The sequence below is a fragment of the Cupressus sempervirens genome, chromosome 8 (genome assembly GCF_028749045.1).
Source record: "Cupressus sempervirens isolate cs-2001-9-10 chromosome 8, ASM2874904v1, whole genome shotgun sequence".
In the NCBI taxonomy this organism is placed as follows: domain Eukaryota; kingdom Viridiplantae; phylum Streptophyta; class Pinopsida; order Cupressales; family Cupressaceae; genus Cupressus; species Cupressus sempervirens.
In genome coordinates this window covers 694198490-694342668 of record NC_143125.1, presented here as the reverse complement: position 1 = coordinate 694342668, position 144179 = coordinate 694198490, and positions in this window count along the sequence as shown.

The following is a 144179-nucleotide window of genomic DNA, read 5'->3' as shown; positions in this document are numbered from 1 at the left end:
AAAATCACATCTTGGTATACTATGATTGATAAGATGAAGGGAAATTTTATGCCTAATGATTATAGGGTATGGTTATACAAGAATTTGCATGGTCTTAAACAAAAATATATGGATGTATAGAAGTACATTGAAGAGTTTCATAAACTAGACATTAGGGTGAGTCATGATGAAGATATTGAAGAAAATATTGCAAGGTACATGGGGGGACTTATGTTCAATATCGAAGATGAACTTAGTCTTGGTACCCCTAGTTTAGTTTAAGAATGCTACAAATTGTCCATCAAGGCTGAGGAAAAGATTAGAGGAAGGTAAGAGAAATAGAATAACAAAGGAGGAGGTTCATCAATGAGAGGAAGAGGTGGTAGAGGTACTACTAATTTTTAGAATAGCAGTGATAAGGCCAAGAAAAACTATAATCATCATAGGCTAGAGGAGGCTATAAAGGATGATATATGGGGAGGAATACATGGAGGATGAAATATTGAAGTGTTTATTGGGAGATGTTATGCTTGTAATGAAGTGGACCATAAATCATATATATCTCCTAAGTGGATTGAAGACAAGGAAACAATAGGAGAGTCACTTTAACACAAGAAGAATCAAAGGAAGAAAAAGAGTCTAGAAACATAGTGGTTTTACTTGAAGAAGGAGAATGTGTTCTAATGGGAAGAGGACAACCACACACTTTAAGTTTTTTTAGATCCACTTGTTTGATCCAAGGTAAGGTGCATCAATTCATTATAGACTCAAGGGCAAGTCATAATATGGTGTCTTATGAAGTTGTTAAGAAGTTGAACCTACAAACGTTTCCACATCCTCAACCATATTATGCTACTTGGGTGAATATGGATCAGCATATATTTGTTAGTGATCAAGTCATGATTGAGTTTTTAGTTGGAAGATATAAGGATAAGGTATGGTGTGAAGTTCTTAATATGAGTTGTGGACATTTGATTTTAGGAAGACCTTGGCAATGGTATAGAAGAGTAATACATGATGGTTTTACAAAAAAGTACTTAGTCCAACATGAGGGAAGGAAGTATGAGTTACAACCTTTGTCTAAGGAGCAAGAAGATCCAATCATTATGTGTTTTGGGTAGGAATTAAAGGTATATATTTAGTATGATACTAGATGGAATAGTATGACAGAAGTGCAGTTAAAAGGTAATCAGAAAAGTCCTAAAGGAAGAGATTTTTGGGATCTACAATATGTGCAAGTTGGAGTAGTGAAATTTCCTATAATAGAGCCATTACCTAGAACTAAAAAAGTAGGAGAGAAGCAGATGTTTCATCCAAGAAGTGCATTAGAAATGTAGGGCTTACAACCATCTTATTGTCCTTCATCTAGATAGTCAGCAAGGACACCTTATTTTTCTAATTCTTTGTGTGTGAGTGCAGGAAATTTGATGAATAGTCAAGTCTCTATGGAAGCTAACTTCAACCCAACTGCTCAACAACCACCATAGGCCAATGCTTGGTCTAAGAAGATAAACTCTTGGGACAAGAGTTTCATTGAAGGAGTGGAGCATGATGTAGGAACATCAGCACAACAAAAGGTCCTCATGGAAGATAAAATGTGGATTAAAGTAAAATAAAACTATGAACCAATAAAATGGCAAGTTTTAGAGCCTCTCATGGCCTTAGGAGGTTTTTTAAGTGGAAAATATGTAATAAATCCTAAAGGGCCTGTTGAGGACCTTAGGATCTCTAATGATAAAATAGGTATAATAGGGAACTCTACACTCAAATAAGTCTAAGGAGTCTTGAGAAAGTCTAGGATTGATTAATTTAGTCTAGAGGACCTAGTAGGCAATTTGGCAAGGTTAAGTAGTTGTTTTACGTAATAAAATGTAAGTTGGAAATTCAAATCTTTGAATTCCAATGGTTAGTTCTCTTTTGGAGCAAAAGTTGTTTTAGGAAGTTTAATATATAACCAAGATTGGAAATTGATTCCAATCAGTTGGAGTATTTTCTAGGAAGGGTTTTATGATCCTTTGGAGGCATTGCATGACAAACAACATTGTAGAGCATCCATCTGTATGGACTGTACATTAAAATCAATAGAAAACTCCATTTTGTGAAGGAAATCTTGATGTCACAGCAAGTTGCTGTAGCAGTAGCGTACTATGGTAGGTAGTACCTACTGCTATGGTAGCAATAGGTTGCCGTGTGACCTACATGTCGTAGGTGGAGGGAGAGAAAAGAGGTGGGTGGGGATTTTGTGGCCCACTCCACCATTCAATATTTTATTTTATTTTAAATGTCTTCAAAAACATAAAACACTGCCCCCCCCCACCCCCCAGTTCATACAAAAATTTATGTTTTGCAACACGTAATATGTGATAAAAGTTATTATACTAAGTTTTTACTATGGTAATTTTTATTACTATATTTTTCTAATTAAATTTCTAATACAGATCTAATAGGAAAAATACAAATAACCAATCAATGTTTACAACTCAAATCTTGATATTTTTTCCAAACTCTCCCCAGTTAAATTCCAATTTTCTTAAAAGGGAATAAAATGAGGTTTTCTAATTTCTAATTCTTATACATATTTTCTAAATTGAAGAATGATAGTTTGCATATAAGGGTTTCAATCTTTATTTTTTTACAAATGTTTTTAGAAATGAAACCAATATATTTACAACAAGAGTTTCAAATTAAATCAGAGACAATTCAATAACAAAAATCAATTTTTCTCATATAAGGGTTTCAACCCAAAGAAATTCTAAAAATAGAAAACACAATAGACACGAAGAAGACAAATATTTTCAATTTAAGAACTACTCTGCAAAACTCACGGGATCCTACCTAGATCTAATGCTAACTAATGAACGCACAAAACACACAAGAATTTTCCTTCTTTTTAGAAACCAGCTCCTCCAAATCTGTGTGTGGAGAAATGAGCTCTTATATCCTAATAAATAGCTTTTCCCCAAATTAAGGCTTTGATTGTGTAATCATGCGAAAACCCTTACTCTTTTAATTTTCATGCACAATCTTTTTGTAATTTAGTTAAATTAACTTTATTAATTCAATTTATTTCCCTTTGTAATTAATCCTTGAGACGTTTTAAATAAAATACTTATTAATTTTACTAACAATATTATTTAGTGTATATTAATTAAAATAAAAATCCTAAATAAATATAAATACACCAAAATTAGAACTTTAACTATATCTTTAAATTGAATACTTTTATTTAATTAGTTTCTCAATTAAATAAATAAAATTAAATATTCAATTTTCTTTATAATTTTTTTATTAAATTAAATCATTAAATTATATTTTGATTTGATTTAACTATAACTAAAAATCACAATAGACCCACAAAACCAAATATGACAACAAAATTGAAGACAAAGAATATAATCAAGCTCTAGGATCAAAATATGAATGTGCATCACTTGATGAATTCATACATGTAAACAAATCAGATAGTTGTCCTACTTTATAGGACAATTGGCTTAGATTAGGATTTGGATTCAAGAATTATCTCCCCACTTGTACCATTGAGATACTGCAATAGGGTACACTCATCCTAACATTTCAGGGAAGTCGATACCTGATACCTGCAATCTGCATAAAATTTGAGCATGTACATACACATATAATCTAAACTAAACAAGAAATGGTGTGAAGTGGTGCATCGTGTAGATCCTGACTAGAAGGTGACTACGACTTCCTCCCTCAACCACATCAAGAACATCATATATAAAGTAAAACATACATGTACACCATACACATGCAAGTATGAGGTAAGTAACCATAAAACTACATATAAATAATCCATCTATCTATCACCATGAGATAAATAAGATTCGCTAAATGAACATATATATCATCATTGAAATAATCATGAATACATGAAATAACTAGGTAACTCATCACATAAATCAATAGAGTATGAAACAAAATCTAATCAATCTGGTAAGCAAGTATCACTAATCATAAATCATAATCATTAAATAGGCCTAAAAGAATCTGGTAATCTAACAAGAAAAGTCAACTAGGGTTAGGCATTACATCTTTCATATCTTTAATAAATTGATTACCTTCAACCAAACAGACTCTAACTATGGTACAATAATTCTCCTCATGTTTATCTACCAAAGGAAATAATCTGTGTTTCTTTCCATCTACCCAAATTTTATGCTAATTCAATTGACCATAATGCAAAGCTTGTCTATCTTATGGCAAAGGTCTACCTAGAATAATATAACAACAATCCATAGGCATAATATCACACAAACTTCATCTTGATAATTCTAAACTTAATAAGGCATTACTCACTTCAAAGTAATTTATGCTCCTTTTGAATCCAAGAAATATGGTAAGCCTTAGAATGCCTCAATATCTACAACAATAATTTGTTAACCAACTCCTTAGATAGAAAATTAATAGAACTTCCACTATCGATGATTATCTTATAGCATTTTCTAGCTATCTTACATCTAGTCTTGGACAAACTCCTCCTCAAAACAAGTTCTCCATCAACATCTTCATTCCATAATATCCTTTTTGACATTAGGTTCTCACCATTTCCAAGTTCACTAGGTGTCCCCAATATTTCCATATTTAACTCTCCTTATTCTCAATTCTTAGGGAATCATGAATATCTAAGTGACATTATTGTGGACACAAGTTTTTTGCAATTGAATCATTCACTTCATGTACATATATGAAATTGGTTTTCATCATGTTTACATTTCATCCTACTAGTAGTACTCAATTGTATTTTTTATAAAAATATCTAGCATAATTGAAAAACCAGATTGCAAACTCATCACTCTTCATTCTATAAATATATGATAGTAAAAATATCTTAATTTTTCATATATTTGGTTATCCTTTGGTGGAATATGTTATTCTGGGGAAGGCAATTGGATATTAGGATTAGATGAAAGAAATTATTGAACTTATAGTACAATAAGTTTTCTTAGGATTCTTGCATCATTTGAATCAATTGCAAAACTTTTGAATGAAAATTTTGTTGACTAGTGCAGCATGATGGAGATTGATAATATTCTTGTAACACATTTCTATATCAGAGGTATGTAGAAATATTCTTGAGAAATTCTTGCAAGGCACAAAACTATTAATAGTAAATAATTACCTAGGTGAATTTGATCAAAGAAGCCTACATAGATCCTTTGATACTTAGATGTTTTTTTCAACCCAAGGTGTAGCTTATATTTATGATTATGCAAGGGATGTATTTTGATAAATTTATAGTCATATGTTCTTCAAATCCCACATGTAATGGCCATATACTTGGAAGGTATCGCACAAAGCTTTTGAAATGTAACACTAGTTGCAAAGCAAATTTCTAGACTCATTCAACATAAGGAATTTGATGTGTTAGTCTTAGAGATAGGTAACCTTGAAAGTTTTTCTTTCTTTTCTACGTTTCATGATTGCATACTTGATGTTATAAATAATAAGGATAATTTATCTATAAAAAATGACAATATCAAGAAACATAATGTGTATAATAGCTCTATTGGAAATACAATAGGGAAAGTAAACTCTGGGGGGGGGGGGGGGGGGGGGTGTGCAGTGAACTGGTCCTTCACAACTTTAACAATAAAATCATTCACCACACATCCATCTCACAATTTTCATTTAAACTGGAATAGCTAGCTAAACATATTCATCCATAACATGAAAGTAAATAACATTCAACACATATATGACACAAGATATTTTGTTACCCAGAAACCCTCCAATGAGAAGGTAAAAGTGGGGTGGGGATGATACTCACAAATCTCCACTACTATATTAATAAATTATATCCAATGAAGGTTACAATGTTTGATAATAAATTATAATCTACCTTGTGAAAGGTCTGCCATGTTAAAGGCTTACAAGATTTTTAGATCTTACCCTATTAAAGGATTTCAACACCTTGTTGGAAGTGTTCCTAATAAAAGGACTTTAACTTACAATGAAGTAAGCATCTTGTTAAAGGATTTACAATAGCCTGTCAAGACTACTTTGTTAAGAGATTCAATAGATTCACCTATTAGAATGTCTCAATAATGATCTTGCAGTTAGCACTTTGGTGCTAGATAATAGATCACCTCTTTGCATCAATTCTTGATCCTTCTTTGATCAAATGTATCTCATATGTCCTCTAATCCCTTTTCATTGTTCTCTTCTAACTGATTTTGCAAAATGTATCTCAATTCATAACTCCCTAGCCACCATGAATGCTTTGTTTGCACATGAAAACTTCTCTATTCACTCATTCCACACTACTTAAAATTTTAGGGTTTTTCCTTCTTAAGAAGACCTAGGTGACTTAGGGTTAGGTATGAATCAACAATTGTTATTCACCCATATTGTCACTTAATCCTTCCCTTTTTCTAATTGGTTGCATATTCTGCATAGGGATTCTCCATTAAGATTCATTCTTACAATATAGGATCAGAAAACAATCCTCACGTTGGCTCCAAAATGGTTTACATAGTAGTTTGTGCCATTACAAACAACTATGTCAAAACTCTATTACTCGGGACTTGAAGTCCCTAATGCTCAACATCAACTACAAATCTTAATCTTGTAACTCGACATCCATTGGTTACTTGGTATCTAAATCACTTAGCATCATCTATTTTCTTAGCACTGGAGTAACTCGACACTAACTATTTACTCGAGACATACTAAGTATCTCACTTGGCATGCACTACCTAACATGTTATGCTCGACATATATTACTTGTTTCGCATGAACTGAGTTCTAACTTGTAAATGAATTAAGCGTATAGACACTCATATGTAAAAACCAATCTGAGACTAACAATCTCCCCCTTTAACATGAGTGGAAAAAACACTTGGTCATGCACGAATGGTATCAACTTATGAGCATAACTTAGATACTAATTATCTTTGTTTGACATATTTACAAAATTTCAAATTTTCAATTTTTTGCAAAACTTGACTTAACAATCATACCTCAAAATCTGATAACTCCCCCTGAGTTGGTTTTATTGTTCTAAATATGAACCTATACTCCCCCTAAGTAAATATGCATATGCTAAATTGTACTGTACAATATTTTTATCTTTGACTCCCCATTTTTCTTGGTCTCCCCCAAAGTTGTATTCATTCTTTCCTTGGAGTCATTTTCTCTCTCAAAAACTTAGTAAGGGTTATACAAGTATAGTGTGTGTCAAAGAAAGGTTTATGGAGCTCAAGTATGATCTTTAAAGCTACATCCCATTTATCACAAGTTACCTCCAATGATTTGATTTGGATGGCTAGCTCAGCAACAAGATGAATTAAGCCTTCATGTGTAAAAAGATGGGGATCTTTCCTCATTAATGTTTCTACAAAGGCTAGTTCCTTATGTAATATGTCCATGTGTGGGATCTACATGGATTGGATACTTATTAGTGTAGCTCAAATATTTTCATCTTGAGCATGTAGGACTGCTAACTGACCTTGGGAACTCATCAAAGTCCTGAAGGTCTTTTGACTCTAGGCTGGAGAATTGGATAGAGCAGTACCTGTCAGCTTCATATCTCCCTCCAGATTTGCAATATGGTGTTGCACTTCTTGTGTGAACAAATTTGTATCACACAGCTTAGTGTAAAATGACAAAATGTTCTCTGAAACTTTCTTTACAAGGTCAATCTTGGTTGCTAACTCAACCTAATGAAGTACAATGGCACTTGATATCTTTTCATTTACTTGAGTTTGGAATTTCCTCTCAGACCATTCAAGTAGTTTAACATTTGAATCTAGGTCTATATCATTTACCTGCTCTACTATATTTGCCAATTGCTCCATGATAGGCTTGTCCTCTGCAACTATAGGCAGACTAAATGCATCAATAATATTTCCTTGATATCTTATAATTCTTTCTATTGCCTATGCTCCCTTATGAGTAGTTCTTGGTGCTTTTTCCTCACAAGAACATCTTGAAGTATGCTCATCTATTCAATAGTGATTTCTACAAGATCAAATTTTAGCAACATTATCACCTCATCCAAGTTAACATCACCATATGATGTAACTTCATCTGTCTTGGATGTGCTAGGACAAGGTCTCGATGACTGTAGTGGTATTGCTTCTACACTTAGCTTGTGAAGAGATTAACTTGGAGGAGTAGTAGTTTTTGGAAAAAGTAACCATTGTTTGTATTGCTAATTGCTCCTTACGCTTGGTAGTCAAGACTAACTCTTCAGTCTTATTAATTTCTTCCTTTTCAATCTCAATTACACCTTGAGTTTGTGTTGTAGGTATAGAAGTATCTTCCTAACATGTTTGAGCTTGTGTCCATTCCTGTGCTTTTGTAGCAACTTCTTATACTGACACATTTTGCACCATTATGCTAATATTTTCTATTGTTGTTTCTTTCCTTTGGTACACTATAATGGGCATTGTAGGTTGTACCACAGTAAATTGAGGAGTTTGAGTTATGTCCTATTTTTCTTCCTCTGCAAATTTGTCTTTTCTACCTTCTCAAGTTCATCTATACTCGCCAATATAGGATGATTGGCTAATTGTGCCTTGGTGGTGGTGTCTAACAATATCTTTTGCATGTCCTCCTCTATTAGGGGATTGATGTTTTGAGCTATAGTATTAGAAACATCCTTGATCTTTACTGTATCTATCACATGTTGTGGACTAGCATTCAACACATGTATATTTGGTATACTCTATTCTATTTGCTGCTCATCTTTAGTTGTTGCCTCTATATCTATGTTTTTCTTAGTGCCTTCCACATGTGAATCTTTCTTAATTTCATCTTTAGTAACCTTAGTTACTTCATTTTCACCTTTTTCTTCACCAACTGCAACAAGTGTTTTCTCAATTACCTTAGGCATTGTCAATCTATATATTGAATTCCATATTTGGGTGGACTTCTGAACAACACCCTCAATTTCCTTTTGTAAAACACTGAATGCTCTATATTTAGGAGAAAATATCCCCTTATATTTGTTAGTGGCCTTTCACATTGTGGCCATATCCAATTTTGGCATCACTTGAGTAAGTGTAGTCTCTCTAATTTGCCTCTTTGTAGTGAGGCTATATTGCCATTTTTGCTCAACTTTTTCATATAAACTTTTAGGTATAGAGTTGGCAAGCTCAATTGGAGTCTTCATGAATGTTTACATCATGGCATTTATTGACTCGTCCACTTGGTTCATCTCAATCTTTCCAAGTTTGTCAAACTCAACATGTGTGAATCCATATAAGTCAACATTATTCTTTATATTTTTACACAAGTTTCCCAAATCAGAAGAAGGATGATGACTTACCACTTTAAATTGGTTTTTATCATTGGATTATGTCCTCTCTTCATCTGACTTGGTTGGAGCAATTTACTTTCTCCTTGTCTCTTCTCAAACTCATCTTCATGTGTAGTTATCCTAGTTCTCTTCCCTTTTGACTTTTGCACTTCTTGAACCTTTTTAGTAGTAGCCCTTGTGATGGCCTTGGTGGGAGGAACTATAGGCTTAGTTGTGTATATTTTACAACCTTATTTGGTTTGCTAATTGCTGGAGCTTTAGCTTTTCTTTTCTTCTTTTCTTCAGCTACAAGTGCTACATTGGCTTCTTCTCCTTTGACACCTTCATTAAGCTTGGCTTTCTCTTCACCTTGGTCTTCTAGTTGACCTTGAATAATAGTCAATGGTGCTTGGGTAGTTACATCTTCACCTTCATCATCATCATTTTCTTTTTCTTCTTCTTCTTCTTCTTCTTCTGTCCCTTTACCAAATTTCTCTTTGAGCTTCTTAACGATTTTTTTCTTTTTCCTTATTACAGAGGTTGTCTTCAAATCCATGGTTATCTTTGACTTGGCTACATCATAATTACCAATAACTATAGCTTCCTTATCTACTTCTTCAACTAGTAAAGTTGTAATTACTGTAGATGCCTCATCCACATTTATCTCATAACTTAGAGGCTTTAACGATCTCACCCTTGGAACTACAGTCTGTACATATGTGAAATCAGTATCAACTAGAAAGAAAACATCATTGAATCATTATAACTTGTGGTGGTATCATGGATAACACACCATATGGGTCTTGTTTATATGTGATGTTAGGAATTGCTTTAAAGTTTAATTATTTGATATCATTGCTAATTTAATTGTACATTCAAAACTTCCTTTCCCTCTTTAACCTTACAAGAAAAAGAACTAGAAACCATATTTGATACCTAGGATTCGCAAAAATTCAAATAGTGTTGCTTTACATATGATAAATACCTTCTCAAATATGATCAATGGTGTTGAATAGTGGTTGAATTCAGTTTGAAAAGGATTGGAATGATCTCTCCAATTTTCCTTAAGCTCTTCATACTCTCATTAATCTCAAATAGTTTCAAATGAATAAAAAAATTGACCATATAGCCCTCAAAACTTCACAATTAATGGTTAGTGCTTACACAACTAAAGGCTTGTCTATAATAGAAATTATGAATCACTTGACTTCCATGTAGTTTTCTTCATGCTTGGTATCCACTATGAGTTTGACCAACACTATCACTTATGATAGCTTAGCATCAACTAGATTTCACTCGCAGCTTAGTGAAACTTTCCATGCTCAGCAGCAACATGAAAACTAATAAAACTAAAAAAATTCTACCAGGTTCTAATCAATACTTTGCATCTTTCTTCATGCACATATAATCCTTTTAGATATAAATCCTTAGAATTGATGTATATGATATATCATTTAAATATCAGTCCCACACATACCTCTTGATTGCCTATTTGGGGATGGTGTGATCACCTGATCCATTGGATGAACTAATCCCATTTGAACTTGATGTACTAAAATCTTCCTTTTTCTTCCATGCTTTGTTCATCTATATTTTGACTTCTTTAACATTTTCCTTTCCTTTTCCTTTGTTGAGCTCACTTCTTGCTACCTTTGACTTTGTTGGGCAATGTCTACTTATGTGACTAGTGTTTAAACAACTAAAACATGTAGTCTAACTTAACCATCTATTGTAATCACTTCTAAAATATGTTCTAATGCAATTTTTAACAACATGTCCATACTCTTGACAATAGTGACAATTATACCTAGTATTATAATCCCAATTATAAGAGTTTCCATTGTGCTTTACCTTTGTCAGCTTGTTTGATGACCACTTTGCCTTGGATCTGCACTCATATGCTTTATGCCCATACTACTGATAGTTATAGTAGCATCCTTCAAATCTTTATATGCTTATGGTCTTGGTTTTGAATTAATGTGCCTGATGTTCTTGCTTGTTGCACTTGTAGCATTAAGTCATGAACTTCAACTTAGGATTCTGATTTACAATCTTTCTTTTGCAAACATTAGCAGTATGTCCTAATTTTCCATAATTATGGCAAGTAGGTTTGGAGTTCTTACCATTGACATTCCTTTGTTCACCACTTTTAGATGATTCCCCTTCTTCGATACTAGTGTAACTGAATCCATTAGTATTACTGTTGGATCTAGGAGATCTCATCAGTTGCTCAAAATACTTGATGGCTTCACTAGGTCTATGGAAACTTCAAAAAAATCTTTTTCTCTTTTTAGATCATTTCTCAATAGTTCATTCTGCGACTTCAGTGTTTTGATTTCAATATCTTTTCCATTCAATTTGTGATTTCCAATCATCATTTGATTCAATGTTTCCAGTTTCATGTGAGCAATCCTATTCACCTCTGATGTCTTCTCTTCTAGTCTATTAGTTAGTATCCTTTTGTCATCTTCAATCATGACTTTGTCTTCTTCAAATTTCTTTTTCTACTCGGTCACCTCACATAGAAGTACTGATTGGACTTCTTGTTCTATCTTTAGATTTTTGACCTCTTCAGTTAGGGCTCCATTCTTTTCCATCAAATCTACAATTGCTGCATCAAATTCACTTGTGTTTCCATCTATAAATAATCCAAAAGTGCCAATCTCTTCGTAGTATGTGTCATTCTCTTCAATGATCGCTTCAACTCATCTCTTTCTTCAATCAATGTAGGGCAAACTGTATTTCAATCTTCTGGTTCTCAATAGTCTTTCCCAACTTGTAGGCATCCATCTCACAATTTGCATGTAAAATAAAATAGCTAGCTAAACATATTCATCCATAGTATGAAAGAAAATAACATTGAACACATATGTGACACAAGATATGATTACCCAGAAACCCTCCAATGAGAAGGTACAACTAGGGTGGGGATGACACCCACAAATCTCCACTACTACAATAATAAAGTGTATCTAATGGAAGTTACAATTTTTTATCATAAATTATGGTCTACCCTATAAAAGGTTTTCCCCGTTAAAGGCTTACAAGATTGTTAGATCTTACCCTGTTAAAGAATTAAAAAACCCTATTAGAAGTGCATCTAATAAAAGGACTTTTAACTTACAATGAAGTAAGCGCCCTATTCAAGGATTTACAACATCCTATTAAGACTATGCTGTTAAGAGGTTCAACTGATTTACCTATTAGAATGTCTCAGCAATGATCATGTGGTTAACACTCTACTACTAGATAACATATTACCTCTTTGTATATATTCTTGATCCTCCTTTGATCAAATGTATCTCTTCTATCATCTAATCTCTTTTCGTTATTCTCTTCTAACTAATTCTATAATGTAGATCAATTCACAACTCCTTAGCCACCATGAATGCTTTATTTGTGCATGTAAAATTTCTATTCAATCCTTCCACACTACTTAGAATTTTAGGGTTTATCCTCCTTAAGAAGACCTAGGTGACTTTGGGTTAGGTATGAATCAATGATTGTGATTCACCCATATTTTTGCTTAATCTTTCATTTTTTTTTGATTGGCTAGATGTTCTGCATAGGGATTCTCAATTAAGATTCTTTCTTATCATCTAGGATCACAAAAAAATCATCAAGTTAGCTCCAAAGTGTTTTACATAGTAGTTTGTTTGCCATTACAAACAACTATGTTTAAATTGTATTACTCGGCACTTCAAGTCCCTGATGCTCAACATCAATTGCAACTTCAATGTTGTCACTTGAAATTTGAATGACTTCCCATCCATTAGTTACTTGGCATCTAAATCACTCAACATCATCTATCTACTCGACACTAGAGTAACTTGACACTAACTATTTTCTTGGCACACACTAAGTATCTCACTCAACATGCACTATCTGAAATGTTATGTTTGGCATATATTACTTGTCTAGCATGAACTGAGTTCTAACTCATAAATGACTTAAGTGTATAGACACTCATATGTCAAAACCAATCTGAGATTAACATTATCATACTCTTTCATAATCTTTCTTCGGTCTTCAAAGTGTGTTGATATGCTTCTTCTACACTCTCCATCTCAACATATTTGATCTCATCTTGAATTGATGTTCTTAACTCATTCAAGTATCTAGCCACATTCTCAACTTCATCATCCGTATGCTCAGATATGGTATCCAATTAATTTAATTCCTTAGTATATTCCTTCACATTCATCTCCTTTTTCTCTCAAATTTTGCATCTTTCTCAACAAATTAAACTATCAATCTATAGGGAGAAAATTCTTTTTCATCTTTCCAATCATCTGCATCCATGTCTTGATCATTTTCTTTCCCCTTTTTTGTCTCTTAGTTTGTAAATGATCCCACCAAAGTCAAGCATGTCCCTTCAACTTTGTGGTTTCTATCTCAACTTACTTATTATTAGGAATGCCTTCAAGATTACTTGTTTATCTTAATGATCGAATCTAATAGAATATTAGTCTCAAGTTTAACATCATAACAAGCAACTTCAACAACAAATCTATCATTTTCCCTAGACAAAACTCTAAGAAGCATTTCCTCATCTTTTTAAACCTTTGGTTCAAGGTTACAATTTGGTGCTACTTCTTCTTCATCGCTAATATCTTTAAGATGTACACCACTTCTTTGCATTATCTCCACAACTTTAAGTCTTGCTACAATCTGCCTCAATGTGTCCATAATAGCATTATCAACTTTTTGTCTACCACAAACCATCTTAAAAATAGGTTCTTCAAGATTGTAACCCTCTATAAGTTATAGGCCACATTTCATATATGTCACCCTACAAGAAATTTCAACATGGTTCTCTATTAGATTAAATGGGTATTTCAAAGTTCACTCTTCTATTAAGTTTACTTAGGTGAACTCATAAATAAGGAGGAATTATATATTTTGGATATTATTATTAGAAGGATATTGTTGAGTCATCCCTTTGACTTCAACTACCCCTAAAATGTCACATGTGGTTAATTCCAATTTGGAAACCACCCTTATAGATTGTTCATGGATGGTAGGTGGCAGAGTCCATGAGAACTCTACTTCCTCCAAGTTGAGACACATGTCTCAATCTTGTCTAAGTTTCATCCCAACTCATCCCTATATAAATAGGCTAGCTCTTTTTATTTCATATCTCAGATATATATCATATCATACAACACATTAGGATATATTGATGCTATTATGCCTCTAATTATTTCTATCAAAAGTTAGTCTTATATAATTATTGTGTCAATTTCAATTCCTATTGTTTGATATAACTCTTTCATTATATTTTGGTTTATATATTTGTTTTTAAAAATTGTAACATGGTATTAGCGAAGTTATTGAAAGATTAGATTATTTCTAGTGGTCTCAAAAAATCTCGTATGCACTTCTCTTGTATTTATTTATGACCCATTATGCACTTCTCTCTCTTTGAGGGAGGGTTTTTTCCATGTGATTTTCCCTCTTGCTCCTCTTTCTAAGAGATTGCATATTTTTAGTTGCACATGGGTGCCTAACATGGCTTTATTTTTAGGACCCATTAGCTATATATTGCATCATAGTACTCCCTAAGTTGCACTTAAGAGGGAGTGTTAGATTAAATGGTTCTTTCCCATTTCACTCTTCTATTAACTTTACTTACGTGAACTCATAAGTTATGAGGAATTATATATTTTGGATATTATTATTAGGAGGATATTGTTGATTCATCACTTTGACTTCAAATACTTCTAAAATGTCACATGTGGCTAATTCCAATTTGGACACCACCCTTCTAGATTGTAGGTGGGTGGTAGGTGGCTAAGTCCATGAGGACTCTACTTCCCCAAAGTTGAGACACTTGTCTCAATCTTGTCCAAGTTTCCTCCCAGCTCATGTCTTATATAATTATTATGTCAATTTCAATTTCTGTTATTTGATCTAACTCTTTCATTAGATTCTAGTTTATATATTTGTTTTCACAAATTCTAACATGGTATCAAAGAAGTTATTGAAAGGTTATATTATTTTTAGAGGTCTTGGAAAATCTCGTATACACATCTCTTGCATTTCTTTATGAACTAAGAATTAGAAAGGATTTATGAAGATCCATTAATCTCTTTTGCATATATATGTTATTTTTCTTGACCTAGTGATTGCAACACTTTGAAGGATTTAGATCTTGAGGACAATGTGAAAATAGCTTTTTTTCCTATCAATGGAGCCCACCTTCCTGTGGGGCTTACCTACTTGTAATGTCCTACATCAAAAGGGGCCCACACCAAGCAGGGTCCACCTCCAATGGGTCCAACTTCTAGTAGGGTCTACATCAAGTGGGGCCCACACCAAGTGAGGCCTACACTAAGCAGGGTACACATCTAGTAGGGCCCACATCAAGTAGGGCCCACCTCTAGCTAGCTCATACTAAGTGGATCCCACCTCTAACAATGTCCATCTTCTTGTGGGGCCCACCTATAATAGGTCCTTCTTATAGTTCTTGATGACAATCCTTATACAATCTTGAATTTTGCAACTTCTGAGGCATCATTTGAGCTCATATGGACACTTTTTCAGGTGTTTTTTTTTTAATTTCATGAATTTTTCTACTTCTCACATTTGGTATTGATTCTGAGATAGTATGGGTAGACATGCTACTTTAAGAATTTGGTCAAAATTGGCCTAATTTACCACTTTTACTCTATTAGATCCTTGACTGATCTAGTGTCCTAATTGTATAATTCTCTTATTTCTTCATATTTGAAGTTATAATTATCAAAAGTCCACTTTGGTCCATTTTGACAAGTGACAATTATAAATGCAGTAAATTATAAAGTGCCAAATCATTTTATCTTGCGGGGGAGCGATTTCTGATCTGGCAAATTTGGGAGGGTGATCTTGTGTTGTATTGGTTTCATTGGTTCTTGCTTGTAGTCCAAATAGGAAAATAAAGAATTGAACTCCTAACTCCATATAATTATGAATCAGGAAAAAAATTAGCATGGAATTATCTAAGGGAGAAAGGTTGGAAATGATATGTAAATGAAAATATTATTGCACCTACTGATGCTAATGCTCATCAAGCATGGGAGGTCAATCATGAGAAATCTCTTGGCTACATTTGTTCATTAGTATCTTTTGATTTACAATTTCATTTGGAATAATTTAAGACACCTAAAGAGGCTTAGGACACTCTTGAAATTTTTTTTGGTAAAACTGACAAGATTAAGGTTTATCAAATAGATAGTGATTTGATGAATCTTAATTCAAAAAGCTTCAAAAATATCCAAGACTACATCTCCAAGATTAAACAATTAAGAACACAGTTAAAGTCTGCAAGATAATTAAGGAAGATAACAATTATTTCTCAATGTGTTATCCAAGCTTGGTCCTGAGTACTCTCTATTTGTTTCTACCATTCATACCAATTGGGTTTCTATGGGAACTACATATGTTGATCCTACTTTTGATACTTTTTCAAATCTTCTAATCCAAGAGGAAGTAAAGCTAATTCAAATGGGTATCATCAAGACATCCAAGTCATGAGCATTATTTGCTAGTGGTCCTAAGGTACAAAAAGAAGCATGGAATACTAAACAAAAACAAAAGAATAGACATAACAAGTCATGGAGAAAATATGAATCTTCTTCCTCAAATAAGGAATCATTTAAAAAGGAAAATTATACTTGTTCATATTTCAAGAACAATGGACATGAAGAATAGGATTTCTATAAGCACATCAATGAACTCAAGAATATTCTTAAGAAAAATCAAATAAATCTACCTTTAAGAATGAATACTTCATCCTCTTCTTCTCATTCCAATATTTCTAAAGGAAGAGATAACAAGGGAAAAGGTCAAGCCTTAATTGCTACTTCAAGTCATGATTTAGGGAGATGGCTTCTAGATTCAAGAGCTTCTCATCATATGGCATCTTCACAATCTTTGTATACTTCATTTGAGCCTCATAATGCACCATCTATTTTTATGGGAAATCATACTTACATGAATGTGATTGGGAAAGAAAAACTTGATAAGGGGAAGGGAACCTTCAAAGTGTACTCACCCTAAAATGGTCCTACAAACTAGAGACCCTATTCATTCCTAATCAAGGGTGTGCCCCTAATTATGTCTATATTCTTACTAGCATAATTCACCAAATTCATTCATCAATTCTTGAATCAAATGATCAAATCAAGAAATCTCCATATCAAGCATTAATTGCCTAGCCTATTTTAGGAATTGAAGATAAATGATAACTTAACCTATTGAATGTAAATATTGATTTTTTTCAAATGATAAGCATTCATGATCAAGAAATGAAATAATTCAAGAAGGTTTACTATTTGAACCCATTTGAAGAAATACACATGAATATTAATTCCAGATAAAATCAAATGAGAATCCATCTTCAATAATCAATTTTATATTTGAAAGGGACCCTATATCTTTAATTTCATTTTTTATTTCAAAGTGGGTTCAAGGATATTCATTTTTTACTCAAAGTGGGTTCAAGGATAATCATTTTATATTCAAAGTGGATTCAAGGATAATCATTTTATATTCAAAGTGGATTTCATATATTCATTTTATATTCAAACTAGATTTGCTAATTTCAATTAATATTTAAAGTGGATCCATAAGGCATTTTTCAATCAAAGTGTTCATTTAATATTCAAAATGCTTACTTTAATATTGTAATAGTCAAAGTGGTCATTTTAATAGTCAAAGTGCTCAATTTAATATTCAAAATGAATCCTTCGTTTTGAAAAAAATTAAAATAAATAAACCCATCCACTCATCTTTGAATCAGTCTCCACCCTCGATTATGTTTGCATCTCAACCGTCTATTTTCCTTTAAAAAGGAGGTTCTTCTTCTCTTAATTGCATCTTAACTTTGCTATTGTTATGATGCAAGATTTGGAGAATTGCTTGCTTGTGGAGAACTTCTATCTTCTTGTCCCATTCTTACATCCACTCTTTTGCTACCGTTATGTTGTAGGATTGAAGATCTTATGCTTGTGGATTTTCTCTTCTTCTATCTTCTATTCTTCATTCCTCATTGTTCTTGCTTCTCATTCTAGCTTTTATTTATGCATATAGCTTAATACACTTAGTCTAATTAGGGGTCTTTTGTAATCTCTCATTCTTTCTTGCATCTTGCACATCATTTATAGTTTACTTGCATTGCATTCTTTGGAAATCTTGGACATTTTATCTCCTTCTCTCCTTCTTGAATCTTCCATTTCATGGTGTACCTTGCAATATTTTTGCATGTTTGGTTCACTTGAGAGCCATATTTGCATATCTCACATGTCATGGATAGGAAGCTATACGCCGCCATTCAATTTCTCTAATTCATAGAGTACCTTGTGTTGGCAATATGGTCATATAGATGTTTTGAGAGTTGTCATTTATGGAAACATATATTTAGGATTTCATTTATACATTTAGAGATAGAAAATTGTCTAAGTGTTAGACAATTTGTGGTAGCATGGAGAGCAGATGTGATGTGTAAAGATGACTCATTAAGAGTTATTTTATGCACATTTGAGGAATGTTCTATGACAGTGTCATGATGACATGTATGAGTGTGTAGGTGTGTATGGACAATACAACACGAGATATGATTGAAATACTTGTATGGGTATTTAACAGAGCATAGAAGAGAATTGATTATACAACTTGAGGTTATTTTGGTGACAAAATAATTACTAAGTCATGATGAGCTGACTATGTGGATATTATTCTATAAGTTATTTTATATTATGCCAAGCACGTGAAAGCATGAAGGTTGACTAAGCACTGAATTATTAATGTGTGAGGTATAAGTTAATATCTTATCTTGCAAAGATAAGTGTGTGACATATGTATGATCTATGTGATATTTGTCATTGATGTGAAGTTGATGAGATGATATTCAAACTACATCTGATGTATGATCAAAGAAAATGTGAAATATAGTAGACAAAAAATATGGTATGTATATCTATTCTTGTTAAGAAATGAATTGTATAATTGCACATGTTAGGGAAGTGGGCTCTTCTTGCATACTTTGTACTTGATCTACCAACTCCTAATAGGGTTGAAGAAATGCCTAATAGTGTTGAGGCTTCTAAGAAGGACTCAAGACACTATATGTACTTCACAAACTCCTAGCAGGGTTAGTATCCTTAAGAGGATCCTATTGTTTAGTGAATCATCTAGTGGGTATCATCCCCACCAGGTTTTCCCTTGGCCAAGGTAACCCTAGTTAACAAATAATGGTGTTATGATTTCTCTATGTATGTTTATATTTACCATTCAGCATTGTTGGTTTACTTTCATAAGCAAGTTATAAAGTAATTAAAAATATTCAGTTGTAGGAAAAAGTTTGTAGAATACTAATTCACTCCCCCCCATAGTATTATCTATTTCTAACAATTGGTATCAGAGCACAATTACTTGAAGAAGTTTAAGGGTAAAAGTGCAAAGTTGTGTCACCTTTTAGGCTGACCTATCAAAACAATTGAATTTGATTATTTCTATGTAAAAATCAGTTTTATTCAAACATATGATCTAGATAAATTCACTCTAGCTAAGTTATATATGGTCTCATACTTTTCCAATTGGAAATGTTTACTAAGTGCACGTTTTATACTAGTTTGTATCCAATTACTAAAGAAATAAAATTACTTCAGAAAATTGATATTTCAATAGCTTTTATTATTTTTTAAGATTTTTTTTAATGACATATAAACACCATTTTATAGAACTCAAAGTCAAGAATATTCTCATATAAAGTTTATAGTGTTTTAATTAGTTATAGTCTATTGTAAATAAAAAATTCTACAAGTATGTATTTTAACACTAGAGAAGATGTCAATTTTGAGAAAGGAAAAAATATTAAACCATATCAAAAAAATTAAAAATCACATGACATTCTAGAGCAGAGAATCTTCTTCGAGATTGTCTAATTTTTCTTTTGGTTAGAATAGATTTTTTTTGAAAAACATGGTGAAAGATGAAAACTATTGATTTCAAGTGAGTTGAAATTTGAATTGTTATAAAAGACAAAATATAGGTCTAATGCTAATTTTTATTTTTGATTGTTCTAGCTATATATTTTATTTGTAACATAGAATAAGATCAAAAGAAAATAAGTTTATCTTCATATAGTTTTGTGGTGGGAACTAGATCCCTGATTTTCAACATTTTTCAGCAAGTAAAAAACTATCATTAAACATTAGGAAAATGTATAAATTTTTATTCCAAATAATTATTAAAAACTATAATCCTAAACTTTATCCATTTCTACACATTTCATTATTTTAATTCATTATCAAATTCTAAATTATAATACCAGTTTTATGTTATCGAAGATGAAGAGTTATACTTTTGTTAGTCTTTTCCTTTATAAAAGGGTGACACAGGTTTGTGCTTTTAACCCTTAACAATTTTAGTAAGATCTCTATATCTTTTCCTTTATAAAAGGGTGACACAAGTTTGTGATTTTACCCTTAACAACTTCAGTAAGATCCCTATAGATATGGAACAATTGAAGAAAAACCTTGATGAAGCTCTTGAGCAAATAGACCTTCTTACTAAAGGAATGGACAACCTGAAAGATAGATATGAAGATGCAACAATTTTCATTGGTAAACTAAAAAAAAAGAATGATGATCTTAAATTTGGAAAGGAATCATTTGCATAGACTAGTGATAATGATGAAGTAGGAAATATCTAGAAAGAAATGAGATTTTGAAACATGAAATGAAAATTGTTGAACTTAAGTTGAGTATTTAGAAAAATGGTGGCAAGAATGAACCTGAACTGAAAACTAAAAATGTAAACCTTAGATCCTAGTTAAGTCAAGTTACATTTGAATTAGATACTATCAAAACTGAGCCTGCAGAATTATAAAAGTACAATATCATTGTGAAACATAAATTGACACAAGCTAAGCAATAATTAGAGAAACTTTATTCCAATAGTGAGAAGATAGATGAACAAATATTCCACCAGAGACCTTCTTATGATAAGACATGACTTGGATATTTGATTGGAGAAAAATTAGCCAAGAAAGTTGAAATCAAAAGAGAACCAGATAAAGTTATTAAATCCCCTAAAGAATCTAATCTAAGTAAGGTATAATCAAGCACATCTACTAAAGTATAAGAGGAAGTTGAATTAATTGATTTGTCAATGAAACATGATGAACCTAAGAAAATAGAGAAAGTTGATAAACCTAAGCAAGATGAACCAACCAAGGAAGTAAGATGTGAGTTCAGAGGTAGATACTTCATATGTAATGAAGTTGGACATATGAAAATAGATTTTACAGGTAACTCTTTTAAACCTATTAACCATTTCTATTGTTATAATTGTCATGGTTATGGACATAAAGCAGTATAGTGTAAGAAACCTAAGTTTCATGGTAATAATGCAAATAGTAGAATGTTTAGGAATACTAACCCTGTAGGTAATGAAAGAGGGAGATCTCGATGCAAATCCAATGATGGAGAGAAATCTAATGGAGAAAAGAACCAATTTGTGTGTTACAAGCATAAAAATTCTAGACACATTGCAAGGAATTACAGAGCACCCAAAAGTCAGAATGGAACAAATCAGAGAAGAAATGCACTTGTATGTCAGTTATGTAATCACTTCAGACACACAACAAGATATTGCAAAATTGGATAGAAGGAAATTCAATTGGAACCCTAACTATAAAAGGAACAACAACATAAATGATAGAAGGAATACTAATGGAAATGATAGCAGTTAGAAGGAAGTAGTCAAAGAACATGATGAATTCAAAGAAACATTTGTGACAGCTAAGGATCCAGAAAGCTCTTATAAAGTTTTGGAGGAACAATATTTTGATGCACCTAATAAGATATTGAAGTCATAGATTATTTGTGACTCATCCTACCTGGATTAAGCAATTTAAAAAGAGGTAGTACATCAGTTGATCAGAATTGATGTTAGAGAGAGAGAGTTGGAAGTTGTGCAGTTAATAGAATTTAAAGGGCATAGAGAGAAAGCTATGGTCAAGTGTACAAGTCTAGATATGTATTTACTGGGTAGTGCAATTTGAAATGATTTAAGAATCACAAACAAGATTATGTACACCATTTTTTCATGGGAAGTGTCTTGAGTGAATTGAAGAGTGATTTGATAGTGAATTGAAGTGTGAAGAGAAGTTTGTGAAGCATATAGTTGTAGAAGCCCTAAAATGCAATTTTAAGGTATTTTATAGAGTTAAAGCTAAGTTTTTTAGTGAATACAGTAGAAATGGAATGGCTAATTAGATTGTCTATGATGTGAGGGATAGACCACGGTATGTGTTCAAGAAAAATCGATTTGTTTCACTTTTGGATAACCTGTTAGGAGCATTTTCACAAGTTCAAGAAAATGTGCTTCATGTTGAGGGTATTAGAAGCTATATCCACTATAAGATTGAAAGAATAGGAGATGTAGATATTCACAAAGATTTAGGAACCTTGTGTAATAGTGATCTATCCTTGAAATTTGAGTATGTGCACTTGAGTGAGTTGAATCTAGTAAAATATATGTTTTATACAGAGTTTGATAATCACGATTGGACCTAAACTATCCTAAGTGGGGTACACAATAATTTTTGATGTTTAGGTGATGCACATATAGTTGTTAATAATGACCTAATTCATAAGGTCACATGATTGAGTAATGAGGAATGTAACCCTATAAATGAGAAGAATGTAAGAAACATGGTTGAGACAAACTTGAATACAAGGCTTGATGGAAGAAACATGAAGGTAGACTCCATTCAAGACAAATGAGTAAAGTTATTAAGCAAGATAGGAGGGTACAAGTTCAACCATGGATCAAGAGTTAACTCAGTACTAGCTAGATTTTTACATGTAGCTTGTATAATGTAAGGTCAAGGGAGAAAATTTAATCTATGTGAGATTATCATACTATATTTATTGGATAAAATTGCCAAAGTGAAGAAAATGAAGAGTGCAATTTTTAGATTTGAGTCCCTACTAACTCATTTATTTTACTATGCTACAAGGATGTTTCTTGGAGTAAAAAATTGGGATAGTAATGAGTGCGCAATGAAGATGGTGACTCCATGCTACAAATAAAAGTTGAAGAATGCCATAGATGATGACATTGACAGAATGATGAAAAGTTTCCAGTTAGAAATGAAACATAGATACAAAATACCTCCATCTATAGTAGAAAAGTATAAGGATGATATATGCTTCATGTTGGAGATAGATAACACCTATATGGAAGTTTTGGTACCAAAGGTTAATTTTATTGAACCCATGGCATATGAGATAAGCATAGAGCTCATAGAAGGGTATGCACAGATTATACTCCAATCAGAGAAGGACAATGAGTTCCCTAGATGGGGAACCTATGAGGAGAAAATGAGAATAGTTCACTCTGAACTTCATAGTAGGGAAAGCAAGAAGAAAGTAGAAAAAGTGATAGATTCCATCCTAAAGGAATCAGGCGTGACTAGAGAGGAATTTAATGAAATGAAAGACATTGTGTTGGAAATGAAAGCAAGTGGATAGTCTGAAGTGATAGCAATAACTCCTATTTCTATTACAAGACCTTCAAAAGGTTTAATAGTAGCATAACCATGTGTACAGGCCCTTATTACACCATATGCAGTAGTAACACAAGTGAAACCTATGAGAACAAGAGGTGATCAACCAAGGAGGTAGCAAGAGGTGGAAGTACCTACAATCTAGAGGAAATTTGAGAGATTGGTAAAGGTAAAGCAAGAACCTACACCATCATGAAAGAAAAGGGTCAAGCAGAGCACCAATGTACTAGGTAAGAGAAGGAAATCAATGCATCTTAGTCAATCTAAAAATTAAGCTAGAGATAGACTAGTAGTACAAGATATGCAGGAAGGTAAAAGAATAGCTAGAAAGAGAGCATGGAACCAAAGGTAGAGAATCTAAACATGCAAATAAATAATGATGGTACAATTTTAAAAGTTTTATAATATGTATAGCAATATGGATAGAAGGTAATTAGAAAATGTCATTGTAGGAAACATGATTTTGAGGTATAAGAAGTTTGATAATATTTAGAATAAGATACCTGAAGACCTATATAATTGGATAATAAATAGTAAGAAGAGAGTTTTAGAAGAATATCTAAATCTGAGGATCACAATGATAAATAAATTATGTGAAATTGACCCTAAGGAGGATTTAGACAAAATTTTGAAGGGTATTGAGCCCTTGTTGAGCAACAGATGGGCAAAAATTATGAGGATGTCAAGAATGAAACTGAAGATGCAATGGTTAAATTCACGACTACAATGCCTAAGGTGAGTGCGTAGTCAAAGCCTTATAGCCTAGTGTATGTGGAACCACACACAACATCTAGTGATGAGGGAGAAGTAGAAGAGAAAAATCATACACTCTCACCACCACATATTGTTATGGGTACCGAATCCATGCAAGTGGATAGTACACACATAACTACAGATGCAAAGGAGAATCCTTTTGAAGAATATGGAGGAAATATTGTTGGCAATAGTTGCAATATAACAACATACTCTAGCACTGATGAAGATGAAGAAGAGAAGAAGAAAGAAGTAGAGAGGATGATAGAGGCAAAAAGGATAGAGGAAGTTAAGAAAAAGAAAGAAGAAGGGGAGAAGAAAAGGAAAGAAGAAGAAGACAAGAAAAAGGAAAAAGAAAAAAAGAGAAAGAAAGAAGAGGACAAAAAGATGAAGAAAGAAGAAGAGGAAAGGAAGAAGAAATTTGAAGAAGATGCAAGGAAAGAAGCTAAGAGAAGAAAGCTGAGGAAGAGAAGAAGAAGACAGAACAGAAAGAAGTTACACCTATTCCTATAGTAACTCCAATCATAGCAGCAACAGTATCAGCGTCATCAAAAGATGATGATGATAAAAAAAGATTGATGAGCTCATTGATTAAGTTATTTAAAAAGAATAATTTAGTAAAGTCTTTGGAGAAGACTCTTACTAAAGTCTTGGATAGAATGCAGAAGATAGTCAACAAAATTTAGCCAATCCAGACTTACAGATAAAGGCCAAGGAGTTGGTGAAGATCTTTGATGAAGATTTCACAACTCTATCAGAAGTAGCTTTAGTGCAAGCAAATGTAAAGCATGATGGAAGCATCAAGGAACTAATAAAACACATTGATGAAGGGAAGAGAAGTTAGAAAGGATAGGGTTGTCGTTGCACCAAAAGATAGACCTATTAATGCTCAATAAAACCAATAGTCTTATAGAACCACATGAGGTGGTTAAGCCATGTTGTGAATCTTGCAAGGGATGCTGGCCCACTACCAATAATCCCCTTCCCAACATCACTCACCATAGTGAGCAAGATTTGAACCTGTGAGCTCTAATACAAATTTTTAGAAAGGATAGGGTTTTCGTTGCATGAAAAGATCAACCTCTCAATGCCTGATACAACCAATAGTCTTATAGAACCATAGGAGGTCGTCAAACCATGTCACAAATCCTATGAGGGATGCTAGCCCACTGCCAACAAGAGATTGTATGGATAGTGCAAATTATCATACAAATACTTGACAGACTTTGAGAGTTAAATTATGGGTAGGATGAGTGAACTTGAATCACGCACTGTGAAATTACTACACCCAAAAACTAGCATTGAAGTGTGTGGAACAAAACTGGAGAAGATCCATAGTATGATCAGAGGCTTGGATTCTAACAAGGAGAAGGAAGAAAAGAGATTCTCTAGTCTTAGAGAAATTTTATCACCTAAGATAAGTACTTTGCAAAGGCAGCTGGAGGAATGTCTTATAGCAAAGACTTCATATGACAAATTTGCATATATTGACTTGACCACAGTTGAAGTGACATCTTATGCACTATGCACACTAATCAATATTTCTGATTTAGTGAAGGATAACTAAAAGAAAGAAGTGGATAGGCTAAAACTTTTTTATGTGGATTATTTTTTCCAAAATGACAAGTTGATCAGCATAAGGCTACAAAGTTTTTGGATACAGTTTTTGACACCTTTACCATTGATGTCAAAGGAGGAGTAATATGTAAAGGAAAATTGAATGTATTTTATATGTAAGGGGGAGTACACTTATGTACTTATGTATCAATGTAAAGGAGAAATAAGGAATGTAATGATCCATCAAACCATGAATAAGACTGTTATATTTTGAGGCAATTTTGTTTAGTTGCTTTTGTTTGTTATGTATGACATCATTTTGGGACTTGGCTAGTTTTTCCCAAATGTTTCCATCAATGCCAATAGGGGAGATTGTTTGTAGTATGGTTAGATAGATATTTTGAGAGTTTTCATTTATGGCAACATATATTCAACATTTCATTTATGCATTTAGAGATAGAAAATTGTCTAAGTGTTAGATCGTTTGCAGCAACATAGAGAGAAGATGTAATGTGTGTAGAGGGCTCATTGAGATTTATCTTATTCATCATTGAGGAAAGTTCTATGATAGTGTCATGTTGATGTGTACCAGTGCGCAGGTGTGTATAGACAGTATAATGCGAGATATGATTGAAATAATAGTATGGGTACTTAACAGTGCATAGTAGAGAATTGGATTGTATGACATGGGGAATTATTTTGGTGACAAAATAATTATTAAGTCATGATGAGTCGACTATGTGGATATTATTCCATAAGATATTTTATATCATGCCAAGCATGTGAAGGCATGAAAGCCAACTAAGTAGTGAATTATGAATGTGCGAGGTATAAGTAAAGATCTTATCTTGCGAAGATAAGTGTGTGACATATGTATAATCGGTGTGACATGCGTATGATCTATGTGATATTTGTGATTGATGTGAATTCAATGAGATGATATGAAAACTACATCTAGTGTATGATAAGAGCAAGTGTGAAATACAAAATACAAAAATTATTGCATGTATATCTATTCTTGTGAAGAATTGATTTATATAATTATATGTTAGGGTAGTGGGGTCTTCTTGCATACTTTTTATTTGATCTACCAACTCCTAATAGGGTTGAGGCTTCTAACAATGCCTAGTCCTCTAACAAGGACTTGAGACACTATATGTACTTCACAGACTCCTAATAGGGTCAATATCCTTAACTAGATCCTATTGTTTAGTAAATCATCTAGTGGGTATCATCCCCACTGGGGTTTTCCCTTGGCCAGGTTTTCCCTAATTAACAAATAATAGCATTATGAGTTATCTATGTCTATGGTTATATTTATTATTCAGCATTGTTGGTTTACTTTTGATATGCAAGGTATAAAGTAATTAATAATATTTAGTTCTAGGAAAAAGTTTGTAGAATATTGATTCACCCCCCCACCCCCCCACTCTCTTAGTATTATCTATTTCTAACACCTTGGATATAAGGGTCTATGAATTGTGACCCATTTTTTACACACATTTTTCGCACCCACTGTGGGGCCTGAAAAGGCCTCATACTATAGTCTTTGGATTTATCTTATTTTAATCTAAAAAATTTATTGTAGGATTGGTATAATGTTGGAAGATCACACACAAGATTTAAGATTTTTTTGATCATAAATTAATTTTTTAATAATTGTTTAATGAATTTTTGTAAATCTTAATTTATTTCATAAATATCCAAATTTTAATTTGATTTTTTTATCGCATGTTGGGAATGATGTCTAGACATCGCAGAAAAAATTCTAATTTTTCAGATCAGAAATATATTTTTAATAATTTTTTAAATAATTTTTCAATAAATATTTGAAATTTAACCTGAATTTTTCTTTCAAGTGTTGGATGCTAAATGAAAATCATAGTAAAATTTTTATATTTTTATGATCATAAATTCATTTTTTATAATTTTTATATGATTTTCATAAAACAAAAATTCATGACCCAAATCATGGAATTCTAATTTAAATATTTTATTGTAGGTGTAGGTTGTTTCTAGGAGGTTTCTATACAAAATTTGGATTTCTATTAGTGGTCTGTAGGATGCATGTCAAAGAAAAAATCATAAACAAATTTGTTAACTAGTGCTTGCAAGAAGCGTAGCCAAAGACTCTAAAAAAAAAGGAAGCAAAAAATGTCATCAAAAGCATGGAAACAAAGTAAAGACCCTTAAAAATGTGCCTATCCTTTTCTAGCTTCGAACAAGGTAAGCCTAAATCTATTTTTTTCTTAAATTGTGGCATTCATTTTCAAAATCTAGCCTAAGTTAAGAGGGTTAATTCAAATTTCAGATTTGGTCTTAGGCCTATGCTCTTCACTTTTATAGTGAATCAGAATGCCAAACATACCGAGTTTTTTTTATGAGAATTAGCTAAGGAATGAACAAACACCTAGTCTAATTAAGTGCCCCTTGTCTTCCTTAGATTAAAGGTTGTAATTGAAAAGAAAAAAAGTCTAGTGTGTTTGGGAAACTTAGGTAGTAGGGATATGCTCTCATCCTTTCTAGGTGATCAGATTTCCTGATACACTCTCAATTTCCATTTTCTTTCTTTTCATAGAAGGTCATACCTCCCAATGCTTTCCTTAACAAGGATGGTGAGAGGGAAATCCCTAAGGCTTGCATTCTTAATAGGATGCAAGACAATAGTTTTCAAAATATAGCCTTCCTTGAGTAGTCTCATAAGAGATTGCACAAAACCTCCCTAGCATTGGTGGGAAGATCTCTTCATAGAGAGGTAAATTTGAACACTATTGGATGAATTACCACTAAATCCTTGTAGTCACCTACCTATTTAGAGTCATTGATAGGAAGCCATTTTCATTTTTTATACTAGTGATTGCAAATTCACCATTTTCATGATTGTTGTGTTCATTGCTCTTAGCTCATAAAAAATATCCTTGACTCTTTGATTAGATGCTTGATTTCTGAGGTTGTTCACTTGTCATATTTCTTGCCTATTTTGCTACTTCTCTATCTTGTCATTTTCTTATGACTTTGTCTTTGAGTCATTGGTGTTGTAAATTTCTCGGACACTTTTCTTGACAAGTCACCACTAATTGCTACCTCTATTTGACAAGCGAACACTCTACCTTTCTTATTTGGACATCAAGATATCTTGTGTCACCCTATTAGCTCCTTTTATCCCTTATCACTATTGATATTTTATCTACCACTATGGTATTCCAATCTTTTGATACCAGACTATAGCTACCTCTTAATGATCCTAAGTTGCTTGTTCTTGCTAAGAAGTTTCAATATCTATACACTCAACACAACAAGTTATAAGGGAATAATAACCTCTCTAATTCTAGTCTCTAAAGGGACCTAATGAACACATACTCTTAGTATGAGAAAATTCTAGAAGAGAGAAGGGAATTCTCTCATGAATCCTCCTTAAGGCCTTTTCATGCGCATACATACTCTTCTCCCACATCATCTTCTTCTCCTAGATCTACCTTGTCTTCGTCTATTTACTTCCCTGATTTTCATGATAAACCTATCTTTGTGAAGACATGAATACTTATTATGTGATTTTTGATCCTAAACATATTCTTGAGACGAATTATACTCCCTTGGAAGATTCTTGTGATGTCATCTTGCAAACACTTCTTGCTAATGAGCACATCACATTGTCGAAATCTAGCTCATATGGAAACCCATTCTTGGATATCTATTGTTATTATCATCAGAATAATGAGCATAGTACTTTAGATTGCATTGAGATGAAAAATAAAATCCAAGACCTTATTGATGATGGCTTACCTATTGTTGAGACTCCTAGCAACTCATGTGATGAACATAATATTCTTAAGCAAGACCATGTTGATACACTTATGTCTACTGATGGCTTCCTTGACACCTCTACTTCTTCGTAAATTCATGCACCTCCTAAAGATTAAAAGCTTTCCAACATGCTTCCATCAAACAAAGAACCTATTACTTTCCACACTAGATATTCCTATCCTCAAGGGTTGCCTCTAAAAGAAACTCAAGCTAACCTTCATTTGGTTGCAAACCTTTTCTATGCTACTAAAATCAAAGGTGCTCAACCCTCATGTGATGATATGCTTGTTGTTCCTACCTCTGTTAATTCTTTATTCTCTCTACAGTCTCCCTTGTCTATAGGAGTGGCTCCATGTCAAGAGGAATATCAAAAGGTTAAAGTTATAAATGTAAAAAATGATCAAGATCAAGAACCTTTTCATCTCCTTGAAGATACTAGTCTTTCCTATCATATGTCCTACTAGCCTCCTGAGTTTGATAAAGGTGCAACTTCCACTACTTCCATTTAGTTTATTGAAAACAATGAGAAAATTTCTATTTCTATGCTATCTAAAGAAACTTGTCAAGATCAAAGTCTTCCTTCTCATTCTGGACACTTCTCCATATCTAGTGCAAAACTATGCTCAAGCTTCAAATGCTCCTACTAAAGATGGTTCTCCTATCAAAGCTACCTGTGAGTCTATTCATGGCCTTGGCTATGTTTCTCACTCTAAAGATGTTGATATTCCTATCCATTATCCATTTGAATCTCCTAATTCTATTCTTGGTCCTTATCCATCTAAACTAAAGCCTTCAAGTCTTCCATCCATATTAGGACCTTATGTTACTCCATCTTCTACTTCCACTCCTAGCTTACCACCCACTTCTCCTATTTTACCTCAACATCAAAAAAGGTACTCATTCTTTAACTCTCCACATTCACCTTTCCCTCTAAACCAGTCATATTAGTCTTCACCATCCACAATCCCAAGTCTTTTGGAAGCAATTTGGATGATCAACTTAATAACAAACAAATGAATCCATCTACAAAATTTCACTATGTCTTCTCTAATTGACATGTGAATACTAAGAAAAAAAATGCACAAAAGAGACCACAAAGATATGTTGTTGAGAAATCAAAGCAAGTATGGGTTCCTAAATCCATTGATGAAGAAATGTATTCCAATAATCTAATGAAAAATCAAAAGCTATATGGATTCCCAAGTCTCTTTTGAAAGACTTGAATATTGAAAATAGTTAACATTCAAGCTTTCAAAGGATTCCACTCTATATTCTTCCAAACATCTTCATAAAAATATTCCAAATCCTTCCACTCCATTTTCCTTTAAGATTTCTCTACCACTTTATACATCTAAACCTCAAGCTATTTCATCCATCATTCCTCCATTATTCCAACACCCTTCAAAGTGTGTGTCAATGTTGATATAGCCCAATATTTCAGCTACCCTCATGAAATCCTCTAAAGCTTACACTTACTTGCTATCCATGCTTGGTCAGTTCTTTCAAGACATGAACTCTTGTCCTCCATATACTCAACCTACTATTATCTCCTTTCCATTAACATATTAGCATCTTTGAGCATACATTTCTATGGTCTTGGCATATCATGACTCATCTTTCCTATCAAAGCATTATCTAACTTGAAAAAGCTTGATCTCTTTCTAAAAAAATTCATATATATATATATATATATATAGGAAAATGTGTCTTGGTGAAAGACCACTTCTTGTTTTATCTTGGTAGAAAGGGTAAAGAGAAATAAATTTGTCCTATGGTATAAACTACATCTTGTGGTGCCTTGGATAAGTACCATGACAAAAATCTGGCAAACAAGCATCATACATAATTCTTCCATAATCTATTTGTTCCATCTTTCCTCTTTGATCTTGAAAATGTTGAGCTATCCTTGCATATTGGCTATCTTATACACCAACTTCCTTATTGTGCTTTCTCATGCACTAATATCTTTCATATCTAACTCCATCCTTATTGCTCTATCCTATCTCTATAATATCTATTTTACCCCTTGGTAGTAATCACAATAAAGAATAAAACTTGGTTCTGATATCCTTCTTGACATGTCTACTCTTTTATATTACATGATTTCATTTTATCTCACTTATTATCTTTTGTTTCTTATTGCTACCTCGCTCATTAGCTTCCATTGCTTACTCACAACTTTCTTCAAATGGCTATTTCACTATCTTTCCCTAGCTTGGGTACTCTTGAGGAGTTAGTCCTTGAGGATCAGTTTCACTTGCTTCATATTCCTTGCCTATCCATCCCTTCTTATCCTCCAACTTGTTGCTCCATCATCTCCTACACCTTGCTCGAAAATGGAGCAAAATGATGTGATCTTGCTTGAGAACTAATGATCTCTAGATATTTCTTTAAAATCCAAAAAAATTATATATGATGCTGAAAAAATAAAAAAAAGTGGAAAAGTCCTAAAAAATTCATGATCTTGGTGAAAACCTAGAAATCCTTTTATAGTTGTTCGTCACTTTCCTACTTTGAGTGATTTACTTTCTACAACTTTCCTTCTTTATTTTTCTATCCTAAAATTGTGCATAATATTTACTTTTTGAAACTACCAAAAACATGCCTATATCAAAAAAACCAAAAAAAAATTCTAAAATTTCAAAAATCCAAAAATATTCACAAAATTCAAAAATTCCTAAATATTCCTTTGTCTCAATATATATCATCACATTTGAAATGTTAAGAATATTAAATCCGATGATCCACTATTTTCATATCCATCTGGTGCTTGTCTATAATTGTTAGTCCTTTGAGATAGGTTTGTGTGCCTCGATGAAATTTATATGAAAGCATTGGTGAGGTCTCAACTTAATATTCTCCAACTATTTCCTAAGCTAAGTCAACATTTTTACTAGACAATAAACATATGAGATAAATGTTTAGAAAACAAAAGTATGTTATTTTTTTATTTGTTAATAAGAGTGTTTCTTACAAACTACACAAAGAAAATAACATAAGTACAATGCTCATCGAGCTCCTACTCATGGAGGTTGGACATTTGGGTTTCCAACAAGGGGCATTCCTACTTGCACAGTCTCGAATGATGAGGCACCTAGAATTAGTCTTATAGCTTGCCAGATTATGTATCCATAGGAATTGGGATATGCCCACATCTCAATAGAGTGTTCATTTGTGTCATAAATTTCCTATCTAAGAAGAATACTCCTCTCATATGTTCTAGAAGGAATGCCTAATGGTATAGCCCCATGTAGTATGGTGCCTCTCACACAAGCTTCTCTGGCTTTTCCATGACCTCTTTCATATTTTCTCGCAACTTTTCTTCCCTAGGATGAGTTGTTTCTTATTGTGCAATGTCTTGTTCTACCTTATAGGTGTTTGTTGTCATTTTTCAGGACTCTCTCTCATGCTTCACCTCATGCATCTAATTCATGAAGTGTATAATCCTTGCATTAGCAACATTCAATTTTTCTTGCAACCAATATGCTATGGCATTGGTCTTTGCCATCATTTCTCTGAATGCTTCCACTTGAACTTGCAACAAGACTAATTCATTATGGATTCACTCTACCAATTCCTGTTCTAAAATTAGAGATGCCTTTACAATCTCTTCTCATGCTCACTCTTCTAACAATTCTGCTTCTAAATGCTTAGCCTCCTTGTGCACCCCATCTTCTCAAGATCTCTCAATCAAACCTTGAAATAAATCTGTGTCCATCTCTACATTATTAGCCTGCTCTATCTCATCCACCAGTGCTTTCTTCATCTCCACTCTCATCACCACTGCTGTATCATGAGCTGATTGTAGAACAACATCAGGCTACAATACTTTGAATGGACAGAATGTAGGCAAGATAGGATTACTTGCCTTCTCATCAAGTATGTTTATTATTTCCCCTAGGATGCTCTTTATGCACCAAAATGGTGATACCACTGGCTTCACCACAAGTCCTTACTCTATGATTAGGGTAGCCTCTTCCACGGGGATTTGATTTTTTGTCTAGCTATCTACAAAGAAGACATGCACATTGCTATCTTCTAGTTGTGTCACCTCACCTAGAGATTTCATTATGATATGTGTCACACTTTCAAATAACATCTGCAATAGGGTAGGATCGTCCTCTTTTTCTTCTATTGGCTCCTGGGTTAGATTATCTTGGCTTGTCTCTATTGTTTCTCGATAACATTGAAGCACACTTAGATGAAAGAATGCTTCACTTGCTTCTTGTCTACTTCACTTCACTCTCCTTTCCTATCTCTAATTCATCTTCTAGGATTTCACCATCATCTTCCTCCCATCCTCCAAGCTCTACTTCTCCCATCTTATACTCTTGTTGCAATTTCTCTTGTGAATCAACCATAAATACTTTTCGCATAGACAGTTTCTTTATGAACAAGCTTCTCTTGTTCGTGTTAATAACTTGAACACACTAAGCATTAAGGTGATTTTTCTCACCTATTTATGGGAAAATCTCAATGTATTTCATTCAGTCCCTTCTGCTACATGTCATTGACATAATGGGAACCTATGAGATAATCACTATCTTTCCACAATAATGCGTCATCATGAGATTTGACTCATTTTTTGCACATGTGTGATGCCCTACATCGCAATACAACCAATTCTATATTACTATCACATCACATGCAATACCATTTGATAGTTGCACCAAAATATTATCTTCCTAAAGCTACTTCTAAGATGCACTCATGCTTGTCATCCACACAAAACTAATATGTTGTAACAAACACATCAAATAAAATGCCCTTTTGACAGTTGCAATGCAATATAGTTTATATATACACACACACATATATAATATATATTTATACACAAATATATATGTGTGTGTGTGTGTATCTATGTATGTATATATATACATGTGTATATCTATCTATCTATCTATCTATCTATATATGTTATGAGAGATTCTTCCCATATGATAAAAGCCTTGTAAATAGGTGCCCCTTATTTCAGACACTACATCCTGCAATGCATCTTATGGCTCTTGTATGGTTATTTTCTTGTTTTAGTTTTCTACTTTCACTCATGCATACACTCATAGTTACCTTTAGGACTCTGCATGATGTCTGCATGGATTTAATCTAGTCATAAGTCTAGGGGCATAATCCTAATGTTTCTAGAAGATCTCTTTCACATTAGTCACTAGTTGTTCTAGTTGCATCTCTCTATTGATGTTTAGTATCCTACTGAGATTCTTCTTAACAAAGATCTCTCTTTGATGTTAGTCACCAATTTTCCTAACTGATTTTGTCTACTATTGTTCTACTATTGAAGAGATTTATTACACATATGTTTTGTACATCAACATTGGACATCAATCCACCGAAATTGAAACTAAAATAAAATGATGAAATTGTTTGAGAAATGTTGAGCTTTTCTTTGTGTGCTTTTCTATCTCTTTATCATTCAAATTTGAGAAACTCAAGGATGTATAATATGACTAGAGAAGTGAGGACTAGGGGGCATGACCCTTTCTTTGTTTTCTACTACAAGCTCGATAGACACTAGAGACCACAATTGACACTATGCAACTCGATAACAACTATGAAGCTCAGTTTGTAATGTCACTAATTTTGAAACTAGGTAGCAACTATAGAACTCAGTAGAACCTAGATTACTTGGTTAACATAGCAAACTGCAAGGTAAGCTCAGTAGTTGTTTAACCAAATGACTAAGTGTGAATCACTAATAAAAAACTTGACCTTAATGTCATCAATCTCCCCCTTTGGTAGTAGTGACAAAAACAGTTATCAATCTAAAGTTGACTTCTCAAAATTTCAAGTCCAAAACATTCTTCTGTCTCCATCCTATGTCTCAACTCGGTAACATATATACTTTGTTTTGAGATTTTTCAAAATTACTTTTGTAAAAGATATTTTTTGATTATTTGTACATGTATTTGTATAATGTTATGATGCTCCCCCATAATATCTACACTTATTATAATTTTCTCAATATATATTATCTTTTATCTTATCTTTTCCCCTTTTTATATATCATATCTTATCCCATCTTCTCCCCTTTATATATCACATCTTCTCCCCCTTTTTGACATAAATTCCAAAGGTGTATACTACATGGGTATACTATAACACATTACTTGCATGAAGTACAATCTGTACTTCCATTGATAACTCCATCATGTGATCAGCTATGGAGAAGTTATTGTCATGGATGAGAATTTTGGCATGTGCAATGTGTTTTTGCAATGCATCCATGTTTGGAAGAATGATGCCTTAGATTTATACAAGTGTGGCCTAGATCCTAGCTTCTTTCCTTACTAATTCTTCTTGTAAATTAGTCAGAAATCTGATCTTTGAGTAGTGACTAGAACTATAGCTTAGGTCAAGTGACAACTAGTGTGCACTTGCCTTCAAGTCTTCATCTATTTTAGATAATTTATCTTTGATTCCCTGAGTGAAGATAGATGTATCAAGCAACTTGTTGAATAATGAAGTAACATTATTTGTAGATGAAGTAACATTATTTGTAGAGGTTTCTAATGAGCTAAGAATAGTAGACAATTCTATTTGATTTATTGCAATTTTCAGTGTAACTTGCTCCAATACTTTGTTCTCAAATTTCTTCTCTACTCTCTGTAATAACTTTTCTTGTCCATTCAAATCTTCATTGAATTTTTGGACAACTTCTACTAACTAAACCAAAATAGGTTGTGTACTATCAACCTCAGTGCTTAGTGCATCTACAAGTATGTTCTTTACATCTTCAAGTACTTGGTTTTCTCTTCTCTTTTCTTCTCTAAGCTTTTATTGCTTAAATCTTTTTTGCAATAGTTCACCCATTATGTTCATTTGATCAAGATTAAGAGTAGATATATCCCAATTCAGGATAACTATATCCTCATCTAGATCAATGTCTTCTTCTTTACCTTTAACCTTAATTGAAACTTGTTCTCAATTGTCCTTGTACTTTCTATTTGCACACTTGGAATTATAACAATAGTAGAAATAGAAGGGCTAGAAACAAAAGTAGATATTGGATTGATAGTAGAAATACCTAATTTTTGTGTAGCCAAATCTGATGATGGTGGAGGCACTAGCTATTTGGTAGATGAAGTGATGATCACTTCAGTCAATATGGTACTCAAATGAGCAGGTGCAGAGTTTGGTTGAATTCTTGGTGTTGTAGTGGTTGCCACAACCAACTTGGCAGAATCTTTCTCTGAGCTTGATGGCATTAAAGCTTTTCTTGGAGAATGAGGAAATATGGCCATTATTGCTGATGCAATCTTTTTTGGATTAGTTTCCTCAATACTCTAAATCTCTAGGAGATTCTCCTCTATAGCTTCCTATTCTTACTCCTCATCATCAAGATTTATATCATCTTGAATGTCCACATCATGTTTGTCATCATCTTCCTTGATGTCTTCCTTATCTTCCTTATATCACTAACATGAACAACAAAATCACTCGATAGATGAATTTTGTAAATGTTCTTCCATGTGGTAGTAGTTTTCTTCACTATGGATTCTATGTCTTTCATTAGCACATGACATGTATTGAACTTCAAAGTGAGATTCTCCTCATTTTTCTTCATGGAATCTTTCACTTCTTTGTTACCGAGACTCAACATGAGCTACCTTAGAGTATGTTCATAGATGTCTTTTGTAGTTTTCTTAGCATTTTTCCATCTTGGCTTAATTAATTTCCTAAGATCATTGGGAATTTTTTGTACAAGTTGATTAGGAGAGTATTTTCATTTACCTAATTTTGATGTCATCATGTCCTCAATTTGCTTCTTCTCATCTGCATTCCTAGTTTCATATTAGAGGGATTTGAAGTTTTCCATTCCATCTCCTCCTTCAACTTCCTTTAATTTCTCTTGAAATGTAGGCGGAGGCATTTTGAAAATGACTTCCTTGGCATCCTCCTCACCTAATTTAAATTTCTTTCTAGACTTTGATGCTTTTCTAGTGAATACTATAGTAGATGACTTGGTAGGTTTGGTTATGATAACCTTTCCTTTCTTCCTGATTGGCTCTTCTTCTTCAGACTTTGTTTCTTATTTCTTCATCCTTTGTTTCATAAATTATTCTACTTCATCTCCTTTTCCTTCAATCAAGAGGAGAGTAGAAGTTTCTTGCCTCAACTTTTCTATCCTCTTCTTTCCTTGGCAAATTGCTTGAGGAAGCTTGATCCTAAGTTCTATTCTAGCTTTGGCTTCATCATGAGTACCAAAATATGTGGCCTTGGGATCCATAGGTTCTTTCAATGGTGCCTCAATGATATCTTTGGTGTCATCAATGTTAACCTCATAGCTTAGAGGCTTAACCCACACCACTCTAGGTTTGACTACTTGAATGTACACTTTGTCATAGTCTGCCATGAAACAAACATCATCCTTTTAATCTTCTATAAGTTTGTTTGGAATTATATATTTTTTATTCATATTTTCCTTAAATGAATCAAAATAATTATCCATGATAGTGACAAAGTTTGCACCCATCTCTGCTATATATTCATTAATCTGATATAATACTAGTACATCTTTTCTCCATACAACTAAGCCTTTAGAAGGGAAAAAAATTTTGCACATAGAAGAATTAAAAAGTAAAGAGTGAACCAAACTTACACAGATTATTCTTTGAAGTTCTGATGCTCTGAATATTTTTGTTGAACTAATTCAATATTAGCTTGACAAGGTCAAAAGACATGTTGTTCTTTACTATCTTGAGAGCTAGATCAATTGCCTCACATGACATGTTGTTGAGATGATTGGAGCTATAGATCTTATGGGCGATCACATGAATTCCAAATTTAAGCTCCATATCAGTCACATTGTTGATCTTCATTCCTCTTCCATCCCACTCAGCAAGAGTCTTGTTTTCTAGTTCTACTCGACTTAGGGTTTTGGTAGTCTTTGCTTTGTTCAACATTGGGAGCCCTATTATCCTATGAATCATTTTCTTTGAGATTTGGATAGGCTACTCCAACCATAACTATGCATTATGCACACAACTAAGAATAAACCTAATCCATTTAATTTGAAAATCTTAGGGCATATGTGGCATGTGTGTCAAACCCTTTGTCTCCAAATGTTGATGCTCGAGTTTCAATGCACCATTAACACATAACTTGTTCAAAGATTCATCCATCTCTAGGGTTCAAAGTTCTTGGATCAAACAATGAAAATGTGAATGGATATCGTTAACAAGTAATACCTTGGGTGGAATATGTGATTGAGCTCCAGTTGGTTCAAGTTCTTCTACAATTGTCAGACTCAACTTGAAGTTTGATACCTTCAATTCAATTCCACGAACCAACATCTTAGATCTTTTCTTGGTTTTGTTGCTAGAAGATGCCATACTCGATAGGGTTTACAAAAACACAAAAATCTTCAACAACAAACACATTGATCATTTGGAAGCATAGAAATCACCCTTGCAAATAGCTCTTTGAAAATTCATAGTGAAAAGTGAATTCAATTTCCTTCCTTTTAACAAATTTTCACTTTTCAATCACCATAAATACTTGGTAGGATCACTCATTTAGTGACAGATAGTCTTCCACTTGGTTCAACATTAATACTTAGTAGAGTGATTCATAGGTTGGTGTCCACACAATGTTTTAATGTATCTCAACCTTGCTTGGTAGGGTCTTGCAACCCGACCCAACTTAGTAAGGTCTTGAATTTCCTCAATTAGTGACCCCTTTGCATCTTGGATGTTGATATGGATCTTTCCTTCTAGCTAGCTAGAACTGATGGAAGATGTCTACTTCAAAATCTCAGTTCTAGTCATTCCTAGGGGAGATCATGTTGAAATGCTTGAGTCACCCAATTCTTTGGTGACAAGTGCTTCATGACTAGGACTTGCATTCTTAGAAGATTTTGGAATTCATTTCGGCTTCATCTGCTTTATGATATTTTCAGCTTTCGCTTTCTTTTCATCTTCAATCCTTCTAGTGTTCATATAGTTCTTGGCAAGATATCCAAGTTTTGTACAAATAAAACATCTTCCAGTGGTGTCTCTTGTCCTCATGTGATATTTCATGCAGTTTTCTCCAATGTGCCCAAATTCTCCATAGTAGTGGCATCTACACCAAGTGTTGTAGTCCCATCCAAACATAGCTCTCACAATTTGTTCAGCTAGGTTTAATATCTTAGTTCTGCATTCAGAAGATTTATGTCCTTTTTTATTGCACTTGTGACATTTACCTTCAAACTTAGGTTTCTCCTTGCATTCATTTTCTCTATGACCATGCTTATTGCAATTGTAACATTTTCCATTGAATTTTGTTTCATCATTACTCTATCATTTGTTTGATGTATGACCTAACTTACCATAGTGATTGCAAGTAGGCCTTTGATTCTTTTCAGCTCCTTTCTTGGATGATTCACCTTCTTTTGTGTATCTTATTCCTGCTTTGTCTTTCTATCTGTGCTTACTTTTCTCATTCAATTGATTCATGTCTATTTTAAATTTCATCATCTTCTCATTGGTTTACCTTTTAGCATTTAGATCATTTTGCAATCTTTCATTCTCTAATTTTAGATTCATGATTTCTTCATTTGCATTAGTGAGTTGATCACTGAAGTCTATCTGTTGAAGGGATAGATGTTGAATTTTATTGTTCTTTTCTTCTATCTCTTTTTTAGCTTTGTTTTTTTCTTCCACAACTTCACATAATCTTACTGACCGAATTTCTTGAACTCCCTTTTCAGCTTTCTGACTTCTTCTTGAAGATTGGAATTCTTTACTAATAAATCTTTGATTGCTTCATCAGCTTCATCTAAATTTCTTTCTAGATAGATGTCTTCAATTATTTCTTCAGTGTAGAGATTGTCATTTATTTTTACTGCAAGATCCTTTCTTCTTTTCAATAATTGAGAGAGCTTCTCCTTTGCTTTCTTTAGTTGCCCAATAGTCAATTCTAAATCTAGTTTTTCATTGTCAATAGCCTAATCTAGTCTATATACCTCGATTTCCTCTAATCTTTGCTCAATTTGTTAAAATTCATTTCTGAGAACCTCAAATTATTTTAATACCAATTGTTGGAAATATAGGATAGGCTAGGTTACTAAGAGGGGAGGGGTGAATTAGGAACCAATAAAACTTAATCTTATTTCACCAATTAATCCTTCGTATATATTTTTATCTAATTGCATGCATGAAAGACCAAAAGTAATGAAACATTCATAACATATTAACACAAGATATGGTGACCCAAAAACCTTCCAAATAGAAAGTAAGACTACGGTGGGGATAATACCCACAAGCTTTAGTATTGTAGTATAAAGTTAACCTATTAAGGCTTACATTTGATCACTTCTCTTGATCTACCCTATTAGGAGCAGTAAGGCCTACTAGATCCACCTTGTGAAAGGATTTACAAAACATACAACGAAGTATGTACTTGGTAAAGAGATTTACAAAAGACTATTAAGTCTACCTTGTTAAAGGATTTAACTAATATACTTGTTAGGATGAACCAGTGGCTGATCTCTGATCTACAACTCTAATTTTCTGGTTGAGATTCCTTTGAAATGTAATGATCACCTTGATGTGATAGATAAATATTTTCTTCTCCTTATACTACTTGTAACCTTTTCACTTTGCACTTCTGCTCTCTATATTCCAATCATTACATCTTACATGGTATTTGGATATGATACAACACATTACATATATACCAATCCAAAACCAATACATCAAAGTCATCTACAACATAGATTAACAATAAGAATCACAAAGTCAGCCCAACTGTTGGTACTTGGGTTTTTAATACAAACTTGGTGAGGTTCTGATACTCAGCAACTATTGTCAACACTTGGCATCATCATGCTCTCAGTAGACATAGAAGCTTGGTTCATACTAATTTTCAACTCAGTCAACATTGGTGACTCGGTGAACACTATGAAACTTGGCATATAAACTAAATCGCTTGGTTGACACTGCATAGCTCGGTCAACACTAACACTGTGAGCTTAGTATAAATTGAATCACTTGGTTGACCCTCCTTGGCTCCATCAACACTAGATTTACATCACTGACACTATGAGCTTGGTAGATGTTGGAGACCATGGTGGACACTATGCAACTCAATAATAATTGTGAAGCGTGGTTTGCATTGTCACCGATTTTGAAACTCGGTAGCAACTGTAGAACTTGGTAGAACCTAGATTACTTAGTTAACATAGCAAACTGGAAGATGACCTCTGTAGTTGTTTAACCAATTGACTAAGAGTGAGTTACTAATAAAAAACTTGACCTTAATTTCAACATTACTAACATTAGTGCCATGAAATACCCAAGAAAACTAGGTAGCATGCAAAATGAGGTGATGAGAAAATCACTCAAAAACAAAAATTATCAAAACCTAACAAAATTAAAACCCATTGACCAAATGGTTTCTCAACTCCCAAGAATCAAATAAAAATTGAGTTCCAAGATTGTATGCAAACATGGCTAGCATAACGAACAAAACTTCAATTTAAAACCCCCAAATGCACCAAAATATTCATACCCACCTAGCTAGGTAGAACTGGCATACCAAAATGAAGGGGAACACTAGTTCTTAACCTCCAACTAGTTTAATATTGAAAATAGAAACTAAAATGACCCAAAACTATTAAAATAGAAAAGCCCTACCTCTCAACCAAAAGGGTAGAAATGGGAACTGGCGCTAGAAAATAATAGAGGTGCCAAATTCGATGATACAATCAATAAAGGAGAAGTTTCTTGCTTTGAATCCAATGGGCCTACTCTCACATCGATCTCACGAGCATAGCTCCCACAACGAGCATATTTCCAATTTCTCACAAGAGGGTTTTGGTAGATTTTCTCCAAAATCCAAAAATTCCAATAATAGAAGTCAAAATAAACTCACTTTTAGCCAATATTAGCATTTTTTACCAAGTGAAAAATAAATTAAATTATTTAAATTAAATAATTTGATTGGCTCCCTTAACCAAAATAAATATGGAAATTCCAATTGAATTGGAATTCAACTATGATAATTAGCCAGTAAATTAAATCAAATAAATAAAATTCCCCTTAAACTATTAAATAACAATAGTTAAATAAGTTCCATGACCATTGTAGATTCCTAAATGCACAGACACGTGCACAGGTCTAGTCATAAATGCATAATGAATATGGATTTACCAATTAATCAGAGGGTTAATTATTTTAAATAATAGGATACAATGACTTGGCTCAATATGAATAGTAAAATCACTAAATCCATGTGCTACTGCCAGGGATATAATTCTTGTAGTATTAAAAAAAAAATTGATCAAGTGTATATGCATGTGTTGAAACATAAAATTATAGGTGTCAAATTTGAAAGGGAAGCATTTTTTATGCTATATAGTTTGATTGTTTTGTTAGAATTTTTTTTTCAATCAAAGAATTATTATTAAAAATAACATTATCATGCATGCGATATTTATTATTAGGGTAAAATTTATTAAAGGTAAGAAATGATTATGTCAAAAATTATTTAAATGCATATTATATTTAATTAATTATTCCTTTTTGAAATAAAAATGGTTTTTTGGGAAAAAGGATAGGGAGAGGGAGTTAAACACTCAACCCCTTGATCCTATCCTCTTTTCTATCCTAACTTTCCCCTACCCTTACCAATTGCTCTATTTTATTCTTCAAGAATGGTATTTAGATAGGACAGTTATAAATGCAATGTTTTCATTTTGTAAGTAAATTAATGGGATAATTAATATTTTTGAGTTATTTGACATAATCAAATTTTTTTTTAGGGTAATATATGTTTATTCTTGAAAATTAGGTTTATCCTAACAGTGAAAGCATTTTTATTATTATTAAAGGATATTTTTTTGCTTATTATGATGATTATTAAAATATTCCTTGATTTTTAATAAAAGTACTTATAAATTTAATTTAGGGTAATGTTTTCATTTTCAGAATTATGTATTTTACCCTAACTAAGAAAGTTAATATTAAAATTTTATTATATTTTCTGTAAGCAATATTTGAATGTTGAATATTTTGAAAAACCTAATGTTACCCTCATAATGGTTTTTGACAATTGAGTGCCAACACACTTAATCACATGCTACATTGGAGCCGATTACACCATGTAAGCTGAGTCAGGAAGGTATTCAGGTGTCGAGTGATCTTCAGGTGCCGAGAAACTTTCAGATGCCAAGTGAAGATTAGATGCCGAGCAAAGTTTAGATGCCAAGTGGAGAACATATGCCGAGTGATATCAAGTGTCGAGTAGCATAAAGTGCCAAGTGATACAGTTTTGTGTAAGTGCCGAGCTATCCAGGAAACAACATGTGCCGAGTATCAGAAATAGTTCAGGAGCCAAGTAACTCAGTAGAACAACATAAAAGTTTGGAATTGCACAAACTATGATGCAAACAGTTTTTGCAGCCGATAGAAGGTAAATCTTGAAGGATTTAATGATAAGATCAAATCTTTTATTTTTCCTATGCAATTCGCATGTAGCCAATAAGAAAAATACTAAAGGCATGCAACCAATAGAAGAAGTGCAAACAATAAGCCAAAAATGAAGATTGAATATGGATCGTAGATCCATACCTAACCCTAAATCCTCAAATGTCTTTATAAGGAAGAAAAAATTTCATTTGTAAATATATATGATAATGAGTGGATGGATGAGGGTATGAAAGAAAATCTATTTTCAGAAGCGAAAGATATCAAATCACAAAGCATCAAGATCAGACAGAGCGGAACAGAGCCTGCATTCAACAATCAAGGATTGTAAACTATCAGGTTCATTATACCTAATACTTTCTAGCCATTGTATTAGAATGAAAATCCTATGGTGATAGGTTAGCTTAACAACTATTTCATAAATCCTTTGAATAGGTGATTAAATCCTTTAACAGGGTGACACTTCATGTTAAGTGTTTGAAAATCCTCTAACTAGGTCACTATTGATACAGTGTAAAGCCTTTAACAGGGTAGACCATCAGAAGTGGTTGAACAATATTGCTGCAGTAATTTTTGTGGGTATCATCCCCACCCCAGTTTTACCTTCTTATTCCTAGAGGGTTTCTGGGTTACCAAATTCCAGTGTTATGTGTTATTGATGCATGTGTTTAGTTTCATGTTTACTTAATGTATTGACATGCATGCAATTTACCTACACTTAAAAGTTTTATTGGTTAAAGTGTGGTACTTCTGATTCACCCCACCCCTCTCATAAGTACTCTTTCCATATTTGAAAATTCCAACAATTGGTATCAGAGCAGGCCAAGCTCTCACAAGGAAAAGCCTAACAGCTTGGAGGAAAAGATCTAAAGATGGAAGCTTTCAAACTTGGAAAGATCATTGAAAATCAGGTGATAGATGTGCAACTTGCTCTGCATAGCTTGGAGGAATTTAGAAACAAGTTAAGAAACTCATTAAAAAAGAGGAATGATCTATCCATAGCTGAGAATGATACACACTACAAGGAGATTGATACCACCAACATATTTTCCAACGGAGATACCAAAGAGTTTGATGCAACAATAGCAGAACTGATGGAGAAAAACAAAATTCAAGCAGAGGAGATAAGATCTCTCAAGATGGAACATGAATCACAGGCCATAATGATATGTGAAATCACTGAACAAAAGAAAAGAGCAGTTGAAGATAAAGTCATGATGAAAAATGACAAAAGAAATCTTGCAAACAGACTTGAAGAAAAATGTACTGAATTAACAAGGATCTCAAACATGTAGATGGATACACTTGCTCAAATGATGAATCTTCATCATGAACTCAATGTGAAAGATATTGAGATCTCTACTTTGAAGATGCAGAATGAACAAATTTAGAATGAATTAAACAGAGAAAAAGAGGTAGCAGAGAATCTCAATAAATCAAGTGAAGCAATCAAGTATTTTGAACAGTTACTGAAATCACCAAAATCTGCCCATGATACATCAAGACTTGGATATAATAGCACTGAAGTTGGAGAATCATCAAAGAGTGCTGAACAAAGAAGTGACAAAGGTAAGAATTTGAAACCCACTTTTCATTACTGTAATAAGAAGGGGCATATAGCTAATGTGTGCAGGAGCAGAAGATTCAATCAATCAAACATACCCAAAAGTTTCTGTCACAAGTGCAACATGCAAGGTCATATGACACAAGATTGCAGATCCAATGTTACAAGGACTCAAAGATTTGATGAACATTGTTATAATTGCAAAAAGTATGGACATAGGGCATTTGAATGTAGATCAAAACCTTTGTGGACATCAAATCAACCAGCAAAAATAGAAGGGAATGAAAGTCATCATCATTGGGATTACAATACTAGGTACAGTTGTCGTTATTGTGAAGAATATGGACATATACCACAGAACTGCATGAGAACACATTTCAGAGGGAGCTATAAAAGATGGTTGAATCAAACTACATGTTTCAGTTGTCTGAAAACTGGTCATATCAGCAGAAACTATCCTACAAGATCAAAGGCACCCGAGACTGAAGAAAATAAGGGAAAAGAAAAGGTTGATGTCGAAAAGATAAGGGAGAAAATGAGTAAGATTTGGAAAAGAAGGAAGAGTGCAACACATCAAGTGGAGGGATCACTTCATCCAATGGGTCAAGTGATCACACTTCATCAAACTAAGCATGAGAAGTACACAGGACTGATATACAAAGCTATATCATACATCAGTCCCAAGACCAAGAAGCTAAAGCAAGGTATAAATCTACATGAAACAAGATGTCAAGACAAAAACTAAATGTTGATGCTGAGCTGGCTTTGGATACCGAGTTAAACTCAAACAGATGCCGAGCTCCAAACAACGACTGAGCTAATAACTGATGCCAAGTTGGATAACTCTAATGGAAGCCAAGTAAAGAGGGAATGTAGTGGATGCCGAGTTAGGTTAAAATTTCTTCAGAAGCTGAGTTGGCATTTGAACATTTAATGCGAAGAAATTAGGTTATATTATTGCAATTTCAATCAGTCTTTCGCATCGCGATCAAGAAGCAAAGGAAAAGAAAGAGAGCTGAGCAACTTCATAGCAAGAATCCAGTGTTTCAAGTAGATTGCAACCTCACTCAACATGTCTTTCATCGATCTAAAGGTATTTTTGTTTGTGCCGAGCTACATAGTTTCATATTCATTTGCTGTATAAACCCTAGTTCGCAAAAATGGCGTCAAGTTTGAAGAAAACCCAGGTCAAAGAGTCTTTTGAAGTACAGTTAGTCTCTAATGAAGTAAAGCAACCTAATTTCCGTCCTATTCCTGAAGTTGCCTACAAAAATGACCCAGCCGGAGCTCTCTCCCACATTCCCCCAAAAGTTGTAATGGTTCAAGATGTGAGGAAATGTTACGATTGCAAGATAGGAGCTCTAGGAGACATGGAAATTATACAAGCTTATGATAAACTATGTGTAGATGGAGTACTGAAAGAAGAATTTAAAATCATTGAAAGAAAGGGTTTGACCCGAGTTTTAAATTTTCCCACCGTGTTCAAAATGGAATGGATTAGACTTGTGCTGAGCATAATCCATGGTGGAAAATTATGGTTAGAAGATATGCCCATCAATTTGACAAAGGAAATTGTACATAGAGTAACAGGGTACCCAACCCTAGATCGGTACAAAACCCTAAGAAGTGAATCGAAGGAGGTCATTGAAAGGAATACCGGTGCACAATGGAACAAAAGAGGAATGACAATACATACCATACAAGATCCACTAGTAGAATTTACTATTAGATTCATTGCTCACAAATTCTATCAATCCAGTAGACTCAACAGTGTACCATGCATTGCAGTAGAAGTAGGTTACGAATTGGTGAAAAAGGATCACACTTATGATCTTGTAGAACTGCAATTGCAACAGATCAATGAAAACCTAGCTGCCTTAAGAAAAACAAAGGGCACACAATGCAAGTTTGGAGCAATCCTAGTTTGCATATTCTTTTATGTACAGAATGAATTTCCTTCTTTTGGTAAAGTAGCATGGAGGAATGACAGAACCATCATTGCACAAATTAATGAATATATAGAGCAAATGGGAGAAAATTTTGATACCTTGATGACAAGCTATTTTGAGGATTTCAAGAAATCCATGAAGCAAAGATCAAGGATACCAACATCCTTAGTAGAAAAGCATACTAATGACATATGTTTCTTAGTTGACATAGATTTCACTTATATTCAAGCAGTAATACCAAGGGTAAGATGGCTAAGGCCATTTGGATACGAAATTAATATTGATGAGCCATCAACAACAATAACTGCATTATTGGCAGAGGAAGCAAATAAAAATGCACCACATTTTAGCACTTATGATGTGGTAAGATCAAAAATAAACATGAAATTAAAAACTGCTTCTACATTGAAGAAGAAAGACAAATTACTAAAGAAAATTAAGAAAAAATTTGGCAAAGAAATTGAGGTTGAGGCAGAAGAAGAAGAGGATGACAGTGATGATGAGGATGAGCAGGAACAAGGGCCAATGGAACTAACCCAAGGTCTTGGAGAAGACAAGGAGGAAGGTGCAGAGGAAGAAGAAGCTAAGGAAGCACCAACTGAAGCCAAGCCAAAGAAGAGAAAGGCAACAGAACAGTCTCCAGCCAAGCCCAGATCAAAGAAAGCTGCCATTCCATCACCTCAAAAGCCAACAACATGAGCATCAACAAGAGCCTCTACTCAAAAGGCTAAAGAAAAAGTTACCAAGAAGAAACAAGTCAAGGAATCACAGGAAGAGCCGAGGAAAAGAAAAAGGTATGTGGCTCAACCTGACACTGATGAAGAAGAGCAAACAGAAAAGGTAAGCAATTCATCAGTTGATATCCTATGTAAAAAGATTGCGAGTGGTGACTTGAATAATTTAAATAAAGTTGAATTTAGTAAATTTACAAAAGAAGAACAAAATAAGATAGAAGAAATAGTGTATGGAATGATGGCACAGTTCAAGTACACTCCACTTGAACTAGATGGTCAATTGCCAAAGGAGCTGTCAAAAATTATAGAAGACAGATGACATTTTTGTTTAAAAATGGAGAAAGAGATGAGGGAATCAACCCTAGCTAGTATATTGCCCGATTTGACTAAGGAACAAGTAAAGAATGCAGTCAAAAGGCATAATAACAAGTTTACACCCAAATACAGGGCATTCTTTATACTTCAAAATAGGATAGAAGAAATTGTTCAAAGAACACTGAAATCACGGAAGAATCTATACAAAAAGGTTGAAGATCTTCTTGAAGAAGAATACAAGGAAGAAGCTGTTGTTCCAGTAGAAGAGAGGAGAAAAAGAAGAGAAGAGAAGACAATAGTAGAAAAAGGAGAAGAAGAGAAGAAAGTGGAAGAAGAGAAGAAGGAAGAAGAAAAGAAAGATGGAGAGGAGGAAGAGACACAAAAATAGGATGAAATGACAACAGCTGAGCAAGAGCAGCAACCAGATCAGAGTGTACAAGACACACAATTGCCATCCCCTAGCCCTCCTCAAGCATCGATCTCACCTGCAGACACTGTAACTATTGTTGATGTTACTGATACTTCTGATCAGAATATCAATCCATTAACTACAGAAGATCTAAAATGAATTCTTGATCAATCAACACAACAAGCAATATTATGTTCAGATCCAGTTTTGGTCAGTTTGGATGAGTTGCAAAAACTAGTAGAAGGTACAGTTAAAGATAAGGTGAATACACAAGAACCACCTTCTATCACAACTACTAGTAGTCAATTTGAAATACCAAAATGTATAGTTGATGCTGCAAGACAAAAGCAAAGTGCAGCTGTAGAAAAAGGAACAGAACAAACAGGATAGACTATTACATCTGATCCTACAACACAAACATAAGGTGCACTTCCATAGATAACAATAATTGATCATGGTAGACAGAAGGAGGAGGAAATAGTAAAAACACCCAAAGAACAGGAGGCAATTCAAACATTAATAAATTTGCCTACCTCGGGAACTCCTTCACACCAGCCATTGCAGATATCCGTACCAACATCAAGTACTACCAGAGTGGCAAGGGTACTTCACTATGGAGACCCTGAATTAGATGAGGAGATAGTCATACCAAGCTATGACTCAAAATCAATAACCATTGATCAAATCAATGAGGTGCAGGAAGCACTAAACAGGAGGGAAAGGTAGGAGATACTCAGGAAGGAGTATAAACAAAAGCAAACATTATAAGAGATTAAGGACATCTTTATGGATGCCTTCAGTTTGCAATCACCAGATGAGTCAAAGCATATCATGGAGCAATTGACAGATATTGTTGACCAGGTGACAAATGAAGACCTAGAAACTAATGCAAAACTTATGGAATGGTCAGAAAGAAAATTTCAAGGGAAAGTGAATGAGAAAATATCAAGTCAAATTGCACTTTCACAAGTTGAATTGGCAAAGCTCATTGACAAAGTGAAAAAGGTACTTGAGAATATATACTCATTGTACAAAAAGTTGTGTGATTTTTCATACTTCACACAAGAAACAAGCCAAAAGATACTGAGCTTGGAAAGAAATTTAAACATTTCAAGTATGCAGCTACCAAGTGATCCAGCTCAAAGTGAGAAGCATTTTGCACAATCGCTTCACACGTACAAAGAAATAGCTGTCTTAACAGCAAATGAGGCTAATATTAAGGCCAAAGTAATACAGCTCCAATCCTCCATTACCCCATATTTAGAGATACTTTATAAAGAGCAAGTATATGCAGAAAATGTACTTAAGAAAGATCCAAATCCTTCTACAACAGATGGACTTATTCATCTTGCTGCCGAGACTGCTATCCACCATAAGTCACTGGAAATTGCTTTGAACAATTGGGATGCAGCCCTAAGAATGATTATGGAGGTGAATAGCACATTTTTGGCTAAATATGGCCTTAACCCTTAAACATTCTTTGACATAAGTGTCAAAAAGGGGGAGAAAAGAGTTAATAACAGGGGGAGTTATACAGATATGGAATGGGGGAGAAAAGATAAGAAAAGGAGCAATGATATACAGACACAACACAATCAACTCACTCAGGGGGAGTTACAACATTTTTGAGGTATATATTGCAAAGTACAAATTTTGATCAAGTTTTCTTTAACACTTTGTATATACCAAACAGATTAGTTAATGTACTCATAAGGTCAGTTAAGTGTTTTTGTCACTCATGTCAAAGGGGGAGATTGTTACTCTCATAATGGTTTTTGACAATTGAGTGCCAACACACTTAATCACATGCTACATTGGAGCCAAGAACACCATGTAAGCCGAGCCACAACATAAGCCGAGTCAGGAAGGTATTCAGGTGCCGAGAAACTTTAAGATGCCGAGTGAAGATTAGATGCCGAGCAAAGTTTAGATGCCGAGCAAAGTTTAGATGCCGAGTGGAGAACATATGCCGAGTGATATCAAGTGCCGAGTAGCATAAAGTGTCGAGTGATACAATTTTGTGTAAGTGCCGAGCTATCCAGGAAACAGCATGTGCCGAGTATCAGAAATGGTTCAGGAGCCAAGTAACTCAGTAGAATAGCATAAAAGTTTGGAATTGCACAAACTATGATGCAAATAATTTTTGCAGCCAACAGAAGGTAAATCTCAAAGGATTTAATGATAAGATCGAATCTTTTATTTTTTCTATGCAATTTGCATGCAGCTAATAAGAAAAATGCTAAAGGCATGCAACCAATAGAAGAAGTGCAAACAATAAGCCAAAAATGAAGATTGAATATGGATCGTAGATCCATACCTAACCCTAAATCCTCAAATGTCTTTATAAGGAAGACGAAATTTCATTTGTAAATATATATGATAATGAGTGGATGGACGAGGGTATGAAAGAAAATCTATTTTCAGAAGTGAAAGATATCAGATCACAAAGGATCAAGATCAGATAGAGCGGAACAGAGCCTGCATTTAGAAATCAAGGATTGTAAACTATCAGGTTCATTATACCTAATACTTTCTAGCCATTGTATTAGAATGAAAATCCTATGGTGATAGGTTAGCTTAACAGCTATTTCATAAATCCTTTGAATAGGTGATTAAATCCTTTAACAGGGTGACAATTCATGTTAAGTGTTTGAAAATCCTCTAACCAGGTCACTATTGATACAGTGTAAAGCCTTTAACAGGGCAGACCATCAGAAGTGGTTGAACAATATTGCTGCAGTAATTTTTGTGGGTATCATCCCCACCCCAGTTTTACCTTCTTATTCCTGGAGGGTTTCTGGGTTACCAAATTCCAGTGTTATGTGTTATTGATGCATGTGTTTAGTTTCATGTTTACTTAATGTATTGACATGCATGCAATTTACCTACACTTAAAAGTTTTATTGGTTAAAGTGTGGTACTTCTGATTCAACCCCCCCCCCCCCCTCTCATAAGTACTCTTTCCATATTTGAATATTCCAACACCTAAATCAAATCCAAAAACCCTTATTTATCAACTTTAAATTAAAACTCTCTTATTAAGGTATTTTCAATTGTCTCTTAGGATTACATTAATATTATAAGTGATTGATAGAAATATGATAAATACTCCATTGGTTAACACTATATTGATTGTTGGTTGAGTTTTCATGTTGATTGTAGAAAGGACACAAATCCGAGTGATGAAGATATCTTATCATTGCACATCATATACATCTATATACATTATTACAATTATAAATTTTTACCAACTATTTAACTTTTTCAAGATAGCCAAAATCCTGTGAATTATCTACTCAAAGCCTCTAGGGTGTAAGGAATAGGCCTACTAGCCTTGGTCCTGTAGAGCCAAAATTGTAAAGGTTCGCATCCTATTTGGGTGCAACTTGTCAGTTGGAAAATTGCTACTAGGAAACTTACTCCATCAATTACAAATTGGCCACTCTGTTAGGGAGTTGTCTACACAATCAGGGATTGTGAAGTTACTCTCCAAAGATTAGAGATATAGAGTAAGAATTTTTTAATGCACTCTACTAGAGGTAGAACTCAAAAGATTAGCAAATTGATATATTCCTCTATAAAAGAGGTGGCTGACTCTACTTAAAAAGATTCTAGTTGGTAGCTCTATTGGAGAGAAGACTGAAAGAAATAATTTGATTGTCTATTATGGAACATATTTACCCTAATGAGGAAGTATGCATACACCCCTTTGATGTATTTTTCAATTCAGAAAGATATGAAGGTGAGACATTAGTACAATTCTTCATAAGGATATTTAATTCTTATCAAGATATAGCTTCATAATGTAGGCCTCCATCCTTAGAGATTCTCAACAAAATACAAGAACAAGGTTTCTTATATGATCAACAACTCCTTACCTTTTTCAAACTAATGAATAAAGTGGATGTTGAGGATAGCAAATGCATGACTGAAAAATTATATAAGTTAGATGAAGTTTTAGATTTGGATGGAGATGAGAATGTTAAATATTATAATGAAGAATATGCCTTTGAAGAGATTTATGTGACACCAAATGACAGTGAATGTGAAAATGGTGAAGATGATTTTCTTAGTGTAGAAGAAATTTCAGCATTATTAGATATGGAATACAAGAAGCATGTTGAAAAAGGTGGTCAAATTGTTCTTCCAATACACAAAGAGATACAAATTAATGAGACAAGAAATGTGTCCTATGAAAGATTCACTGAACAAGAAAAATCATTCATCTTTTCAAATCTGTATTACTTTCATGATAAAATCAATGAATCAGAAGGAGCATACATTTTTCAGAATCATGTCATGTTTGTTGGATCTATGCATTATAATCAAAGTATGGAAGGGGAAGGAGATTTCGAAAACAATGTGAACATACATGAAAAGAAAACACATTCAAGAAGGATTTTAAAATTGTTTTATATTTTTCATGCATTGAAACAATAGAGAATCCTGATAGAGTATTATGTGGAGATGAAGCAGAGAACAACATATGGCATGTGAACAAGAGAAAATTTCGGATGAAGAATCTCAAGGGAAATGCCTGAGAATTCAATATTCTTGAAACCATTGTTTAAGAATATTTTATACAATCAAATATATCAGCACATAACATCCTTAATGATGATTTTGAAGTTGACACAATTCATGATATGTATCTAGAAGGTGAGATATCTCCTAGCTTATCATATGAGTAAGAAATGCAATCATACGAGCATAGTTCTGAATATCTTCCAAGTTTAATATCCAATCAAATTCTTGGAAACAAAAAGTTGCATTCTTTGAAGATGAGTTATTTTCAAAACCTTTTTTTTTTTTGGAAATAATCAACATTTGGAGTGTGGAGATAGAGAAGATTGTATACAAGAGGACAATCAAGCAAAGAATATTTCTCTTGATACTTTTATGATTGATCAAATGCATGATTTTCGAAACCTTGCATTTAATGAAGGATATGATGCGCCTAAAGATATATCAAAGGCTAAACAAGAATCACACGTCAAGGATTGCATTCATGAAATAGAGCTAGTGAGTATTTCCCATAAGGATGATGCATTTGATATAGGTATGAATTATGAGCAGCCTATTGATATAAGTATTGTTGAACACATTTCACATAAATTGTTGATTAAGAAATTAGAGAGAAAATCTTATAATTTTAACTTTCTTAATCTTTCAAAGTTAACATATGCTAAGAAAGAGAAAATTTCATATATTAATCCTCAGGATACAAGAATTGAGCACCCCTATGAAGCCTACTTTCATAAAGATATTTTTTTGAAATAGTTCAAGGGATAATTATTTTTAAAGATTTTAAAAATTTAAAACTAGTTGAAAATATTTTTTATATTAAATATTTTCATAATATTCTCTTTGTTATATGATGAAAACAAAGTTTTTGATAGAGGAAAGGATAAATGTTCATTTTTGGAGGGTCGAGGGCCTCCCAATTTCATTCTTCAGATTATATCTGAAGGATCAGTTTGCTTCCAAGTATGAGTGAGGAAACATAATAACGTCTTAGGAATGCATTATTTCTTTTAGTTTGAATTTCTTTTTAATATGGTCATTTTGAAGTTTGAATCTATATGATAATATTTTAGATTAATATGATCAATTTTTTGGAAGTCATTTTGATTCCTACATTAAATTGTTTTATCAAAATCATTTATAGAATTGACATCACACTTTTACAAGATAAGTATAATATGCCTTTATCTATTTTTAAATAAAATTCGAAATATAAGCATATTATTTCTGATAAGATTAAGTATGTGATTTATTTGAAGATATTTTTCTTCTTATAATTAAAGATATTTTGCCTTTCTATTGTGCACGGCTGTGAAAATCAAACAAACTAGCAAGCCAAATATCAATCAGTTGAAAACTTTTTCACCCAGTTTTTGGGACTAATATGATCTTTAAATGGTGATTTTGGTTTTCCAAAAGATGCCCAAACCATATGTACATTTTGAAGTGTTTTTTGAAACATTTGGAAGCTGAAAAATTGCCCAGATTTGATAATTACGTGTTGTATTTTTTGTCCTAATCAGAGGTGATTAAAATGTGCATTATGCTAAAATCTTCATATATGATGGCATGCATCATATCCAAACATTCGAAATGGCTCAAAGTCAAGAACGTTGAAGTTCTGGTTGGGAGTTCGACATTATCAATGGCGAGGAGTATCATTTCATTGCGTCACCCAATCCAACTGTAGTGTTCCTCAATATTCACAGTGGACGAAGAACACATTTGGAATTTGAAAAACCTATCCCTAAATCCATCTAATAGAAGGAATAAGTGCAGCAGGGGGAATTTGATTATATATTGGTTTACTTCGAGGGATCACCTGCAGCCATGACGATCCTCTATCAGTCATTATCATAAATTTAGTAAGCATGAAGCTGGAAGGCACAATGTTGGAATGTGTAATTTAGAGGATAGAAATTTCAGTTGGATTACTTTATAAGTTTATAAAGTTCTAGAAGTCATAGATAGTTCTAGAAAAGTCTATTTGTTATGTTAGTTAATTTAGATGTTTCCAAAAATAATCAAAGATCTATTTTATAATTTATATAAGTGCTTGTATTGTGTATTTTGTGTTTAATTATTGTTGTAGATCCAATCAATCCACCCCTATTAGATTGGTATTTGAACCAGAAGGACATAATTGTTGATTGTAATAAAAGAGCAAGTGATGTTTACGAGCTACCAAATAATTATGGAGGATTGCTTTGTATTATGAAAAGGACAATTATTTTGAAGAAGACCATATAGGAAGTGTTGAGCAGTTGTGCAAAGAAGGCGAGAGGGCAAGTCGGGAAGAAAGTAAGAATTTTCCTGAAGATTACTGAGGGCCAAAGTGTTTGTAAAGAATGGAAGAAAAAATAGAGGAAAGAATAAAAGATATGGTATGAATTCTTATAATTATTAACATTTGAAAAATTCTCCTACTACCATTAAAAGAAAAGAAGATCACAATAAAAAAAGGGCATTTAGAATTTTCTAAAAGAAACAGTAAGGTCTATAAATTATTAATTTCAATGGGAAAAGTTGGAAGAGTTTAGAAAGAGAAGACAAATAAGTTAGAAGAAGAATTAGTGATGCTAAAGAAAAAAATACAAGATTATTGTGTGAAAAAGATATTTTGTAAAAAGAATTGGCAAAAGTAAGAAATGAAATGGGAGAAGAAAAGTGTAAATTTTTAGATGAAATTAGTGTCTATATAGAAGCAATTGAAAAGATAGAAAACATGTTAAAATTTGTGGAAGAAGTACATAATTGATAGGTGAAGGAATTATGCAAACTTAGAGAGAGAAAATAAGGAGTTAGATAAGATAAGATAAGATAAGATAAATTTATTAATGTCCAACAAAAGACCACAACGTGGGTCTATGGGACTGGAAGCTTACAACAAGGAAAAAGTAGACAAATGGAGCACCAAACGGTGTTCAAAAAAAGAACAAGCACAACAAAAGAAGAAGAAAGTAGGAAACATCATGGAAAAGATTAGGTATCCGTCTTCACAGGGAAAAAGTCCAACAGTGACTGATCTGTGCGGCTACCGGAAGCCCTGTGATGAAGCTGAGTGCCACGAGAGGAGTGTCGCTGGCAAAAAGGTCCCTTGCGAGGTCTCACTGATTTGGAACAGCCCATGTTAGGAAAACTGTACGGTCGCTTCACACCCTGAGCCGGAGTTAAGGGCGAGAAGAAGGTCGTAATAAGCTGTGCCGAGGTCTGAATCCTGGGAAATGAAAGCTGTAAAGTATGGTCACGAAGCTGTAAGGACTCGCAGAGATAAAGTGCAATGCAACGCTGATCGGTGTACCTAAAAAAATTTGAGAGGGATTTGCAATCTCTAAACAGACAGTAAAATCTCCCTCTAATCTCGTAGTATATGGGGCATCTGAAAGGAAATTGAATCTCAAATTTTTCCTCTGCTAAGGTACAAAGTGTACACACCTAATCCTCTCTAGCAGTATGGTGATCGACCTGAATCCGAAGTTTGTGTGAGCCCACCCTAAAGGAGCCAAGGGAGATACGCAGGGTGTGAGTCCAGTATCTATGTAAGTACTCAAGGCGTACAATAATTTCATCTCAGATAACTAAGAAGTGCTCAGCATAGAAAACCATCCTTGGACGTACTCCACTTGGAGGATCCACCCAAGTCTGTGTGATATACTTCCTGTAAATGTCAAGTCTGACATGCCTGTTCAACTCTTGCCGAGAGGGGAGTAGATGAGCAGGGGCATCCAATGAGAACTGGTAGGGAGGAAGATGATCAATGTCCATCCCCATTGAACTCAGTAGGATAGTAGCTTGAGCATACCAATCGCGGGCTCTAGTGGCAAGATCAACATCAGCAATAGCAACTGAGGAGCAGTAGGCTAAATAAGGATATCTGTGTTGGCCTTCCTTCGAGTTAGCAAAGCCACGAAGATGGCGGAGAAACCAGATCAAGTCAAAAATGGCTACAAGTCTGAATGGGTGAGCACCAAACTCGGCCAGAATAATATTGTGGGGGGTAGAACCGTGACATCTGATAATCTGATGGAGGAGCATAATCTGGGTATGCTCGATCATGGCCCAATCCGAGTCTAAAAGAGAAGGACCCCAAACCACCGAACCATAGAGCACTGTGGGTCTTACTAAAGAATCTAGGAGGGATAGCTTAGACGATGTACCCTAAAAGTGGTGTATGAAGCACTATCTCTCGAGCATGGCAAGGGAACCCAACCCTTTATTGATCCGAGGCTGAATAGCTGATCTCAAGCTGAAACGAGATCCAGAAAACTTAACCCCAAGGTATGTGTAAGATGATGTAATCTCAACTTCCTGACCCTGGAAGTGAAAATGGAGATGTGATGTCTTTAGGCCGTTGAATACCATAACCCGAGTCTTCTCAAGGTTCACAACCAACTGTCTCATATCACAAAAAGATGCAAGTCTATTTAAAAGCCTCTGAAGACCCTCAGGAGAGGAAGCAAGAAGAACCACATCATCAGCAAAGAGAAGGATGGAGATCAATACCTGGTGTAGATGACAACTATCACCTGGAAGCGAGGAGTCACTAAGAAAAGCCTCAAGTTCATCAATGTAGATCCCGAACAAGGTGGGCTAGAGAGGGCAGACCTGCTTCATCCCAATGGTGCTCTGGATAGGATCAGAGAGGCCCTCTATGGTCCTGAGTCTACCAATCATAGTCTCATATAACCTCATAATAGCCGTCAATAAGATCTCAGAAATACCAATATCTCTCATAGAAGAAAATTTAAAATCATTTGACAAGATTAATATAAGAAATGGAGAATTAAAAGAAAAAGTAAAGTTACTTGATGGTCTAGAGGAAATGATGAAGAATTTAAATGAGGAAAATGAATGTAAAGTCAAAGAAATCATGCAGTACATATGATATGTATCCATCACTTGATAAATATGATTTTGCTGAAGTTGTTTGCAAAGAGGAGTATAATGATGAACATGAACATTGTAGTGAGAAAACTTCTAGCTATTTTAATGACAATGTTTGTTTGAAAATTATGAAAATAATGGGTTTCAAAGGTAAAGGTCTAGGAAAGCATGAGCAAGGAATAAGGAATCCGATTGAGCCTATAGTTAAGCCAAAATATGAAAGTCTTATATATGCTACAGATAATGGAAAGATGAATAAAGGTTCAAGAGAATTAAATGAAGGAATAAAGATTGTGCAATGTTCACACTGTAATAGAAAAATCATAAAAAAGATAGATGTTGAGATTTAAATCCATGTAGTATTGGTGGTTTGAAGAGTCACAATGCAAAAAATTGTTGGAATAGAGAATCAAAGGCAGCTTGTATAAAAATGGATTGTGGATGGAGCTATGGATCAAATTGGCAAAAAATTGTAAAAATGATCATAGGTTTATTTAGATACAAATGTTCAAGTGTAAGAATGAATGCAGTAGCATTAGAAAAGAGATTGGAGAAAGGCATCAAAGAGGTAAAAGTTTCACAAAAAAAAGGCAAAAGTAAATAATAATCGTGGCTCAATGGAATTTGTATGCAACAACATTTGAGGTTGAAATTAGGGAGAGTGTTGGAATGTGTAATTTCCCTTCAAATGAAATGTAAAAGCATAATAAAGGATTCTATAAATTTTACCAAATAGAGTTAGGTCAAATTAATATTTAAGTTTGTAAAGTTCTACAAGCCATTTATGTGTAAGTTCTACAAAAGTCTATTTGTTCTATATCAATTAATTTAGATGTAGACCTTTATAAAATAGACACAATTGTTTTCTATGATCATGCAATGAAATGATTTTATAATTTTTATAAATACTTATACTGTGTATTCTGTATTTAGTTTTTATAAGTACTTGCATTGACAATGAAATGATTTTATATTTTTTAAGTACTTGTATTGTGTATTTTGTGTTTAATTATTGTTAATCCGTCAACCCTGTCACACAATGCCTTCAAATATAGCGGGCGTAACAACACTACAAAAGCTGCGAGGAAATAACAATTTGCCAGATAATATTCCGGCAAGAAGCCAAAGGATAAAGTTTGGGTGGTCGGACTTTTGATTGGGTATTCAGTGGTGTTAGTTTTAGTCATCTTTTCCAGAATTTTGCTATGGAGGTGCAAACACGTATCACAACCATTTTCAAACATGCATAAATGTATCAAATTAACATATATCTGGAGACCAAAATAATCAGAACGATAATCACAGGCCGGCAATTGAATACACAGAGAGAGATATTAGAACTTCTACCAATAACTATTCCACACTAATTGGCAAGGGAAGTTTTGCATCTGTATTTTATGGTGGATTTTTAGGATTTGAGGTTGCAGTCAAAATACTTAAGACTGATTCTAATCAAGGCCAGCAAGAATTCTAGACTAAGGTAGCTATACTGTCAAGAATATATGACGGCAATCTTGTAAATCGTATTGTGTATTACAAACAAACCATAATGGCATTGGTCTACGAATACATGTCGTCATGTGGAACATTAACCGATCATCTATATGGCACACCCAAATTGAAAACGCCACTGGATTGGCATACAAGATTAAGTATTGCTTGGCAAGCAGCGGATGGTTGGCTCTATCTACATCAGGGTTGCTATCCGCCAATTATTGACAGAGATATAAAGTGTAATAATATATTGTTGGATAACAAGATATCCGCCAACCCTAAACCTAATCGCTCATCGCATTTGGATCAAATATAACGTACAGACGAGCGATAAATTTTAAAATTTCCAATTAGCATCGTTGTAGCAATAGCAATTAAATCCATCGCTGAGCGGAGGAAATAGTTTTTTGCTACAGCGATGAGCGATATGTTTTTCATCGTTGTGCGCGGGGAAGGATGAAAAGTGATATGGCGATTTTTTTTTCCTGTTTTTTTCAATTTATTTATTGAAATAATGCATATATCACAGAAGAATAATACAAGGAGAAGAAAAATACAATTAATTTATGGAAAAGTGATATGGCGATGAGCGATAAACTATTTTCATATGCTATATGGTGCAGCGATAAAATAATAAGATTTATTAAACTTACCGCCATGTACTCTAGCGATGGAATGGGAAAGCTATCGGTGATTGCAATTCAGTAAAAGGAGTTATAGCGATGAGCGATTGATGAGTTCAAATGATTTTAAAATAATGATCGCTATAGCGATAAGGTAAGTAAAAGTAAAAGGTAAAGTATTTTAAAATTTTGATTTTATTTATTTTAAAGAAGCTTTATTATATTTAAATCAAATATTTTTGTTATAAAGCTTTTAATGGAGATTCTATATTGTTATTGGAAATATTATTTTGACAAAATATTTGATTCGAATTGTTAAAAAATATTTTTATTCCTCTATGGCCATAAGCCATAAACCTTAAGTCAAGTGGAGCTAGGCTTTATTTTTGCAAGACTATGGAATTATGAGGAGGTTAAATTTATTTAGGGAAGTATTATTTTTTTCCTTACATTATGGTTTTTTTTTTGTAATAGATTAACTTTTTTCATTATTGATCTATTTTATGCCTCTCATGTGGTCTTCTTCCTCCAGAGATGTTGGGCCTAGGCATGAACACACTCCTCAATTAGAGCTACTGTTGACAACTTGGGTGTCAAATTTGAAAGAGAAGTATTTTTTATGCTTTAAAGTTTGATTATTTCATTAGAAATTATATTTTTTATTTTTTTTATTAAGAAATTATTATTAAAAATATCATTGTCCTCCATGTGATTTATTATTAGGGTAAAATTTATTTAAGGTAAGAAATGATTATGTCAAAAATTATCTAAATGCACATTATATTTCATTAATTATTCCCTTTTGAAATAGAAATTGTTTTTTTGCTAAAAAGGACAGGCCAACCTCTCGACCCTATCTTCTTTTTCATCCTAACTACCCCCTACCCCTACCAATTACTTTATTTTATTCTTCAAGAATGGCAGTTAGATAGGCAGTTATAAATGTAATGTTTTCATTTTGCAAGTAAATTAAGGGGATAGTTAATATTTTTTGAGTTATTTGACATAATGAAATGCATTTTTAGGGTAATATATGTTTATTCTTGAAAATTAGGTTTACTATAAGAGTGAAAATATTATTATTATTATTAAAGGATGTTTTTGTTCTTATTATGATGATTATTAAAATATTCATTGATTTTTAATAAAAGTACTTTCAAATTTAATTTAGAATAATATTTTCATTTTTAGAATTATGTATTTACCCTAAGTTAGAAAGTCAATATTAAAATTTTGTAATATTTTTTGTAAGCAATGTTTGAAAGTTGAAAATTTTTAAAAGGTGCTCATGTATGAGATAGATATCTTTTGTAAAACCTAAATCAAATGCAAAAACCCTAATTTATCAACTTTATTAAAAGTATCTCATTAAGGTATTTTGTGTGTGTGTGTGTGGGGTTTGATTAAGTGTAATGGAAAAAAGAATGATTATCAAAATGTGGGAAGCAATTACAAATATGGATACATGAGGACAAATGTTATGAATGCCTAAAAGATTAATTAATTTTATGTTAAAAGTCTAATGTAAAGTCACATTGTTTCACAATATACCAAGGAGTCACATCTCTTTAGACTTGTTACTATTTTGGTGTCTACTTACATGTGGCCCAAAATCAGATAAGAAAATATACATTCATGATCATATTTTATATTTTGTCAATTGAGAGGGGATTCCTGATCATGGATCTTGTTGTTAACTATATGCATGAGAAACAAAAACTTTTGTGCTAAATGATTTCAAAAGCAATACAAAGATTTGGCATGCTCATTTGATTTTTTGGTGATATCATTCTTCTCTCATTTGTTTTCCTCCTCTAATTAAACATAAAAGTTTACTTTGATTCATAGTCCCATTTACTAAATATTCTAGTGAGTTATACGTCAATACTTGTTAAATAGTAATGTTGTATTGATTGTTCAAACTGAATTGCTATCTTATAAGTCTCCTAAGGGGGGTTAAACTTGAAAGGACTTAGTATTGAAATTTAACCTAATGTTCAATGATGCGTACTTCATCAAAGTGATAACAATTTATCTTAGAGGGATATTCTGATTGTCTCTTAGGGTTACATTAACATTATAAGTGATTGATAGAAATATGATAAATACTCCATTGATTAAGGCGCTGGTCTGCTAATTGTTGGTTGAGTTTTCATATTGATTGCAAAAAGGATACAGATCCATTGATGAAGATCTCTAATCATTGCACATCATATACATCCATATACATTATTACAATTATAAACTTTTACCAACTATTTAACTTTTTCAAGACACCCAAAATCTTGCAAGCTATCTACTCAAACCTCTAGGATGCGAGGTATAGGCCTACTAACCTTGGTCTTGTAGAGTCAGAATTGCATAAATTTGCATCTTGTTTGGGTGGGACCTGTCAGTTGACAAATCGCTACTAGGAGCTCCCAAAATTGGATCATCATTCCATAGGAAACCTAGTCCATCAATTTGGGCACAAACAACATGATAATAAGATAATCAAAGTAATAGTATGCAAAATCGCATAAATAATCATTTAATTAATTTCATTAAAATAATTTATTCAAATCATTTATTTGCACCATAATAAAAGTCTGCAAAAAAGATATAAATATCTGTAACACAACCACAAAACCATAATTCAATAAAGTCCATCATAAACCCATAAAACAATGTTTATATCCAAATAAAAACTAACCAAATATCATTATAAGGCATCATGTCGCATCACTAGCATCATCATGCAGATATGATCAAACTAAACACTATAGTATGTAACATCTATGAGCAATGATATTGGAAATCAAAATAATATCAAATCATCGAAGCATCTCAAAAGCACATCAACATGAATATAATAAAGTATCATCAAACAAAATATGCCATGGTATAGAAAGAAAACATAGGAGGCACTACATCCTCCCTCACTAGGTATGGACTTACTCATGGAAGCCAACAAAAGGATAGGGGTCCATCTCTCTCGACTATGTGGGATCCTCCCAAGTGGTTGAAGCCTCAATTCTCGGGTCCCATGGGACCCTTATCATCTTGAATGCCCAACCCTTGAGGGTCCTCATGATGGTTGTCAACTGCCGCAAAAACTCTATGGGGTCTACCTACATCCCCTAATGTGGTCTCTCACATGGTTGCACCTCTGCTCAGTCTTGATGAGGTCTTTTGAGTACATCATGTCACTTTATGGCCAAGCTGGCCACAAGAGAAGCATGCCCCACCACCATACCTATAATCATAATTGTGTCCTCCCTGAGGTGTACTAGGTTGTTGGACACTCCCTCTACTGGAATCTTGTTGTCCATTTTTAGATGGATAACTTTTTCATGACTAACTATCTTAGGAATGGTCACATTGCTCCTTTTCTATAGTACTTGAGTTGTGACCACCTTGTTGGTCACTCCAAAATTTGTACAGAAAGTGGTTCCTCTTACTAGACCAATAGCGCCCACCTTTCAATGGTGTTGACTGGGTTTGAGGTAAGGGTGCACCCAACCTTGTAGGTCATCCACACTGATTCTCTTACTACACTTTACTACTAAACCCTCTTAGCACATTTCTCTTGATAATTCTTACCTCATCAACAAAGGCAAGTGTCCTTGATTGATGCATATGGACATCTCCAATGATGGAGTCCTTAAGACCCTAAACAAAATGCTGGGTGAGGAATACCTTGTCACGGTTATAGCATGATAACTACCTCAGCTCAAATAATCTCATCTAATACTACTCCACTAACATGTTCCCTTCTTTGATCCAATGGAATTCATCAACCCAAGCCTCTCTATACTGAGGAGATAGGAACCTCTCTCTAAACCTATCCTCAAAGATCTCCCAAGTGAGATCCACTATACTAATCTACAACTTCTACCCCTCAATGTTCCACCAAATAGATGTGTGGTCTCTCAGCTGCATGATAGCATAACAGGCTCTCAAGTTGCTTGCATAAGCATGCAAAGAAAAGCAACGTCCCATATCAAGTAACCAAGTTTCATCCTTGAGACTACCTCCTTTACCACCAAAAAATGGTGGTTTAGACCATTCAAGGTCTCTCATCATGTCAATCTAAATGATAGCCTCATCATGTCATGGCCTTGGCCTCTAGTATGGTACCCCATGTCACTTGGTGTTGTGTGAGAATGCTCATGCTAATCCTCTTGCTCCTCCCTATTCCCTTGCTCTAACATATGGGAGTTTATGCCCTATAATCCCTCTCTCTGTCCACCACCACCTTGTTGAGAACCCTCAACTTGAGGTCCTAACCATATTATAAGATACTGAAGAAAAGGCACCAATACCTCTATTAAACCCAAATTATTTTCATGTATTTATCCTTCATCCTAGCATTCCTCTTCATGGTGTTCTTCATTTTGTTCCTCACCATGATTATTTTGTTGGGTATTCCTCCTACCAATTGGCCTACATGAAGAAGGCATCCTTTAAGGGACAACAAGACAAGAATTAGATATTCATGAAATCATACAAGAATATCAAACTACAAACCACTAAGTACATAATATCAATACATAAGCACTTCAATATCTACTAAAAAAGTGGGAGCATTACATAGAGATCTTAATGTTGAAACATGAGCTCTGATACCAGATGTAATGCCCTACTGGGAGATGCTTGGAACACAAGGATAAAACATGCACTAAAAAAATTGTGTCTTAAGATAAGTTACTTAACAACAACATAAAGTAACTAAGTACAAGAATGAAAGATCTAATCCAGATAATAAAATAGGGAACACTACTAAACTCACATATTCAATCACATAGGTAGAAGTCTTACAAATGCTTCCAAAGATCCCCAAGCACTAAACCATAACTTACAATCCAAAGATCACACAAATCATGAGAATATACCAAGGAAATGTTCTTTTTAAACCTAAAGTAAAAGTTTCTAGTATGGTTAAACATACAAGTCCATTTCCAACTAAATGTATCATGATCAAGAATTATAGGCAGATAACCTCAAATGGTCAAACACAAGATGAGAGCTCCAAGTTACAAACACTTATCTACTAGACACCATGTTGAAAGAAAAATGTTGAATCTTGAAATTTGGCTAAGTCTAAAATCATGAAGCCCTAAAATTTGACTATGTCTAAAATCCTGATGCCTTGAAATTTTCTAGATTTTGTCTTAACTCCTGGAGGGTTGGAACCTATCTCAAATGAATCATCGTATATATTAAAATATATCTTGAATATAAGAAAGAAAGAATATGCCAACTTATACATGATATATTTTATACAACCTATAGTTGATTGTTGAGATCTGATTGAAAAGATCGTTGTTAAGAGAGATTATTGAAAGAGGGAGATTTTTGAAGAAGACTATATGTTTCAACCATTATTTTGTCATTGATGTCAAACCTTCTATTTGTTGGTAAGACAACTGCTTATAAGATTCAAGTACTATTACTTAGTTGATTGATGAAGAGTATTTGATCAAAAGATGTAACAATAGCACCTAGAGGAAAGGTTGAGTTATAATTATGTAATGAAGTACAAGGATCAGTTAAGATAGTGATGACATGATGTATCGATAATCTACTTAAAGCTACAAAGGCTGGTTACACTTAGAAAGTTTAGAAGAACAAGTTACACAAAGTTTGTCTATCAAGCTTGACCGAGTGGATAATAGGTGCTGAGTAAAGTCAGTACAAGCCAAGAAAAAAATTAGTTGGAGCCGAGTAAAAGTTCATTCTAGTGTATGTCGAGCACAATAGCTGATGCCAAATAAAGTTTAGTTGATGTCAAGCACCAGTAAACTTTAGTAGGTGCCAAGGAATTTCACAATGGATGTCAAGCAATGCAGTATGTGTTGAGCATCAGAAGGTTGATAATGTCAAGCTATTGCATTATTTAAAAGATTGAAGATTCAATGAATTTGAGCTGACAAGTTTTTTCTTGGATTTTGTGAACCAAGTGGACGATAAGGCCGATGAGTTGGTGGCAAAAAATTTGAGGTAAACCATTTTTACGTGAATTCAAAATGGATTCTAGGAGAATTTTCTAGAAGAGATATGAGATATGGGGTAGATACATTGTATCCTATCTAATCCATTTGAATCCTAAATTGGATGATGGAAAATGAGCAACAAAATATCTTAATTTCTTATTTACAGGAATGTTTGGTTAGGAAACAAAGTTGTCATGTGCGAGAACCTAAGGGAGACAAGGAGTCAAGGGTTTTGCTTCATCAAGTGAACCAAGAGAAGAGCCTGTAGTGGCATGTTAAGCAAGAAGGCTTAAGGAGATGAATACTTGAACGGGTGAACAAGCTATTAGAGCTAAAAAGTATGAAGGCCAAGAAGAATTGAGGACTAAATAGAGATCTATAATTTGCAAGAGAAGTTGTAAGTTGTATCAGATCAAAGTCTTACTGTTACTCTCTAACAATTGTATTAGTCTAGGGTAAATCCTTTAGATTAAGGTTGACCTAATAGTCATTTGTAAATATTTTAACCAGGTGGCATTCCAAGCGAATGACATAAAGTACTCTAACAAGGCTCACTCCTAATAGGGTGATTGAAATTGTTTAATAGGATCACATTTAACAATGTGTATTATAACCTTTAACAAGGTTGGTCTTTCACAAGGTATCACTTCAAAAGAGTGAAAAGAGTAGCATGTTACTTGTGGATATTTCCAAATTGGGTTTCCATGTAAATCATTATGTTTCATGCTTTACATTTCTACAAGTTGATTTGATAGTAATCTACAAGTTTTAGTGATTGCATAATCTTATGGATGCATGCATGAGTATAAATATTTTATGGGTTCACTAAACTATGAAAAGTTTTAGTTATAGATTTGGACCTTGGATAACTGATTCACCCCCCACCCTCTTAGTCATTCTAAACTATTCCAATAGTAGGAAGATGTGGGACCCTAAAGAGTAGTCAAAACTATAATTCACATCTTCACAAGGTGTGCAAACACTCAATATTTTCCATGCGATCAAACATCCAACATGCTCACATGAGTCAAGATTTACTCTTGCACGAGTATTCCCAATGAGTCACGCAAGTTTCCCCATTAGACATGCATGAGAATTTGACTTGCCACGCAAGGGAGTACATACTCATGAGAGATAATGCATGCTCGCACAAAAGAATACATACTCACACAAGAGACCGCTCTTCCCATGCAACAAAAATTAATAGTGCAACAACAAAGCAAGAAGAAAATGCATAAAAACATGAAACCTCCATACCGGGGAATACCAAATCCACGTAATTCAAGGAATGATCACTCTAGAGCATAAAAGATATATAAGAAATTGAATGAAGATAAATTGCACATTCTAATAACATACATCTATCTAATAAACAACATCAATCTATAAAAAAGGAATAAGAAACATCGCAGTGAAATGTCTATCAAAGACATATAACCAAATAAAATCAACTGTACTTGATTCCTCCCTACCATAATGGCATCATGAGACCTAAAGGGACCTAACCATACCCCCAAACATGAATCTAAGATTGTCAACAAGATAGTTGGAGTTGTTTCATGAGATCATTCTTACCAATAACCATCAATTAACATCATAAGGACAAGTACATCCAATATGCTAATCTACCAATAGCATCACTAATCCAAAGAAGTGGAAGGAAGTCTCAACAATTATGTTACAACATCATGATAAAGGAATGCATCAAGTAACATACTAAACATCATCTAAACATGATATCATTTTGCATCCAAAGTAAAACATAAATCATGAGAGAACATACTCTGGATACACCAAAGTACCAAGTGAATATCTCATACCAACCTTGAAGTGGGAGTAAACAATCTTTGTATACCAGTCCTCGGGATTGGTATAGGTAGCTATGTCTCCCAACCACATGGTATCCAAAGGCCCACACCCATCATGCTCATGGAGATAATGACCTGACCACAATCACAAAAGATAATCACCCATGGCTAATACACACGCTAATCAAGAACATGATGCCAACATCTATATGATCATGAGATAATGCAGTACATCAAGTTATTGGTTAGACCCGCTAAGGATAACTATGCAGGGACTCAAGTTGAGTGTAAGTAACTTGGCATAAAAAATCCCAAGCTATATGTATATAATAAATCCCTCAAGAAACCATCACACTGGTGTAGAACGAATCCATCAAGAAACCATCACACCATACCCTTGGATTAACTGCACAAGCAAACACCCTCAAATTAATTGTATAGGTGTTCTCTTATCTTATCATTAAGTTTTATTTACAAATTATTAATTTATTTATCACTTGTTATAACTTCTTCATGTTACCGTGTCATAATATACACTAGGGTACTGAGAGAAGCCACTCCACTGCCTATTCTACATACCCATGGTCATCACATGATAACTACCCAAAGATAATGCAAGTTCCCAACCCAACCCAAAAATGAACAATCCCTCAACTAACCTATATCTGATAGTTTGGGTCTCCCAAGATCTTGTCAAATAGATGTATGCATGCTCATGTGTGGGCACAACCCATTGCATGAAATTAAATACTAGTACAAGGGTTGGATGAGAAAACAAGAAACATGAAGTGTAAAAACTCACTCAACTGAGCATATTGTCAAGTGTACAAATTGACACAAATCTCAATGCAGGCAACGTAAAACTTGGGTCAAATAGGAAATATATAGAATTTTTTTTGAATCCATGACTCACATTAGTGTAACAAAATATCCAAGAAAACATGGTGGCATGCAAAATGAGACAATAAGAAAATTGCTCAAAAAAGTTATCAAAAATTAACAAAATTAAAACCCATTGACCAAATGGTTTCCCAACTCCTAAAAATCAAATAAAAATTAAGTTCCAAGCTCATATGCAAAAAAAATTAGCATAACAGCACAAGACTTCAATTTAAAGCCCCAAATGCACCAAAATGTTCATACCCGCCTAATTGGATAGAACTACCATACCAAAATAGAGAGAAACACTAGTTCTCAACGTTCAATCAATTCACTATTGAAAATGGAAACTGAAATGAACCAAAGCTATTAAAATAGAAAAGCCTTACCTCACAGCCAAAATGACAAAAATGAGAAGTGAAGCTAGAAAATAATGGAGGCACCAAAGTCAATGATACGCTCAGCAAAAGAGTGATTTTTTGCTCCAAATTGAATGATCCTACTCTCGCATCGATTCCACGAGCATAGCTCCTATAAAAAATAAGTTTCCAATTTCTCGCAAGAGGGTTTTGGAGGATTTGCTCCAAAATCCTAAATTTGCAACAATAGAAGTCAAAATAAACTCACTTTTAGCCAATATAAGCACTTTTTACCAAGTCAAATATAAATTATATTTTCTAAATTAAATAATCTAATTGGCTCCCTTAACCCAAATGAATATGGCAATTCCAGTTGAATTGGAATTCAACCATGAGAATTAGCCAGTAAATTAAAATAAGTTAAATCAAATATAAAATTCCCCTTAAACTATTAAATCACAATAATTAGATAACTTCCATGACCATTATAGATTCCTAAATGCACAGTGACAGTCACAAGTCTAATCTCAAATTCATAATGAATCTTGATTTACCAATTAACCAGAGCATTTATTATTTTATTTAATAGGATACATCACCCATACAGGGATGACTTGGTTCAGTATGAGTAGTCAAATCACTAACTCCACGTGTCACTACTAGGGATATAAGTCCTGCACAATAAACAACTTGATAAAGTGTAGATGCACGATGATAAGACAACCAAAGTAATAGTATGTAAAATTGCATAAATAACCATTTAATTAATTTTAATAAAATAATCTATTCAAACCATTTATTTTCTTCATAATAAAAATTTTACTACAAAAAAGATATAAATATCTGTAGCACAACCACAAAACCATAATCTAATAAAGTCCATCATAAATCCATAAAACAAGGTTTATATCCAAATACAAAATAACCAGATATCATCATAAGGCATCATATTACATCACTAGCATCATCATGCAAATATGATCAAACTGAACAGTGTAGCATCTAACATCTATTAGCTATGATACTAGCAATCAAAATAATGTCAAATCATCAAAGCATATCAAATCAAAATCAACAAGAATATCATAAAGTATTATTGAAGAAAAGAGGCCCCTGTATAGAATGCTAACATGAGAGGTTTGTGTGGGTGTATGTATGTGTGTATGGATATATGTGTGTGTATACACACACATATATATACACATATGTATACATATGTATATATATAATGGGAATTCGATTATTTCTCCTAAATTATCACAAATAGATTTATTATTATCTCCAACCTATCTATTATTATTTCATGGTTGAGTCCATAAGAACTATTTTATCAGCCATGTAGTGGAGAGGAGTGTGCATAGGCGGAAGACTAATTTAGACATGTTGGGACAAGAGAATCCTAGTATGAATAAAGATATGAGGGAGCCCCATGAGAATTGCGTCAAAATTTTAGAATCTATAATAGATTTACAATCCATTACTAGGTTCAATTCATGGAGAATAGTGGCATTGACTAGAATTACTAATGATATTAAGTGATGACTCTTATATGTAATTTTAAATATGATTAAATCTACCAAGAACTGAACCCTAAAAGGGCTCTCCTGTGCATTCTAGGATAATTCAAAATCTACCTATAAAAGGGGGTCATTACAGTGTGACTGATGAAGAGTCAACCAATAGAGATGACAAAGATGAGAATGAAATATCCCTTGTGGAGAGATCCCTGATAACAAGTACCAATAGAAACAAGAAATGCATAATCCATGAGGATTGCTTACACCACATATTTGGTGACAGGAGAAAATTCTATAAGGTGGAGGCCTGCAATGGAGGAATAGTGAAGTTTGGAAACAACTCACCATACATAGTAATAAATAAGGGTATTGTACCCCTAAATAAATCCACTAATTGTAAAAATGTATATCTAGTGGAAGGTCTCAAATAAAATCTGCTGAGTGTAGCTCGATTAATGGATAAAGGTTATAAGTTGCAATTCAACAAAGGGTCTTGCAAAATCTTTTACAAGCTAGGTAAACTACTAGCTTTAGGAGAACAAAGTAGAGGCAATCTCTTCAACTTCAATATTTCTGATAATAACTCCTTTGTAGTTAAGCATGATAGTAGTTGGTTATCACATTAGAGGTTATGTCATGTAAATTTTGAAAGCATTGTTAAGGTAGAAAAAATAAAATGTGTAAGAGGCTTGCCTCCTATTACTAAACCTAAAAACATAAAGGTAAAGGCTGCCAACTAGGAAAGCTAGCTAGTTCTAGATTTTGTAGCAAATCATTTATCTCTAGATAGGCTTTTGAGTTAGTTCATACTAACTTATGTAGTACTCTAAGAACTAAGACTGCATCTGGTAACAAATAATTTATGTTGTCCATTGATGATTTTTCTAAAATGATGTGGACTATTTACATGAATAAAGAGTCAGAAGCTTTTCACATGTTCAAGGACTAAAGGGAAAAGGTGGAAAGGGAGATTGATAAGGTGTTGAAATTCCTAAGATCAGACTGGGGAGGTGAGTTCACCTCACAAGAATTTGAGAGCTACTACCAAGAGCATGAAATTAGAAGACAAATGTCAACTCCTAGGACACCACAAAAAAATAATGTTATAGAAAAAAGAATTTGAATAATCATAGATTATGTCAATACAATGATGATTCAGAACAATGTCGCACAAATATAATGGAGAGAATCTGTGAGCACAGTTGTGTACATCTTAAATAGGGTACAAGTGAAGAAGGGTACTAAGAAAACTCCTCATGAACTATGGTTTGGACACTCACCTTTACTTATTTACTTCAAAGTATTTGGAAGAAAGTGCTACCTAAAATGAGATGAATAATTAGGGAAGTTTGAACCAAAGAGTGATGAAGGTATCTTTTTGGGATAATTTATCAAAGGCAAAGGTGTACCAGTGTTTGAACCTCCAAACAAACAAAATTTTGGAACCTACCAGTGTAAAGGTGGATGATTTCTCATAGAAAAATGAGGAATAAAGAAAGAAGAAATTAGAATATTGCAATAAATTTGAATGCATTCCAATTAATGATTCATTCAAAGTAGTACCTATGAAAGTATAAGTTGTACCAATATAGGCAAAAGATGTCCATCCTTAAGATCCAAGGAAAGAGGTACCTAAAGCAGAACCTATGGTAGTCAAGTATGTAAGAAGGCATGACTCAGCTGATCAAATCATTGACTATGAAGTTTTTTGGTAATGACAAGGAGGAAAGAAAGGTAGATAGTATGTTTTGTTAGAGTGGGGTTGTTATTGCACCAAAAGACTGATCTATCAATGCTCGATACAACCACTCAAATTATAGTACATAGGAGGTGGTCAAGCCCTTGTCAAGAATCCTGAGGGGATCACTAAAAAAATTTCCAATAATCTCCCCCTTAGTGTTACCCAAGAATCTGAGGGTTCGAACCTATGACCAAGCTCTAATACCACTTGTTAGAGTGGGGTTCTCATTGCACCAAAAGATCGACCTATCAATGCCTAATACAACCACTCAAATTATAGTACACAAGAGGTGGTTAAGCCCTTGTCATGAATCCTAAGGGGAGTGCTAAAAAAAATTTCAACATGTTCTCTCTCACACATGGAGCCTAAATCCATAAGGGAAGCACTTAAGAATGAAGACTATTGAAAGGGCGTGGTGAAAAATTAACTAGATAATAAAGAATGACACGTGGACCATGGTGAACTGACCAAAGAACAAAAATGTCATTGGCATAAAATGGGAATTCAAAAACAAATGAATGAGGATAGAGAAATAGTTAGAAACAAGGCTAGATTTGTATGCAATGGATTTGTACAAGAAGGCATAGACAATGAAGAGACCTTTGCACCAATGACCAAACTAAGAGTTGGGATGCTCCTAGCCTTTGCAACATACAAGAACCTCAAAATATACTAGATGGATATGAAGTTCTCATTTTTTAATGGAGTTCTAGAGGAAGAAGTTTACAATGAACAACTAGAAGGATTTGGGGCAAGAACCAAGTGTGTGAACTGTAGAAAGCCATGTATGTACTAAAACAAACACCAAGAGCATGGTATGAGAGACTATACTTTCATTTTTAGCATGAATGTTGATGGTATTCCTATGATAGAGTGTGTTAATATTTCTAGATATGTGATTAAATTCTTATGTGTTGCATTCATAATAGTGTTTTTCATTTATGTAAACATATACCTTATTCTGTGAAGATTATCAAAGTTGCAAAGGAAGATTAATTTGGCATGATCAACGATCAACGAGTTGGGTTATGAATAGTCAAAGGTATATGTGGTGATGTATGTGGATGCTAAAGTTATGAGCACAAAAAGAAATATATTTATATATGATAGAGCTATGTGGTTTTTTTTTGGAGATAGCTTTCAGAGAGAATTTTTGGAAAATGGGTATTAGTAAATTTACAATATCTTTTAACTGAGATGGAATTTGGTTAAGCAAGCTTAGAGGATGGTCAGAGACATTTTTAGGTTGTCATATTTCATATGGAAAGAGTTTTAATTGTAATGTAATGTGTATTGTAATATTTTAATGAAGTCCTATATTATCACTGTAAATTGAAAAATTCTCAAGGATGACTCAATACTTGTTCTAGGACTTGGCATAAAGGAAATGTCATTTCCTTGTGGATGTTTTATAATTAATGAGATCATTTTTCAGTTATACATAATTGATGTGAATTTTTATTTCATCAAAGAAGAGATTGATGTTGAGGATGTATTGTGAGATTCAAAGAAACTCTATTTGAAAAGGAATTATTGTTTAGTAAGTTCAGATCTTGGATATGCTTATCCAAAAGATTGTCTAGTGAAAGACTAGTTTGAGGCTATTTGGATAATGAGTTTTTTTGTCCTCCTTTCAACTCTTGAATGGGTTGGTATAGCTCCTAACAAGGATTCACAATTTCCTAACATGGATTGATTGTATTTTGGTGAATCCTAGCAGGGTCTATCCTTTTAAAAGGAACTTTGATATTAGTGCATTATCTATTGCAAGCATAATTCCCACTAGGATTTTCCCTCTGAATAGGGGTTTCCCTAGTTAACGTATTTGGTGCTATTGTGTATGATTATCTTTCTATGGTTGTTGCATCTATTCTTTTCATGTTTTTGAATTAATAAATATATTTTGATTTTTTAAAAGTGTATAATTGATTAACCCCCTCCCAATTATCTTAGACTTTACTTTCTAACACATACTTGGTATAAATTGGCTTTTTAAGAAAAAAAACAACAACATGCACCTGAAGAAGGAAATAGGAGTTGGTTTTCTTATTGCTAAAATATTTGTGGGTGGCATCATCTTTGGAGGAGATGATAAGATGTCACTGAATTTGTTGAAGCAATGAATAGAGAATTTGAAATGTCCATAATCGGTGAGATCAAGTTCATCATTGGACTTCAAGTGTCTCGACTAAAAGGAGGAATCTCCATCAGAAAAACAATGTATGTAGGAATATTCTGAATGCATTTAGTATCAAATAAGCTTAACCAATAGGTACCCCAATGATGACTAGCTATAAACTATAAAAAGAAGATGAGAGCCTTGAAATAAATGATTTTTTTTACTAATCTATGATTGGTAAATTGCAGTATGTTGTGCATAGTAGACCAAATATTACACAACTAGTTGATATAGTGGCTAGATTCCCAGCTAATCTAAAGTAATCACACATGGTAGTTGGGAAGAGGATCTTAAGATATATGAAGGGTACTGAAGAATATGGCTTATGGTATCCTCACAAGGAAACTTTGAGCTTAGTTTCTTTATCAATGTTGACTGGGTAAAAAACATAGATGATAGAAAGAGAACAACTAGTGGTACATTATTTCTTGCAAGAAGACTAGTTGCATGGGCTATCAAGAAGAAAAACTACATATCATAGTCAATAGAAAAAGAAGAGGATGCAGCTATAGAAATTAACTACACTTAGGTTGTTTAGATCAAACAATTGCTTCAAGGAATTCAAGAAAATATGGAGAAATCATTGGTTATAAATTGTGATAATACAACTATAATAAACATATCAAAGAGCCTAGTTATGGACTCAAAGACCAAGCACATATCATTTTCTAAGAGAGAGAGTGTGAAAGAAAGATGTGAAGTTGGTGTATGTACCAACCAAAGAATAACTAGTAGACATATTCACAAAACTTCTTCACAAGGATACCTTTAAGTATCCAAGAAATAAGTTACGGGTATTGCCCCTATCAAGATTGAAGTAGAAATGCAAGGGAAAACATCAACGCATGATTGGTAAATGACCAAATCACAAGTATGGATTGATGAGAAATGGGATTACTCCATAGGGGGAGTAGTCATAGAGATATGTTGTGCACCATTGGCATTGTTGCAAAAGGGAAAGAATTTGAGAAGAAAAAGGGGAAGAAGTTAGTAGGGGGAGGAGTTAACAATTGATGAGGACATGGCCACTGATAAGGAAGAAGCCCAAAGGAAAAAATAAAATGAAGAGAAGATGAAGAAACTAAGAAAAAGATAAAAGTCCAGCAGAACCAAGTGAGTCCACATAAATGACTTAGAGTGATCAAGGATTTGGATGCACCATCTCAGAGGGAGATGTTGAATAAAGATGAGAAGAAAAAGGCAAAATTATATTAAATTATATATTAAGCATGAAGTAGTTATAAAGAGTGTGATCGAGTGAGATTAGCATGTTTCCATTAATGACAAAGGGGGGATTGTTTGCATAGCTGACTAAAAGCCTAAGGACTAACTGGTGTAGTAACTTGTGTACTCAATTATGACTAGGTTATTGTTGATGACAACATAAAGAAGGAATGTCAACTGGTATGAAGTTAAGACTAGTTAGGCACATTGAGCACATGTTTGACTCTAGTTCACGAGGGTGACTAAAGAAATGAGGAGGACAGGCCCAGAAGAAGCGATGATAAAGGACACCCACTTTGATGGAGTCATGTGAAGTGAGTAAGATATAAAAGGAAGATGACAAGTATACATGCAATATAGTATGATTGGTAGTCATGTAGAATAATTAGGCCAATTTAGCAAGAGGAAGCTAATTGAAAGATACACATGACTCCCACATTACAAAGTAGGTAGAATTGCACTCATCATTGCATTTAATGGTGATGATGTTGTCATGTCAAGGACATATGAAAGAATTTGAATTTGAATTCTTTCTAGCAGAGAAAACTATTGTGGTCATATGACTTTTTTTTGCACACTACATCTAACAAGAATGGTGCATGATAGTAACAAAAGATCAAGCTAGGTGTAGGCTTGAGAGTTCAAGTTTTCAATTCATAGGTTAGGATTTCAAAGAAAAGTGAGTAAAGACTATTTTAGAGAATGTTTCTTAAAGGAAAAATGTTAGATTGCATCATAAATAGAAAGAGATCCACAAAGATGAGCTAGGTGTAGTATTAAATTGATAAGTGTGCAATTGAGAAGTCACACATATAAAATGAAGAACAATGTCTTGAAGAGAAGCCAATATGCCTAATCAACATAAGTGATGATGAAATGTCCCTTTTTCTGATTTTATATGATATTTCAAGCCTTTAATCAGATTTTTAAAATCAAACAACCAATATTACAAAGATCCACCAATTTCTCAATAAACCCCAAATTGGGTATGCCCGAAATAGTGCCAAAAACTACACAACTTCACATATTATTAATAAATTTGAAAGTGGAAATTTTTACAGAAATTTAAGCAACATAATAGCCTAAAAAATGAAATTTCTAGATCTATATAACATTTAAACAATAGCTCCCAAACGGAGGACAAAAACAATGCTCATCGGGGTCCCAAAAATAACACAAAATAGCCTAGTATCACCACAAAAAATTAATAATCTATTACATAAGTTTAACCATGACCCAATACATATATTCACCTCTATTTTAACATCTATAAGTTTGAAATATAGCAGCAACCAAAACTGATATGAAATACTCAACCAGAAACATCAAACTCTTACAAAAAACACACCCGAAAACCCACAAATCTGCACTGTTCAACACAAGGGCAAACTCTACATGAGCTTGCACATGGAATGGCTTTAAAATCCCATCCTTAGCCTTCCTAAAAAATTAAAACTCTCATCTTTGGGTCTCCTTCTCCACAAGTTTGGCAGCCTCTGAAGAACAACAAAGCAATGAGCAAAAATCAAGTTCTGGAATAAGCCCCAATATGCCTCCAAATCCCTTAAAAGAGGGCATAACCCTAACTCACGTCCAAGAGGGGTTAATAAAACATATTTTAATAATAATTTTCATTTATTAGTCCATTGGTTTCCAAAGATTAGCCCCTTTTGCCCAAACTTCACCTTTTTGAGCCTGCCTACCTTAGCAAAGATTATTATTTTTAATTATTTGGAAAGGGGACATGACAATGTTAGGAATAAGGTGTCTCAACCTTGTATAATTCCTATTCTTATTATTTGTTTTGTAAAATGTATTTCTTGCAAATAATGTTGATGTTTCAACATCTTGAATTGTGTATAAGGAGATCATGACTAAAATGGTTATGACGGATTCCTATGACACGTAAGAGCTATCTTAGGAAGATTCAATGATAGGTGAAGACATGTGGTAACTAAGATATTTGAGTACTATACATTTTACCCCAATAGTGGGGTTTGGGGCATCGCCCCAAAAAATGGTAAAACCCTAATACGATTTACCTTTGGGAGTAACCCTAAAGTGAAGCGCATGTTATAAGCATTTTTAGGGTTGCAAAGAGAAGCGATGCGAAAAAGGTGTATTGTTGGTACTGCAAATAGCTACAGGAGTCTTCTGTTGTTGATGTTGAACTTGCATTGCAAGTGTATTGTAACCTCGTGTTGAAGATAATACATTGTGCAGGTTTTGAAGGGGTGGGGTTGTTTTACTAAAAGGTTTTTCGCCACCAACAAATCCTTGTGTTATGGTTTCCTTTCTCTGTCTATTTTCTGTATGCATGGTTGGCTGCAATATTGTTGTTTATATGATATTGAATTTGTAAGTGTAGAATATTTTAATAGGATTTGCATCATACTTTCCTTATGAGATTAGTGTAGGAAGTTGTTTTCGCACCTGAGTTTCCTTACAGACAAGTCCTCCCCTCCCAAATATTGCTTGTCCTAAAGCAATGAAGGTTGGAATTCTCAAGAATATGTGCTCCTTCCCAAGTTGCATCCTCCAGTGGTAATCCTTTCCATTTGACCAAATGCTCTATGATGCTCCTATTTCTCAATCTTTTCTCTCTTATATCCAAAATCTCTTCTGGTATCAAAACTAATTTCCCTTCATCATCAAGAGGTGGTAATTCTATAGATACTATGGTTTGCTGGCCTAGAACCTTCTTCAGGCAAGATACATGGAAAACATTATGTATTTTGTTGTTTGGTGGGAGCTGCAATTCATAAGCTACCTCTCCTACCTTCTTGATGATCTTATAAGGCCCATAGAACCTTGGCTTGAGTTTCTCAGCCCCAATCCTCTTCAAGGTGCTTTGCTTATATTGCTGCAACCTAACAAATACCAAATCTCGCACCTCAAAAGATCTTTCAGTCCTTTTCCTATCAGTATACAACTTCTATTGGTTATGTGCATGTTGTAGATTATCCTTGAGGGACCTTATTATGTCTTGGCTTTACTTGACGAAATCACTTGTTGTAGGTACTCTGCTATCTGAAAGTACTAGATAAACAAAGGAAAGGGCATCATAACCATAAAGAGCACGAAAAGGAGGCATACCAATAGACATGTGATCAGATGTATTGTAACAATACTCCCCTAGGTGCAACCATTTCACCCAAGCATGTTGTTGATTTGAAACATAGTTCCTCAAATATCCCTCTATCCATTTATTAACTATCTCTGTTTGTCCATCTGTTTGAGGGTGATAGCTAGTACTAGGAGTGAGTTCAGTTCCTACCAAATGAAAGAGCTCCTTCCAAAAAGAGCTAAGGAATCTACTATCCTGATCACTGACAATGTTTCTAGGCAAGCCATGTAATCTAAAAATTTCTTTGAAGAACAATTTGGCCACTTGTGATGCCTTCAAATCAGATGTGATAGGAAAGAAATGTGCATACTTAGTCTATCTACCACCACATATATGCAATCCTTACCTTGAACCTTGGGCGACCCAATAATGAAGTCCATGGAAATACTTTCCTATTTTTGTTCAGGAATAGGAAGTGGCTGCAACAACCCTGTAGGAAAATTTAGTTCACTCTTGCTTTATTGGCATACCATACATTCCTTAATGTCTTTAAGGACATCCTCCTTCATACCCTTCCATGAAAACCACTCTCAAATTTGCCTGTATGTCTTGAAATATGCCTGATGACCGGCCAAAGGTGTGTCATGAAAGGCCCTCAATATCCTCTCCTTAGTTTTTGATCCTGGCACTAAGAAGATCATGTTCTTGTAATAAATCAATTCATCAACAACCTTGTACCTATTATCATCCACTAACTTATCCAAAATCTTTGTGGTAAAGGAATATTTAGCATACTCTGATATTATGGAGAATTTCCATTCAGCAGAGATAGATGTTAAGGAACACAAAGTGAGCTTTCTTGAGAGAGCATCAGCAACCACATTATTCTTTCCTTTCATGTATTCAATATCAAAATCATAAGCTTGCAATTTTTTTACCCATTTTTTTTGATGATCATTCAAATCCCTTTGGTTCAAGAAGAACCTGAGGCTATTATGGTCTGTCTTTACAATGAAACTCCCACATACCAAATATTGTCTAAACTTATGAAGTGCATGCATGATTGCCAACATTTCCTTATCATAGATGGAGTAACCTTTCTCTGATTGATTTAATTTTCTACTCTCAAATGCTATTGGATGTCCCCTTTGAGTTAGAACAACCCCTATACCTTCTCCAAAAGCATCACATTCAACAACAAAAAGTAAAGAGAAATCTAGAATTGCAAGCACAGGGCATGAACTCATTACCTCCTTAAGCTTATCAAATGTTTTTTGTGCCTCTTCAGTCCAAACAAAAGCTCCTTTCTTTGTCAAATCAGTCAAGGGGGCAGAAAGCTGAGAAAATCCCTTGGAAAATCTCTTATAGTAGCTACACAACCCAAAGAAACCTCTCAACTGTGTAAGATTAGTGGGTGGAGGCCAATCCAAAATTGCCTGAATTTTTTGTTGATCAACCTGTGCTCCTTTAGAACTTATAATATGTCCCAAATATAGGATCTTTGTCAAACCGAACTCACATTTAGATAGCTTAGCATAGAAGGATTGCTGCTCCAAGATTTTCAAAACAGTGTCTATGTGCTTTAGATGCTCTTCCCATGTTTTACTGTAAATCAAGATATCATCAAAAAATACCAAAACAAATTTTCGAAGATGCTGGCTGAATACCTTATTCATACAGGATTGCAATGTTGTAGGTGCATTAGTGAAGCCAAATGGCATAACAAGAAATTCAAAGTGCCCATAGTGACATCTGAAAGCAGTCTTTTCCACATCTTCACTCCTCATTCGGATTTGATGGTACCCTGATCTTAAGTCAATTTTTGATAAGTATACAACACCATATAACTCATCAATGAGTTCATCTATGTGTGGTATGGGATACCTATTTTTTATGGTCTTCTTGTTTAGAGCCCTATAGTCTATACACATTCTCATTGTACCATCCTTTTTCTTGACAAGTACGACAGATATGCAAATGGACTAGAGCTAGGCCTTATGAATCCCATGTCCAGGAGTTCTTTAATAGTTTTTTCAATTTCTTCCTTATAACCTCTTGGATGGTGGTATGGGGTTGTTATAACTAGTTTGGCACCCTGTTCTAACTCTATAACATGCTCAAAACCTCTATCTGGTGGTAATCCTCGAGACAAGTCATTGAAAACTATACTATGCTTATCAAGAATATTTTGAATTTCAAAATGGAAATTACCTTGATTCTTTGGAGAGCTTGTTGGATGGATTATGACTCCCGCTGCCCATGCTACTTATCCTCTTCAAAAAGTTCTCTCCATCCTCTTTGTAGAGACTGTCTTAGGTGCTCCATTCGATAAGCCTCTCAATAAGATTTCTTTCCCATTGGAATGAAATTTAAACTCCATAGTTTGATGGTTCATGTAATAGCCTCCAATAGAGTGCAACCATTGAACACCCAATACAAGATCCGTCTCCCCAATGCCAACCACATAGAAGTCATCACATAAATCATAATCTCCTAAGGTCATCTTGAGTTGTTTCACCACCCGTGTGCAAGGTATAGTGAATCCATCAGCTACAGTAACATTGAATCCCTCAAAATCTTCTGCTTTAAGCCCTCTTTTCATTACAAATCCCTCATCACTAAAATTGTGGGTTGCCCCACTATCAAGAAGAACTGTCAACCTTTGCTCTACTAGTACCCCTCGAATTCGAAAGGGATGGTATCTTGGGACTCCTGATAATGCTGCTAAAGTGCCATCCTTGCTGATTTCTTTTTCTTTCTCTTCTTCTTCCTCCTCCTTAGTGTCATGAAATTCCTCATGCTAATCTGAATCAAATTCTAAAGCAACTTCAATATAGTGCACTTGACCTTTCCCCAAACATCTGTGTCCTGAAACCCATGGTTCTCTACAAGTGAAACGAAGGTTTTTCCTTCGTAATTCAATCCTAGTCTCTTCATCTACCTTCTTTTTTGCCACATTTATCACATCTTTTAGTGGTAGTGTTCGAAAAGTCTTTTTCTAAAAATTCCCCTTATGTTGCCCAAGATTTGGGGGTTTTTGAGTAGTGACTGGTTTCATAGGCACGCAAGTTTCAAGTTGCAAGCTTCTTTTGATAGCTTCCTGTAAGGTTGAGGGTGAGAAAGCCTTAACCAAACCCTTAACAGAATCTTCCAAACCATCAAGAAAAAGATAAATAATCCTCTTTTCACTCATATTAGGTACCATAACAGCCACTTTTTGAAACTCTTCTATATACTCATTAACTGATTTGGTTTGCTTCAACTTTGACAATTCTTTAAAGTACTCTTCATCATCCTTGAGGTCAAATCTATCTATCATTCTTTGACTAAAATCATCAAATGTAGTTACCTGATCATGACCTTGAGTAGTCATTCCATGATACCACGAATCATAGGCTGCATCTTCCAAGTGTAGACTTGCAAATTGAACAACATCACTCTCCTTCATGGGGTTAAGTGTGAAGAAGGTCTGTAATTTTTGTAGCCATGCTCTAGCTGAAATTTTATTTGTTCCATCAAAAGTAGGTGTTGTAAACTTGCTTATTTTATTTTTGAGCTCTCTCCCACTTATGTCATGCTCCCTCCTGTACTCTTTCTTGGGCATCAAAGTGTTCATCATATCCACATATTATCTAAAAGGAACCGAACTGCGAAAGTCATCATCTAAGCCATTGTAAATAGCTCTTAATGCAATCAAGTTACCTATAACCTCTTCCATGGGATTAAGGGCTAGATTTGGTACTGGTGGCTCATCTGTAGGCAGGAAAATAGTTTTTGTTGATTTAGAGGGTGTGGGTTTCAGATTTCTTGGCTCCTCTGAAGTGCTCCCTCTCTCATTAATAGATGCAACTCCTTGCAATTTTTCTGTCAATATCCGCAAAGCCTCTCTAGTTTCTGCCAAACTATCCACTGTTTGCTTCTGAGTATTTTGGATGTATTTGAAGAATTTCTTTGCCATCTCATCTTGATCAGCCATACTTTTTCCTTCCTTGGATTTTGTACTTTTACTTTTAATTTGAGGTTTGATCAAAATTTTTTTATTCTTTTCTCGCTGCAAATATCTCTTTTCTCTTTCACTTGGTTGCATGCAAACTTCTGCAAACCCTCAGGTTGGCAAGATCATAGCTCTGATACCACTGAAATGTCTTTTTTTTTAATTTTATATGATATTTCAAGCCTCTAATCAGATTTTTAAAATCAAACAACCAATATTACAAAGATCCACCAATTTCTCAATAAACCCCAAATCGGGTATGCCCGAAATAGTGCCAAAAACTACACAACTTCACATATTATTAATAAATCTGAAAGTGGACATTTTTATAGAAATTTTAACAGCATAACAGCCTACAAAATGAAATTTCTAGATTTATATAACATTTAAACAACAGCTCCCAAATGGAGGACAAAAACAATGCTCATCAAGCTCTCGAAAATAACAAAAAATATCCTGGAATCACCACAAAACACTAATAATCTATCATAGAAGTTTAACCACGACCCAATACATATATTCAGCTCTATTTTAACATCTAAAAGTTTGGAATATAGCAGTAACCCAAACTGATATGAAATACTCAACTAGAAACATCAAACTCTTACAAAAAACACACCCGAAAACCCACAAATCTTCACTGTTCAGCACAAGGGAAAACTCTGCATGAGCTTGCACATGGAATGGATTTAAACTCCCATCCTTATCCTTCCTAAAAACCTACAAACTCCCATCCTTGGGTCTCCTTCTCCACAGTTTTGGCAACCTCTGAAGAACAACAAAGCAATGAACAAAAATCAAGTTTTGGAATAAGCCCCAAAATGCCTCCAAATCCCTTGAAAGAGGGCATAACCCTAACTCACATCCAAGAGGGGTTAATAAAACATATTTTAATAATAATTTTTATTTATTAGTCCATTGGTTTCTAAAGATTAGCCCCTTTTTCCAAAACTTCACCTTTTTGAGCCTGTCTGCCTTAGCAAAGATTATTATTTTTAATTATTTGGAAAGGGGACATGACAGATGAAGTGTACAACAACTAGTAGAGTCAAGCATGCAAATGATTGTGTTTGAAATATAGAGCTGAGGGAGAGAAGAGAAAAGTTGTAGATGGGTCCAAGGAGAATAAAAGGGGTATATATCAAGCTAAGTGAAGTATTTATTCTAATTAGATCATACCCTCAATTATTTTCAAATTATTGCAACAGTGAATTTGAATCTCGTAGATGGTAGATCCTAACAAGTTGTTTGTATTAAATCCTCTAATAAAGTAACACATTAATTTGTGTTCAAAACTCCTTCATCCAATGTCAAGACTCTCATAGGTCTTATTTAAGTCCCTTAACTGAGCATCACCTAACAATATCATTATAATATTTTCACAAAGATAAGTTCTTGACCGGACACACTTTAGAAGAGTGAAATCTTTGTAAGGATTGTCTCACACATTGTAGTTTTCACCCTAGCTCATTTTATACGAGATAAATAATGCTTTTTGTGATTCTATGATTGTCTTTATTATTTTTTCTTAATCTAAACTAGTTAAGTTATAGCTAGCATCAACCTATAGACTAGTGTGAAAAGTTGAAGTTATCGAATATATACTAATTACACGCTCCACCTCTCAGTATATCTACCAATGTGTGGACCAACAATGAATACTAGTTCTTAATTTCCTTTTAGTTGTTCAAACATTATATAATTCATAGAACCTTGCTTAGTGGAATTCCACTAGCCCGTGCAACCATACTTTACTACTTGTGTTGACACCATTAACTGTCTATATCAAGTACTAATATTGAACATTTTGGCATACAAGATCTTGATTAAGGTGTACTCAATTCTCATCATTAACAATTTAGGGTCCATCTCACCATGTGGAAACATCTTATCACTCGATTTCCTAACAAATGGTCATCCTAGAAGATCTGCAACAACATGGGCCTATCTTGATCTAGCAATTAACATTTTGTTTGAGCTCTAACATCATTGACAAGAATATAGGCTACGAGAGAACCAAATTTTTTTTCAAAAAAGTATCAACAAAGTGAATTTGATCCTATATAGTTTTCTAACTTTATTCCACATAGGTTGTTAAATGATTGATAAGCCCAAACCTTTGGTCCTATGAAACTACAAAATTCATCAATGACCACATTTTTTTATCTATTAGATATTTAGCACTTTGTCAAGCTTCACATCATCCATATGATTATCATTGATTATATTTGATTTTCCCTCAATATTTGATTTGATACTTTTAAATTTGCATTGTAGATATTATGTGAATTAATGTTACCTAATTTAGCCCAGACTTCTTTTGATATAACAAGACAACTGCATGGCATGCTTGCATTGCTCCACCATTAACTTGGAAAATTTCTCTCATGTGCCCAACTAATCTAGTTGTTGGTTTCCTTTTAGTTGTTCATTATATGATTAACACCTCTTACTAAGTGAAACTCCACTAGCCCACAATAGTACTTAATAGCTTATTGTGCAAAAGTAGCAATGAATTAACATTATTGACTAGTCTACATCAAGCACTAATGTTGAACATTTTGGCATACAACATTTCAAATAAGGTCTACCCAACCCTCATCATTAACAATTTTGGGTTCAGCTAACCATGTGATAATATTTTACTCCTAAACTTCCTAAAAAATTGTCATCCTAGAAGGTCCACAATAGCATAAGCTCTAACACCATTGACAAGAATCTAACCATGAGAGAAGATTACTCATTGATTTGATTAAATCTCATTAAAAAAAAAAAAAAATTCAAAAAATATTTAATAAAGTAAACTCGAGCTGATAGGGCTTTTTCATTTTACTCCATGCAATCAATAAACCTAAACCTTTCATCTTGCAAAATTATGAAATTCATTATTAAGCACAATTTTTTGATATGTTAGATTACTATATGATTACTGTTGTGTCATCAATAAACCAACCAAGATTTAAACAATATTAAATAAAGATAGAAGTCTTGTTGATGAAGTTATAAGCCACTAGCAAGGATTTTTTATCACTTATCATTAAATCAATGGAACTCAAAAAAGGATTAAAAGATAAGCATAGTTTCAATATGAACATAGTTGGCCAAAGATAGACCCAAAGACTTAAAGGACTTTAGTGAACACAAAGATTCACTAGACAAAGGGGTTGGGGCATAATTTCCCTTTACCAAGAATTTAAGCAATTTTTTGAACTATGTTGGTAAAATGAAGGGTAATGAAAACTGTTATATTTACCACTTCATATTAGTGATTTGGATCACTTCATGAACTTTGTTGACAACTTGTTCAGTTCTACTAACTACTAATTTTATCGATGTATTAGGTTTCTTTCCTTTTTTTTTCTTTGTCAGTCTTCAATGTACTTTCTCAACCTCTATTAAGCTTTTATAGATTTTCAAACCTCCCCATTTGTCAACATTTGTTAACTCTTTTTCAGATGTTTCTCCTGGATTTGATTGTGTTAGTATTTATTTTGATGAAAGTAAGTATTGACACAATCGAATCTAGAAGAAACATCTCAAAATTCTTATGGATCGTGGAAACTTACTCACTATTATTTTTCAACTCCTTTGGAACTTTTCTTGAAACTTGTAAATTGTTCATCTTCTTTGGATCTATGCTTCAAACTTGTGAGTACCTTTTAATGTTGACTTTTGTTGCCCAAAAAGGGATTTTTTTCTAACTTTGTTAAAGATTGGAATAATTTTACAAGCTATGCCAATGTTCAAAAGGATTTTTAAAATGAGAAACTAGAATCAACAACTGAATAACCTACAATGTCTTTGGGCTTAAATCCAACTAATGAGACTAGGAAATGAAGGAGGTGATCAACGAGTTCAAACAATTATATAGACCCACTAAAGAAATAAGGGTTTAGGGTTCTTGAGATTTACAAGGATAACATAGACTCAAAGCCTTTTTCTTACCAAATCTAATATAAGCTTGGTTAGTGATAAAGATATTCATTTCCCAAATTTTTCCAAGAATCGTTTCTTTTAGTAAAATACAAGCTTTCAAGACTTGCACTACCTATGGTCCACAAGTAGATAGCCAAACAAATATTAAGTATAATTATTTGGAAGATTATAGGAGAACGTGTGTTGTTGATCAATAGATCATGTGTATCAAATATATCCATCTAGGATAGAACTACTATGGAACCATTTATCACATGTGAAAATAAGATATTGTAGTTCATGGCTTCGTATATAGGATAAAACCTAAAGTTTTAAGTGGACCTTGTTTTGTTGGATAATGAAGTCCCAAAAGAAGATATATTGATCATTAGAGGCAACAAATTTTAAAATCCCCAAGAATAATCCAATTAGACATAGATTTAATAACATATGTATGAGAACTTGTCTACAACCAAGAGAATGTTTATGGTTGGAGTTATGGTGTTTGTGAGATTGTAGTAAAAAAACAACCTCACTGAATATAATAAAGTCAAAAATATTTAAGTCTACTTTTGAATGATGTTTAGGAGTTTTCTTAGGATTAGTGAATTTATTTGAGTTGAAGTTGTTAAAGGGAAGTAATATCAATATATTCGTGTCTTATCTCAAAGGAGCACTTTGAAAGAATAATCGACCTTTAGAATGCTAAACTAATTTCAAGTTTGAATTAGTCATGGATGTGATCAAAAGCAATTTGTGAAACAAAAGCAATGAGGAATATTTAGTGTGACAAAGGCTTGTCTATAAAAGTGAAATGTTGAAAGACTTTATATATTGGTGTTAACATTAATACAATCAAACAATAATGAAATAATGAAAAAAATATAGAATAAAGGCACACAAAAAAAAAAACATGAGACAAATATATATGTTGCTCACTCATATGGGCTGCATCCATAAAAAATTATCAATCCTTTCTTTATGTTGTCTAATAAAATGGAGAGATCCAATCTATAGAAAATCCACTACAATTTTTCTCTTTTATCTCTCAGAGTCTCAGTACATAGTTCTCACCTTCTTTTTCTTCTATTATTTTTTAAGTTTTTGATACATTGCCATTATATTATTTTAGAAAGTAATTATTTTTTAAATATAACTTCAAGACATTGGCTCTAGCTATAGGGTTCTACAAAATTTCATTTTCCTCTAAAAAAATCCTAAATACACACCCACCTATCAAGAACTAAGATCCACAAATAGTTGATAATTGATTCAAACACCAATAAGAGCATCTAAATCTAAAATTTCTTGATAATTGGATCCAACACCAACAAGAGTATCTAAATCTATAATTGCTTGATGGAATTTTTTTTGAGTTTGGTAGTCTTTCTATGTCCCGTTCTTATTTAATTTAAGTTTATAGATATTATGTGTATTCTTTGTCTCTTATGTCTCCCCTAGTCTTATTTTGATGTGCATTTTTCTCCTCCTAAGTTTGTTTTTCCTTCTTCTATATTTATTTCTCACAACCAAAGGTTTTGGATTTCTCTATCTTGTCATGTCTTCTTTCCTTTCCTTGTTCTTTCCTTTGAATTTGAACTTTTAGGCATGCCTCCATTGATGATCCCTCGACTACTAGATACTCTTTCCTCAAGGATCAACTGGAAATTTCAAACATCGCTCTTGATAGGTGCTGGTTAGCCCCAAATGGTACTCTCTTCATCTAGTTCCTCTCCTTCTCTGACAGATTGCAAGCTCTTAGGGAAAAGAGAAAGTTATTATCTCTTTCCCCTAAGATCTATCTAGATGAGGACCTCACCCAATCTTAGGTGGCAGACCTCAAGCAAGTTCATGCCCTCGTTGTGGTAGCTAGATAAGAGGGTAAATATATAGCCATCATAAATCTTAAAGTAGTAATATGTGACACCTTTCCTACTGGCTGCATTTTGAGGGTGGCCTCTAAGTCCAAATGATGTGCTCAGTGGAAGTTGAGCACAAGCTCTTTGTGCCTCAACTGCTAGAATGGTAATGGTATCCTTTGGTCTATGTCTGGCTTAGTTAATGATGCTATTGGTTCTGTTGACCTTCTTGTTTTATTAGAGAGACACATGAGAGCCCCATGCATCCTCTTCCTACTATTTCTAGTTATCAGTGGCTCTAGTGGGGTCACTTGTCTTATTCGAGACCACCTTTCAATACTATTTCCTCGGTTCACTCTGATAGCTATGCCAAGTTCATGTGGATTCATATTGATTGAGGGACCTCACTCTATAGAGATGCCTATATCATTGTCTGTTACTTCTCGCCAGCATCTTCATACTATGCAGTTCATAACACTAAGGGTGGGGACTCCTATGACAACTTTCTTGAGCACATTACTAGATTTTTTTCCATGGGGGAAATCATCATTTTGGGAGACTTTAATGCGCATACTAGAGACCTACAACCTCCCCTCCATGATTGTAGGTTTGATCCCATGTGTACGACTACTTCTAATCTTGGTTCTGTGGGTCTACATCAGCTCTCCGAGGATTGTCAGGGGCCCTTCACTAGGTATGGTCAAAATTTGCTACAGCTTTGTGAGTCATCAGACTTAGTGATCTTGAATGGGCTCTCTTGATTTTTTGGCTCTAAAATCTTCACTTGTTGGCCACATGGTGGTGGTGCTAGCATTGTGGACTATGTTCTCTCTATTACCTCCTTCACCCCTCTTATGTTTTGGTTTACCATCTCTCACCTTCCTCTGGTTGACCATGCCCTCCTTAGCATCACCCTTCAAGGACCCATGACACCTTCTCTCCCTTTCTTATTTGATTCTTCTTGCCCCTCATCTTCTAGTGGCCTCCCCTCTCTACCCCCACATGATTACACTTATTTTTGCTTCACCAATGGTGATGCAGAGCTCTTCATGCATCACCTCAGACATCTTCTCCCCTAGGATCTCTTCTTTGACTCCAGTTATGTCACCTCCATGTTCCACTCACTTGAATTTTCCTTGTGGAAGTCTACCCTTCTTTCCATTCCCCACTGCACCTCCTTGCTCACCCCTTGCCCCATGAACTAGTGGTTCGATGAGGACTACAAATCCTTTCACCGCATGCTTCACTCTACTCCACCCACTTCTTCCTCTTCTTCCTCTTAGTTGAGGCTTGACTATACCACTTTCTTTGCCATAAGAAATGGAAGTTCACTTTGTTGTAGTATAGATCTCTTTGTGCCACATTCTTCTAGTCTCCAAAGCTCTCTTGATGCACCATGTTTCCTCGCCACCTCCCCTCCCTCCACTCTGGGCCTTCACTCACTTACCTCCCACACCTCCACCCTCTATGATATTCCTGGCTAGCATCTCTCCATCTCATCCTCCCCCCCCACCCATTGCCACCTCTTCTCCTTTTCCCACATTAGTGAAGCAGTTAGAATTATGAATAGTAACAGAGCTCTAGATGAGGAAGGATTCCAAGCTAAATTCTTCAAGTTGGGTATCCTTTTCCTAGGTCCTTTTCTTAGTGTGCTCTTTAATTGAGTGGTTTGTGTTGGCTTTCCTGACTCTTGGTCATGACATATTATCTATCCAATCCATAAATTTGGGCCAGCTTTTGACCTTGAGAACTACAGGACCATCAAGGTTGGGCATACTTTCGCCAAACTCTATGCAATTGTACTGAACGATATCTTGTCTAGAGAGCTCAATCAAAGACATTGTCGGGCTAGAGGTCAGGTTGGATTTTGTACAAATTTTTAGACCACTAATCACACTTTGATCTTACGAGCCATCATTTAGGAGGCTCACCACTGCTTGGCGAAAGTTTACTGCTATTGTGTTGACTTTCGCAAAGCCTTTGACTTTATTCCTTGGGTGGCTCTCTATCAGTGTCTTAGGGACATCGGGATCTCAGAGATTCTCCTTACAGCTATTATGAGGTTATACGAGTGCATTGTGGGAAAACTCAGGACTCCATAAGGCTTCTTTGACCCTATCCAGATAGTATCAAGGTTAAACAAGGTTTCCCTCTATCCCCCACTCTCTTTGGCATCTACATCAACAAGCATGAGGCATTTCTTCATGATTGCTCGCTCCCTGGCGATGGTTGTTATTTACATTAGGTGTTTATCTATATTCTCCTATTTGCTAATGATGTGATTCTCCTAATATCTTCCCTCGATGGTCTTTAGTGGCTCCTTGATGGCTTGGTCTCTTTCTACGACTCACGTGAGCTTGTTGTAAATCTAGGAAAGACTCAATTTATGGTCTTCAATTGTTTGAGAACATCACACCTCCATTTTTACTTCAAGGTACCGAGATTGGGAGTTCATCTTCATATACTTACTTGGGGGTTAAGTTTTCTAGACATTGGTTTAGCCTAAGACTAGCCATGCAGCCCAAAGTCAACAAGGGGCTCGGCTCCCTTGCTATTCTTGAGTGATAGTACTTTCAACACCACTTCCAGTACACCACGAGTAAGATGTCCCTTTTTGACTCCCTGGTCAAGCCAATTGTCCTCTATGGCTCTATTGTTTAGGGTCCCTCCCTCATGCATTCTAACTGGGCCTCTGTTGAGAGAATCCAAACTCTTTGCCTTTGACACATTATTACATGTCACCAGTCTACACCACAAAACATCATTCTGATAGAGTTTGGTACTCACCCTTTCAGATTGGAGACCATCTTTGATTTAATTTGGCTTCTTCACCATCTCTGGAGCTTCGCTAATTCCTTCGATGGTCATCACAGATATTCCTACTTGGCTTATTGTTCCTCTATGGAGGTTGTAGGTTTGGACCCAGGTCACAGGTCTCATTGCTGGTACATATAGGTCTCTACCCTCTTGGACTCGATTGGTATTAGTTTGGATCATCTTCCCCCCTTTCAGTTTTCTCTAGATGATCCAACCCATCTTCTTCCACCTTAGCAAGAGTTGAATGAGCATGTTAGACTTGACATCTACAGATAATATGTTATCACAACCTGGAGGAATCCCCCATATGGGCTCCGCCCGTGAATGGCCTTCTATGTAGAGAACTTCTTTGATATTCACAATGAGATCATCTTATGCCCCCGATACCTCACTCATCGTTGGACTCACACTCTTTGCATCTAATTGGGATCTTTTAGAGTGTGATCTTATTGGCTACGTATTCAAATTGATAACTAGATCGGCAGGGAGGATAGGATCTGTTGGCTTTGTCACCTCAGGGAGGTTGAAACTGAGTCTCACTTTATTTTTTGTTGTCCCATTTACTATGAGATCCTAGGGAGATTTTACTATCTATTCAAAGAGTGTTAATATCTTACCTCATTTTTCAAATATATTGACGAGCACTATCTTGCACTCTACCTTCAAGAGACCATGTGGCTTCATGAGCACACTATATAGCTCTAGCTTTGCTCAACATTGACCCCTACCCAGCTCATCGCCTCTTTCTTCAGTCCTATGACTCCTGCCTAAGGATTGAAGCACCTTCTTTACGTTATCTTGGTTCACACCAGATCTGTGAGACCCCACAAAGATCGCACTCGGCAGTGTCCCTCTAGTAGACCTCAGAGGCAACCTTCCAAGGTACCTGATTTCTCTAATGTCCACCTTTCGATTCTACACTACTTCTCATCTATGAGTTCTTAGCTATTTTTATTCCTTTTCTTGGTTATTTTGTTGTTTTTCTTTCACATTCTTTCTATGGACACCGTTTGATGCTTCCCCTTGTTGGCATTTTCCCTTTGTACTATGTCTAGTCTCTTAGACCCTCATTGGTCTCCTATTGGACATTAATAAATTTATCTTATCTTATTTTATCTACCAATGTGCATAGTACTCAACCCTTGACACCTTGATCTCCCATTATGAGTCTTACAGTCTTCCCAACCCATAAATTTAGATATTTTAGTTTCTTTATTATGTTATTTTCCAACTTTCCAATACATTACATTTGATTTCAAGAGTTGGAGAATGAAACTACTTTTACTAGGGATTGATCCCAAGGTGCCATAAATTTTTATTGATTGTTAAATTTGATTGTATTGTATTGGTTTGATTTTTGTTGTGGGCATGAACATGAAAAATTCACACTATCATGATCGATAATACAATAAACTATTTGGATGATTCAATTTTGATTCGTAAAAAAGGGGAAATAAAGACTTATATCTATTATTTATTATGTGTTTAATAGAATCTGATAGTAATGATGTCTAAATTTAGAATTAAAACTAAATGTACATTATTTAAGGTCTAATTCAAATATAAGGATCTAATAGAAACTATATTGTACTTATCAATTTCTAAAAATACTTAAATTGGTTTGGGATAATGGTTTTATATCCTAATATGTAAATTAGATCTTAAATAACTTTAATTTAATTCAACATGTACGCAACATTACTATCATATTCTAATCAATAAATAACAAATAATAAGTATAACTCACTATTTGCATCATCTAGATGAATGGGTGATAACTATTTCATTCATTCTCATGAGGGAGGGGTTCTTCTGAACCACTTTAAAGTCTTACAAAAGTGGGTATGAGAAGTTATGCCTTGGCATCAAGGGGGAGAAACGGTTAATATGCTAATAATAATCAACCCAAATTCAAACTTACATTTAGAATGTGGATTTAAAAAACTATTTGTATATAAGAAAAAGTAAACCAATTATACAACACTCAAATGTAGTCTTCAATCAAACCATCAATTGAACAAAGCTATTTTGATAAATAAAAATAAAAATTTTACTATATACCTCCAATATACCAATATAATATTTTTCTAAAGATATAATTTTGTTTAACTCGGTATAATGTATCATTTGTTTGAACAATGAGATCTTAAATTAATAACAAATATTCCCACCTTAATGTACAATGGGTACAATCAAGGGAAATCTTGGTCTATTCTTTAATATACAATGGGTACAATCAAGAGAAATCTTGGTCTATTCCTTAATGTACATAGAGAGACTTTTTATATGTCATATTTTCCTCTCTTGCTCCCTCTATCTCGTTGTCCCTATCTCTACTTGAATCTTATCATCCCTACTACTCTCCTCTCTAGCCCCATTATAGAGTACAATATGCAACTATAAATATAATTAAAAACTCTGTCTCCTCTCTACGATTCTATTTGGTAATAAAGTGTGATTATATTCCTTATGGGAAAAAAGGTAGTATAAGATATTTCTCTCGCTTTACAACTTTTAGTTTAGTTTTATGTTTAAAATTTTAAGTTTTAAGAAATTTTAATTATTATTTTAAAATTTATTTATAAAAAAATTAATGTATAACAAACAATATTAGAATTTATTAAAAAATAATAATAAATTTAAAAATATAAATTTAATCTTAAATATAATTAATTCTTTTGAAAATTTATTAGAAAGTCAAAAGGTCAAATTCATAATAATACAAATTTAAAAGATAAACTCAAAAACAATTTAAAAGAGAAATTTTACAATCTTACATTAAAGAAAGATATCTCCATCTATTTTATGTATTAAATATTTATAAAATGTATGAAAGGAGAAATATCTGTTATTTTTAACAATAAAATAAAAACTAAATTACTTTATGTATTGATTGTTCACATTTTCAATATGTGCAAACATATCTTTAAAAACTATATATATAAAATGTAAATGAAGTTTTTTAACTATTTAAGATATTAGAAATTATTTCTTTTATATTATTTTCTATGTTTTTTTTAGTTTATTATATACTGTTAGAACAAATTGTGTGTGTGTTTATATTTTTGTACACTTCAATTCACATAAAACTAAATATTTATCATTAAAGCATACTATCCAAAACTAAATTTCACTTTAACAATTAAAAAAATTACTATACATATTACTTACATTTGAAATAGTAATTGGTTGTGGATCTTTAAAAATTATATAACAAAATTGTGTATGTGCTCTTTAAGATATTTATTTTATATAAAAAAAATACTTATTTTCTATATTATATGTATTTATTATTTTTATCTATCTATACTATATTTATTATTATATTTTATTAACATTACATTATCAACATACTAATAATCTAGTTAATACTAATTTAATATAATATCAATATCAATTTGTGTATTATTATTCATACTATATATTTTTTAAATTACATTACATCATTATATTATCATATTATTATACTTATATTACATCATAATTATGTTGATAATATATTATAATTAATTAAGTCGATAGGCTTTTCGCTATGGGCATCGCCTATTGACGAAAAATTATCGTATGCCAATAAAATGTCTGATGTCCACAAAATGTCTTATGTTGGGGAAATAACTCTAACCTACCTATCCACAACCCTGCCACGAAGCTATTTGCTAGAACATAGAGGCGGTTGGGTTTAGAGAGCCTCCATTCATCTTCAGGCTACGATGTATGTTAGTTTTGGTAGCTTTGGATAGTTGTTCGTGCATATGTAGTTAAGTAGCAAATAATTGTTTTACTAACTAATTTGTTAGAGTTAGGACAAATATTTGTTAATTAATTGGTCACTTTTGGAAGCAACTAGAAATCAACTTGGTTAGGGTTGTTAAGTTGTTTTTTTAATCTCGATCGTTGATTAAGAATCAATCTTGGCCGTTGGTTTTCCAACAGGAGTAGTATAAAAGGGGGTTAGGGGGTCATTTGGAGAACAAGTTTGTAGAAGCAGTTGTAGTGCTAGCAAATGAGTTTGCAGTGATAGAAAACAATCTTGTAGTGTATTGCCTGCCCTCGTTCACATTTTTTTGGACACATTGTTGCTATTATTATCAGACTATGTTAGACTAGTTTTAGGATGATGGTTAGTAGTATTGTTTTGAGAGTATCAAATATTATGTTATGGATTCAGTTGATGTATGATGAGATTACTTAGACTCTACATTTCATATATGCATGATGATTATTACATTATTTGCAGTTATTGATGATGATTAGTTAAATGGTTTATTATCACATGTTTTATTATGGATACTTACCCCATACTTGCATGTGTATGATGTGTGTGTTTGTTCTTATGTATGGCATTTCTGATGTGGTTAAGGAAGGGAGTCATAGTCACCTGCTAGTTGAGATCTACACGATGCACCACTTCCTGCCATTGCCTATTTAGCTTAGCATATATATATATATATATATTGTATGTACATGCATGGTTTTTATGCAGGATTGCATGTACCGGGTATCAACTTCCCTGAATTGCCAGGATGAGCATACCCTATCGCACTGTCTCAATGGTAAGAGAGGGGAGATAAATTCTCAAGTCCAAATCTTAAACCCTTAAACCTTTTTGTCCTAGAGAGGTAAGACAATTATCTAGATATTTTACCTTCTGAATGTGTTGAATGACATAATTCGTGATTTTTAACCCTTTAGACTGATTTTGTATGGATTGTTCTGTGATGGGTTTTCATATTTTATCTTGGAGGTCTATGGTGAATTTTCTATTAATTAAGTCTTAAATTAAAAGATTTAATTAATAATTTAATTATTTGGGAAAAATTAATATAATATCATGATCTTTAGATATTTTGATTTTAATTAATTAAACGGAAAATTAATTGAGTAAAAGAATTAAATAAAATAAATTAAAAATAATAATAATAATAATAATAAAATAATAAATAAATAATAATAATAGAAATAATAAAAGAATTAAAATAAAAGTTATAAGCTTGCCTATGAGTAAACGCACCCCTTGATTGCACATATGTCAACAACACAGGAGTTAGCGCACAAATTAAGCACATGGTGTCTACAACCTTGTGACTCATCTATAAGGTTGCAAAAGACTCATGTGCTTAGTTGTCAACACCTTCTAGTTGTTTCTAGAGACATTCTAGGTGCTTCCTGAGAATTCTTTATATTCAGGCACTCCTAGAAGCTTAGGGAGCGTGTTTGGAGGACCCGAGAACATGGGAGAAGGAAGGAGCTTGCTCTACAGATTCTAAGGAGACGTGAATTAGCATCAGTGTCCAAGTAGACACTTGTGAATTTTGCAAATGATATTTCGCTTCTGCACTTCCTGTCTTCTTCGTGTCTTCTAAATGCTTTCTAAGGATTTCATGTGTTGAAAATCTTGGTTATATGAATTCTTGTTATGAGTAGATAAATTTTATTAGAAAAAATTTCACATGCCTAGATTCGAGAATTCTATGGACTAGGGTTAAAAGGTTATAGTCAAACCTATTAGAAAGATTAATAGGTAAATCTAAAGATTAATTATTATAGGGAGAATTCTTAATTTATAGAATTGAAAAGCCTTAATTTATATTTAAAAATTATGTTATGCTCGCAGGCATCATTGCAAATGTTTCTTTTGCATATATGTTTATAAATTTTGCAGATATATATATATATATATATATATATATATATAGAGAGAGAGAGAGAGAGAGAGAGAGAGAGAGAGAGAGAGAGAGAGAGAACGCTTCTTAAAATTTATCTAAAAAATGTGAATTGCTTTTGAGAAGTGTTTATTAAAAAACGTTATTAAAAAAATAATTTAACAAAGTTTATCCCGGGTCGGGAGGGCAAGCCCGTACCCCGCCTACAAACGAATGCAGAGTACTTGCATCGTAGGTACTACGTCAACAGTAGGTACTTTGTACCCGCTGTCGCTGCAAGCCCTGTGACGGCAAGGTACTTGCGTACCGCGGCAGCGGTTTCACATATATGTAATATGTTTTGTTTTTATTTTGTTTTATTATATATTTAATATATGTGATTCAAATTTGATGTTATATTAATATTATTAAATATTAATAACTTTTAAATATTAATAAATATATAATTAAAATATTTATTATTATTATATAATATTAATTATTATATAATATTAATTAATATACATATTATAAATAAAATTTTATTAATGGATTATCTCTTTAATAATTAATCGTTTTGTAATATTTTAGTTTTACAATATAAATTTAATTTTGTTGTTTAATAGAATCTAGTTGTGAACGATAGAAAATAATAAGGAGAAATTGGTAATCATTCTTGGTAGTTTTTGTTTTTACAATGTGTCTAAATGGAAACATGATGGGGGTCTTTTTCAAATATTATATTCTTAGAAACATCTTAAGATAATGATGGGGAAAATATTTTTATCTACCAAACATATAATTGGGTTAGGTATAATGTACAAATTTCTCCACTTGATATCTAAATTTGAAACGAAAACTGAGACCTCCACACTTAGTTCAATTATAAGATTTTAGCAAACCAAAACATGTGCTTGCATTGTGTTTTCTCTATGCTTCTTGTTTTGGGTTTTTGGGTTGACTAGTGTTGACCAGTTATAGGACGTCTACCAAAGGCTCAAGGGTTATGATTGTGATGTCATGATGATGTCTTTTGATCTTGATTCTTTATAAACTCAACCATGGTTATGTGATGGCATGTTGACTGACATTGTATTTAGTCTTCTTGTGTAAACTGTGATATATGTAACCTTTTTATGAGTTATCGATCAGTTGTATTAGATTACTTTCCAGTTACTTGATGAGATTGAATTGTTTATCTGATCTTGTTGATGTCATTTTGTGACATGTTTTGACTCAACCATTTTGGAGTCTTCAATCAGTATTTACTTTGAGATACTTTTTTGGTTGCTTATTAAGAACCAATGATTATTGTGATTATCAGTGATACCTTCAGTTGCCAATAGAGAACTGTTGTGGTCATGATTATCTATGATGCTTTTCAGTTGCTCATGGAGATTTGATGTTTATATTGGGGATTATCTTTTGGTATTTTGTGATTTATGATTCCATGAGCTTAGGGTAGGTTATCTACTTGTAGTGTCGGGAAGTGGCTTGCAATGGGGGCCGGGGCCCAAAGAGGCTACCAGGGTAACTCGTTGTAAGTTGTTTTAATAAGTGAGAACATCACACCTAATACTGACTTAATGAACCTAAAAAGATAATTGTTTGTTCTCGCCCATGCCTCAAGTGCTAGTACAAACTAGGATGGGAGTAGAGAGAACGCTTGGTTGTGACCTTGCATTCCGTAGTATGCCTCGTCTGTCTGAGAGGATACTAGTGGCCGCATAGGGATCACTACGGGGTCAGGGTCTATTGGGAGACTACCAGGGTAACTCTAGCATGATCCGTGCGATGACACTTTCCCGCTTGCATAGTAGGTTTCCTACATGTCTTTGTGTGCCTCTGGGATTAGATGTCATTTTTTGATGTGGAACCTTTGAGTTAGTATACTTTTAGGATTCTTGGACTTAGAGAGTATTTGTGCTATGTGATTTGGAAGCCTGTTTGGGACTTGAGATTATCTCCTCAGTGCGGTGAGAGTGGACCATTTAGGTTCCATGCAATCGGGTGGTAGTGCTTTTCTACTCTTATCATTTGAGATCCGTTGGAGACACCGTGGCTGATGCGATTCTTTGTTGGCATCTATCTTCATTCAGTTCATTGTTTATGATGGTGGACACGTATCCTTACATTGATGATTTGCATATGTTAGGTAATGTTATCTTATGCTTTACTTTGCATGTTAGATTTATTTTTTGCATATGATGTGGTATGATTTAGGAGTGACATTCCTACTATGTTAATACCGATGATCCCTTCGGTGATTTGGGATGTTATGCACAGAGGAATGGCTAGGGCCCACGATGGTCTAATGATGCTATTTACGTTTGGGAGGAACTGTGCACTTAGTTATGTTTGTGATTTATGGTTCTCTCTTACGATGGATGTTTATATCTTTTATGATGATGTATCATGTATATTCTTTTAAGCCTTTTATACCCTGTGGCATGTATTGTGGATGATTGAGCAATCATAAATGTAACTTAAGAACGTAGGAATTTTCATTATTATTTTATGTGGATGTAGTATTAGATGGAAACATTAATAGTTATGTTAGATGTGATTTGACATTAAGGGATCCTTAAGAATGTAACCTGTTATGTATGTATGTTTACTTTCAATTGGATGTTGTTATTGCTTTCACTACTATGTTGTGAATAGTTTAACTTTCATGTTTTAAAAAAAAAATGCTACCAAACTTGGTGAAACTTTAGGTTAATTCTTCGGATCCCTTGACGGGGCATTACATGTAGTGTTAGCAAGGGCTTAATGATAGTGTTCGGGATAATAGTGAAGGAATATCAATAAGAGAAATTAGGAGGTTGTCTTAGTTCTGCCAGTGAGAGGGAAGGAATTATGAATATCTTGATTTGTTGAAGTTAATATAATTTCCTCATCTATAGAACTGGTTTTCCCTTAGGGGTTTTTCTAGGGACAATTTGTCCAAAAACACACTGTTCTTTGTCTTCTAAATTTTTTTTTGTATTTTATAGGTGAAGTTGCAGTTGTGTTATTTTTCGATATTCACTGGGAATTTATTTTCAATAGTTTAATAATCGTTTATGATAGGAGATTAATAATCAGTGACTACAGTAGGAATTTTCACATGGTATCAGAGCAGCCTTCAGAGTAGAAGAGTTTTGCCCTAGGAAAGAAATTGAGGGTTTATAAAACCTAGATTGATCTCTTTAGATTTATTATTACTATAATTCCTTGAGATGGCTTTAGCTGGTTTGAGAGATCAAGACAAATTGGATGGTGCCTCGAATTTTGGTGTTTGGAAGGCTTGACTTTCTTTATTGTTGGAAGTGAATGGTATCGAAGATTATGCTACCACTTATATAGCTATACATATAGATGCTACACAACATGCAACATACAAGAAGGAAGATGCCAAGGTGAGGAGGGTAATCCTTGATGGTGTCAAGGATCATATTGTTCTACATATCTTGGAGCTAGACATAGTGAAGATGTGGGATGCCATTTTGAATCTATACCAGAATGCTACCACCAATAGGAAGATGATTCTCAGACAGAATTTGAAGAATACGTGGATGAACTGGGGAGAAGTTGTCACAAGTTACCTCACCAGGCTTAGACTTGTCAAGGACGAGTTAGCAATTGTTGGAGATAGCTCTGGTGATGTTGAGCTAGTGAGAATAGCCCTAAATGGGTTTACTAAACAATGGAGTGTCTTTGTTCAAGTTGTCAGTGGACGAGATACCTTACCGAGTTGGGGTTCACTATGGATTGATTTCACTCAGGAGGAGTTTAGACTAAGTCTTGTCAATGGGGCCAACAAGAGTCAAGAAAGTGAGGTGGAACAAGAAAACATTGCCCTAGTAGGGAAAGGGAAAGCAAAGAAGGGGTCTAGCAAAGGATCGATTCACAAAGTGAAAAGAAGAAGGACCTTTCTAAGGTCAAGTGCTTTGGATGTCACGAGTATGGTCACTATGTCAGTGATTGCCCAGAAAGGAAGAAGGCAAAGAAGCACGTAGTAGCTTTAGCAAGTGTAGAAGAACTCTCCAATATAATGGAAGATGAGTTTACACTTATAGCTTGTATGGTGAGCTCAACCTCATAGAATATCTGGTATATAGATAGTGGGGCATCATTTCATATGACAAGAGTTAGAAAGTACTTCTCCAGTTATAAAGAGGAGAACACCGATACTCAGATTTCTATGGGAAACTTGTCCAAACTCAACCCAGTTAGGTAAGGAACTATTCAGTTTCAGAGGGAGAATGGAAAGATAATTCTAGTTCATGACATGTTGCATGTGCCAGGATTAGGTATGAATTTGTTTTATGTATCTGTTCTTCGGGATAGGGGGTATAATGTACTCTTTAGAGGGACACATGCGGTGTTTAAGCACAAGGATTGGAAACCACCCATAACTATTGTAGTTAGGAGTGGTCACCTTTATAGGTTGCAGTTTGATACTCCTAAGGCACTCATGAGCAGTAGTAATCCTAGAGATCTTGGAGAGCTATGGCATAGGAGGATGGGCCATATTCATCATGGAGCACTCAAATTGCTTCATGAGATGGTACCAGGTGTTCCAGAAGTGAGCACAGAGCATGATGATGTATGTAAGGGATGCATGTTGGGGAAGTTTGTGAAAGAATATTTTCAAAGGAGTGACACTAGATCTGAAGGTGTCCTTGATCTAGTACATTCAAATGTATCTGGACCGATGTCAACAAAATCTCTCAGAGGATATGAGTACTACGTTACTTTTATTAATGATTTCTCCAAGAAGACATGGATATACTTTTTGAAGACCAAGGATGAGGTTTTCAGTTGGTTCCAAGAGTTTAAGGCTCTTGTGGAGAACTTGACAGGAAGGAAGATAAAGGTTCTTTGGTCAGACAATGGAGGCGAGTACAAAGGAAATAACTTCTAGGAGTCCTGTACCAGAGAAGGAATCAAGAGAGAGTGGATTGTTCCTTACAATCCATAGTAGAATGGAGTTGCTGAGAGGAAGAACCATTCTCTATCAAAGGCAACAAGAGCTATGCTACATGACCAAGACATGCCCCGCTATTTATGGGTAGAGGTGTGTAGTACAACAGTCTACATTTAGAATAGGGTTCTACACAAGGTACTAGGAAAGATGACACCAGAGGAAGCTTTCATAGGAAAGAAGCCAGATGTTGGTCACTTCAAAATATTTGGGAGTTTGGCATATTGTCATATTCCAGGTGATACATGTAACAAGTTAGATTAGACTGTAGAGAGGGGTTACTTTGTTGGGTACAGTGAAACCTCAAAGGCATATAGGATTTTTATCCCTAGGACCAAAAGAATTATTGTTAGACATGATGTTAAGTTCATGGAGGACAAGGCATTTAGAAGGTCTAGAGATTTTCCAACAAATGATCAAAGTGAGTGGCCAGCAAAAGCTCCAAGGCCTAGTCAAGGGCAGCAAAGCACAAGTATAGTTACCAGTACAATTGTAGGCTTAGGTGGTGGAGTTTTACAAAGCATGGAGCAACGGGTTCAATGGAAAATGCATCTAGAAGACTTAGAGGTTGATATTTCATCCTCTATAGTTGGTAATAGGAACTATGAGGTTTTAAGAGACACAAAGGGATACTCACGAGTTTGTGGGAGCTCCTAGAAGGAGTACTAGAGAGCGAAGACAACCAGTAAAGTTCAATGACTATGTGGCATTAGTTAGTCAATTGGAACCTTCCAGCTATCAGGAGGCTGCAAAGCATCAACTATGGCAGGATGTTATGGTTGAGGAGTATAACTCAATTATGCAGAATCATGTGTGGGAGGTAGTGCCTAGACCAATAGATAGAGCACTAGTTGGATCAATTTGGATCTATAAGATAAAGCATGGTGTAGATGGTAGCATTGAGAAATATGAGGCAAGGTTCGTGGCCAAGGGGTTCTCTTAGAAGGATGGAATAGACTATGAGGAGACATATGCACCAGTGGCCAGGTATACTTCTATACAAGTTGTGATCTCATTTGCAGCATAGATGGGATGGCAGATCCATTAGATGGATGTCAAGATAGCGTTCTTTAATGGTGAGCTAAAGGAGGATGTATACATAGAGCAACCATAAGGCTTTGTAGCACACAACAAAGAGACTCATGTGTGCAGATTGAAGAAAGCCTTGTACCAGCTTAACCAGGCTCCCAAAGCGTGGTATGAGCGCATTAATACATACTTGCTGGAAATGGGCTTTGTGAAGAGTGAAGTAGATGCTAACCTCTACTACTTGATGGTTGGGGGTGAAGTTGTCATTCTTGTTCTTTATGTGGATGACTTGTTTCTTATAGGTGCACTAGGGCTCATAGAGGATTGCAAGAGGGACCTTGTAGAAGAGTTTGGGATGAAGGATTTGGGACTTATGCACTACTTTCTAGGCATAGAGGTGTGGCAAACAGATGATGAGATTTTCCTTGGTCAAGGGAAATATTGCATTGAAATGTTGAAGAGATTTGGGATGGAGGATTGCAAAGCCATGTCTACACCCATGATAAAAAATTGGAGGAAGGTAGATACATCTAAGGAAAAGGATGTAGATCTCACTTTATGTAGGCAGTTGATTGGTTGACTTATATACTTGGTCAACAGCAAGCCAAATATTGCTTTTGCAGTGAACTCACTTAGTCATTTCGTGGTTGAACCATAGATAGTGCATTGGATAGTGGCCAAGCATGTGCTACATTACTTGTGTGGTATAATTGAGTATGGGATAAGATATGTTCAAGGTGAAGGTATTAGGTTGATGGGCTATACTGACATAGATTGGGCAAAAGTACAACAGACAAAAGGAACACTTATGGGTGTTCTTTCAGTTTGGGATCAGGAGTTGTACATCTTGGTTCAGCAGGAAGTAGAAGTCTCTGGCTCTGAGTTCAACAGAAGCAAAATACATAGTAGCTAGCATGGCGATATGTGAAGCTTTATGGCTTCAAAAGTTGTTAGTAGCCTTGTTTGGTCAAAAGGTTGAAACTATTGTGATACACTGCGATAATCAAAGTTGCATCAAGTTGTCTGAGAATCTAGTATTTCATGAGAGGTCTAAACATATAGACATCATATATCACTTCATTAAAGATTGTGTACAATGGGGGGTTGTTCAGCTACAGTACATGCCTACAGAGGAGCAAGTAGTAGACATTTTGACTAAGGCATTAGGGAAGGTGAAATTCATCTTATTCAGAGATAAGTTAGGTGTCATGTAAAACAAATTCCTCACTAAGAGGAAGTGTTAGTTTTGGTAGCTTTGGACAGTTGTTCATCCATATGTAGTTAATTAGCAAATAATTTTTTTTCTAACTATATGTAGGAGTTAGGAAAAATATTTGTTAATTAATTGAACACTTTTGGAAACATCTAGAAACCATTTTGGTTAGGGTTGTTAAGTTGTTTTTAATCTTGACCGTCGATTGAGAATCAATCTCAGTCATTGGTTTTCCAACAAGAGTAGTATAAAAGGGGGTCAAGGGGGCATTTGGAGAACAAGTTTGTAGAAACATTTGTAGCATTAGCAACTAAGTTTGTAGTGATAGCAAATAGTCTTCCAGTGTTAGCAAGGGCATAGCGATAGCACTAGGGATAAAAGCGGAGGAATATCAGTAGGAGAAATTAGGAGGTTGTTTGAATTTTGCTAATGAGAGGCAAAGCATTTTGTATCTCTTGATTTGCTGAAGATAATATAATTTTCTCATCTATAGAACTGGTTTTTCCTTAGGGGGTTTTCGAGGGATGATTTTCCCAAAAACGTTGTGTTCTTGGTGTTGTGAATTTCTTTCTGTATTTTATAAGTGAAGTTGTAGTTGTGTTATTTTTCGATATTAGCTAGGAATTTATTTTTGGCAATTTAATAATCATTTATGATAGGAGATTAATAATCAGTGACTAAAATAGGAATTGTCACAACATATACATTACTAATACCGATGGCTATTGGAAAGCATGTGTTTAGGAGAAAAAGGGTACAATTTCATACTGATGCACGTTTAACAACCATTTACATCTTTGGCGTCATTGTTTCAATCATTTGGTGAAGAGCATAGTCCATGTGACTAGATTCATCATGCATTTTAATTGGTTGTATCTCAATATTGATCTTGTTTGCATTTGCACGGTTGCATGTTACATGTTTGTTTAAATGTCTATTGGATAGAGTTTCTTTCCTATGCCTTCATATCAAATTGATGTATAAGATCTATTCACATCAGCTCTAATAAGGTCTTTTAAATTATTGTATTATGAGACCTTCCTCACTATTTGAATCAACCTATCAACATATACTAGACACATCTTTAATCTATCAAAACTATAACTTGCATGAATACTATATGCCTCAGAGTTTGCACTTCGATTAGTTTTTCTTTAATAGATCCTATACTCCACTCATCACCTAGATTCAATTGCAAATTTTTATGCTATTCTGAATATTACTTTTCAGAAAAGTCATATATGTTGACACTTTATTTGGAATGGCAAATGAATGAGTCACTTTCATTCTATAATAGAAATTGGCTTTTCAGAAAAATCATATATGTTGACACTTTCTTTATTTGGAATGGAAAATGAATGAGTCACTTTCATTCTATAATGGAAATTGACAATTCGCTTCACATATTCTTTTCAGACACAATCTCAACAAAAATGTAATTTATCACTACTATAGTATATCTAAGTCTTCATATTATTGAGTCAATGTATATAAACTTCTCTCATCTGCAAAGATCCAGCTTTATGCATTACAAATAATAGTTTCTTCTTATGCAAATTTAAACAATAAATGCTATAACAAATAATTATGTATTATAACTGACAAAATATGTATATGTGCAGTTGCATACATGAACTTATGATGTGGCTGTTGAATAGAGTAAATATATTGGAACTGTAGTCTTTTTCACAGTCTAGGTTATTAGAATGTAAGAGATGGCACAATGTTTATAAAATATATAAACTCAACTAATTGCAGCAAATAAGTGATGAAGGGTTCCTTTGAAACCTGGATGATTTTGCATCATCCTTCTGCACTTCCAACAACTTATATAAGGATGTCTAATTTGATTTTCCCAACACCTCCCTGTAGTGGGATGGAGAAGAGTTGTATGAGGTAAACTATAGTAAATAATCTTCTACGATCTTCATCTAAGAAATATCTAAAAGATAAAGAAGATGCTAGGATCACTAATGTATGCTTCGTTTATCAACAATACAAATATCATTTTTCGGTGTTCTAGATCATAACTGGGTTTCATGTTTGTAAAATGAATGATCTTTATATCTTGTACATGAACTGGGTCTAAAATACATTTTTTATTTATTGCATATCAACTATTTTAAAAGTCCAATCTTTATTTCTTGCACATGATGTGTTGAAAAAGTTTAATCTTTACTTCTTGCACATGAACTGTTTTGAAATCTTTGCAAAATTTAGAATATGTATGTAATAGTGCCTCCAAAAGGTGTTTGTGTTTAAATCTTTGGAAATAATTCCAACTACTATACTCTATGCTTATCATTATTATAAAAATGTTGCTTTGTTCAATTGCTCATTTTGCATCTGTAATAATTTTAGGTAAAAGCACATTTGATCTATTTACAAAATACTAGATCGGAGCTCACTTAAACAAACTGGTTGGTTTTAGGATCAAACAACTAATTCCAATCTCTTGGTATACATGATGCATTAGGACTTGTACAATGCTGGAGCAGAAGATGTTGGAATATTTAATACGACAGTTGACGTTTGCCCCTGGAGCCAAATGCCCACCTACCACCTGACGACCAGCAGAATAGATAGAAAACATAAATACAGTGGGTGAGATTTTGAAATCAGAAAAGAGGGAGAAAATGGAATGTGACAAAAGGAATATTTATTCATTCATTCAGATAGTTCAAGCAGATCAAGCAGATCAGTAGTTGCAGAGGAGAGCAGAAGAAGGAAGAAGAAAAGAAGTTTGTGCCTGCAGTTGCACATGTTTCCTCTGTTCTCTCTGTAAGTTTGTTATCATTGAACTTGTCCTATTGAAGCAGTGATTGCTCCAGGCACCATTGTATGCAGCCATTAAGGTTGCAAGTTTAAAGTTTTTTGAAGTATTTCCAATTTAGAATTATTTTAGAGTTTTTCTGGTTGAAGCCGAATGCTCCCAGATTTTGTAATAGTTTAATGAAAGATTGAATAGAAAGCAAGGAGACATACTTGAATCCATTTTCCTCTTCTATTCATTGCATTTGACAAGTTTGTTTGAAAGGTTAAAGCTTTAGCTTTCTGATTTTAATGGTGAAAGCATTCACATTGATTTTTTCTAAGTTATAATATTTTTCAGTTTGAAATAGAACACTCGGCATCCTCTTTCTCAGTTGGAGCCGAGCTCACTCTACATCTATTGGTGATGAGCAAAACTGGCACTCAACACCTTCATGTGCCAAGCAGTTTTTAAGTGTCGAGCAAAATTTTAGGTTTAGGGTTGTGAGTTTAAGTTTGATTTTTTATTTCTCACATGGTATCAGAGCTTTGAGGCCCCACATCCACAGTGAGTTAGGGCATTTGTTTTTCTTGGGATATTTGACATGGTAGGAGATGCAAGAAAAATATGGCAGCAACCATCACCATTCAATGCACAAAATTATGATACATGAGCAAAGAAGATGAAAACCATTATAGTTGCAAATGATTTGTGGGAGTTTGTAGTTAATGGATTCAATGATGTGACTGATCCAACTCAGTATGCTACTCTCACAAATGCACAGAAGACTCATTTGAAAGAGTCAAGGAGGAAAGATGCAAAGGCATTAAGTCTTATTGAAGCACCAATGACAGAGACAGTATTCCCAAAGATTGTAGCAGCAAATTATGCAAAGGAAGCATGGGATATCCTTGAGACGAACTTCAAGGGGACTAATAAAGTCTATATTGTAAAGCTACAGAACATTAGGAGGGAGTTTGAGAACCTTCAAATGAAGGAGAATGAATCAGTTGCAGACTTCAATTCAAGGACCTCCAATGTAATTAACCAATTGAAGTCAAATGGAGAAGACTATGGAGAGTAGAGGATAGTGGAAAAGATATTGAGGAGTTTACCTCATAAATATAATAATTTGGTCATGACCATAGAAGAGGCAAAAGACCTCACTATTTTGACAATGGATGAGTTGATGGGTACTCTTCAAACCCATGAGCATAGGATCAATAGATCTACATCTTCTTCTTCCCAAGAGTAAGCATTCAAGGCTCAGTCAAATCCAAGAGGAAGGGGGAGAGAAAGAAATGACTCAGGCATAAACTCTAAAGGCAAAGGCCGAGGTAATGGAGGATAAAGGAATGTTGCAACAGAAAGCTCAGGAAGAGCAGATGGAGCAAGTAGCTCTCAAAATACTTCAAGACGAGGTAAGAAAAACTACAACTCAAATAAGAGTAACGTAGAATGCTACTACTGTCATAAATATGGGCATTATGCAAATGAATGTTGGAAGAAGCAGAAAGATCAGTTAGGACAAGCAAATGTGGCTGACGTGAATATGGGAAGTGAAAACACTGCCTTCATCATGTGTAATGTTGGTAAAGAAGGAAGCCCTGAGGTTTGGTACCTCAACAGTGGATGTACCAACCACATGAGTGGCAATGAAACCTTGTTTTCATTCATTGACAAGAGTTTCAAATCTGAAATTAAAATGGGTAACAATGGAACCCTACCAGTTGTTGGCAAAGGATCTATTATGGTCCGCACCAAGAAAGGTGAGAAGAAAGAAATACAAAATGTGTATTTCGCCCCTGGTATGAAGCACAATTTGATGAGCATTGGTCAGCTCATTCAAAATGGATACAAAGTGCTGATGGAGAATGACACGTGTGGCATTCATGAAAAAGATGGGAGCAAGAACTTACTTGCAGCAGTTCAAATAACAAAAAATAGAATGTTTCCCTTGAGGATAGAGACATGTTTTTCAATTTAAGTTTGTGCTGCACCTCACACACAATCAGCTCTAAGGAGTGTGATTGAAGACCCTTCACGGTTGTGGCATCTCAGGTACGGTCATCTTGGCTATGCTGGTTTAAATTTATTGTCAAATAAAAGAATGGTAGATGGTTTGCCACGTGTAGGAAATTCTTGTGACAAGTGTGAAGCTTGTATTTTGGGTAAGCAATATAGGCTTCCCTTTAATTCTAAAAATTCTAGGAGGACTAGATATCCATTAGAATTAGTGCATACTCTAGTCGGTTCTATGCAAGTTACTTCCATTGGGGGGAGTACTTATTTCATGACATTTATTGATGATTTCAGTCATAGGACATGGGTGTATTTCTTAAAGAATAAATCTGAAGCATTTGATAAATTTGTAGAATTTAAAGCTCAGGCTGAAAGAGAATGTGGACGCTATATCAAAGTTCTAAGGTCAGATAGAGGAGGGGAGTATACCTCTAATTCTTTTGTAAATTTTTGCAGGAAACATGGTATAAAGAAAGAGCTCACAGCCAACTATACACCACAGTAGAATGGAGTGGCTGAAAGAAAGAATAGGACCATTGTTGAAATGGCAAGGAGCATGATGAAAGAGAAAGGTCTCCCAACTGAATTTTGGGGAGAGGTTGTGGCAAAAATAGTTTACCTAATTAATAAGTGTCCTACAAAGGCAGTCCGTGACAAAATTCCAATGGAACCATGGTCACGAGGAAGATGGACAGTTGAACACCTAAGGGTGTTTGGGTGTGTTGCATATGCACATGTGCCTAAAGAAAAAAGGAAAAAATTGGATGACAAAGGTGTGAAGTGCATCTTCATAGGGTATAGCTCAGAATCAAAGGCATACAGATTGTATGACCCATTGAACAACAAGATGACTCTTTCAAGAGATGTGAAATTTCTTGAAAATCAATCTTGGTATGGTTCAATTAATGAGTCACCAAGCGCTTCTAGTAAAGTGTCAATTATGAGTGAAGAAGATGCTGATGAACATCAAAAAGGAGTAAGTAGAACAAAAGGCAAGCAGATTCAGACATTGCCGAGCTCCTCTAGGCATGATTGAGTGTTAGTGTCAAGTACCAGTGAAGACCGAGCTAGTTGGCAATGCAGCAGTAGTGAAGATTTTGATCCCACACTCTCCTCCCTGTTACCAAGAAAGACCAAGAGTCTTAGGGAGTTACACCAAGATGAAAGGTATGAAGATTATGATGAGAGTGTTAATTTTGCATTATTTTCTCATGGTGATTCAATATATTTTGAAGAAGCTATTAAGGAGAAGAAATGGTGTAAGGCCATGGATGAGGAGATAGATGCTATAGAAAGAAATGAAACATGGGAGCTAACTGATTTGCCTACCAAGAAGCATGTGATTGGAGTGAAATGGGTCTATAAGACCAAATGCAATGCTGAAGGCAAGATTGATAGGCATAAGGCAAGGCTGGTAGTCAAGGGCTACAAACAGCAGTATGACAGAGATTATGATGAGACATATGCCCCGGTTGCAAGAATGGAAATAGTGCATTCTGTCATAGCAATTGCAGCTCAGCACAAGTGGAAGGTATTTCAAATGGATGTGAAGTCCGCCTTCCTAAATGGTGTACTGAAAGAAGAAGTATATGTGGAGCAGCCACCTGGTTATGAAGTTGCAGGTGAAGAGAATAAAGTATATAGATTGAAGAGAGCTCTTTATAGGCTCAAGCAAGCTCCAAGAGCATGGTATAGTAGGATTGATTCATATTTGATGAGCAATGGCTTTAACAAAAGCAATGGTGAGCCCACTCTTTACATCAAGGCAGCAGATGGTAATGTATTGATTGTTGTCTTGTATGTAGATGACTTAATTTTTACTGGGAATGACAAAGCTCTAATTGATGAGTTTAAAGAGGCCATGAAAGGTGAATTTGAAATGACAGACCTAGGTCTCTTAAAATGCTTTTTAGGCATAGAAGTAAACAAATGCATAATGGCATCTTTATCTCTCAAGAAAAGTATGCAAGGCAGATCTTGGAGAGGTTTAAAATGTAGAATAGTAAGGTAGCCCCCACACCAACAGCAGTAGGTCTAAAGTTGAGCAAGGAAGACTCTAGCAAGAGAGTGGATCCAACATTATACAAGAGTATGGTTGGAAGTCTAATGTATTTGACTGCAACTCGGCCAGACCTAATGCATGCAGTAAGTCTAATTTTCAGATTTATGGAAACACCAAAGAATTCCCATTGGCAAGAAGGAAAGAGAATTCTAAGGTATGTGAAAGGTACCAAGGGATTTGAGATTTTATATACTGCAAATGATGATTTCAAGTTGGTTGGTTACACTGATAGTGATTGGGCTGGAAGTTTAGATGATAGGAAGAGCACTTTCGGATACATGTTTCATATGGGATCGGGTGTAATTTCATGGGTATCCAAGAAGCAACCTATTGTTGCTCAGTCTACAGAAGAGGCTGAATACATTGAAGCAAATGCAACAGCATATCAAGCAATTTGGCTAAGGAAGATCTTGACAGATTTGAATGAAAGGCAAGAGGATGGAACTACAATTTATTGTGACAACATCTCATCAATTGCATTGTCTAAGAATCCAGTCTTCCATGGGAGAAGCAAACATATAGAGATCATATATCACTTCATCAGAGAGTTGGTGGAGAATGGGGATATCAAGACGAAATTTTGCAGGTTTGGGCAGCAGCTAGCAGACATATTTACAAAGCCATTAGGCATTGAAATTTTTGTACACCTAAGAGAGTGTCTTGGTGTAGTTGATGTGGATCAGTTGTGATCCTTGTTTTGTTTGGCTCGAGACAAAGGGGGAGTGTTGGAATATTTAGTATGGAAGTTGACGTTTGTCCCTGGAGCCAAACGCCCACCTACCACCTGATGACCAGCAGAACAGATATAAAACATAAATACAGTGGGTGAGATTTTGAAATCAGAAAAGAGGGGGAAAATGGAATGTGACAAAAGGAATGTTTATTCATTCATTCAGAGAGTTCAAGCAGATCAAGCAAATCAGTAGTTGCAGAGGAGAGCAGAAGAAGGAAGAAAAAAAGAAGTTTGTACCTGCAGTTGCACGTGTTTCCTCCGTTCTCTCTATAAGTTTGTTATCGTTGAACTTGTCCTGTTGAAGCAGTGATTGCTCCAGGCACCATTGTATGCAGCCATTAGAGTTGCAGGTTTAAATTTTTTTTAAGTATTTCCAATTTAAGATTATTTTAGGATTTTTCTGGTTGAAACCGAATGCTCCTAGATCTTGTAATAGTTTAATGAAAGATTGAATAGAAAGTAAGCAGGCATACTTGAATCCATCTTCCTCTTTTATTCATTGCATTTGACAAGTTTGTTTGAAAAGTTAAAGCTTTGGCTTTCTAGTTTTAATGGTGAAAGCATTCACGTTGAATTTTCCTAAGTTATAATATTTTTCAGTTTGAAATAGAACACTCGGCATCCTCTTTCTCAGTTGGAGCCAAGCTCACTTGACATCTATTGGTGCCGAGTAAGTGCCGAGCAAAATTGGCACTCGACACCTTCATGTGCCGAGCAGTTTTTAAGTGCCAAGCAAAATTTTAAGTTTAGGGTTGTGAATTTAAGTTTAATATTTTATTTCTCACAAAAGATGCTCAGTTCCAGAGGCAGGTTGACAAATGCAATTATTTTGGAGTTTATAAATCCTTTCTCCTTGTCATGAAAAATTTAATAGTTTTTTTGGTTTGACAATTGTCTTGATGCTTGGATCTACGGGCACAAGTGCCAGTATTAAAGCCGATAGGCTTTTCATTGTGGGCATTGCCCACTGACGGAAAATTGTCTTATACTATTAAAATCAACATTCAGTGCCTGAAAATATCCCACGGGGTGAATAGATACAACGCATTGCATATCAACCTAGGCAGTTGCAGCTAGCTGGATTGCGACAAGTCTACTACAACAGTTGTCCCACTGCACCAAGTGTCATTCTCAGCCTCGAACTATCGCTACCATGTTCAAAACGATCACACCAGGTGTCTACCAATGTGTTTAGTTGGTACATTCTAGGCATCCTCCTGTTGCTCTCACCAAAGTTTTATTCAGCTACCTCTCCCCACTGCCAAAGTGAAACCTTTCTGCCCAACCTCTATAAAACATTTTATATTAAGAAGGTTTTCAAATCGCTCATCATTCGCATTGTCCGATGAATGAAAGTATTCATGTATTTTACTAGAATCTTGGCCAGACCTTAATGGTGAAAATTTTTCATTGGAATCCATTAATATGATAAATCTTGTGCTTGCTCTGTGTCTGTGACCGTCTCATGAATGGTCGCCTCAAGAATTACCGCCCTATAGAACTACGCCTGTGGGACAGATTTGATCCAATCTGGTGTTTACAGTAGCTCATAACCAAGGTTTGGACTTTTGAAATTAGCAATTAGTTTTCCAAAAGACACATATAACTGTATTCTGATTTGAAATCTAATAGAATCAAAAACATCTGATCATTCACGAGATGTCACAAGGGACGTAGGGGATAGGGAGCTCTAGACTCTATACCCACTAATCTCTTTAAAGAAAATACAAAATTTAGAATTGTATGTTTGTTTCACCGGTGAAAAGAAATTATACCCGTGATTGATAGGTTTACATTCCTTTATTAGGGATTTTCCATTGCACTGTATTTCTCGAGTAACATCAAAGTTCCACTCGGAACATACATTCGAGACATCCTCCAGTCGCTTGAATATCACCTGTTAATGTTGCTAATATTCACCTCTTAATGGTGCTAGTTTTACCAATTTATATCTCTGCAAAATTAACTCCAAAAGACTAATTGAATACATATTAAGAGGCATTATGCATGCGATGTTCTCCTACAATGCAGTAAGCATGGCACTTATGATATGTAGATGGTAATAGCTGTAACATTTGAAATATCATGTTGAATTTTTGTCCTGGCACTTGTATACAAGTTTAGTTGTTATATGTGTGAATCTGAAGAAACAAGGTCAACACAATTGAATTCCAGTCATCGATAAACTTGTAGTATCTATTATAATTATCGATTCTCCCATCCAGTGAGATGTGGATTATAGATTGGAGAAGAAAAACAAAAGTTTATTTTAAAAAAAAGAAAGCCTGCAAAGTGCTTGATTCTTTGTATGTCATGAGAATTTGTGTTTACCGATGAAATATGGATTGAGAATCAGTGACGATTCTTACACTAGACAAATGTATAGAAAAATAATGAGGAGACCTCTTATGAGCTTATTTTCTAGCCAATTGGCAAACTCAGTTAATAAGGATGTTTTCTTAAGATGAAGCCTTTTTACTCATTCTTTAAGGTGACAATGTTGGCAAGTAATGAGGTAATTTCCCTTAGTAGATTAACAAATTTGAAGTTATACATAGTAGGCAGTGGTGGATCTGGGAAGGTCTATAGAGGAGAAATAAACAATGGTGAAGCAGTTGTGGAATAGCAACACTGTGAAACTTGGTCATTCAAAAGAGGAAGCATTGAGCAACCGCCAATTTGAGATGGTGAAAATATTGGGATGCATCAATCACAAAAATGTAAAGAAATTGTATTGTTTCTTGTCCAACATATACACAGATCTCATTGTCTATGAATGCATAATAAATGGCGATAAATTCTTCTTCATACACTATTTACTCTTGGGGAAGGTGGGCTTAAACAAATGAGCCTGATCTACCAGAATAAATCTTGTTGCCTCTGGACTGGCAATCACAATGCACGGGCACCCTAATATATGGATCTAGAAAATATCCTCATAGCTATGAAAAAAACAAAGCACAAGTTCACTTACTTATATCTCATGTAATCCCAAATTAGCTTCAACTTTACGGTGGCATTTAACTTTTATAAACAGTTGCAGATATTTATTACTTCTTTTCTTTTTTCTTCGATGACAAAAATAAATAATCCGAGTACCATGAATACGCAAATTTTGGACTCATAACTAGCTCCATTCCAAGTAGTAATCACTAATAACTAGCTAAATTTCCAGAAGTAACCAATTCAATCGTATGTACCTTATAATCCGTCTATTGAAACCTTCAAGAATACTCCATTTTCCATTCTCTCCTATATTGTATGCGCCAGTCATCACCAGAGAAGAAAAATAGGAAAATAGAAATCCAAATGAAGAGGAGGTTACAACCACATGTCCATATGTTAATGTAAAATGTGGAAGCATAAACAAGGCAGGCAAACGGTTTATAAGGATGCCACCACTAAATAGAGGTAAAATCATATAGAAAATGCTTAATCTTTTCAATCGTCGGGCTTCATGAGGGAAAGGTAATGTAAAAAGAAGAAAAATATAATAAAAAATAGAAGAGCATATTGAAAGAGAAAGGAAGTTACAAGATTTAAGTCTAAAATTTATGCTATTTAGGGATTGTTTTCTTCAACATAGCAATTTTATCTTCATATTAAGCATTCTACATAATATATAATTACACTACTACATTTAACAAAAAATTTCGACCAAAATTTTTGACCATCAACTAAATAAGTTTATATTGGTCGAGATGTTAAGGTAAAATAATTTTTTTTTGCACATGGAAGTCCCATGTTGGTCGAAATTTCGACCAACACGACGCTTAAAAAAAAAACACATTTCTTTGTTTTTCAAAAATGCATTTCTTTGTCTTTCGCGCGCCTAGGGGTTTTTTGTATTTTCACAAAAGTTTTGAAGACATTAATCGGATTTGGATACATTTCTTGCAAACCAAAATGCCATAATCTTGCATCCTGATCCACAAAGCATATGCCTTTCACACCCTACGTTTTCAGAATTGGGAAGAAAAAGGATCAGACGGTAGTGTTTGGATACATTTCCTGCAAATTAAAATGCCATAATCTTGCATCCTGATCCGCAAAGCATGTTGGAAATTTACATAACATCTCCCCTATTTTTTAGCGAGGGAAGCACATGGCTTCATGTATCTTTGTTCAGTGTTGCTATTTCAAGCATGCTCGTTTAGTTAAGCAATCTGACCCTCTAATGTTTTTGGTTGTTGACAAGGAGTGGGAAGCCATAAATGATTTAAAGAGTGAAATAGCAAGACTCCAACAAGGAATGAGCAACTTATAGCATCTGGTGGAAACTTGCATGGACATGCAGCTGGAGTTGCAACGCTCTGTCAGGCAAGAGGTTTCTGCTGCTTTAATCCGTTCAAATGGAGGCTAGGGTAAGTCTTTCATGAGAACAAAAGGCTAGAATTTAGATTTTATTTAGCTCAACCTGTATATTCTTATCACATGCTAGGCATCTTAAGTCTGTTGTGAGAATGATGGCATTAGTTCCACTAGTTTACATGATTGCATATTTCAGAAGTTTAGCAATGTCCAGGATTTTCATTTGAACGATTCTCCATAGTTAATAGTGACTTTAGTATCTTTTTAATTAATTTTTCTATATCTTGGGCAAGAATGATGTCACCAATAAATGTAGGACGTGTGGGTCTGTCAGTTGTCCCAGACCGAATCCTTTGCCCATGTTGTGATCCTGCTATGCTCCTGTCATCTTGGTCATTATTATGATTATTTTTCTTGTTTTCCCCAATCAAATGTTGCATCATAGCCATCATTGCCTACGTACTTGGCTCTATTGACTGTAGAAGCCTATCCCGATGCTATAAAGCCTCATCATCTCTCATAATTCTGGGTGGGCTTTGAGAATGTCTATCAGCCATGTTCTCAGTTGTGTTGGTTCCCTATGTAAATAGAGCCCTTTTGTTTTTGTTTTTGTAAACTAAATTGAATGGTGGTTGCATAAACCCTGTTAGCCTGGCAGGAAACCGTTCTGATACTACTGTAATAACCCCAACAGGTTATACTTCTTCAAACACAAAAAATCTTTATACTTCAGTTGTTTGACATTTCATCAAACACTTTGCAAGCAAGCTCTGATACCATTGTACTAACCCCAACAGGTTATACTTCTTCAAACACAAAAAATCTTTATACTTCAGTTGTTTGACATTTCGTCAAACACTTTGCAAGCAAGCTCTGATATCAATGTAATAAGGAACTAATATTCAAATGCTATTCTTTTGGTATTATGAGTGCAAATACATGTAAACAAGATGCAAAACAATTTTGATTCTAAATTATCACAACCAATCATATGCTTATGAATACAATGATAATAGTGATGCCTGAAAGTGGAAATGAATCAAACAAAGACATTGTAGCGTGGCATCGTGCTTGCGTACTGTAGCAATAAAAAACTATCCTCCAATTTAAGCACAAAGTAGAACTCCTGAATTGAAGCTCTCCCATATACCAAATTCAATGGATATTTCACCACCTCAAATGGTTGCAACACTGAAGAGTTGACGTTCTCCAATGGGTAACTAAAATCGAAAACCTTAGTTTCTTCTCTCAACTTGATACCAAATGCAATTCACAAAATTTGATGATAAACAATGAAGCTCTCACTTCTATTTATACTTTTCCTTGACCTTCATAGAAGGAAATAAAATATTTAATAATTGCATTCACTAGAAGTTTCCCCCTTCCAATAATTACTGCACTTGCTAGAAGCTTTTCTCTTGCAATACAATGATTAAATAAAATATTTAATAATTGCATTCTCTAGAAGTTTCCCCCTTCCAATAGTTAATGCACTTGTTAGAAGCTTTTCTCTTGCAATACAATAATTAATTGTGCTTCTAAAAAAATAAATTACTAGAAACTTCCCCCTTCCAATAATTAATGCATTCTCCAATAAATTAAATTAATTAAATATAAAGTCACCCCTTTTTTTTTCTTTTTGGACTTGGGTGAACCCACAATAATGGGTTCTGCTTTAGTGGGACGAAGTAAAATGAAAAAAAATTGCAAAATGAGAAATTGAGTTTACCATATGTTCGCGCGAACACACTTATTGTATTCGCACGAACTTTTTTTTAATCATGTTCACGTGAACATATTTTGTATGTTCGCACGAAGATATGTGATAAATATGTTCGCGCAAACATGATTTGCATGTTTGCGCAAACGCCATGTTCGTACGAACATGCAAAATCACAAAAATTTTAACCTTTTTTCATTTTTTTTTTTTGCTATTTTGACTGTCATAATTGCAGGAGAATGATCTCCTACTGTAAAATAAAAAATGTTAAAATGTGTTGCTCGGAGCAAGCTTTCCAACGACTATAATTTTATTACATAATTTAATCATTAAGACTTTCAAATATGAATTTAACTCATTATAGGTTCATTACCGATTGAACATCAACCGACTTTGACACCTCGGGAAAATTAGTAAATTAGGTCAAAAAAAATTTGAAAAATATGGAGGCACTGGCTTATTGAGATACCTTTCTATTCAAAAAAAAAAAAAAAGGTTTATGATAAATTGACTTCAAATTATCTGTGTCAAACGGAACGTATGTTTGAATTATGATTCGTGTCACTTTAAAACTTCATAAACTATACAATATTCAACAAAAATAAATCAAACCAAATGCAGACACTGGATATTGATGTTACAAATCCAACGCCGAAAGAATTATTTCATTATCATTTCTAGAAAAAAAGTTGTGTCAAACGGACTGTCACTCTTTAAAATATTGAATTTTATTATGTACCACTTTTCGGAGGAGATAAAAAAAATTGACATAAATATATATTTTTTTTTAGATTAAAAAAATAGTTACAAAGTAGGAACAAAGTATTCAAAATCACTAGTTTATGTCATTTTGAAATTATTTATAGTTTTGGAGATATAGTCACTTGAATGTGATGTTTGTTGCAAAAATATTGATTTCAGTGTCAAAATTGGTCAAAAAGTGGAACCCATTATTGTGGGATCACCCACTTTATAAGAAATTAATTTAATCAATTTCTCCTTATTTCTCCACTTAGCCTTCGGAGAATGTAAAGGTTGAGAATTCCACTGATATATTAAAAAGATGGGGACATTACATTCATCAACCACACATTGAAATCGTCATGGTGAGGCAACAACAAGAAGAATATTTGAAATAACTTGATCATTTCCAAATGTCCCAAGATGGATGTTCAAGTCATGTAGTAATAATTTGTTTTCACAACTTTCAAATTTACTTTGTTCTTGGTTTCTTTTCCTTTTCTGATTATCATTACAAATAATCGTTGGATTGTATGCCTTCGATTGGGGCTACATCCATTCTTTTTGCTCATAGGGATTTTCCTCCCACATTTTCCCAGTGACCAATTTGCTTATGCTCCAGAACTTTGGTTGTTTGTTTGAATAGGTCTTTCACTATTCATAGAAGAACATCCATACGCTAGAAAAGGAGGTGAGACCCTCCAGTCATGATTAAATACTGACAATAATGTTCATTATAAAGTCGTCTAGAAAATTTGCAACAAGATCAGTTGGGCCTGTGGATTACATCATGACAAGCAAACTATATTCTACATCGTGAGCAGCCTATAAGGTAAAGTGTAAAATAAGTTCTATAAATTCTCAGTGTAAATAATTTTTCTTTTGTTGATTTAACAAGTTCCAAAATCAAGTATCTAATCTAGCATCCCATCAAGTTCCAAAATCAAATATCTGATCTAACATCTCAATCGTAACATTGCTCTGATACCATGTTAAAGATATGATCCATTAAACTATTTTGTAATTTGTAATAGCACTTGTGAACATTTTGTGTGTTTTCCAAGTTACCATACGAATGAATATATATGTGATATAAAGAGGCATGCCTCTTAAAGAGACATATCTCTTTAATATATTAACTTACATTAGTTATAACACAATTAATATACCCTCAATATATTATAATGATTATATATATATATATCACTCTTAATATAAGTTAATTATTCCATATATAATATTTATCATATATTATATATCTCATATATATAATATAATTTATCCGACAGAATTATAACATTAACATAAACAATTTCCTTTTTCATCCATAATGTTAAGCTCATTTAAAGAATTGAACACTATACTAAAAATTCTCAAATATAATTTATTTTATATTTTATATTTTATATTTTATATTATTTTATTAATAATTTTAATTCTATTTCAATTTAAATGACTCCAAATTATATTTGTCTTATATTTTGGTTGAATGAAAATATTTAATAATCGAAATTATTTTTCAATATTAAAGAAATTTAAAATAAATGAAATATTAAATTATTAAAACCTAAAGAACTAGAAAATTTATAAAAAATTATTAAAACCCATAATTTATTTAAATAATAATTTAATTAAAATACATAAATACATTTTTATGTACATCTTAAGTTTCAAAAAAAATTAATTTGCTTACCTAGACTCTCTAGCAATTCATATATATGCTCCCAAAAGATTACACAACCCCAAAAAAATATTCGCTAGCATTGGTTGAAGAGTATTTTTCTTATAAAATTTAATAGAAACAGTTAAAAACCCTAGAATATAGAATAAAAGCTTTGTACACTTATTCACATTGTTATCGATTTTACGGAGCTGACCTAAGTTAGGTCTCAAACTCCTACAACCTCAACTGGCAATTTTAAGCTTTGCTCTGTAAAACGTGGGAATTCATTCTTCTGTTTTCAGCCTATGTTTCTTTCTCTCCTTTCACCTGGCTGACGTAAGTTATCGTACACCTCAATTGACAATTTATTGTTTTGCTCTGTCAAATGTGAGATAATACCGCATTCCTAGATCATAAAAAAGAACAAGGAAGAACTTCAAACTAAAAGATGGGGAGCCAAGAGAGGAGAATATTAGAGGGGATTTAGACACATTAAGCCGAACTCCAAAGAAAACCTCAAACGAATACATTATCAGACAAAAGCAGCACCTAAACAAATGCTAAGAAACAAGCAAAAATGACTTTTTGGTTCTCTTAATTATAGTGAATGGAGGGGCTCTGTGGTCCACCGTCTGGCATTCCATCTGAATCTGGAATTCCATTTTAAATTTTCAGCCTCTGAATATTTTCCCTTTTGCTGACTGACCTCAATTTGGTTTCAAAATCTTACAGCTAAACCCACAATTTTTGCTTTGCTCTGTAAAATGCGCGATGGGGGCCCATTCACAGATAATAAAAAGAAGATATCTGATCCCATGAAATGGGGTGCCAGGTAGGAAAACACTGGGGAGGACTCGGTAAGCAAAATGGAAAATAAAACCTCAAACTAAAAAACTTATCAGCAAGGCATCATAGACAAAAGATGTATCTAAACAAAGCTAACAAATGCAAAACATCAAATTCCTTGGCTTTCTTTTAGTTCTCGTGAAGAGGGGCTCCATGATCAACTGTGTGGGCATTCTATCTGAAACTGGGATTCCATCATTAAATTTTTAACTTTGATTTCTTTCCGCTCCATTTGCCTGACCAACTAGGTTTGGTTTCAAGATCTTACACATCAAACCACAAGTTTTGCTTTTCTCTATGAAATGAAGGATGAACCCCAACTCCCAGATCATTAAAAAACGAGAGCTTCAAACCGTGAAATGGGGAACTGGGGGAAGGAAAACACTGGGAAGGACTTAGATGCAATAATCAGAACTGAAACGAGAACCTTCAACGCCTATCCAGCAAAGCTAACATCGACGAAAATAAGTTTCTAAATAGAGGCTAACAAACACACAACATCAATTTCCTTGACTCGGTTTTAAATGTAGTGGAGTCTTCATGATCCAATGTGTGGGTGTTCCACCTGATTCTGGATTCCATTCTTAAATTTTTATTCCCTGATTTCCTTCCTCACCTTTTGCGTGACTTGCCTGCGTTTGATTTCAAAATCTTACAACACCAACCAACAATTCTTTCTTTGCTCTATAAAATGTGGGATGAGGCCACATTCCCAGATCTTTAAGAAAAAGAGCTCCAAGCCCGTCAACTAGGGAGCCAAGGGGAGGAAAACATTGGTGATGACTTTGACATAGTAAGCAGAAAACCTCAAACTGACAAACCTATCCAGCCAAAAGAAGCATCTAAACAAAGGCTAACAAATGTGTAACATCATTTCTTTATTTATTTATTTTTTGCTTCTTTTATTTATAGTGAGGACTGGCTCCAAGGTCCACCATGTGGCCTTCCACTTGAATCTGGGATTCCATTCTTAAAATTTCAGTCTCTGAATTCCTTCCTCACCTTTTGCCTGATGACCTCAGCATTGCATATCGTTTCTGGATTTGATTGTGCTAATAAATTTTGCATTAACATTTTAATCACACTCGGTGATCCATCATCATTCCTTTCTTCATTTATTTTTTTGCTTCTTTTAATTATAATGAGGACTGGCTCCAAGGTCCATCATGTGGCCTTCCATTTGAATCTAGGATTCCATTCTTAAATTTTCAGTCTCTGAATTCCTTCCCCACCTTTCGCCTGATGACCTCAGTATTGCATATTGTTTCTGGATTTGATTATGCTAGTGATTTTTGCATTAACATTTTAGATCACACTTGGTGATCCATCATCAAGATGAAAGAAATAGAACATCAAGAAAACTAGCAGATTCTACAAGCTAAAAACAGATGAAAGAGGAGAGAGGAGAGGAAGAGGATCAAGTAGAGAATGGCAAGTGGCAAAGCAAGGACAGAAGTAGACCAAGGAGTAAAGGAAAACATTAAAAAGGCCTAATAAGACGGACAAACTATACAAAAATATAAAAAGGATTCCATGTTATATATATATATAACAAGACTCAGACTCAGACCCGGCCCAGACTCGGCAAGAGTAACTCGACTCATGACCTGGCTCGGACTGGCCAATGACTCGGCAAAGACTTAGCGAAGTGACAGAACCCTTGAAATTTAGAGATTTTTTTAGGATTTAAAGAAATTTCATGCACCCATTATTGAATAAAGCCATAGTTGCATGGGGATGGGGGTACAGGGGTACTTTGGGTACAGGCATGGGTACGGGTACGACAATTTTTCAAAACAGGGGACGGGGGTATGGGCACGTCAATGTTTTTATTATAATTTAAATATTTTATAGGAAACTTGAAAATATGAGTCATGACATTGAGTTTTCAAGAACAGTGATATGTTTGCAGATGTGTATGTTTCAGTTTCAAACTTGCAGTATGTTTGAAAGAATATATATGCTATATGAAAATAAAAAATCGTAAATCCTATATGTTTTGAATCTCAATGCATAACAGCAAAGGAAGAATTTAAATATTAACAAGATCATAAATCATTTAACAACATATTGCAAATGATAAATATTAAACTTCTAACCCAAATAGTGATAAAGTTTAGCAGTTTACTCTTCAGTGTTAATCAACTGACAATATTGTATCATAGTTTAAAACTGATTACATATTAAATTATGCTTTATAAACAGCAACCTATTACACTAACAAAAATCCAGCAAGGAGAAAGTTTTACTGTTTTGCCTCCAAAAAATTAACAAGTTCTGACGTGGTGTTTCCCCCTGCAGGGTTCGTACCCCAGGGAGTACCCAGTACGGGAAATGTGTCCCAGTTCCTGGTACGCATCCCAGGGGTCTGGGTATGCGTACCCATGCAACTATGAATAAAGCTTAAAGACACAATAACATCACGAAATAGAAGGTAATGTGATCACATACATAACATACATTGATTACATAAGTACAAAAGTAAATTTTAGATGTATTAAGAAAAGTTTGAAAGCAAAAATTAAAAATCAGACGAGTCAGATGAGTCAGCCAAGTCAGCCAGTTGAGTCAGGCAAGTCAAGTGAGTCACCCTAGTTGACCTATCGAGTCAGGGTCACGGATCATTTTGACCCGGCCAGGGTAACTTGACTCACCAACCTACAGCGAATCTCATTCCTATGATATATAATCAAACTAAAACACACGAATCAAAAGGAGACAAAAAATGAGCAAAGAATAAGTAGGAAAAAACATATAGAACTAAAAGGAAAAAGACCAAGGGACAAAAATAAGAACCAAACAAAAATAAATACACCCAAGAATGATAAGGAAATATAATCAACCTAAGGAACAAAAGTCATAAGAGAAGACTGAAAATTTGAAAATTTGAACAAACTAAGCTAAAAAAGACAAAGGAAACTAAGAGCAAAAATTAAAAAGATAGGAACACAAAAATAAAAATCTTAAAAACTAAAAAAAAAATCGTACAAACAAATACAAACCATGCAAACAAGGAAAAAATAAAAAACAAAAATATAATAAAACTTAAAAATATGTTCGAAGACACAGAAAACTACTAAGAAAAAATAATTAAAACTGTAAAAAAAAGGAAGATAAAGAATCAAAATCTTACACCTCAACCTACAATTTTTTATTTGCTCTGTGAAATGTGGCAGAAGGACCCATTCAAAGATCATTAAAAAAACAATAAAGAGCTTCAGAACGGTGAAACAGGGAGCCAAGAGAAGGAAAACATTAATAAGGAATCAGACGCAGTAAGCATAACTGAAAAGTAGACAAACAGAAACACTCATCCAACCAAACATCAAACATCATATAGACAAAAGAACTGTGTAGATTCTTACAAACATTAGTAAGGAATCAGATGCAGTAAGCATATAACTGAAAGTAAACCTCAATCTGAAACAGCCAAACATCATATAGACAAAAGAACTGTCTAGATTCTAAACAGCGACTCGAAAACGTGCATCATTTTTCTTGGATTTCTTTTAATTCTGGTTTGAGTGGGGATCCATGGTCCAATTTATGGGCATTCCATCTGAGCCTGGAATTCCATTCTTAAATTTTAAGCCTCTGATTTCCTTCCTCACCTTTTGCCTGACTGGCCTGACTTTCTGGTTTCAATATCTTACACAACCCACAATATTTGCTTTGCTCTGTAAAATGCGGGATGAGGCACAATTCCAAGATCATACAAAAACAAGAAAGAGCTTTGAAACCGTGAAACAAGGAGCCAAGAGAAGGAAAACAATAGGTAAGGAATCAGACGTGGTAAGTAGAACCAAAAGGAAAACTTCAAACTGTAACACCTATCAAGCCAAGCATCATAACACAAAATGAAGTATCTAGATTCTAAACGGAACTTTAAAAAGAGCAATGCAATTTTTCGTGGCCTTTTTTTAAGTTCTGGTGAAGAGAGATCCCATGGTCCAATAAGTGGGCATTCCATCCTGAATCTGTGATCCTGTTATTAAATTTTCAGAATCTGATTTACTTCCTCGCCTTTTGCCTGACTGACCTAAGTTTTTGTTTCAAAATCTTACATCTCAACGCAATTTTTGCTTTGCTCTGTAAAGTGTTGGATGAGACCACATTCCATGATGATCAAAGAACAAGAAAGAACTTTGAAACCGTGACAGGGCGAGCCAAGAGAAGGAAAATATTAGTAACAAAATAAACACAGTAAGCAGAACTGAAAATAAAACCTCAAACCAAACACCTATCCAGGCAAGCTTCATAACATAAAAAAGTTATCTTAACAGTCCTAACAAAAGGTAAACATTATTTTTCTTGTCTTTTCAACTTCTAGTGGAGAAAGATTCCAATGTCCAAAGTGTGGCCATTCTATCTGAATCTGCAGTAGGCAGAACAGAAAAGAAAACCTTAAACTAAAACAGCTACCCAAGCACGTGTAATGTCCCCTAATTATCAGTATTCAAGTTTTCCTAGATTATAAATAAGTCAAGTAGGGCTCAAACATTTTGTATCTCGATGGAGATCCCGCAAACAAGTTAGGAAATACCTAGCTGACCATTGCATAGCAAGAATGCCTGGATGCAGATGTTTATTCGTTCAGATGCTGAATGCTCTTTGAGTGCCCTGTGGGTGTGTGCAGGAATCGCTTCCAGCCATACCTGCTATGCACTGGTAAGCTAGGAGTTATCAAGATGTTAACATTGCAGATAGTTGTGATTCCTCTTACTTATGATGCAGATTTACTGATTACAATAACTTTCTTTTGCAGATAATATTGAATAAAGTCTAGGGATGGGTGACATGCCTTTCTTTATTCAGATTAAGTAAACGATTAAGCATAACTCAAAGATGAAACAACTCCTTGAGAAAGTATAGATTGATCTCGGTGATGAAGGCTAGGGTGCTATGACCAGGCATTACAAAAGAATCACTGACCACATTGCAGATTCATAAACAAAATCCATATTCATAACCATTCTACAAGTTCATAATTGATGTTCAGATTCGTATCTGATATGCATATTCATAAATGATATGCTGATTCATATATGAAGTGCAGATTCATATATAATATATGGATTCATATCTGATATACAGTCATAATGGATATGCTTGACTTTGGTGTTCATTCTTCTATTCAAAACATAGTGTATGACTGCTAATACAGATTATGTTCGACATGCAAGTCTGTGATCTTGATCTAATATTCCCATATGGTTTCCTATCTTGATCCTTATACTATGAAATGGTGTATATATATATATATGCATCCAAAATCCTCTCAAAAAGCATTCATGTATTCCCAAACCTGATTCTCAGCATCCGAATCGGTAACTTGGGGAGATACTACAATCATGATTCATAATTAGACATGCTTGCATTAGAAATAAATGTATATTAGACTAATCAATTACTTAATCCAACTTACAATGTCACAATCATGGAGATAATAAGGTGTGGTGATTTGATGAGGTGCCTGAGAGACTCACAACCCTAGGTCCATGGATATACCATCCCTCCTGGCCTCATGTAGCCCTTGCCCTACAAATGAGGTGGCGTGCCTAGTGTGATGTCCAACCATCATTTTCCTCATCCTTGTCACTTCCACCTTGTCTCCAATGATTTAACATCCTAATGCATGTGTTTGCCATGGCAAAGGTCATGAGGTATATAATGCAGGGCACCCAGAAAGTCCACCCTCCCATGCCCAAAGGCACTCCCCTTGTACCCATTTGGCCCCATGGGACTCCTTAGTCCAACATGAGGTAGTGTGCTTATAAGGTGGCCTTAGCACCATTTTCACCCGTGTCACTATCTCATTTCCAGTACCATGGCTTGTTACAACAGCTAAATATGCAATCTAAATAATATATTCCATATATCTACATATTAGACCTGATCAAAATAATGAATTGGCAATATATCTAAATGTAAACAATAATGCCTTTCATTTCAGAAATATGCTACCATGGCTTGTTACAACAGTTAAATATGCATTCTAAATCACATATTCCATATATCCACATATTAGACCTGATCAAGATAATGAATTAGCAATACATCTAAATGTAAACAATAATGCCTTTCATTTCAGAAATATGCCACTATATGGATGTATGTTATAAGTAATATACATAGTCACAAGTATTAAAAATATTCAATGGGCAATGGGCAATCATTAAAACAATGCTATGCATATATATCAAGATACTCATACCAGAGGTTGCAGATTACAGTTATGAATTACTATATGTCTCTTCCTTATTCTTATCTCTGCTAATGTTAACCCCGATGATTGAATTTCTTCTCCGATATTTTCCTTATGATGCCAGATATTAAATCCATTCAATGATCTTCTTCAATTGATTCTGTCTGCCATATCTATGTCTCTTCTGCCCATTTGTTTAGGGTCATGTCTCATCCCCAAATAGTTTGTGCCTATTGGCAAAGAGTTGTTTGACTTTTAAGGACTGTATTTTCTTTCTAATTGCTGTATAAATTATTTCTTAAGATAATTGCAACTCTTTTAATTGAGTATTATTTACTTATATAATTGCTGCCACCTATTGACAACTATTCAGCTGAGTCATCAAGAATTTTACTAATGCCATCTGATCACTGTAAATCACACTACACTAGGTGTCTTCTTAGACGGAAATGTATTCATCAATTATAGACTGATATGATCATCTGCAATATATTATTCTTGAACAACTTCATTAATACTCGTAGTTGCAGAGACAGGTCCATTTCCTTTGTCTTGTTCACAATACTTCTCTAATCACTGGTTTAGAGAATCACTGGAGAATTATGGTGAAGGGAGGACATTGTGAAATCTTATGGTGGTAAGAAAGTTTCACCCTCTATTTGATCGGATCTTCTGATATGGGGCCATGACAGTTCTCACCCCGAATTTTGTTTGCCCTTAAGCAACCTTAGATTTGGATGATCAAATTCATCACTACTTATTTCTCCTGCAATGAATACTTCAATAATAACAACAACCTCCTTCGCAAGTTGCCTCTTCCATTGGTAAGCCTTTCCATTTGACAGGGTAATCTTCAATAGCCTTGTTCCTTTGTCTCTTTTCTCTTACATTAAGTATAATTTCTAGCTCTAGCATCAATTTCCCTTCATCATCAAATGGCAGCAACTTTGGGCATGGAATAATATGTTTCCCCTATACCATTTTAAGATGAGAAACATGAAATGCATTGGGTATTCTGCTGTAAGGTGATAGTTCCAATCCGATTTAACCAAACTCTATGCTGACATGGGTGATGTGAGTTGACATTAGTGTTTATCACATAGTTCCGAAAATTGCCCAAAAATCACCAGAATCACCAATTCGGCAAGTCGATTCGACCAAGCCGATTTTATATGCCTCGTAAATCAGAATCAGTAATTTTTTGGCATGAATTGCCTGAATTGCCGATTCAGGTGATTCATGCCAAAAATCACCTGAATCTACCTAGTGAATCGACTGCAGCAGCCTAATAAGTTGCATTGAATTTTTTTTAAAAATACATATTTTTATTCTTTTCTTTTTAGCCTTTCCTCTTTGTTTTAACCGTAAAGGGCCTTCTAATTGTTCAACATGAGTAGAAGAGAGGAAAAGTGAGAGAGAAGAAGAAAAAAGAAAAACCACAGGTTTCCAACCAGCAAGAAGGAAGAGCACCAAAGAGATCAGAAGTCCATCTGGGGAGGCCATAAATTGCATTGGGAGCATTAAGGAGTCAATATCAACACTCCTCAACTCATTTGCAAGAGGTAAGTGCTGATTTTTTTTTGCATTTTAATGTATTATGCATTTTTTGTTAAATTTTTTTAGTTTTCATTCGCAGATCTTGAATGTTTTTTAGTTTTACTAAATTGCAAACTAGGGTTTGTTGTTTTGTAGCTTTTGTTTACTAATTTCAAACTTTGATATTTTACATGATTTTTTTTTATTGCAGCAGCCCTTTGCTTTCATTTTCCGCAATGGGTAAAAAAGATGAATGTTGGAAATATAATGAAGAGTTTCCTGGAAGAACCAAATTTCAAATAAAATGTATATTTTGTAAAGAAAAAATAAATTCTAGAGGTATTTACAAATTGAAATACCACATTGCTGCTATACCTAGATATGATGTTACAATTTGCACTCAACAAACTATTGAGGCAAAACGCATTTGTTTAGTGGCATTAGAAAAAATTGAACAAGACAAATTGAATAAGAAAATACAACTTGAAGAGTTAAGGACTATTGGCTCCCATGCTCCCATAGCCACATCTACATCTGCATTAGCTTCCGCATCTGTAGGTTGTGTTGGAGAGGGTTCTTCGAGGCCTCCTTTTCATCCTAGTTCTAGTGCTCATGCAAGTGCAAGTGCTAATCGGTCTTATACTGAGACTGAGTCCAACTCCAACCTATTGCGGCCTAAAGTGCGGAAAAACAGAATGGATAATTACTTTGTGCCCTGCACTACTCCTAGCTCCCAACCCACACTTGAGGGCATGGGTTTGAACAAAGAGATTCATGATGCTACGAGAAAAGCGATTTGCAAATTTTGGTACTTTTGCAACATTCCATTTGTTGCAGCCAGGTAATTGATTCTTTTTCTTTGTTTTCTTTAAGGTTAAACTTAAAAGTAAAAGTAAAACTTTAATTATATCTACTTGTTTTATGATTCATTGACTAATCATAGATTTGCTTTACAAGCTTACATAATGATTTGAGTCTTTGACATCTAAATTTCTAATCATTATCTATTTGTGACAGGGCTCCTTATTGGCAAAACATGATAGATGCAGTTGCTATTTGTGGTCCGGGGTTTAAAGCCCCAACTGAGGCTAAGTTGAGTGGATACCTCTTGGATGATATGGTAGAGGATATGAGGGTTGAACTTGAGGAGAACTAAAAAGAGTGGATCGAAAAGGGTTGCACCATCATGACTGATGCTTGGACAGATAGGAGGAATAGAACACTCCTCAATTTTCTTGTATCCTATGGAGGTGATTGATCATTCTACTTTCTTACATACATAATTGTGAACCATGATTGACTATTTCAAATTTTGATTTGTTGATTGCTAATTTGTTGATGATCCATTATAATTCGTTGTTTTGTAGGATATACCATTTTTCTCAAATCCATTGATGCTTCCGCTCATGTAAAAAATGCCACATACTTATGTGAGGTTATTGAGGAAGTCATAGCAGAGGTGGGGGAACAACATGTGGTGTAGGTGGTGACGGATAATGCAGCAAGTTAGGTTGTTGTAGGTAAACTTTAAACTTTTCAAGTTTTGAAAATAAAGTTTTACGACCAAAGTTCAATCTAGAAATCAATCAACATGACTAACGAAGTTCTATGTGAAGAAACTCCATAATGACATAATCGTCAACAAGGGATTCCATTCCATATCAAGAAGATAAATCTCCAAGAAGGTATATAGTAGGACAAAAATGTTCAAGGAGAGAGTTTTTGAAGAGTCAATCAAATTACGAACTAGGTTACAAAACAATGCAGCTAGAAAAGACCTGAGCTTGTGTGACACCCAGCATGCTGACATGGTGCCCAATCATCACCACTAGCTAGTCAAAGAATCCCAAGTCAAAGTTCATTGCATATAAGGAAGGGAATCAAGAATAATCTATTCAAGGAAGGCAAAGTCATTATGTGTAGCAACATCCCGCCCCACTCTCCTGATGAATGGACATTCATAGTGGGCTATTATTACCCACTAAGAAGGTAGTTTTATTTCTAATTGGTCTGTATAGACCTAAAAATTGATTGTAGATACTCTCTTCTTTCCCTAACCCTAATTAGGTCTTAGGTGACACAATCTGGGCCATTGGTTTTGTTTCAATCTGGGCTACTCGTAATTAGGGACCTATACAAAAAGCCTCATTTCTCACTTGTAAGAGAGAAAATTTTGAGATGGTCCCTATGAGATACCAAGATAAAAGAATTTTCATTGTTGGTTTCATGGTCATTATTTGATGTATTTTTGTGCTTGCATGCTCCCATTGTTCTCACTAGAGTAGGTTTGTTAGATAAAGTTCTTTGATTTCAATGGAGAAAGGTAGTAGTGTCTAATGAATTTCCTTGGTTCGTACTTTTGGTAGCTTGTTGATTGTAAGTTGTCATGTAATCTTAGCTCGAGTCCCCCTTTTATATGGATGCTTAACTTTCATTATTTATTCATTGTTCAAAATGTTGCTGAAGATGTGTGATGTGAAAAATCTTTACATAACCTTTAGAAGATTGCACCAATTCTTGCTAAGTTATAGTTGATCTTGGCAAAGAAGAGCTTGGTTATTGGGAGTTTGTCCATTGGAGCACTATCTATTGGAATGATTTCCCTTAGAAGTAGAATTAGATCTTGATAAACCTTTCCCCTTTGATTTAAGTTCTTTTTAGTGTTGTCATTTGAATAAGCATCACGAGATTGCAAAACTCAATGGAGTTCCAGTCAACATTGTGGAAAAGGTGAAGAATGATTCAAACATAAGTCCTTCTGTGATACCATCATATCATATCACCCATCAAGCTTATCCACAAGTCAGGACCTAACATTTGAGTATGGAGTCACTTATATGATCTTTTGCAATCTCAGCATACACAAGATTTCACTCAAAGGAGGATAAAGTACCTTGGTATTTTGTTTTTGTTGTTTGTGTGGTCGTAAAACACACATCAATAGGTAGAAGTAGGGTCTTGTTGGCCTAGGAATTGGTACTCTAGGGGAGCCATTATTATTATTTGTGGAATGGTTAAGATTTGTACCGCTCTCATTTTTCCTCATATTTTCAATAGCTCAAAGGAGGAATTTTAATCCACAAGAGCTTGAGTGGTTTGGGCTGTTTGCTCCATGAAAGCCCTCGACTCATTGCTCATTTGTACACTCATGGTCATGGTGAGTTTCTTTTTTTCCATTTCCGATGCTCTTTGAGCTCTTTGGTTAATTTGCATCAACTACCTATTATAGAATGGCAGGAAAGATGCTGTGATACCACTTGTAATGTCCCCTAATGGATCAACAATACATCTAAATGTAAACAATAATGTGTTTCATTCAGAAATATGCCATTATATGGATGTATATCATGAGCAATATAAACAATCACAAGTATTAAATGTATGCATTTGAAAATGGGCGGTCATAAGAACAATATTATGAATATCTATCAAGAACTCATACCAGAGGTTGCAGATTACAATTATGAATTACTATGTCTCTTCCTTATTCTTATCTCTGCTGATGATGAACAGCAAAGAGTGATGATTCTATTTCTTCTCTGATATTAAACTCAATGAGTGATCTTCAAATGATTCTGCTTTCCATATATATGTCCCTCCTGCCCTTTCGTTGAGAGTCATGTCTCATCCCCAAATAGTTTGTGCCTATTGGTGTATAGGTGTAGAGTCATTGGACTTTTAATTGTTGTATTTTCTTTCTAAATGTTGTATGAATTATTTCTTAAGATAATTGACCTCCTTTAATTGAGTATTAATTATTTATATCAATTGTTGTTTCTCTTATTAATTTAATAGATTATATAGTTGCTACCACCTATCAACAACTGTTCTGCTGAGTCATTATCAGTTTTATTGCTTTCATCTGATTGCTGTACATGACACTACACTGGTTGTCTTCTTAGAAGGATGTATATTCATCAATTATGTATTGATATAATGGTCTGTAATATATTATTCTTGGCCAGCTTCATTAGTACTCCTAGTGCAGAGACAGGCCTATTTCCTTTGTCTTATTCACAATATGTCTGTAATCGCTGACTAAAGGAATCACTGGAGATTTACAGTAAGTGATGGGATGAAATTGTGATGTCTTACCATGGTAAGACAATTTCACTCTCTGTTTGATTGATTCTTCTGATATGGGGTCATGACAGCAAGCATCACAAGACAAAAGGAGCATCTAAACATACCTAACAAAAGGGCAATGTCATTTTTCTGGGATTTTATTTAACTTCTAATGCATAGAGGTGCCATGGTCCAATGTGCGGACATTCCCTCTGAAACTGTGATCTGTTCTTTAATTTTAAGCTTCTTACCTTTTTCCTGACTGACCATGGTAAGACAATTTCACTCTCTGTTTGATTGGTTCTTCTGATATGGGGTCATGACAGCAAGCATCACAAGACAAAAGGAGCATCTAAACATACCTAACAAAAGGGCAATGTCATTTTTCTGGGATTTTATTTAACTTCTAATGCATAGAGGTGCCATGGTCCAATGTGCGGACATTCCCTCTGAAACTGTGATCTGTTCTTTAATTTTAAGCTTCTTACCTTTTTCCTGACTGACTTTCAAATCTTACACATCAACAATTTTTGGTTTTCTCTGTAAAATGTAGGATGAAGCTCGATTCCCAGATTGTAAAAAAACAAGAAAGAGCTTCAAACTATGAAATGGGGAACACAGAGAAGGAGAACACTCGTAAGGTCTTAGACGCGGTAAGCAAAACTGAAATGCCTATCCAACCAAGCATCATAGCCAAAAGAAGTATCTAAACAAAGGCTAACAAATGTGCAGTAAGAAGAACAGGAAAGAAAACCTCAAACTGAAACACACCTGTCCGGCCAAGCATCATAGACAAGACGAGTAACTAAACAGAGGCTAAAAAACTGCACGTCATCTTTAATTTTGGCTTTCTTTCAATTCTAGTGAGGAGCAGCTCCACGGTCCACTGTATTGCATTTCATCTGAATCTGGGATTCCATTTTTAACAATTTCAGGCTCTGATTTCCTTCCTCTCCTTTTGCCTGCTTAACCTAAATTTGTTTTCAAAATCTTACACCTCAACCCACAATTTTTGTTTTCCTCTGTAAAATGTGGGATGAGACCTCATTCCCAGATCATTAAAAAACATGAGAGTTCCAAAACTATGAAATGGGGAGCCAAGGGAAGGAAAACATTAGTGATGTCTTAGAGTAGATTTGAAAAGAAAACCTTAAAATAAAACACTTATCCAGCTATGCACCATACACAGAAAAGCATCTAAATAGAGATTAACAAAGATGCAACATCATTTTACCTTTGGCTTTCTATTAATTCTAACGAGAAGAGGTTCCATGGCCCACTGTGTGGCATTCCTTCTGAATCTGGGATTCCATGCTTATATTTTCAGCCCGATTTCCTTCCTCTCCATTTGAGAGAGTCCATGACAACATGACTCCCATATAAACAGTGAAATGGGAACAAAGAGAAGGAAAACATTAGTGCGGACTTAGACAGAATAAGCAAAATTGAAAAGAAAACCTCCAAATGAAATGCCTATCCAGCCGTGCATCATACAGAAAAGAAGCATCTAAAAGAGCCTAACAAATGCACAACACCAAGTTTTTGGCTCCCTATTAATTCTACAGAGTGTGGGATTCATGGGATACTGTGTGGCATCCCATCTGAACCTGGGATTCCATTCTTAAATTTTCAGCCTCTGATTCCTTCCTCTCCTTTTTCCTGACTGACCTAATTCGATTTTCAAAAAGGACACATCTGGAACACCCACCCATCCAAGCATCATTAACAAAAGTAACATATTAACAGGAGTAACATATGCAACACCATTTTTTTCTGCTTTCTTTTACTTCTAATGAGGACGGTCTCCATGGTCCACATTGTGGCATTCCAAGTCTGGGATTCTATTCTTAGATTTTCAAACTCTGATTTCATTCCTTTCCTTTTGCATGACTGACCTAAGTTTGGTTTCAAAATCTCACATCCCAGCCCACAATTTTGTTGTCTCTAAAATGTGAAATGAGACCCCATTCCTAGATCACAAAAGAAAACCAAGAAAGAGCTTCAAATCCATGAAATGGGGAGCCAAGAGAAGGAAAACATTAGCGAGGACTTAGATGTATTGCTCCCTAATTGGGTTTAGTCTCAGTTATTACCAAATTAACAAAGCTGTGATATTTATGTCCCAAGCTAAGGGATATAATACATTTAGAGTTTAAAAGAACTATTCATTTATTTAATCAGATTGTATGTATTCGTTAACACTCATATCCAACCTTATTACTATTTCAGCGCAAAGATGAAAGGAGTAGGTCTTATCCAAGTTGCCTAGATACCAACTGCAATGGGCTCCCTCAAAGTTTACAGATCCAAGCCTTTCAGCATTTTTTGGGAATATGTCTACAAGGCACTCAGGGCCACTTATCCCTACCCCATCTAGGGACTGGTGTAGGAGCACCTAGGTTAGTCACTAAGAAGCAAATAAGGGTCTAGGTGTCTCAATAAGACCTAAGACCTAGTAGTCAGGAATAAGGAGTCATGAGTCATGCATGTGAAACACCAAACACTAATGTAATGCATGAGATGAGAAAATTAGTTGTAATGATGCATTTGTGAGCAAAAAGTGCAAAAAGTGTACAAAGTTGTTTTAGAGGGCCAAATAAGCATGGTAGGGTAGGTAGACATGGGAATGGTCCAAATATGGCCTACATACCTTCCATGAATGTTTTGGAGTCATAAGGCATAGTCCTATCAGGTCTAAGATGCAAAATGCAAAAATTGACAATTTTGCAAAAAGTGCAACTTTGACAAGAAAAGTTGCAAAGTTGGTTAATAGTTACTAGGAGGTTACCAACGCATAAAAGTTGGTTGAGTTAGGTGTGGAATGGGTATGTAAGGCCCTGGATCATTTGTGTACGGTTCAGAATTTTGGGATTGTACGACATTCTACAGCAGATCAGCAAATTAATGGCAGATGGAAGGAAAGTTTGAGTTTTGGATTGCTATGTGATTTGAATCAATGTTTTTGTTTGCAATATAATTTCTACATTGTTTTTACTAAGTTTTTGTTTTTGGTTAGAAGATTTGAACAATCCATTGGTGTGCACAATATATGTTTTGTTAAACAATCTGCTTGCTGGCTTGTACTGGGCAGATTTGGCAAAATGATGTCCACCAGCATTCCCCATGGTTGAAGCCTCATAAAATCTTGAGGAATGGTAGTAGACATCCTATATATTATGTGGGAAAAAGGATGGAGTCATAGGTGATGGGCCAAGCCAATTCCTTCGAAGCCCTGGGCGAGACAATGGTGTACTCGGCTAGAAATTGAAACAAGGAAAGAGATATACTTGCAAGGGCAAAGCTATTTGGATTGAATAGGTGTTATGACCTGGTAGAGCATTGAATGGAGTCACTACATGTGGAAGGACAAGTCTCCAAGATCCCTAGGAAAGGAGCAAGAGTGTTTTTACTGCTGGCTGGTCCAAAAGGCCATTAAACCCTAGCAAACCCTTAAAAATAGGGTTAGGGCATCCAATACAAGTTGGGAACCCAAGGCCCCAAGACTCTTGAAGACCTTGGAAAAGGGTATTCCATTCTGGAGTTTGTTTAGAGCATCCTTGAGGAAAATTTTGCACAAATCCCAATTTAGTCCATTACGAGGGCTAATTGAGGGCTACTAGGCCTAATAGAGGATTTGCATGAGTTTGAGGGAATCATATAGAAACCAAATGTATGGATTGTGGGAAATGGTTGTGAAGAAGTCTAGTACATCCTAGAAAGAGCCTCCAACCCTTGCAAGATCAAGTCAACCATTAGGGAGGCTTAGAATGAAGTTCCAAGCTAATGAGCAAGCCTGAATGGATGGGATAGTCAAAGGGAGAAGTTCTTCTTAACTGATGAAGGGTAACTTGTGTAAGTAGGGGATTGCTAGGAGTGTTGATCTACTATCTACATACACTAGACTAGTCCTATCAAGGACACATAACCATGGTTTGGATTTATACAAGTCCCTCCTTGGACACATCTCTGCCTTTTCTTCAAATTAAAATAGTAATAAATTATTTATATATATATATAGTCTCATCTTATTATTATAAATAATTATATATATATATATATATATATATATATATATATATATATATATATATATATATATATATATATTACTAATATAAATGTTTACACATTTATGATCTTATTGTTGACCCTATGGCAAGACATATTGTCAATTAGTAACAAACCACTTAAGCTATCCAAGAAGGTTGGTTAATACTACAACCAAACTTTCCATCAAGGAACAAATTACAATGTAGCCCAAGCAGTTGAAGGTTTCTATGCTAACCGAGCTCGCAGTATCAACCAAGCTATTCAGCACTATCAAAGGGAAACAAACTTCGTGTGTGAACTAAGTTCATAGAGTTAACCGAGCACTCTATGTTAACCGAGCTAGCTATATCACCCGAGCTCTACAATGTTATCTTAGCATCCAATGCTAACCAAGGTTCAGCATCACCCGAGCTCTCTATATTGCTTGAGTGATAGCAAAAGATCAAATGCACTATATTGCCCAAGCATCAGTACTTGAGCTGATCTAAAGGTACATATTGTTTTTATGAAGATATATATTGTGGGAGCCGACTTGATATAAAGTTATTGCTTGGAGGATATATAAGAAAGATATATTATATCATTGCTTGGAGGATATATAAGAAAGATAAATTCATTTGTCTAAGTATGGAAGAAGTGTAATTGGGTAAGAGAAGAAGATATATGTTTATTTTGGAGACTAGAAGCGAATATAGGGTAGAATATGTAATTAGGCTACAAGGCAGTATAAAGAGAAAAGTAGAGACTCATCCATCACAGTTAGGTGATCAGATTATTCAAAGAATCTTATTCAGAAAATCAAGTTGCGTTGAAAAGATCATTCTATTGATTCATCCTAACAGGTGCATCAATCAAATCCTCTAACCAGGTGGACCTAGCAAATGATGCAGAACATCCTACAAATCAACCAATAAGTGGGATACATGCTGATCCCTTCAACATCCTTTAAATAAATTCCATAATTAGAGGCATCTCATGAGGTCAAACTAAATATATTTCAACCCAAGTTAATCAATAATTCATCATTCACATGGTCTAACTTCTATTTGAGAGTATATTATTCATAACTTTTGTTCCTGAGAGTTTCTTGCCAAAACCTTTGGAGGAATTTTTATAAGCTAGGCCTATTAAAACATATCCAAATCTCAGTACAATCCAATACACCAATTAAATTTTATGGTCTCTTTAGCAAGAAACATTTTCACTGTCATAAACCAGAAGCATAACTAGTAACCCTTTCTAGGGCATCCAATATCTTTCACAATACAAAACCAAATGATCCCAAACAAAATTTCATATTAAGTTTTCTCGAGTCTAGTTTCCAAATCTGTAATCCATTAATTATTCCAATCCATAAATCATTACATGCATGCAAATCTATGCCTGCAACTCCATTGAAGATATAAAAAAAAAGTTTCCACTAAAACATACATAACTTCCATAACACGGATTGAAAATCACTCAAACTAAAAAGAAATGAAATTAGATTCACATATCTTTCCAATGAATCCATTTAGAGATCGTAACTCTTCCATTAATGTTAGTACCAAGTTCTGCAACATGACTGTTGTAAAGGAATCCAAAATCTTCAAACAACCACTTTTACGGAAATGCTCATAACTTATTCATTTCTACACATAATCATTCCAAACAATAACCAAAAGGAAGGTTATTCATCCTAATATCCAAATATACAGATTTTACATGGTTTCCAGGTAGTACATGTCCGTACAAGACCTGAAACCAACTCAAAAACTGAAAAATCAATCAAAATAGCAATATAGAAAAGCGTCGAAAATATATCCAAAGTGTTTTCTTCTTCTCCTTCTCATTCATTCCTTTCTATTTGGAACGACCAATACAATGATTTTATAGTGGTTGTGATAGTTTACAACTTCTCAACCACCTTTTAAACCAACCCATTACATTATTTTAACCCTTTATGCACTTTTGCATTACAACTTTCATATAAACCATAGTTCTGAAAATCGCCCAAAAATTGCCAGAATCGCCGATTTGGCGAATCGATTCGACCAAGCCAATTTTTTATGCCTCATGAACCGGAATCGGTGATTTTTTGGCATGAATCACCTGAATCGGCGATTCATGCCAAAAATCACCTGAATCTGCCTAGAGAATCGGCCGCGGCAACCCAATAAGTTGCATTGAATTTATTTTTTAAAATACATATTTTTATTCTTTTCTTTTAAGCCGTTCCTCTTTGTTTTAACCCTAAAGGGCCTTCTAATTGTTAAGCATGAGTAGAAGAGAGGAAAAGTGAGAGAGAAGAAGAGAAAAGAAAAATCACAGGTTTCCAACCGACAAGAAGGAAGAGCACCAAAGAGATCAGAAGTCCATCTAAGGAGGCCATAAATTGCATTGGGAGCATTAAGGAGTCAATATCAACACTCCTTAACTCATTTGCAAGAGGTAAGTGCTGATTTATTTTTTGCATGTTAGTGTATTATGCATTTTTTGTTAAATTTTTTTAGTTCTCATTCGCAAATCTTGAATGATTTTTAGTTTTACTAAATTGCAAACTAGGGTTTGTTGTTTTGTAGCTTTTGTTTATTAGTTTCAAACTTTGATATTTTACATGAATTTTTTTATTGCAGCAGCCCTTTGCTTTCATTTTCCGCAATGGGTAAAAAAGATGAATGTTGGAAATATAATGAAGAGTTCCCTGGAAGAACCAAATTTCAAACAAAATGTATATTTTGTAAAGAAAAAATAAATTCTAAAGGTATTTACAGATTGAAATACCACATTGCTACTATACCTGGACATGATGTTACAATTTGCACTCAACAAACAATTGAGGCAAAATGCACTTGTTTAGTAGCATTAGAAAAAATTGAACAAGACAAATTGAATAAGAAAATGCAACTTGAAGGGTTAAGGGCTATTGGCTCCCATGCTCCTGTAGCCGAATCTACATCTGCATCAGCTTCCGCATCTGTAGGTTGTGTTAGAGAGGGTTCTTCCAGGCCTCCTTTTCATCCTAATTCTAGTGCTCATGCGAGTGCTAGTGCTAGTTGGTCTTATGCTAAGACTGAGTTCAACTCCAACCTATTGCGGCTTAGAGTGCGAAAAAACAGAATGGATAGTTACTTTGTACCCCGCACTACTCCTAGCTCCCAACCCACGCTTGAGGGCATGAGTTTGAACAAAGAGATTCATGATGCTGCTAGAAAAGAGATTTGCAAATTTTGGTACTTTTGCAACATTCCATTTGTTGCAACCAAGTAATTGATTCCTTTTTCTTTATTTTCTTTAACATTAAACTTAAAAGTAAAAGTAAAATTTTAATTATATCTACTTGTTTTATGATTCATTGACTAATCATAGATTCACTTTACAAGCTTACATAATGATTTGAGTCTTTGACATTTAAATTTCTAATCATTATCTATTTGTGACAGAGCTCCTTATTGGCAAAACATGATAGATGCACTTGCTATTTGTGGTCTGCGGTTTAAAGCCCCAACTGAGGCTGAGTTGAGTGGATACCTCTTGGATGATATGGTAGAGGATATGAGGGTTGAGCTTGAGGAGAACCGAAAAGAGTGGATCGAAAAGGGTTGCACCATCATGACTGATGGTTGGACAAATAGGAGGAATAGAACACTCCTCAATTTTCTTGTATCCTGTGGAGGTGATTGATCATTCTACTTTCCTACATACATAATTGTGAATCGTGATTGACTATTTCAAATTTTGATATGTTGATTGCTAATTTGTTGATAAAACATTATAATTTGTTGTTTTGTAGAATATACCATGTTTCTCAAATCCATTGATGCTTTTGCTCATGTAAAAAATGCCACATACTTATGTGAGTTTATTGAGGAAGTCATAGCAGAGGTGGGGGAACAACATGTGGTGCACGTGGTGATGGATAATGCAGCAAGTTATGTTGCTACAAGTAAACTTTTAACTTTTCAAGTTTTGAAAATAAATTTATTTGAATTTTCAACTTTTTCTAATTCTAAGTTTCTTGAGTTCTAACATGTTTGAAATTTGAATTTCTAATTAACTTAAAATTATTGTAGGTAAATTTTTGATGGAGAGGCATTCCACCATATTTTGGTCCCCTTGTGCAGCACACTGCATTGACCTCATGTTGGAGGAAATTGGCAAGCTTGAGTGGGTCAAGTCATGTGTCGAAAGGGCAAAAAATATATGCAAGTTTATTTATAATCATTCATTTGTCCTTAGCACAATGAGGAAGTACATAGGAGGCAACGGTTAGCTCATCCAAGCATCACGAGGTTTGCCTCAAATGTCATCACGCTGCAGTCCTTGTTGACATCAAGGGATGATTTGAGGAGCATTTTTGTTGGGCAGGAGTGGATTTCATCTTCTTATGCTGTGACCATTGCAGGGGTAGATGTGGTGAATTGCATATTTGATGATGATGATTTTTGGAAACCTACTAGAGAAATCCTTAAGGTAAATTTATTGCAATTTAACATTTAGTATTTTACAATTTACTACTTAGTATTTAACATTAAATATTTAATTGTTTAATGATTTAGTTTTACTTTAAATTATTTTATTTTATATTCAAGTTTTGACTCAAATTTTCGTTTTACTTTATATGTAGGTCACTAAGACCCTTGTATCTCTCCTATGAACTGTTGATGGGGAGAAGCCCTCTATGGGCTACATATATGAGGGTATGGATAGGGCCAAAGAGGCCATTAGAGCCCAGTATGCAAGAGTGCAGGAGAAGTATGCCCCTATTTGGGATATCATTGATAGGAGATGGCAGAATCAGCTCCACCGACCCATCCATGCAGCAGCTTATTTTTTGAATCCGGCATTTCATTTCCATCCTAACTTCAAGGCAGATGAGGAGGTTCTCACTGGCTTATATACAATGATCCAGAGGTTGAGTAGTGATGAGGATAGCACAGCTGCAATCATTGAGCTTGACAAATTCAATAATAAAGAAGGGCCACTTTTCTATGGCAGGATGGCCATAGATGCTTGGGCAACAATATAGCCAAGTAAAAATTAAATAATATATTCAATGTTCATGAATCTAAAGTTTATGACTTATAAGTTGTGCATTTTAAATTTTAATTGTTGATTATAAAATTTTAGAGTTGTAAATGAGACTAATTGTTTTTGTTTTCTCTTATTTCAGATAGATGGTGGGAAATGTTTGGGGCAACAACCCCAAAACTTCAAAAAATTGTCATCTGTATTCTGAGTCATACAAGTAGTGCTTCTAGATGTGAGCGCAGTTGGTCCATGTTTGACCACATCCACTCAAAGAGGAGAAATAGGTTGACTGTGCAGAGGTTGAATGATCTTGTTTTTGTTCATTACAACCTTCGTCTTAGGATCAGACAGATTTTGGGCATTGACTCCTCTCCGATCATTTTGGAGGAGATTGATCTAGAATCAGAGTGGCTCACAAAGGTTGTGGATCCAGTCTTCACTGAGGAAAACCATGTGTGGGTTGACCAGGAGGATATAGAGGCTGAGGTTGTGGCCATGGCAGAGGAGGCAACTAGAGCATGTTCAGGCACTGATAGACGCACACGCGCATGCACAGACAGGCCATAGCGATAGCGATGTTGTTTGTGAGTCCATCTTACATGTGGGGGATATGGCTCAGCAGTCCTGTAGGACCTACCTTAGACGCCTTTCTAGTAGGCAGACTAGATACTCAAAGGCTAAGGCTGTGGCCGAGCTTGAGGATGATGATGAGGCTTGAGCTGGAGCCTTGTTTTTTTATTTTGTTTACAGATATTGATAATGAATCAGCGATAGACATACATTTCATGGATCTTCGATTCTTACATACATTAATGATTTGATGTCTTATGGATCTTCATCTTACATATATTCTATGATTTGAATCATTATGATCATATGATTTCTATTTACTTCAGCTAGCCTACAATTTACATTTTATATAACATAGTTACGTATGTGATGGATTTTATGTTCCATGTTTATGTATGTTAAGTTTTAACTTCTATTTGATGATGTTATAGGGTGTTTAAGTTATATTCAATAAAAGGTGCATGAAATAAGTTTTAAATTGTTAAAATCTCTAAATTTAAAAGGTTTTTTCAAATTTGCCGATTCATCGCCGATTCATGGGTGATTCATGGCCGATTCATGATTCGATTCGGCCTTGCCGATTCCGATCCGATTTTGATTCTCGTTACTTTGATATAAACCCAACCTAGACCAAGATTATGATTCAAATGACTTTAGATGGATAAAAATAGATCCATTCACCTATTAAATAAATATTTTGACATTATTGATCATATTAAGACCTTTTTCTCTTGAAATTTAGGTGCTCCTGCAGCAGCAGTCTTATGCTAAGCCTCTTAACAAAGCGGATACTTCATTGTATTGTAAAATCCTTTTGCAAGGTGGACCTAACAGAACTTCATACTCCTAACAAAATAGATCACCAGAAATGA